Source organism: Watersipora subatra, chromosome 6, assembly GCF_963576615.1.
Source record: "Watersipora subatra chromosome 6, tzWatSuba1.1, whole genome shotgun sequence".
NCBI lineage: Eukaryota > Metazoa > Bryozoa > Gymnolaemata > Cheilostomatida > Watersiporidae > Watersipora > Watersipora subatra.
The window spans coordinates 28,936,325-29,080,503 of NC_088713.1; the positions used below are offsets into that span (position 1 = coordinate 28,936,325).

General features: G+C 35.7%; 2 protein-coding genes and 1 long non-coding RNA gene across 3 annotated transcripts; all 3 read left to right on the forward strand.

Moving 5' to 3' along the window:
• Positions 1-15,339: 15,339 nt before the first annotated feature.
• Positions 15,340-34,750, forward strand: LOC137398194 (tetratricopeptide repeat protein 28-like). Its single transcript, XM_068084301.1, has 4 exons — positions 15,340-15,405; positions 16,894-18,669; positions 31,478-31,650; positions 31,954-34,750. The coding sequence occupies exons 1-4, from the start codon at positions 15,340-15,342 to the stop codon at positions 34,748-34,750; spliced, it is 4,812 nt and encodes a 1,603-aa protein (XP_067940402.1).
• A 27,650-nt stretch (positions 34,751-62,400) lies between these two features.
• On the forward strand, positions 62,401-73,806 carry LOC137397918 (uncharacterized). The gene is made up of 3 exons (XR_010978929.1): positions 62,401-62,509; positions 63,475-63,508; positions 73,675-73,806. It is a non-coding gene; the product is annotated as an uncharacterized lncRNA (long non-coding RNA).
• Positions 73,807-73,919: 113 nt separating this feature from the next.
• LOC137398196 (uncharacterized) lies at positions 73,920-117,651 on the forward strand. The gene is made up of 20 exons (XM_068084302.1): positions 73,920-73,941; positions 74,496-74,551; positions 75,930-76,140; positions 78,236-78,453; positions 82,879-82,944; positions 91,783-91,876; positions 97,733-97,896; positions 98,160-98,261; positions 104,846-104,948; positions 105,372-105,560; positions 105,766-105,888; positions 110,652-110,802; positions 111,548-111,722; positions 112,862-112,960; positions 113,542-113,616; positions 113,846-113,909; positions 114,318-114,374; positions 115,843-115,990; positions 117,141-117,208; positions 117,456-117,651. Exons 1-20 carry the CDS (start codon positions 73,920-73,922, stop codon positions 117,620-117,622), a joined length of 2,352 nt encoding a protein of 783 aa, XP_067940403.1. The 3' UTR covers positions 117,623-117,651.
• The last annotated feature ends 26,528 nt before the right edge of the window (positions 117,652-144,179 follow it).

Genomic DNA, 144,179 nt, shown 5'->3' on the forward strand with positions numbered 1-144,179 from the left:
GTGGAGTGATTCGGACTCATGATTTTCCGCTTCTGTTTCAACTAGGAATTTGAATTGAAGACTGTAGGATAGAAGTTTATTTGAGTTTATCTTTGTATTGCAATAGAGGTATGAATCTAATATGACTTGAATTAACTTAATTTACTATTACATTACTTTCTTTTATCTCAAGTCATTTCAATACATCTTTTGGCCAGTTTCCATTCTCTTATTCTTTTCTAGTTGGTTTTTGTGCCATCGTTTTTACTTTTTCACACAATATTTAAAGCACATTATTTACATCAGTACCTTTATCATATATTTCAATACATCAGAGATTTGGCTTTTGTATGAGCCTACATATATTCAATACACAAAGAATAATTAAACTATGAAAAACAGAGAGTCAAAAGTATGTCCTGCAACAAAAAAACACTTGGTTACGGTTTCCACAATGTGATGTCGTAATTATCATTTAGCCTTAGGTCGTCAATTCCTTTCACTGCCATTGAAGCTGCGCTTTTCTGTGACATTCGGTGCTCTTAAACCTAGTGAGCGCTAATAATAAACTAGGATTCTAAGATAATCAACAATGCCCGGAGATTGTGCTAACGCTCGACCAATACAAACACATGTTCTGGGTTAATAGATTTTGGGTGATGGTTAGATTTTGCTTTTTTTCATCCCTTTGTTCATTTTAAACATTTGTAGTAATTATTACCACATCGTTTCATATATAAGAGCCTAAATGCTTTCTAAATATGATTATGGTTCAATAAATAAATTGTCATTGATGAAGGTAATGAAATCAGATTGATTAAGTTGTGATCTGCAGTAACGTGGCCCTAGGACTATATGGAAATTGCTGTTTCGCAAGATCACGTAATGCTTGAAATTAATTAGCCTCAGTCATGCCCCTCAACATTACAATAAAAAGAGATAGCTAGTGCATAATATCATCGGGAAAATATACTATGCTGCTTGGAATATGAGCTATTTATCATAGAAATAATCTGTACGTGGAGAGCTAATGACACTGATTACTTTGTCATCTTCATTGGCTCTTTGGAGTTATCCTACCTTTGCCTGCAACTAGCATCATTATCGTAGTTGATCAATAAGCGGTAAGAGCAGACAACACCGAATATTAAAATTGTGACGTCATAACTTCCGAGCCTATAACATTGAACTTTTTTGCGGTAGAGCTTTGGGAATTCCTATAAACACCAACCAATGTCTGCCTCACCATGTCAAACAATGGCTCATTTGAAAGCCAAGATATTGAAGAACCTGACTAAGCTGAAACAGTACTTATGTAATTGATGTGCTTTAATGGATTGTTACATATATAAACCAAAATTTTTGCTTGTGCTTTTTCTATTATTTGTCGTTTCAAGTTTTAAAAACCTTATCTCATTTTTACATGACCACCACTTGCACTATTTTTCCGTAGATCGTATTAAAAATAAAATACAACGATGTGATATACTATGTGAGAAAGAGTTACTGTATGTACAAAAATACTGATTTACAAAACATCAATGCTTAGAGAACTTGCTGTTCTCCAGAACTGATTAGATATTAGATCATAAATAGAGACAAATATCTTTTCAAAGTTTTTGTTGTACGCCCATGAATTTTAAATAGGAATATGAAAATCTTTTGAAGATTTGCTGTACTAGTTTACAGGTTACTGTATTCGGTCAGTTAAAGGGTATGTCAGGGCATGTACAGCCTTCTGTCAGTTGAAAAGTTGGTATTTTTAAAAACTTATTACAAGAAGTTAAGTTCTGTTGTTTTGAGTTAACCGGCTACTTATTGCATGCATTTATTTAAGCTAAATTTAAAAACTATAATTTTGTACTCACAGTTTGTAGAAACACCTGCTGTGATGTTGGCTACCTTTCTGAAACTTATGTGAACACAAATTGAACCTAGCTTGCTTCCTAAAGATATCGGAGTTATTACCACTCATTCAAAGAGAGCACAACTCTTCCTAAGATAGGTGAGCATCAACAGCTTGCCGCGATAGCATCATATGTACAAACTAACTAGATATCCCCAAATGTAACTAGCCTCATAGAGCTACTCATCATTTAATGCTCTCGTCGCTTTTCATTTCGAAAGAAGTCAGTGCTGTGATCTGGCCTGATGTTAATTTTATTCACTCATTAACTGGAACTGACATGTGCACGTGCCAATAAAACAACCAGTATGAGAAAAAACCCACATGAATTTGTGTTACTCAACCCACACATGTTTGGATGAACCCACGTATGTGCATGTGAAAGACTTTACATCTGTTTATGACAACAAAAGTGGTAGTTATGTTGCATAGTGGTAGTTATTGACTACCGTTATACACTGCTATATTGTAGTTAGTGACGACCACTATACACTGCTATATTATAGTTATTGACTATCACTATACACTGCTTTATTGTAGTTATTGACTACCACTATACACTGCTATATTGTAGTTATTGACTACTGCTATACACTGCTATATTGTAGTTATTGACTACCGCTATACACTGCTATATTGTAGTTATTGACTACCACTATACACTGCTATATTGTAATTATTGACTTCCGCTATACACTGCTATATTGTAGTTTTTGACTACCGCTATACACTTCTATATTGTAGTTATTGACTACTGCTATACACTGCTATATTGTAGTTATTGACTACAGCTATACACTGCTATATTGTAGTTTTTGACTACCCCTATACACTGATATATTATAGTTATTGACTACTGCTATACACTGCTATATTGTAGTTATTGACTACCACTATACACTGCTATATTGTAGTTATTGACTACCACTATACACTGCTATATTGTAGTTATTGACTACCACTATACACTGCTATATTGTAATTATTGACTACCGCTATACACTGCTATATTGTAGTTTTGACTACCACTATACACTGCTATATTGTAATTATTGACTACCACTATACACTGCTATATTATAGTTATTGACTACCACTATACACTGCTATATTGTAGTTATTGACTACTGCTATACACTTCTATATTGTAGTTATTGACTACTGCTATACACTGCTATATAGCAGTTTTTGATTACTGATATACACTGCTATATTGTAGTTATTGGCTACTGCTATACACTGCTATATTGCAGTTATTGACTACTGCTATTCACTGCTATATTATAGTTATTGACTACTGCTATACACTGCTATATTGTAGTTATTGACTACCACTATACACTGCTATATTGTAGTTATTGACTACCAATATACACTGCTATATTGTAGTTATTGACTACCGCTATACACTGTTATATTTTAATTATAGACTACTGCTATTCACGGCTAGATTGTACTTATTGGCAACTGCTATAGCAGTAGCCACATACATATGTATATATGCACAAATGCATGTACACATATGTGTATGTATGTAAGTACAGACATACATGTATGTACATGCATATATGTATGTATGTACAGATCTGCATATTTTTGCATATATGTATGTACTTATGTACATAGGCATTACGTAAATATGCACTTAGGTACGTATAGCCTAGATATGTATGCATGCATGTATGTACATACATATGTACCCTTGCATGTACACATGTATGTCTGTATGTAAATATGTATGTGTTTATGCAAGTATGTACATATTTCTGTATGTGTTTATGCAAGTATGTACGTATGTGTGTCTGTACGTATGTGTGTCTGTACGTATGTATGTACGTATGTACGTATGTACGTATGTACGTATGTATGTACGTATGTATGTACGTATGTACATATGTACAGACAACTCTATTGCTCTAAAACTGTCAAAGAACACAACTTTTAGCTCTAGCAGCTCAAATGTGTAAAAAGGAAACAAAGTCGACTATAGAAAATAACTTAGCTTTAGCTATCTTTTGCTCTATTGTTATGCAATTTCATTTACCGTAAAACCTCTAATTGAATGCCATGGCGCTCTATTTTTCAATTCTTCCTCTATAGTGGTGGTCAATTGGAGGCGGCGTTCAAATAGAAGCCGGTGGTCTATTTTTCAAATGGCTCGTCAGAACCTTCGAAAAATAAATTTAGCCCTATTTCGGGCGAAGCGAATGTCGCCTATCTTTTTCACTCATTTTCAGTGGAACGATATTAAAACTTTTGGATGCAATAAATCTGCTAATTTACCTCTAACTTGTCAAAGATATCTCAATAAATGTGCATCAAGAAATATCTCTACCAGTTGATATCTATTGCTTGCCTTTGACCTGCGACGATATTATAGATTGTGTTCTGCTTTGCAATTTGTTGGCATTTTTAATTTTTATTTCATAATAAATTTGAAAACATTTTTTTATTTTACATCTATATTTATCAATGTTGAATAAAAGCTCAATGCACTCTTTGATATGTTTGCTACAGTTTGCAGCAAAAACTAGCTTTTTATGTGCAATAGAAGAGGAGTTATGAGCATCGATTCATTTTAAGCCGTGTTAAAATAGCCGCAAGGATGCTGTTAAATAACTTGCTATAAATCTGCATATTTATAAGTTGTACAATAATAATCTCTCAAATGATACAAACATATATTCATGAACAAGTGACATAAACGAACTAGACTTATATTACATGCAGAATTGAAAATTAACGTTTTTAAAACCAAAATATTTCCATCGTTTGCTCGAATAGCTGCATCTTGATTGTTGCTTTCGATGGAACAAACATCTTCTAGTTGCCCAATATCTTCCACAATATTTTCTGGCCTCAACTTTTCAGTTGCACTGCTGAACTAGTCGATATTAGCGTCCAAACAATTTATTGGCAGAGCAAAACTTTCACCGCCGCATAGAACTAATGCAAAGCGTAAAAGTTTGCTTGGTTTAACGTAACCTTTGGTCCAAATTTTGTGAACCGGTTTTTATATGCATGTCCTTGAAAGTATTAAGACCGCATTAAATAAGGAACTACTATTATCCTGAGACAATTAGTAGATATTTCTATGGTGTTGCTTTCAAAGTTTCATTTACCACCGTAAATTTAAACCTGCATACATGCAGGTTTTTATACATACACATGTACTTCAAAGTATCAGAACCGTGTTTAAAAGGAACCAGTATTAGCCTGAGACAGTAATTATTTCTATAAGTGTTGCTTTGAAAGTTCATCTACCATCGTAAACTAAGCCGCTTTTATATATGTAGGCTACTTTGAAATAGAAAGACCGCGTTAAACAGAGAACTACTACTAGCCTGAGACCGCTATTGATTATAGCTATGGTGTTGCTTTCAAAGTTTTTTGAAAGCAAGTTTTTTGAAAGCAACACCAAGCAAAGCTTTCACAGCTTAGAGAAAAAAAGCGAAAAAAAAACCAAAAGCAAAACTTTGGGTTTAAAAAAACCAAAAGCTTTGGAATTGGACCACGAGAGAATTAATTGTTATTGATATAAACGATTCATTATTAATACGATTTTGTGGACATTTTCCTACTGGTCAGGTGGCATTATGGGCTTATAAAGATCAAGTAGTTTCAGTGGCTGTCAATTGGAGGTGGCGTTCTATTTTTCAACCCTTCTCCCAGGGTGGTGGTCAATAGGAAATGGCGTTCAATCAGAGGTTTTACGGTATATCATTTATATTCACCTAGAAAGTAAGTATACAATCATAGATGGTGTTCAGCTTTTTAATACTTTATGAAAGAGAAAATAAAATGAATTGTGACAAGTGATAGACAACTATTGCTTTGAGGGTAGCTGAAACCACGCCGCCAAAGGGCACACATCTTAGCCCACGTAGCCTAAGTGAATGACGAACAGACGAACAGTGTTAACTCAAACTCTTAAAAACGTCTTTTTCCAAATATTTATGGTCCTATTGTAGAGTTATTGTAATAATATTATTTGGTTCTTGCCTACCTGTATCTAGAAAGCATGCAGATTATGGATGACAAAGTACTTATTGGTGATATATATGGTACTTAGTTGATATGGCTGATTTGGCCGACTCAGACGATATGTCTGATTCGACTGATTTTACTGATTTGGCAGATATTAAGGATTCCAAAAATATGAGTCACTTGCTGAACATTAACTAGCAAGTAGGAAGCCCAATTAAAACACGGAAAAAGATGACTAGATAAATTTTTGAACAGTAGTTATAAAGATTTGATAACAGTGGTTATAAAGACAAACAAAAACGAGTGTTAACTACATGAATACATAAAAAATAGTTGGGGTATTATATACTTACTAGCTGCATTACCCGTGTTCGGGAACAGATTTACGTAAAGCAATAGTTTTATCGAGAGTTGTATTTCATACTGTAAAACAACTTCAAATATGCAATCTACTGAAATTTTTGTGCTGATCTGACTGCATACACATGCAGTTGTACATGCCAATAATGTTGGAAAAACCAATGGAAACATGCAATGTGTTTTACAGCTAGTCTACAATGCATCAGTCTTGAACAACTCAAATCGGAATTGTCCTAATTTTGTACACAGAACTGATGATGAAATTGACATTGCTAGGCAAACTAATGTTTTTCAAACTGGCAGTATTGAAAAGTTTTACATATTTTAAAAAATTCTAGAAAATATTTTGTTATTGCACTGCTTAGCTATCACCAGCATTTATTGAATTGAGACTTCTGCATGCTTGAAATATTAATCATGACTCACCAGTTTTTTGTCTACAGCCTGTGCTTTGACATGGTATATACATGTACAAACTGTGCAGCAGTAATGTGGTCGTGTTGATCAAATTTATTATCAATAAAATCTACTATATAAATTACATATATGGCCACTCGCCTTTCCGACGTAAGGCATTACATCTGGAGCATTTTTGGACATTCGTCTCATACAAAAATTTGGCCCTATACTGTGTTGCAGGACTGTAGTCAAGTGCGAAGTTTTCTGTCCAAACACGGCGCCTGGTAGCAGCTGCTGTAGTTAGTGCATCTCGCTGTTGTTGCCGTTTCATCTGCTCTGAAAATTCAGCTCGCTGAGCAGCTGTTGTAGCTAGTGCATCATGTTCTTGTCGCCGCTGCATCCGCTCGAAGGTTTCTGCACGTCTGGCCATAGTAGCGGCTGCTCTGACCCATTTGAGTCGCTGCTGGGTCGGTTCAATAATTTTTGCACTTGTAGCGGCTGCAGCATCTATTCTGACCTGCTATTGATGTACCTGTGTTTGTGATAATAAACACAATGTTTGTTCAGCGGTTTCTGCTCTTCTAGCAAATGCAGTAGCTGTTCTGTTTTGTTGTAGGCGTAGCTGTGTTTGCTCTGCAGTTTTTGCACTTCTAGCAGCTGCAGTAGCAGTTCCATTTCGTTGTGGGCGTAGCTGTGTTTGCTCTGCAGTTTCTGCTCGTCTAGCTGCTGCTTTGCGAATTCGGTCTCTTTCTCTACGGGAATCAATCTGTTCTTGCGTTTGTGCAGTAGGCTTTTTGGAAGGCATTGTACTGCTTCAAGCATTTCTAAAATTGAAAGAGATGGTGTGCTTTTTTGTAATATACGCTGATCGCTTTCTTCTCACCGTCGCCTATCGCCAGGCTCGGAGTGCCCGTGCAAGTTCTGTAGTAGCTGTAGTTCTGTAGTACTCATAGCTGGAAAAAAGTAAAAGTAACTCAGCTGCAAAAGGAAATGAACATGTTTATTATCACAAACAGTGGCAAATCCAACGTTTTCAACCCTTTCACTGAAGTAGACGCACTCATGCGTTTTCTATGATCGACCGCCATAGACACATTTTTGCGACTTTCCCAGCAATTGCTAGTAACTGAATTTTATTATTCGTTGATAACATAACCAACAATCTTTAAGACTTGTTTGGAGTGACAGTGTTGTCCAAAGACTTCTCTATAAAATTAGCCTAATATTTAATTTTAAATATCTGTTTGAGAATTTCCAACTTAACCACTTCAGGTGGATGCGCCGCTATATCGAGTACATTTGTCTCAAATTCATCAGCCAGTTTTTAGGCTTTGCGTAGTTGCATTACGCATCCATCTATATTTAGAGCCTGCTTACAGTTACGCTATATCTACAAAGCTAAGCATGACCTTCAGACACGTTTGCAGACATTGAACTGGTCAAACTGCTATGGTTAAATGAAACCCGTGCAAGTTCTGTAGTAGCTGTAGTACTCGTAGCTGGAAAAAAAACAAAAGTAACTCAGAAGGAAGTGAACATGTTTACTATCACAAACAGTGGCAAATCCAACGTTTTCAACCCTTTCACTGAAGTATACTCATTTATGCGTTTTTTATGGTCGACCGCCGTAGACACATTTTTGCGACTTTACCAGCAATTGCTAGTAACTGAATTTTATTATTCGTTGATAACATAACCAACGGTCTTGAGGACTTTTAACGATAGTGACAGTGTTGTTTTAAAATTTCTCTATAAAATTAGCCTAAAGTTTAATATTTTAATCTTTGTTTGGGGATTTCCAACTTAAAAACGAAAATTTTTGTGTAGTTGATCAAAGGCGTCCGAGTTAGAAAACAAATAACTACTTATGCTGATGACATATAGCCAATTCAGATTCTTGTGATTACACAAATAAAACAAACGTTCTAGATGGAGTTTCAAAATGAAAAAATAACATGAAGCAATATCGGCAAAATGGCTGGCAGTAGGACGATAGCTAAATTTGTACATGGACGCCAGTGAAAGGGTTATGTATGGAAAGTGTGGCAATTCATAGGCAATACAACACTGAATAAGAAACACTTACCTTTTCAATGTGAAAATTTAGTAGGTAAGAATTGCGTTTTTCCAGTGGCTGCAAGAAACAAACGTTTACGCGACCTTCTCGGTACACATTGGCAGTAAATATTAAGTGCATGTAAATTACTAAGCGCTAACCGGAGATGAGGCGTTTGTGTAGAAACGATGATTAGGTTATGTACGAGGCGTGTACGAGGCTCATACAATAGAGGCGTGTACTAACCAGAGAATCCCGTTAATGTGCCCTAGATACCTAGTAGCGGGTAATAGTCCGAAAAGTACGGTACTCTATAAGGCGTACACATACACAAGCAGACAGACAGACAACGATTACCGTTTATATAGTAGATTGCTAATGATATATAATCATACTTAGCATGGTGTAAATAAAAATAAAAAGAATATTATGTTCACTAAAAATACGATGTCCTATTCCGCTGACTACGCTGACTCATTGTTCCTTAACATGTTAAAATGTCAAAAGGCCATCTGACATTTATTTGAAAATAGTCATCCATGACTTGCCAAAGAATTTGGAAAATAGTTCGCACCAAGGTTTATTATTTGACAACAAGTTTTGGCACTCAAAGTGTTAATTATAAATGATGTCCCACTAGATCATGTTGTGAAATATCTATTGCAGGGTAAAAACTATGTAATATGTGAACTACATAATGTCAGAGTTTCCATATGTAGAATGGCTAGCAAGAAACTACAAAGCCAAAGGTGAAGAGTCTGGCTCCTGGAGAGACTATGTGCAGGTAAGTTAATTTGATTCCCTCATGCATGTAATATAGCATCTTTCCATTTGCTGACTTCATCAATGTGATGAGTTTTTAGTATGAACCATGTATGGAAATGCTACTTGTCACACCATATCACTCTCACTATGTTTTCTCATTCACTCTCACTATCACCATCTTAGGTCATTTATGTGTTATGGAAAAAAGTAAAGCACAATATTTTAAATCTCAAAATCTATTTTGAGATTTATATACATGTAATTTATTTTTAGAGTTTCTCGAATGTGTGCAAAATAATTTCGGTCATAAATCAAAAATCGTTATTTGGTCTTTATGGGCTGTAAATATAAACATAGCAGTAGAAAGTTCTCTACAAATGGTATTAATAATGACGCGATCACATTATTATAAATAAACTTTTTCTAGAAAAATTGACTGTGCTTTGCGTTCACTATTTTTGTCAAACTCAAAACTTGCATGTTTGATCTTTATGAACCAACCATAAAAATGATCAGTAGAGAATCTCTTACAAAGGGATACCTATAAAAACTAAAATTTAAATATGTATAAGCTTTTGAAGGATACAGTTGGTTTCACCACATTTGCAAATATATTCTTTATAAATGGGGCTACTCAGCCCTAGCATGTCGGCAGCATCTTGCTAAGGCTCACTTGTAAAATTATTAATAATTGGAGGCATGCGAATATTTAAACTACTTTTACCTACTGCAATGGTGTATTACCAACATCACTATTGCCTACTAACTGTTGTCTATGCCATGATAGTAAATAGAATATGGTACTATTGATTGTTAGAATCATCAAAACTATAGTTACAATTGAAATTACTTGAGATCCTGCCCCCCGCTCTAATGACTCCTTGGTCAGTTCTTCTCCGGCCAAAAGTCCTCTGTAGATGGCAGCAATGGGTTCACAACCCATGGCCTGCATCTTTGTCAGCTCTTGCTAACACCATCTAGAGTCTTCACCCGAGCAGTTCCACAAAATCCCAAGGATGGCCTCGGCCAGTTCTGCGTCAACCTCCCCCTAGCTACTGCGCTGGAAGCGGATTGACCCATGTGATTGATCCCTGACACTGACACTTCTGACAAGGACTGGCCTGTCATGGTGAGCTCCTTTAAAGTAGAGCTCCTTTTAAGCCATCCCTCCGCTTGATGAGCTCACTCTGCCGGCAGTTCTCACAGGAATGTCGTCTAACCACCTTGGCATTTTCATGGTGTGCTCCAGTTTGTTGTTCCGGTGTATATGTAACGCTGCCGAGATCTTCAACCATCTTGCCACTTAGTTGAACGGCTTCTTCTTCTTCTTGCATAGCCAATCAAGTAAATAACAGTAATTTTGAAGCAGGAACTGCCGACCATACAACAATGGTTGAAAATTCTTGATGGCTTTGACTACTGCCAGCAAACCTTTTCATGAGATGCAGTAGTTCATTTTAGCAGAGGACTAGGTTTGGTTAAAAAAAGCAATCACCCTCTCTAATCTGTCTTGGACTTGGAACAGTACTGTTACCACTCCACATCTTCTAGCGTCTGTACTAGGATATACGACCAACTCGAATCAGGATATGCCAGGATGGGTGCAGAAGTGATGCCGTTCCTTCAAAGCCTCAAAAGCAGCCTGATTCTCTTCTCCCCATGTCTACTTCTTGCCTTTTTTTCTCAACCTGTACAAAGGCTATGCCAAGGCATCAACGCTCGAGATGCACTGACAGTAATACCTTGCTAAGTCCAGAAAGCCCTGCAACTTCCTGAACAGTCTAGGGGTCTGCCACTTTTGGAGTGCCTCAGTTTTCTCAAAGTCAGTAGCCACTCTTTTTTGCTTACCACATGGTTTAGGTAGCACACATATGACTGTGAAATTTTGCACTTGGCTGACTTGAGCTTGAGTTCAGCTCTCTTTAGTTGCTGGAAAATATTATCTAGTCTGTGACTTTTGGCTGTCAAAATCTGGTGGATTGACGTATGATGACACAAGGTTAGAACAACAGTGTTCGCCATTGCAGGTCGTGCAGCACTAGCTCCATTAGCCTCTGGAAGGTGGCTAGCATGAAAGTAAGTCCAAATATCAGGATTTTCTAGCTCGACAAATCAGAGTGGATTGAAAAAATAACGTTTCCTGGGCATTGGAATCTAAAGACACTTACTTGCCAGTAACCACTGATCAGATATAGCATACTGAAACACCTACTGCTGGAAAGGGACACCTTTTTTGAATGGGCCATAGCCTCATTGAGGCTATCATCAATCCGGAAAAAGCGGTAGGCGCTCTGCTCTGTAATCGCGTTCGGCCAGCTGTAGTCAACACAGAACCGCCGCTTCTCATCCTCTTTTTGAACCAGTACTACCGAAGAACTCCTGGCTTCTCTAGCAGGCTCAATCAGCATCTTACTGAGGAAATTTGCACCTTGCTTTCTGCTTTGCCCTCTTTCTTTAGGCCGAACTAGTGGGAAGGTTGATGTATAGACAGGTCCCTTCTTTTAGTGAAATTGAATGTTTCACCTCAGGGGGTCTGACCCACATTTTGCTCACTTGGGCTGAATGTGCTTTGGTAGCAGGTTAACAACCTTGCTAATTGTTCAGTTTGTGCAAATGATGTAATTCTTCCTCATTGCCTGGAACAGGTCCTTTAGGTGGGTTGGCATCCCTGCCTCCAGAGCTTTCACACTCCATGTCACGAGACCCAAGCTAGAAAGAAGCGATTCTTGATCTACCTAGTGGTTCTCCACTATTGTATTTGTGTTGTCAATGGTACGTGTCAATACACTTACCTTTGGCTCAAGCCGGTTTAAACTTGTAGCCAGTGATGGATCACCTGGGCAACCCTCTCTTAGTCTCAATAGAAAGTAGTTCTGAGTGATGACCCAACATGAAATGATCACTTCAGTCTAGCCCGGCACCGCCATGTCGCTTACTGCATGAACTTTGCTAATCAGCAGCCACCCATGTATGTCTGTGCAAGTTACTGTATGTCACCCATGTATGTCTGTGCATCCACATCATTGTGGATGTGGCTCATCACAAATACCTCCTTGGTCTTTACATTTTGGTCATACGCTTGCCGTATCGGCAAGTGTACGACCCCATAGAATGGCAACCACCTTACATTGGTCATGAGACCATGACTGTCACTCTCTTTAAGCAGATCCTTCATTCGCTGAGAAAGAGTGTCAAAAACTTGTTTGCTCAGCAGGTTTTTGGTGCGCTCAGTGTCAAGCTTTAACCGCATGAGCCTCATCAAGTTTTTCAAAAAGAAAATAGCTCGTAGAGCTCAAGTTGGTCTAACTTTGTACCCTGAATGGCTCAGCACCATTGTTGCCCCACAAAGCAAATTTACTGACACCAGGCCCCTCTAAGTGTACGGGCAGACTTCTAATGTGTCAGCTCATCTCAAAAAAAGGTAGTGACCAGGTCAGTCCTATTGGTTTAAAGGCAGGCTTTATCTCATTTGCAAGCCTGTTTTCTCTGAGTCTTGTTTAGAGTGCATTCCTGTCGGCAGTGCACTTTCGATAGTGCTCTCCTACCTGGTATGGCCCAGCCGGGATCAGGTATTGTTTCTACAACAAGGTTGGTTTCCAGGTGCTACGGTTTTACTTTTTCAAGGTTTTGCAGAACCTTCTGGTGGCTATGGGAGAAGACCTTTTTTGTCCCCTTCTCATCTCAAGTGGATATGGCAGAAAACCTTTGTGTCACCTCCCCGTTAACGGTGGATATGGCAGAAGGTAGCTGCAACACCTCTCTGTTACAAGTGAATATGGCAGACAATCTCTACAACATTCCCTTGTTATTTTTTTAAACTTTGCGGGCTGAATTCCAATCTGGCTCAGTGACCCCAGCCAGCATGCGCCAGAGTGCCTTTTGCCGGAACTGAGACAGTTGAGACCTTATTACAACTAGCAGTTGACACTACTGTTGCGGTTCATTGCTGTTTCCTTAGTTCAGTAGCTTCATGTTGCTGAGGCAGTCTCAGCGGTCATGTTCCTGTCCCCCACACCCTAACATTAGAAAGGTTTGGCAGATAAAGTTTCTTTGGACCCGTGCCTCTCATCTTGTTATTCTGCAGTTGCTAAGCCTGCTTTTTTGTGTGCTGTTGCACCAATAGTTTAAGCTGACAGATGGTCTGGTTCTGCACAACTGCAGTTTGTTCTGTTGGCTCTCACTCTATGAACTACAGCTCTTCAATTGCTGTTCTTCAGATTTAATCTGGAGATACTTCATGCCAGCTCTGACTGCGATCGTTAACACAGGTGTAGAGGCTGCTAACAAGTATCTTTGCAGGCCAGGGTTGTTCAGAGGATTGCAGAACATTTATTTGGCCAGCTCGGCTTGGTAAAGATCAGGTAGGTTGGTGTAAGCCACTCGAATTAGAGCTCGACTCAAATGGCATGTTCTTAAAGGATGGTAGTTACGACCTTTCTCAGGATACTCAGCTTGACTTGAGCCTGCCCAAAAAAGACCGAAACAATCTCATAAAGCATATAAGATAAAAGTGGAGGTAAAAACGACTTTTACCAACTTAACATGTCTGCAATTCTTGGCCACCTTCTTCAGGACCTTCAGAAGGCGTAGCAAGCTTGCCGTCTTGGTTTATCTATATGCCTCAGCTGCTTCCTGAAAACGGCCGATACGGTACTCCACCTTTTCCGAGCCAGAAAGCTGACTTGAACTGGTGAGCTAGAGCCGAGGCCCAGAGTGTTATCAGCATCTTCCTTATTACCTCTGCAAGATGATCCGTACTACCATCTGCACTCTGAGCATGTCTGGTCGCCATCTCAATGCCTTACCCTTACGAGAGATAATTTTTGGATTTTTGGATCTTTGGAGGCAGACTTCAACATTTTAGGAAGCTAGTCTCATTCGAGTGCAATGGCATCTTGCCACAGATTACTTGCTTTTTAGGTTTTTCCTTATTACCAGTAGGGCAGCCTCGATTGGTACATTCAAACATCAACCGGTTTTTGTGGAGTTGATCTGATTAATCTTTGCAGGCCAGGGTTGTGCAACACCTCTCTGTTACAAATGAATATGGCAGAAAATCTCCGCATCACTCCCTTGTTATTTTCTGAAACTTTGCGGGCTGAATTCCAATCTGGCTCAGTGACCCCAGCCAGCTTGCGCCAGAGTGCCTTTTGCCGGAACTAAGACAGTTGGGGCCTTATTACAACTAGCAGTTGACACTACTGTTGCGGTTCATAGCTGTTTCCTTAGCTCAGTAGCTTCATGTTGCTGAGGCAGTCTCAGCGGTCATGTTCCTGTCCCCCACACCCTAACATTAGAAAGGTTTGGCAGATATAGTTTCTTTGAACCCGTGCCTCTCATCTTGTTATCCTGCAGTTGCTAAGCCTGATTTTTTTTGTGCTTTTACACCAATAGTTTGAGTTGACAGATGGTCTGGTTCTGCACAACTGCAGTTTGTTCTGTTGGCTCTTACTCTAAGAACTACAGCTCTTCAATTGCTGTTCTTCAGGTTTAATCTGGAGATACTTCATGCCAGCTCTGACTGCGATCGTTAACGTGGGTGTAGGGATTGCTAACAAGTATCTTTGCAGGCCAGGGTTGTTCAGCGTAATGCAGAACGTTTATTCGGCCATGTCAGCTCGGTAAGGATCGGGTAAATTGGTGTAAGCCACTCAAACTAGCGCTCGACTCAAATGACATGTTCTTAAAGGGTGGTAGTTGCGACCTTTTTCAGGATACTCAGCTTGACTTGAGCCTGCCAAAAAAAGATCGAAACAGTCTCATAAAGCATATAAGGTAAAAGTGGAGGTGAAAACGACTTTTACCCACTTAACTTGCCTGCAATTCTCAGCCACCTTCTTCAGGATCTTCAGAAGGTGTAGCAAGCTTGCCGTCTTGGTTTATCTATATGCCTCAGCTACTTACTGAACACGACCGATACGGTACTCCACCTTTTCCGAGCCAGAGAGCCGAGGTGACTTGAACTGGTGAGCTAGAGCCGGGGCCCAGAGTGTTATCAGAATCTTCTTTATTACCTCTGCAAGATGATCCGTACTGCCATCTGCAATCTGAGCATGTCTGTTCGCCACCTCAATGCCTTACCCTTACGAAAGATATTTTTTGGATCTTTGGAGGCAGACTTCCACATTTTAGGAAGCTAGTCTCATTCGAGTGCGGAAGTATCTTGCCACAGATTACTTGCTTTTTTGGGTTTTTCCTTATTACCACTAGGGTAGCCTCGGTTGGTACATTCGAACATCAACCGGCTTTTGCGGAGTTGATCTGATTAATTCAACTCCTGCCACCAGCGTAAAGGAAACCACTGCATTTCTAAACAGAATCACTTGAGTATGAAGGAATTAATATTTCTCAAATATGTAAATAATACAGTGGAGGGTATACAACAAGCAGTAATCGAATGAAAAACACGAGACTCTCGGATGCTCTGATTCACGGGGCTCATCCGCACTCCTTATATACACATTTTAGCAATTTGATCTGCTCCCCGGTTGCAGATGCTGACTCAGTAGCAAATCGGTCCTCTTCCACTGAGTAAGTGACTGACCTGGATGGCCTAATAAGTGTCGCACTTCTAGCCAAGCTGTAAGACGGGTCCTCCTTGTTGCTTGGTCACGATCTGTACCGTGTTGTAGAATCCGAACCAGTTTCTTTGGTGCCGTCCAGAAGTTTTGCTCTTTTTTTTTGGCCTCGGGCCCTAGTATCTCACTGCCACATTATTATAGATTAAATTACTAGCTTAAGTTACTCAAATTCATTTGACAAAAAAACTTAGCCAATAGCAACTACATTACCTGCCGCTGTTTATAAACTGTTTTACATTCTGAACAAATGTGTAGCATAGGAAGTAAGAAACGTTTGTCAACAACCTTTTTTAACTATAACTCGAGTTTTCAAATATTTGAATTATGCATTGCTTGAGCACACAGAAACAAGCAAACACTTTCATTTCAAAGGTAGAATGTTAAATGTTGTATATGTCTATAAATAATAATTTTCTGTGCAAAAACCTTTTTAATGTTGTACAGGCCAATAATTGATCTAATTTAGTTTATTTTTTACTTGTTCTGAGTTGATTAACAACGATTTGAGAAAATGATAGAGTGGAATCCATTGTTAAAAAAACTAAGTCTTCATTTCCATCTTTATGAAACTCAAACAAAAGAGCAACACGATACCGAAAAACACCAAAAATGAGATGCGAAACTTCTGACTTGCTCCTCAATTTTAATTTTTTAAATAAAATATAGATTTTATTCACCATTTCATTACCTTAGAAACTTAGACAGACATTTTCGAGTTACAAATGATAAATTGGAATAAATGCCTATAGGATTAAATGTGATAAATATTAATTTGTCCATTCAGATTTATTAATTTATATTATCTGATAATGCTGTTTATAAATTCTACTTTATATTTTAACTTTTTATACAATTTACAGGCTCATGGTCTGGCTAACTTCTGTGTAGCAGAGGATCCACTAACTGATAGACATAAGTTAGTCTATGAAATAGAAGAGAGCTGGTACAAAGGTAATCATCCAATCAGCTATGATGAGCATCAAGAGTTAACTAGAGACCATGGAAAGCTTCTCGAAGAGTACCGAGAGAAGACAAATGAAGATTTCAAACGCTTGAATGGCTCAGTTGAAGAATTGGAAACTGATGACATATTTAGTGAAAACAGCAAGCAACAAGCCAAAGTATTGTGCAAAAAGGTGTTTGAAGCAAGTAAAAATTGCACAAAAGGCCTCATCAATGTTTCTAGGAACATCTTAGAAACAAGTGTTAAACTTCTAAAGAGGTTGAATGAAGAATGCAATGGAAAGTTTGTAGTCATAGGTCTCGGTTCAGTTGCTAAAGGTGAGGCAACTCCATATTCTGACCTGGAATATGGAATAATAGTCGAAAAGAACTCCAGCTATTTTGAAAGACTAGCAGTAGACAGCTACTTCCGTATAGGGAATCTTAGGGAGACACCACTAAAAGCTTTTGATATCCAGGAACTGATTGAGAATGACTACTTGGACCATCAGATCTCCACCGATAACATAGTTGTTGGCTACAGAATTGATGGAATTACACAAAGATCAGGTAACATACCGACAGGAAATGGCAAAGGAGGGTATAAATTGACATTCACTGTAGACGAGCTCATGATGCTCTACCAAAATGAAGCTGAAAAACAATTTGATAGTTATGCCGCAGACAAGTCTGACATGCTCTCATCAACTGTTGTTATTTTAGCTAATGAGTCGACATCGGACCCTTATGAGCCGTATCGATCGTTTCAGTCAGCCCGAAGAAGTTATAAGAATTCTGTGCCTGCAGACAAAATTAACGTTATGCAGAAACGTTTACAATCATTTCAACAGGACATTCAAACATATTCATTCCTTCTTGAATTCACTAAATTTCAACCACCAAAAAACCATAGTGTAAAAGTTAAAGAGAAGTTCTTCCGATATCCAACCTTACTCGCAAACAATATGAAAATGTGTTTAGGGCTTGATGCTGCGTATTGCTGGGAGGTCTTTTCAACCATGCGAGAAAATGGCCTGTTGTCCCAAGAAAATCATGAGTACTTGAACATTCTGTTAGCTTCATCTATTTACATACGTACATCTGCTTATCTCAGACTGGAAGCTCAGGCAGAGTTTATTCAGGTTGCTGCTGAACCAACTGCAGCGCAGAGTGAGACCTACATTGCACCCCCTCAGTTAATCCTAACCATGGGGTGCTTGCTTGCTCCAATCAAACAATCTGTGAAAGCAGGTGTATCAAGAGCCACTCACTCATTTAAAAAAACTGGAAACGTTGCCATCTCAATCTCATCTATATGCAAAGACATTTTTGTAAAGAAAAATGACCATTGGTGTAAAGCTGCGGTTTTATACTTTATGGGCAAATACTCCGAGGCTAAAGAAGAGCTAGAACAGGCAATCGGTAAATCTCTAGAATCTTCTGAACTAGTTTTCTTCTTTGATAAAGTAAAGGAACGCGCAACGAGTATGCCTGATGGTAAATCTTTTGTGCGCAAGGAGACTGAGCTTTGTGCCTATCTGCTGTACTTTACCGGGGATTACCAACAAGCTCTACAATATCTCAGCCATCTCATCGATAGCAGTAAAGCAACCACAGAGCTATTTAAACTTTTAGCTGGGCACTGCTATGAAGAGATTGGTAACTTGATAGATGCTAGAAGGATGCTGCCAAAGGTGAGTGTCAACTATTGCTGCCAAAGTGTAAATTACACATGTATTGTATAAAGGGTTCAGCCCTCTGTCGTGGTGATCAACTTGCGTTTTTTAAGCATTTTTGAGCCACCAACATTTTGATCCAAGTTCCTGTTTCGACTTTTACGATACATGAAAGCGAAGTTTAGTTTAACCTTTTGAGGGATTTGCAGACGGAAACTAAATTCTTAAGTTGTTGGTAATTATTTGTTGTAGACTAATTATTCATTTTGGTAAATTTGGTAGACAGATCAATTCCAAAGTTGGTTAATGTACTTATGAAATGATGGACTAATGATTATTGATTGATTATTGAGTATTATGCATCTTTCACTTGTTATTTTTTTAGCTAGACATGTTGAAAGAATTTTTCTTGCATATAGAAAATTGTGTTACATAAAATTGTTTGAAAGTTAATAATTTAATAAATAAACTAACAATATAATAAACTGTAATATTTAGAAAAAAAATAATAAGGTGTTACTTTGAATTTTCATTGAAATCATAGTCACTCTTGACTTTTTTGATCCATGTCTGAGCTACTCTTGAGTAGATCCATGTGAAAAAAAAATCAACTATTTGAAAATTTCCATATCTAATTTTCCTAATGATATAATTTATAATAGAAAATAAAGTTTTTAATTGTATCATATGTCTGGCGACACTAATATAAACTCTGTTTAGCTGAATGCTGCAATCTCTACTTTTATTTTACACAAAACTATTTTATTTTCTCTTATCAACATTTCCAATTTAAAATAAACCAGCATGATTTTATCAACTACTAAATAAGATCACATAATATATGTAGGCCTATGATATGTTATATATATAATATATTGTATATAATATATTATATATATAATGTAATCATGGCAGGTATAATAAGTAATGAAGGGAATAGCTGTCAGCTGCTGGTTGTGTTACTATATATATATTTTAATTTATATTTATATTTTTATATTTATTTATATTTTTTATATTTATTTAAATGTATAGCCTATAGCTGTTGCAGATGTCATATTTCTTCAACACAAGTTTTTAGTGATTTTTTCAAGTGCGCTAAAAAAATTACTTTGTTAGAGCAAAAATGTAAAAGAAATTTAGACCCAAAATGTAGGCCTAATTAATATCAGAGATCTCAAAAAGTTTACCAAGCTAAAAATTGTGTCAAGTGGATTGTTGTCCAAATTCTTAACCTATGTGATTCAGACACAGTTTTAGAGCTAAATCCTTTAATCCGCTGTCTGCTGACACAAAGGTTGGTATAACAGTAGTATGTAGAGAGCAGATCTACACACGTTTGCACTTAAAGTGAGATTTTGGGTACATTTTAGCCCGAGAACCTCGGAGAATGGTGTTGTCTGATGGAAAGTTTGGGGGGGGTAGGTGTGTGAGTGTTGGGAGCTAAGGTTATGAAGTTTGAGAGGAATTGTGGGAAGGATGCGGTGCTGGTCGAGAGGAATTGTGGGAAGGATGACGTGAAGAGGGCGATGGTTTCGGGTTTCGATGCGATGGGTTTGGGGTTCGGGTGTCGACGAGTTGAGCGATCGATCGTCGAATGGTTGGGGTTGGGTTGGCGACCGGTGGGGTGAACGGTGTTATGTCGTTTCGGTTGAATGAACGCTGATGTTGGACGAGTTCGGGCGTGTCTATTCGTGGAATCGGTTAAGTCTCCCTTCGTTATAAAACTCTTTAAAGATGAGTAATAAGAAAGGGGAAAGTCGAATGATTTATTCATTATGAAAAATTTTGTTCAACTAGAAGGAATATAAAAATATATAAAATTATGGAAACTAATCATAAGGATAATTCTAAAGTTTACAAATCTTGTGAAGAAGAAAAAGATAATACAGATGGATTAGTTGAAGATACTGTATTATTACATAAACATTTTGATAACATCACTAAATCTACATCAAAACCGCTTCAACAAAGTTTGCTTCAATTTTTTGGACCGGTTTTAATATTACTTGCAATAACTGTAGCTTCATCTTTGATTGAATATTTTTTTATTCGGATTACAGGAGAAAAGATGAATGCTACTGTGAACTATGTAGAAGTATTTTTTCAAAATCTTATGAATAATGAAAGTGTGATTTTTGAAAACATCTCCTCATCATTATAATTAGTTGAAATGAAAACTTCAATGTTAGTAATTATCAAAACATGGAGAAAGACGGACTACAATCAATTGATGTGAGGTTACATTCTCCTTTCACATCTATGATAACAGGACCAACAGGATCAGGAAAAACTCAACTCGTTAAACGGTTGATTGAACAATCTCAATTAATATCTACCCCTTCTCCAATCGAAATTATATATTGCTATGGAATATGGCAGGAAGCTTTTGAGGATATGAAAGGAGTGGAATTTCATGAAGGATTGAAAGATCCGAGTACTTTTCCCAAAGATGGAGAAAATAGATGGATGATCATTGATGATCTAATGGAGGAATTATCATCAAATATCAAGATGGCTAACAATTTGTATACTCGAGAAAGTCACCATCTAAATATTAGTATTTTTACTATTACACAAAACTTATTCTTTGGTAAACTTAGAACAATTTCGTTGAATAGTCACTATTTTTTTATAGGAAAAAACCCCAGGGATTCTACATCAATCACATTTTTAAAAAAACAAGTTTTTCCTGGACAAGTTAAATATTTTCAGGAATCCTACCGAGATGCAACATCTTCACCATATTCCTTCATGCGACTGGACCTCCGACAAGAAACCGATGATACAATGAGAATTATGGGAAATTTCCCTCCTGTTGACTCTACACCTATGATTATTTATAAGCCTAATTAAGCAATCGATTTTGATTGGAATTCCATAATTAAATAAAACAAGTATATATTCCAAGTTCTCTTTAAATATTCACCATACTACTTCTGTATCTTCTTCTGAGTGATTACTATAACATCACTAAAATTATCACATAGATATGGCTGAAACAAAAAGAATTCAACGAAATTTACTAACTTTATTAACTCTAGTTGGTGATTCTATTTCTTCTCAACATTCAATTATTAAAAATGCTAAAACGGATTTAATTTTAGCAATTATTGATTGTGTGAAATTACTCATTAAAAGAAAAGAACGACTAACTGCTGCTCAGTATAAAGCTTTGAATCGACAAAGTACGAACATCGCTCGACTGATTAGTCCTAAAACATCGAATTTGGAAAAGAAACAACTTTTGCAAAAAGGAGGGTTTTTATCGGCTTTACTAGGTCCGATCGAGGGTGCTATACTCCCAGGATTAGTTGAACCATTGCTCGGAGGATTGTTTAAACAACGAAAAAGAAGATAATTAAGTTATCATGGATAATTCTCCACTTTCTAAGAGAATGAAAAAAAACAGAGTAATTCTGCAAATACTGAACAGTCTTACAGATGAACTTGCCAGTTCTGCTTTACCTCATATAAAAGAAGAAGTAATTAGAACATTACTTGAAATTGTTAAAAATATTATATATGGGAATGTACCTTTAACGAAAAATCAATACCATTCTCTGAGTCAACATAAAAAGGAGTTGATGAATATTATCGATGAAAACAAACCTCTTAAATATAAACGAAAGATTTTGCAAAACGGAAGAGGATTATTGAAACGGATTATAAAGCCATCCCTCAACTTGTATTAATCATTCAGCAGGAAGATGAGCTTTCCTAAGTACACAAAAAAATTTTTTTTGGTTTCTGAAGACGACTACAAAAGAAACCAATTTAAAAATCAACAGAATTCAAAAATTATCAATGATGGCTATAGTTCGTCACTTCGTTTTAATCCAATAGAAAATCCAAGAGTAAGTAAGGTTAAGGAGACCAGAGATAGGATGCGTCAAATTAATAACGATAACACTATTTCAGACTATAACAAAGTTAATTTGTATGCAGCTGAACTTCAAAATTTTTTAGATGAAATGAAATCAATTTGGAGTTATCCAATTCAACAGTCTCCGACTATTCGAAAACCGATTTCAATGATGTCACAAACACCTTCAGCACCTCAAAATTCAAAAGAAACTCTAAAGAAAGACACACCTGAATTACCCGAAGATAATTCGTCTCAAGACTCTACAGTTTTAAAAGAATCGCCAAAAAAAGAAGACACATTATCACCACCGAAGTTAAACGAAGAAGAACCATCGTCAAATTCTTCTAGATCTTATTCCATTTCTTCAATAGTTGAAGACTTCGGTTCGAAACAAGATCAAACTAAAGCGAAAAAACTTCTGGAAAAATTGGAAAAGTCTGGAAATTATGATTCTTTAACCGGGAAAATAGCAGGATCTACAGGAGAGATTAAACCTGAGAACTTACGAAATCTTCTTGAAAGAAAGTTTCGTGATAAAGATAGATCAATTGTATCTTCTCCCTTTTCTCCAAGTTCATTTGAGAAACAATTTAACCTATTTGAAAAAATTATCAAGGAGTCGAACTCGAATTTATCAAATAAATCAAAATCCAATTCGAATAGATCGTCTTCACGAAAACCTTATGTAGGAACAAGAGGAAAATGGACGACTTACTAAATGAATTCTATTATACCCCGGATCTAACATCTTCATTAGGTGGAGCACGAAAACTGATTGAAGCACATCGGAGAAAAGAAAGCGAACAAGAAGTTAGAGAATGGTTAAGTGGTGAAGATGCTTATACGTTACACAAACAAATAAAAACGAAATTTAGAAGAAGACCTACAATTGTTGCAGGAGTTGGTGAACAATTACAGGCTGATTTAATGGATGTTAGATCTCATCGAGCTGAAAATGATGGAATTACATTTTTACTTACATTGATTGATGTTTTTTCAAGAAAAGCATGGGTAGAACCTCTTGTTAACAAATCAGGTATATTGGTAGCAAAAGCCTTAAAAAAGTACTGGATGGAACTAATTATAGAGTTTTTCAAACAGACAAAGAAAAAGAGTTTAATAATCGAGATGTCAAAAAAGTTTTGAAAGAAAATAAAGTAAAATGGTTTACATCTGAGAATGAGACAATTAAAGCTTCCATCATAGAACGATTCAACAAAACATTACGGATGAAGATGTATAGATTCATGACATATTCGGATGAACGAAGATATATTGATGTTTTACCACAAATGGTAAAAGCATATAACAATACTATTCACACAACATTAGGAATAAAACCGAATGATGTAAATTATGAAAATCAAGAAAGAATCTGGAATAGGATTTATGAAAATGGAGAATATAGTTCTGACAGTACTCCCAAATTCAATATTGATGATTACGTTCGTATTAGTAAAGCTAGAACAGCTTTCGAAAGAGGTTTCACAATAAATTGGACGGTTGAAGTTTTTCAAATTACAGAAGTACTTGATTTTGAAAGACCGATTATCTATAAATTACGTGATTTGGCAAACGAACCGGTTGATGGAACTTTTTATGAAAATGAACTACAGAAAGTAAAAAAACCCACATTTTTTCGAATCGAGAAAATTCTCAAATCTCGGAAACGAGGAAGAACAAAGGAAATACTCGTTAAATGGATGGGATATCCTGATTCATTCAATAGCTGGGTCAATGAAAGAGATTTTGTTAAATAAAAGAGGATGATAAGGAATTGAACTTCATTGAAAGAATTGAAAATGTCGGAGTTCGTAACTCTTCCTTCTGATGCTATTTTTAGTGACTTTCCTAAAAATACTAATTCAAACTTTACAGTTAGACTAGCCAGATATGTAGATTTTACAGAAGGACAATGGGAAGTTGCTCTAAAAGATATATCGTTTTTAAATAATTGGCCAAATGTAGTAGAAGGGATAATAAGCATCACAAAAGCGGAACTTAATGGGAGATTTCGTCGTTTCGACATAAAAATTGGAAATGGAAGATACGAAGATATAGATGAAGTAATTCAACGAGCTCATGATGTTCTAAAATCCTTCAATTTCCATCCAACTATAGAATTCGAATACGACAAAATATCCAACAAATCTATGTTGTATGTAAGAGATTCGAGTGTTCAGGTTTCGTTTTCACAAGATTTCGCAAATATCTTAGGATTAGATCCGAAGATAACTTATAATGTGGGAAAACACGGAAACATCACATCTCCGGATATCAACTATGGATTTACATCATTATACGTATATTCATCAATTGTAAGTAACAGACTCGTTGGAGATGCAAATGTACGATTGTTACGAGTTGTCCCAGTAAGTGGAAAGAAGTTCTCTCGAGTTTATACAGAATTCAGTCAAGCGCATTACGTTGAAGTAGATAAAATTTCTACTGATGTGATAGAGACCCTTATAACAAGTGATGATGGAGAAAAAGTACCATTTGATGGAGGGAAGGTTATACTAACGGTTCATTTCAGAAAGAAACAATGAATTCCATATTAATTCCATATACTCCAGAAGACTCAAAAAACTTTTACATTCAATATTACACGTCTAATCAAACAGGAAATGGCGGATTGACACCATATAAAGGAAAAAGAGTGATGGGAAATGGACGACTATCAGGAATATTTAAAAAATTAGCAAAAGCTGTTGCGCCTCTAGCAAAAAAAACGGCTATCTCATTAGGGAAAAAAGGGTTAGATGCTGCATCCAATTATCTTAATAACATGGTAGAGAGACCAAAAGAAGAAGAAGAAGAAGAAACAGATGAAGTAGTAATTCCAAGAGTTAGAAAACCTGGGAAAAGAAAATTAAATAACCGTAGCAAACCTGCAAAACGACGGAGAAAAGCCACTCCAAATATTTTTTAAAATTTGAAATGTTTTATATATTATTATCTCAATATTTTTAGTTCATTTCATTGACATACATCAATAGTGAAAGATGAGTTCTGGAGAGATTGGTTCAACAGGTTTGAAAATAACGGGTTCTCCTTTTACGATAAACGAAAGTTTGGGTATATTTGATGTTCCGGGCACACATAGTTCGGTGGAGCACGGATATTATAGTGAATTAGGTCCGTCACGACTCAGTGAATATGGACCAATTGAAATTGAAATACCTGGAGATGTAGATCACTATATCGATTTAAGTAATTCATATTTGCAAATCGAAGGAAAAGTAGTCAAGGACGATGGTTCCAATTTAGACAATACTGTTGGTAACGTAAATGTTGTACCAGGGGATGCGTTTTTTCATTCGCTAATCAAAACAGCAACATTCAAAATTAATGGATCCGTTGTTGAACATTCAAGTGATTATCCTATGAGATCGTTTATAGAAACCCTTCTCAATAATAGCAGAGAAGCAAAACAATACCAATTAAAAGCAGAAGGATGGTTTCAAGATGATAATCTTGCAAAAGATGGTGCGGATTTCGATAATACTGCGTCTACAGCAAGAAAGAATCTTATTAGAGGATCAAACACATTTGAGTTTTTTGGACGACTCCATCTTAGCATTTTTCAACAGGAAAGATATCTCATTCCAGGATTGAATTGTAAATTAGAACTAGACCGAAGTAAACCAAGTTATTGTTTGATGGCAACAGGAGCTGCTCCTGGAGGAGGGGGAAAAGTAAAGTTGACGAAATGTGTACTTCATCTTCGAAAATTAAAAATCAACCAAACAATTCAGCTTTTACATAACGAAAAACTACTTAATGGTGTTAATGCAAAGTATCCTCTTTCTCGGGTATACACCAGATCTTATAATGTGAATACTGGATTAACCCATACTCAAATTAAAATTGCTGATAACACACTTAGACCAAATTTAATACTTGTTTCACTTTCATCACACGATGGAGAAAATGGATCATACAATCGTAATCCTTTCAAATTTGGTCATTACGATGTGAGTCATGTAGAACTACAAATTGATGGACTACCTTTTGGAAAACGATATACTCCAAATTTTGAAAATAGAATGTATACTCGACCATATGTACAACTTCTAAATGCAATGGGAAAAGATCTTTCTTCTGAAGGAAGTGGAATTGGACTGACTGAATATGAAACTGGACTTGCAATATACGCTTTCGATTTGACAGGAGATCTCTCATCCGAAGGATTTCATTTAATGAGACATGTTTCACTAACAATCGATATCGGTTTTCGGACTGCAACACCAGAAAATGTCTATCTTAATACATATATACAAAAGGATGGAATGATGGAAATCGCTTCTGACTTTAGCGTTCGACTCAGTGGTGGAAGCATATTCTAAGGATGAATACAGCAAATATTTTCGATGTTCTTTCCCAAGATCACATGACTAATAATCATTTTTTTGCTGTCTGTGCAAGAAATGAATTTATAGAACAATTTTTATCGAATGAAGGAATATATATTTTTAACACACACTATTCTTATCAACCAGGAGAACACTGGATAGGAGTTATTCGAACAAAATCCGAAATTAATTATTTCGATTCAACAGGACAAGATCCTTCAACATATCCAGATGTCGCTCAAATCTTAAAACTTTCTGGAATAAAGTTAATTAAATGGAATGATGTTCTACTCCAAGGTTTTCTTTCAACAACATGTGGAGATTACTGTCTTCTCTTTGCAATATTTTGGAGCAGAGGATTTTCAATAGAAGATTTTTTAACAGTTATGCTAAAAATTTCTGAAACAGATACACGAGATCATGTAGTTCGAAAAACTATACTAGATAGATATGATTGGAATGGAAAAATTAGTAAAAGTCTTAATAACGAAGAAAATGAAGGTTTTGACAATGTACATATTCAAGGAACTTCCCAAATTGTTAAATTACTAGAAGAACTGACATAAAATTTTTTTTCTATATTTTACAATTGAATATACATATATACTTTATATCGAAATAAACTTGGTAAAAAATACAACCGAATGTTATTTACTTTTTTGATATAAGTTTTATATATTGATATACTCTCGCTGAGTTGGAGTTATCCTCAAAATAATCCACATATTAATCCATGTATGCCTCTTTACTAGTTCATCATCTTCATCTATTTACTGGTCGAGAGGCTGTTATGGAATGGTTAAGCCAAACCAAACAGGAGAATTCCATAGGTAAACCTAGGAAAACAATCAGGTCGAATGCCAAGGCGCTTGTCCACACAACAGCCCCTGAAAACAGCGACACTCAACGAACTTAATCGCGAGTAGCCGACTAACAGAATTCTAGCTGAAGCATACAAGCCTTATGGTATCAACGCTCGATCGACCCAAATTCTCAAATATAAGTAGGCATCAAGAGATGGTTAATGAGGCAGAATATTCCATCAGATCATGCAATGCTTATATAGTGAATTGAAGAATGATGGGTGTGTCCAAAGGAATTAATGAGGCGAAAATAGCAAACAGATTTTCGCGAAATTGAATTTCGCGAAAGTTGACTATATAATATATATGATGTGAAATTTCGCGAAATCCAATTTCGCGAAAGTCACTTTCGCGAAATTCAATTTCGCGAAAGTTGACTATATAATATATGATGTGAAATTTCGCGAAATCCAATTTCGCGAAATTCACTTTTCGCGAAATTCAATTTCGCGAAAGTTGACTCTATAATATATATGATGTGAAATTTCGCGAAATCCAATTTCGCGAAATTCTCTTTCGCGAAATTCAATTTCGCAAAAGTGGACTATATAATATATATGATGTGAAATTTCGTGAAATCCAATTTCGCGAAAATGTAAGCATAGAGGAATGTTTTGTAATCTATTTATAAATTTTCATTAAACTCACTCAAGCGTTTTACAGACGTTCAACTATATAAAGCAATCGAGAACAAAACATTATTATCATAACACTCTTCATAAGCTAACAGAATTCTGAGAAGGGTAAAATGTCAGAATGGAAATGTACAGATAGTTGTCTTCAAATTTGGGCTACACCATGGGAATATTGTACACACGGACTACTTTCCTGTACATGTGGATATGTATATGATGGATTAGCACAATGTGTACATTGGTAAGTACATTTTGAAATTTTAAATTCTAAAGTTTTATATGAATATATAATTATTCATTTTATATACATCATCTTTTCTCAATTTTCAATGGATTTTAAAAAAATATTAAACAGGTATCAAGAAGATGGTAAGGAAACTGATGAAAAAACGACTCGAAAGAAACAAACTCTCAAAATAGTGAAACGGAGTTGCAATTGGATTTACCATTGGATTATCCTATAGATGGATTACCTTCCTGTAAATGTGGACAAGACGTATACGATGGCTTAGCTCAATGTATATTTTGGTAAGTAGATTTTGAGAATTTTAAATCCAAAGATATATAGTTATCCATTTATTTCATCCTTTCTCAATCCTCAATGTTTTATATATTTAAACAGTGATGATGCAAAACAAAAAGAAGTTGATGAGAAAAGCGAGTCAAGCATCACATACTTCTATCTCGATAAGAAAGAATTACAATATTCTGAAGTGACAAGCTCTTCAACTCCACAGAAAACTGGCAATTAGTATTTATAAGAAAGAATTTTTTTTTTTTGAATGAATATATATATGCAAATCAATAGAACCTTTAGAAATAAAATCTTCATCTCCAAAGATGGAGAATTTATATTTTATTGTATATTTTAAGATACTATTATTAAAATAAAATCAATACAATATTCACATATCATTTTCATTGTGGAATAAAAATTTAGAAAAAGCATGAAAATTAGATTACAACTTTAGCAGCAGCATGTGATTATGATAAAAAATTTTGACATCCTGTAATTTGTCTACAGAAAAACTTTCATTTCCATACTCTCTTTCTTTATTACTTGGATTATATAATCTTAAGGCTCTTGGTATGAATAAGATATCAGTTATATTTTCCTTAAGATTTTCAGATGATGTCTGAGTTGTCATTCTGCTCACTGGAATAGTGGTAACGTCCGTAATTGCAATGTTGGTAGGAATTGTGGAAATGTGTGTAGGTCTGATGGTGGATCTTTCTACAGAAAAACTTTCATTTCCATATTCTCTTTCTTCATTATTCGGATTATATAATCTTGAGGTTGTTGGTACAAATGGGATATTAGTTATATTTTCCTTAAGATTTTCAGATGATGGAAGAGTTGTGATTCCACTTGCTAGAATGATGGTATCGAGTGTAGTTGTGGTGGTAGTAGGAATTGCACTAGCGAGTGTAGTTGTGGTGGTAGGAATTCTGGATGTGTGTGTAGTTCTGATGGTGGATCGAGTAGTGGAAGTATTAATTGGTGCTGTAAATCTACCATTATTTTCTTCGAAAAGTGGATGATGACAAACAAACTTAATAGGCAATGCTCTCCTTCCACAAAACCTTGAACGAGCTGAGTTGCCTACACAATATCTCGCTAACCGTGAAGATGGATTAGCCCATTGAACAAGTCGTTCAGTAATTCCCAACCTTTGAATAATTTCATAACTAGCTATACCATAAGTACAATCCGAGGGGTTATGTTCTAATTGAATTATATTTCGTAAAAATTCACCGTTAACCGAAAAAAATCCAAAACTAATAAATAGTATTGGAGAAATTTGAAATATATCATCTAGTTTTCTATAAAGACTCTTCATGTCTTCTCAAAAGAATTTTTTCATAATGAATAAATCATTCGACTTTCCCCTTTCTTATTACTCATCTTTAAAGAGTTTTATAACGAAGGGAGACTTAACCGATTCCACGAATAGACACGCCCGAACTCGTCCAACATCAGCGTTCATTCAACCGAAACGACATAACACCGTTCACCCCACCGGTCGCCAACCCAACCCCAACCATTCGACGATCGATCGCTCAACTCGTCGACACCCGAACCCCAAACCCATCGCATCGAAACCCGAAACCATCGCCCTCTTCACCTCATCCTTCCCACAATTCTTCTCGACCAGCACCGCATCCTTCCCACAATTCCTCTCAAACTTCATAACCTTAGCTCCCAACACTCACACACCTACCCCCCCAAACTTTCCATCAGACAACACCATTCTCCGAGGTTCTCGGGCTAAAATGTACCCAAAATCCCACAAGTGCAAACGTGTGTAGATCTGCTCTCTACATACTACTTATAACCAGATCTGAACTGGAATTTTATAGACATTCATAAATGTTTATAAATGAATTGTTGCTAGCAATTACTAGTAAGTTATTTTACAACCATGAACAATTTTAAATGATTTATATGAAACAACAATAAAGAGCATACTAACACTAATAGATTAATAGTTTTAAATAATCCTAAAATTAGTTTAATGTAATAATAATTTTATTTAAGAATTGTTATCCAATGATCCAACTTGCTAAAAACTTATTTAGTCTTACAGTCAGTTCATTATCATTGTAATTATTATTGTAGTTATTAAAAACAATATAAATAAAAACATACACTAAAACTACAACTAATACTTTAGATGATATAGCGTATTATACTTTATAGCATTGTAGGAAAGAATTCTCTTTGTTACTCTATTAAGATCACCATTGTACTTTATTTTTACTAAATACACAAAAACATCATTTTGCTTGGACAACATTTAAAATCATTTTAATTTATTATATCATATCAAAGTAACATCGGCGCATTTACTAAAATATGGCTTGAATTTTCTCAACCTTGAATAACTATTACTGAAGCTGCAATCCAATCATAATACTCAAGTGTTACTTAGCTCTGCAGCTAAACAAACAGTTTACACCTGACATCTGTCAGATTTTTGTTATAACATAAAAGTGTATATGATGGCCGAGTTCAATGGACGGTTAGATGCTAACTATATGGATGGTAGATAACATGACAGATGATGATGTATTATACCCTAATATAATTGAGTGATATTTTAGGGCAAAGAGAATATCACCACTTTAGATATAATAAAGTGTGACTTACACGCTGGGACTGATCACAGAGATACCTCTAAAGTATACTCCAACATTGGACTGATGTATTTATCATTAAGTGAGTACAGACCTGCCTTAGAATTTCTGACTGAGGCCGTGGATATTCAGAAATCTGTGTATGGAGAAACTTCTATTTGTTCCGACATTGCTAGCAGCTACGATAACATTGGAAATGCATATAAATCCCTGGGTGACTATAAAGCCGCATTAGAATATCACACCAAGTCTTTGGATATGACCAAAGCTGTGTATGGAGAAACTGCTAGTCATTCTGATATTGCTCGCAGCTACAATAACATTGGAAATGCATATCGCTCCCTGGGTGACTATAGAGCCGCATTAGAATATCACACCAAGTCTTTGGATATGATGAAAGCTGTGTATGGAGAAACTGCTAGTCATTCTGGTATTGCTCACAGCTACAATAACATTGGAGATGCGTATAACTCCTTGGGTGATTATAGAGCCGCCTTAGAATATCACACCAAGTCTTTGGATATGACGAAAGCTATGTATGGAGAAACTGCTAGTCATTCTGATATTGCTAGCAGCTACAATAACATTGGAAATACATATTGCTCCCTGGGTGACTATAGAGAAGCATTAGAATATTACACCAAATCTTTGGATATGAAGAAAGCTGTGTATGGAGAAACTGCTAGTCATTCTGATATTGCTCGCAGCTACAATAACATTGGAAATGCATATGACTCCCTGTGTGACTATAGAGCAGCATTAGAATATTACACCAAGTCTTTGGATATGATGAAAGCTGTGTATGGAGAAACTGCTAGTCATTCTGATATTGCTAGCAGCTACAATAACATTGGAAATGCATATGACTCCCTGTGTGACTATAGAGCAGCATTAGAATATTACACCAAGTCTTTGGATATGATGAAAGCTGTGTATGGAGAAACTGCTAGTCATTCTGATATTGCTAGCAGCTACAATAACATTGGAAATGCATATCGCTCCCTGGGTGACTATAGAGAAGCATTACAATATCACACCAAGTCTTTGGATATGAGGAAAGCTGTGTATGGAGAAACTGCAAGTCATTCTGATATTGCTTGCAGCTACAATAACATTGGATATGCATATGACTCCCTGGGTGACTATAGAGCAGCATTAGAATATCACACCAAGTCTTTGGATATGAGGAAAGCTATGTATGGAGAAACTGCTAGTCATTCTGATATTGCTAGCAGCTACAATAACATTGGAAATACATATTGCTCCCTGGGTGACTATAGAGAAGCATTAGAATATTACACCAAATCTTTGGATATGAAGAAAGCTGTGTATGGAGAAACTGCTAGTCATTCTGATATTGCTCGCAGCTACAATAACATTGGAAATGCATATGACTCCCTGTGTGACTATAGAGCAGCATTAGAATATTACACCAAGTCTTTGGATATGATGAAAGCTGTGTATGGAGAAACTGCTAGTCATTCTGATATTGCTAGCAGCTACAATAACATTGGAAATGCATATCGCTCCCTGGGTGACTATAGAGAAGCATTACAATATCACACCAAGTCTTTGGATATGAGGAAAGCTGTGTATGGAGAAACTGCAAGTCATTCTGATATTGCTTGCAGCTACAATAACATTGGAAATGCATATGACTCCCTGGGTGACTATAGAGCAGCATTAGAATATTACACCAAGTCTTTGGATATGAGGAAAGCTGTGTATGGAGAAACTGCAAGTCATTCTGATATTGCTCGCAGCTACAATAACATCGGAAATGCATATCGCTCCCTGGGTGACTATAAAGCCGCATTAGAATATCTCACCAAGTCTTTGGATATGAGAAAATCTTTGTTTGGAGAAACTGCTAATCATGCTGATATTTCTGTCAGCTACAATAACATTGGAAATGCATATTATTCCCTGGGTGACTATAGAGTAGCATTAGAATATTACACCAAGTCTTTGGATATAATGAAAGCTGTGTATGGAGAAACTGCTAGTCATTCTGATATTTCTTGCAGCTACAATAACGTTGGAAATGCATATGACTCCCTGGGTGACTATAGAGAAGCATTAGAATATTACACCAAGTCTTTGGATATGAAGAAAGCTGTGTATGGAGAAACTGCAAGTCATTCTGATATTGCTTGCAGCTACAATAACATCGGAAATGCATATCGCTCCCTGGGTGACTATAGAGAAGCATTAGAATATCACACCAAGTCTTTGGATATGAGGAAAGCTGTGTATGGAGAAACTGCAAGTCATTCTGATATTGCTTGCAGCTACAATAACATCGGAAATGCATATCGCTCCCTGGGTGACTATAAAGCCGCATTAGAATATCACACCAAGTCTTTGGATATGATGAAAGCTGTGTATGGAGAAACTGCTAATCATTCTGATATTGCTCGCAGCTACAATAACATCGGAAATGCATATCGCTCCCTGGGTGACTATAAAGCAGCATTAGAATATTACACCAAGTCTTTGGATATGAGGAAAGCTGTGTATGGAGAATTTGCTATTCATTCTGATTTTTCTCGCAGCTACAATAACATTGGAAATGCATATGACTCCCTGGGTGACTATAGAGCAGCATTAGAATATCACACCAAGTCTTTGGATATGAAGAAAGCTGTGTATGGAGAAACTGCTAATTATTCTGATATTGCTCGCAGCTACAATAACATTGGAAATGCATATGACTCCCTGGGTGACTATAGAGCAGCATTAGAATATCACACCAAGTCTTTGGATATGATGAAAGCTGTGTATGGAGAAACTGCTAATCGTTCTGATATTGCTCGCAGCTACAATAACATCGGAAATGCATATCGCTCCCTGGGTGACTATAAAGCAGCATTAGAATATTACACCAAGTCTTTGGATATGAGGAAAGCTGTGTATGGAGAAACTGCAAGTCATTCTGATATTGCTCGCAGCTACAATAACATCGGAAATGCATTTCGCTCCCTGGGTGACTATAAAGCCGCATTAGAATATCACACCAAGTCTTTGGATATGACAAAATCTTTGTTTGGAGAAACTGCTAAACATGCTGATATTTCTGACAGCTACAATAACATTGGAAATGCATATTATTCCCTGGGTGACTATAGAGTAGCATTAGAATATTACACCAAATCTTTGGATATGAAGAAAGCTGTGTATGGAGAAACTGCTAGTCATTCTGATATTGCTCGCAGCTACAATAACATTGGAAGTGCATAAGATTCCCTGGGTGACTATAGAGCAGCATTAGAATATTACACCAAGTCTTTGGATATGATGAAAGCTGTGTATGGAGAAACTGCTAGTCATTCTGATATTGCTCGCAGCTACAATAACATTGGAAATGCATATGACTCCCTGGGTGACTATAGAGCAGCATTAGAATATTACACCAAGTCTTTGGATATGAAGAAAGCTGTGTATGGAGAAACTGCTAATCATTCTGATATTGCTCGCAGCTACAATAACATTGGAAATGCATATGACTCCCTGGGTGACTATAGAGCAGCATTAGAATATTACACCAAGTCTTTGGATATGATGAAAGCTGTGTATGGAGAAACTGCTAGTCATTCTGATATTGCTCGCAGCTACAATAACATCGGAAATGCATATCGCTCCCTGGGTGACTATAAAGCCGCATTAGAATATCACACCAAGTCTTTGGATATGACAAAATCTCTGTTTGGAGAAACTGCTAATCATGCTGATATTTCTGACAGCTACAACAACGTTGGAAATGCATATTATTCCCTGGGTGACTATAGAGTAGCATTAGAATATTAAATTAAATCTTTGGATATGAAGAAAGCTGTGTATGGAGAAACTGCTAGTCATTCTGATATTGCTCGCAGCTACAACAACATTGGAAATGCATATGACTCCCTGTGTGACTATAGAGCAGCATTAGAATATTACACCAAGTCTTTGGATATGATGAAAGCTGTGTATGGAGAAACTGCTAGTCATTCTGATATTGCTAGCAGCTACAGTAACATCGGAAATGCATATAATTCCCTGGGTGACTATAGAGCCGCATTAGAATATCACACCAAGTCTTTGGATATGAAGAAATCTTTGTATGGAGAAACTGCTACTCATTCTGATATTGCTGGCAGCTACCTTAACATTGTCAGTACATATGACAATCTGGGTGACTACAGAGCAGCAGAAAAATTTATGAAGAAGTATTTAGATATGACGGAAACTGTGCAAAAAAAAAACTCTGTTCATCGCTTGATAACAAAGGCAAAAGGAATATCGGCAAAACACAACGAAAGATTCATGCCAAATGTATATTAATGTAATTGTGGAAGGATAGAAGAGTACTTATATTGTTACCTTATAAATAAGTTCTGGTTGTACTTACTAACACTATATACATACATAAAATATATTTATTTTCTTTTGTAGTCAACCCAGTAATACAGTGTCAGTATTGCTTATAAGGATAGGCCTCATTACACATACTTCCTTTGTAAATTATAAGCCTGCGGAGTTCTGCCACAGGAAAACGTGATTGGTAACACTAAATTGAATAAACCTTTAAAAAGCTATGAAAATACGTACACTAGATGAATGCATGATGTTACATGGGTTATTAAAAGTTTTCAAACAACATTTTGTCAATCAACAATTTTACTTCTTGTGCTTCCCGTTTGTGCAGGATTCAGAACAGCCTGTAAACAGTCACAGTTAATTTAGTTGTCATTGGGTAAGTTTCTTTACCCGATGAATTTGAGTAACTTAAGGTAGTTTAGATCTTGACTACAATAACATCTGTGTTTGTTCGTATGAAGCCAGCAATAGCAAAAAATATTGCATCAAGTTAGGTGATTGGAATACTAGAATATTGTAATATACTGTTTTAGGGGCTTTTCAGAGTGTGGGGACATATGAAGTTGTCTTTAGCTATTTTATTTTGGAAAATTTGCTTCAAGATAGAAATGAATATTAACTTTATTTACTAGCAGTGTGTAAAGCCAACCAGATCATAGAAATAAGGATAAAATGATAAAGGGGAAAGCTGTCTATGAAGGAAAAAATAAAATAGTAATTTGCACATCAGGGTAGTGTAGCTGCAAATATCAAATGTGTCACTCAATCTTATACAGTGAAGCCTGGAGGACTGGCGAGCAGAGATATGATAGCTTAAACAATGTTGTGGAGTTGTTTGACCTTGACCACATGTTTTGCACACTTTGAATCTAGTTAGGTGTTTTTAGTTTTGTAATGTTTGCATATATATGCAACTGGTCAGTATATGATTCTATCCATGGGTATACGATATGGAGGCAGAGGTTTTATTGCCTGTAGTAGGTCTGTTGATTGTTGTGAAACATTGGTGTACAAAGCTGGAGCTGCATTAGACATTATTGGAATTATCCATCCTTGATAAAATCTTACAAGGCTCTTGGCGTTCACTTTATGACGTTTCAGGGTAAGTAATCTATTAACAACAAACCTAGATTTATCTATGACTAAATTAATATGCTCATTGAAGTGCACATTATTATCCATGGTCAGTCCAAGAAGCTACGCGGATTGAGTTTGATAGATATGAAAGTCATTGAGTTTTAGTACAGTAGTTGGTGCAGTGACATGTTTAGCTGTATAGTAAAGACCATGTACTGTGTTTTGGTAGTTTTAAGTTGTTGTACCAGGAAACTGTTTCATTAGCTACGTCCTGCATGCGGTTCTTTTGTAATGAAATTATATGTTCTCTCCCTGATTTATTGTCTTTTAGCACATTATTCTTTTCAACATGTTGATTAAGTGTAGTGCCATCAACAAACATTCTTCTATCAGTTGGTGATCAAATACATAAATATTCCACAGAGTTGGTATCAGTACAAAATATAAGTGAATTGACGAGCTTCATCCTGAAACACATTAAAGCTGTATCTCAATGTACTACTGCACACATTATTTAGCACAGTTATACATTGATTTTATAATTAATTTTTAATTATAAAATTAAGTAACTTTAATTATTGAATTAAAATTAATTAATCGATTTGGTAATTAAGTAATTATTAACTGCCAATTAATCAATTATTAACTAATTTTAATTAATTACCAATTAAATATTAATTAATAACTAATGATTTAATAAATTAATTGGTAATGCAAATCTTAGCGACTATGGAGTGACTATGTGACTAAAGACAATAGCTATAAAATTTAATATATCCTCAATATTGTATAATATAGCAGAACATAAATGTTATTATCAGGTTGTTCATATTTGCATGTTGACTCCGTATAGATGCAAGGAAATGGAAGACTTTCTTTCTTTTTCTTTTTAATTATTGAATTGATCAACTAATTTAATAAATAAAGATATTTTTCCTTTTCTCTGAGAAAAGAAAATTAGAAAATAATTAAAAAAAATTTCTGTGTATTGAAAAATTAAGTAATCTATTTAATTAATTGATATACCCTACAGGATGAATTCATTCGCAGAGTTATATTTCACGAAAATTGAAATTTCATGCATATTCGCGGATTAATTTATTCGCGGCTGAACTCTTTCACTTTCTAGGAAGATTTAACTCTATTGCGGATAGCAATAGAGTTAACTCAACGCATGCGCACATTGCGTGTTTCGGTTTCTATTTAGCTTACAACTACGGGTCGATTGTGCTAAGCTATAAATTTTTTGCTGCGTTCGGAGGTTTTCACGAATATTCATCGATTTTTAGGCCTTTGATAAACCAACAATTTGTGGTAAGTAATGAGTTTTTTCAAAACCATTTACTAAATTAGTTGAATTTTCCTTTGGTTCTTCGGTAATATTGAAGAACCAAAGGAAACACTATTTGTTTTAGTGTGAGAGAGAGAGAAAGATCTTTCATCATACACGGAACCACAATGACTGCAAGGGTGGTAGATGTCATTCTTAGAAGATCACCAATCATTCAGGGAGATCTTGAAAATGAGGTAGAAGTGACTGCAGCTGCTAACGAGGAGAATATATCTGTTTTAAAAAAGGAACAAAAACGCCTTTACGAGCACAAATCTTTGGCCAACCGGCAGAACTTTGCAATAGTAAGCAATGAGGAGAGTTCTGATGATAACTTCCTTACCAGTCATGTATTAGTGAGAGAATCGCCTTTAACATCTACCTACGACAGTGACAGCGATATAGAGCTGCTATTACCAAAATAACTAATCAGAGAGCGCCCTTACACGCTAGTATTCACTTATCAAGAGCACCAGTTTAATCTTATTGCTAGACAACCGCCATATGGACTAAACTGTTTATATTTACTCCATTCATCGTTTGTAAAATTTTATTTGTATTTGAAATATTTTATTTGTACACGCAAGTTTGTTATGAATTATAGTATATCTATACATGAAATAAAATATATGATTTAATCATTTTTGCTGCAGCGATATCAAGGAGTTGTTGCCGATGAAGGTGTCTAGGTTGACTGGTTTCTTCTCTGCCAATATTCCTGCCTTGAAGAATATTACTACTTGTCTCTAGTTTTCGTAATCGGAGTAGGTTGTTTTATTCTCAATCTGCAGTAAACACAAAAAAGAAAAAATAATAATAAGTGTTAAGGAAGTACAAAAACAATAGCTGAAGTATTTGATGAAAGCTATCAGTTTTTAAACAAAAGAATTAACTAATGCAGTTAAATATGGAAAAACGTATTTTCACTTCAAATCAAATACATACCATAATGTCCAGATCAGAATCATGATCGTCCTCAACTTTGGTATTAGAGGTTTGTACGAGTTGATTTCAATGTAAAAAGACTAGGAGAGACATTTTGCGATGACGAAGCCATGCGGAATAACTTGTGAAAACCTTGAATAATTTTGTAAAGTTTGATGCAATGGCAATAAAACTCGAAGCCCGGCGATGATTTTAAAGAAGTTTTGGAACTCGGTTACGTTTAGTACTTCATATACTTAGCATATACTTCATACACTTAGTACTTCATACATACTTAGCATATCTTGTGACAACCTTGAATAATTTTGTAAAGAAATGTGATGCTTTGGCAATGGTGTTAGCTCAAAGCCCAGGCAATGATTTTAAAATTGCTTTGGAACGCAACTACGTTTAGTATTTATATTAAAAATTAGCCTAGCGGCTAGTTTTTAATTTGATGCAGTAGTTATTCTCCCTTGTGACTAAAAATAGAACTAATTGTTTCACGGAATTTAATAATTCGCGGAATTGACTGCTTGCGAAATCGTGAATTTTTATAACCAACGAATATTTTCGTCCTGTAGGGTAGTTAATTATATAGTTTGCAATTGCAGCTACAGTTTTGCAGTTACAACTGCAAACTACATGCATTGCAAACAACAGTTTGCAATGCATGTAGTTTGTCGAGCATCAATGATAGCCTAAACAATGTCCATCATTTTGGTAGTGGTAATTCGCTGTCATGTATAGCTTCATCTATATATTTTCCAGAGCTGCTCTCAAATCATGGTGATTCGAATATTCGAATATTTGAAACAAATCATATTGTACTGATTTGACACAAATGGTGATTTGATTTGATTCGACTTTAAAGGTTTTGGAAGTAACTTGATTCGATTTAAAGTTTGATAGTTTAAAGTTATAGATTTAAAGTTAGTGATAGTCGCTGCGAGACGAGTATTACAACAAGAAAGACGTTACCTCATGCAAAATTAAACAGAAAAGTGGAAACGGAAACAAACAACAGCTTGGGTTTATGATAGTGTGAACTTTGTTACCACTGGTGACCACCGAAGTACTGGGGCATCAACGCCAGGATAAGACAATATAGTGAACCAGCCATTAGTGAAAATACTCATAGCAAGGTACTCATAGCAAGGTACTGATAGTGTATTCTGACATTGCTGACAGGTGCATTGATCAACAAAGAACAATCTCTCCATAACATCTGGTCTCAAGGATCTCCTATCTGAAAGTGGTGTCAAGGGTCTATGAAGAGGTAATGGTGTGAATGTAATAAAGATAGCCCCAGAAACTGCTATGATGTTCTTAGCCTACGAACAGGTAAGGAACTCTCTGGTTAAATGATTGGTCTTTTTTCTAAGGATCAACCTGTAGTTTTAAGGATATCTCCTTCTCTGCAGTTGTAAGGACTGATAAAGATGGTGGAAAGAACAGAGAAGATAACTCCTTTTAGAGGTGGGACACGAACAGGTAAGGAACTCTCTGGTAAAATGATTGGTCTTTTTCTAAGGATCAACTTGTAGTTTTAAGGAAATCTCATTTTCTGCAGTTGTAAGGACAAATAATGATGGTGGAAGGATGGGAGACGATAACTCCTTTTAGAGGTGGGACACGAACAGGTAAAGAACTCTCTGGTAAAATGATTGGTCTTTTTCTCAAGATCAACTTGTAGTTTTAAGGATATCTCATTCTCTGCAGTTGTAAGAACTGATAAAGATGGTGAAAAGAAGTGAGACGATAACTTTTTTTTAGATTGATTCATTGCTGGCTCGTCAGCTGGTGCCATTGTTCAAACAGTCATTTATCTATTAGAGGTGGGGCACGAACAGGAATTGTCTTTCCTCCTCATTCTTTTCCTTTTTAATTTTGATCCTCACTCTTTTTCTTCTTATTCTACTAGAACTGAATAAGAAGTACGCTTGACTAATATAAATCTGTAAACCAGCTTGCAATAAGTATTGTAGCTTTATGGAGCCACTTTGTAGCTTTATGGAGCCAACTTGTGGTATGTATTTGAAAATTTGAAACGAGCGACTACAAGTACTATAGTGCCTTGTGGTTTTAGCACTGATCAAAGACTTCTCTCGCGATAAAATCAGAAAAAAGTACAGCCAATACATCTGAGGGGAATTTCAGGTGCAGCAGCTGCTGAAAAATACCCGCCCTGCAGAAGTCAACAACTCAATGAAGCTCCAACTCTGTATTATGTTGAGGCACAAGAACATTTTGAGACCGGATGCCTGTTCCGTCATCGCATAGCGATGTTCAAGTTACTGACCCCCTGCATATTCAGTAGGAGTTTAACAGCATGATGCTGCTCTAGTGGTATTTGTATTTGGTCTTTTACTCATGATTTCATCTTATGCTCAGAACACACTGCAGGTTTTTCATCTATATAGTACATGCATGAGAAGTAAGTATTTGATCTTTGTACGTCAATTGACCAGATATTCTAAATGGAGTTTTTCATTCCCTGCTCTTTTATTAACTCTTTCCTTTGAATTTGATAAAATATATCGTTTTGGAAGAGCTCTGTGATCTGAACTGGAGTGACCAACCCATGGTCGCAGACATCATTGGACCAAGCCCTCCTATCATCATGTCATTATCTTGATTTTATTTATGCTAATATTATTATTATTGGTATTATTATGTATAACTTTATCCTTTGACTTGGAGGCATACGTTGTTAGAAAAAAAAGAAAGACAACTCTTTGCCTAATGCGTACACTCGCATCTATAGATTTCTAGAGCTTTTTACAGAAAAAAAAGAAATGTAAAAGAAAATATAATGACTTCATCCAGAAAAATATGAAAAATATTTGAGGTAATCCAATTTAGAGCCTTGTAAACATCAGTCTATGATTTACAGTTTGAATGAAAAACCTTTCCATCAACAGCCATATATAGGGTCTATTTGTATTTTCAAATGAGTTTTTAGCTGCCTACTCTCTATGATAGATATGCGAAGTGCTTGATTACTAAACATTTTATGCATTACTTTATTGTTGCCAATTTCTAAACATGTTTGATATTTCTCTCACAAGAACGTGAAATATAAAAATATGTATGTCTCAAAAACATTTGGAAAACTGCCTGACCTCTGTCATGACCTCTTTGCAATGACTCGTATAAAGCATAATGGGAAACACCAAAGTTGAAGTTAGGATTGTGAATTTGCTTCTTGACGTGGTAGTCATTCAAAAGAGCCAAAGAAGACAAACTCATACTACAATATTTACTACAGAGCTATGCCGGTGCCTTTATCTAAAGTTATGGTTGGAGGTTAGCACAATATTGCATTGTACGTGACTTAAACTTTTGACATTCTGCTTATCAGCACAACACTTTTGCACCTGCGCTGATCATCAACCATTGAATAGCTGTTGGCATTTTAGTTAATGTTTATCGGCTCACCTAAGGATCTGTTATCGCACACAAAACTGCCAGGGTACTAGTAAGTACACAACTAAAGCACTAGTATGGCACTGTATTTTAGTATGGCACTGGCCGTACAGAACCCACAGCAGGAAGGAGTTTCACTTTACACATCCAATATCATGCACAAGTGCTATTATTATAGAAAGATTTTAATAATCAAATCTTACACATTTTTAGGATGTAAATGTTATATACTTATTCTATATTGTTGTTTGACAGTTTGTCCTACCACTTCTGCAGATTATATTTCTTAATTATACATCCCATTTATGTGCTAGTAATCTCATGTGATGGCTAGTGCTGGAACAATATTAAAAATTCGTTTCGGTACGATATGATGGCGTAGTTAATCGATATATCGAAATATCGGCTATGTTATTCGGAGTTGTTTTACCTGCCAGAAAAATGCTGCCATGAGAGAACAACTCCCTAATGAGTCCATGTCAATATATTTCTCAAAGTCTGTATATCTGTTGGTTTTTCGGCTATAACTATTATTAGAACAGCTGAGCTGTACAACAATGCAGACAACAATGCAGAATGGTAAATCATGGCTTACCTCCATTGGAAGCCTAACCTTATTAACTAGCTTAGTGGAGTTTTTCATTGGCAATATGCCAGGCTACAAGCTTGAAAGGTACAGTTGTTTGACAAAGTTTTAAAACCTTTACAGTTGTTTTTATTTTTCTCTTAATTTACTTTAACTACACAACACACTTCTCTCATGATATGTACTTTGAAAGTTATAATGACAAATGTTGTTATATGTTAAATACAAATCAATTTTTTGTTCAAAGACTCTTCTATTACACGGGCAACGCCAGGTTGCACAGCTAGTACTAGTATAATTCTTTGGATAATCGAGTATCAAATCGAGTAGAATATATAATTATATTATCGTTGATATCGTCAAATATTGATGATATCCGATACTTCTATATGGGCAAAAAGCACTCGGTACGGTCGGTATCAGAAAGTGGTATCGCCGGTATACCGAAATATCGTAATATCGTCCCAGCACTAGTGATGGCTAAAGAATAAAAGCTTCAATAACAGAGATTGAAGCAAAAGCTCAGCTACCTAAATAATAACCAAAGTCGGACCATAGTACGGACAATCTATACACACAAATCAGTTAAAAACTAGCAAAAACTACTACTCATCAACTGATCATCTATAAAAGTTATAATTCTTTGCTTTTACGGCTGTCTATAAATTGATGGCTAGAAGTAACTGGTATCACTAATTGTAAGTAAAGTGCTGTTTTACATGTCTGAGATTTTGCTGCTTTGTACTTTTCCCATTTCCTAGTACTCTGCCAGTCCAGGGTGCCATGAAAGATTGTCAGGTGTAATAGCTATACACACAGCTATGCAAAAATACAGCAAGGTGGTTGAGTAGTAAAATTGGTAGCGTGCATGACTGGTAAGTTGAACATTCGAGTATGATTCACGTACTGTGACTAGTAGACTAGAATCATGCTCTGTAAAAGGTCATCATGTGTAATAACGATATGTACACAATTATTCTTATGGTGTGGAACGGTTGTTGAGGAGTGCATTGGTTGCGGGCTTGGCTGTGAATCCGAATATGTAGGCTCAATTCATGCGTGGTGCAATATTCTTTCCTATTGATTTATGCATGGTTTCGGACCATTGAATGGACAGACACAGCTCTTATTATAACAAAGATTTTAGAATGGGTCTGCAGGAATATGGACTAGTAAAGAAAACTTTCAGGAGTAGGGTGGAGACAACTTTTACTTCTAACGTATCTGCGCTGAACCAAAAGCTGCTGATGATACAGTCTGCTGAACTCAACAGGAAGAAGCTGAAACCAACTCACTTGTTATCTGATTATTGGTTGTAATATTCTCTGAACTTGCCGATAGTCTTCTAATAACGATAAGCAAAATGATATTGATCCAACGAGTAAATGATTTTATTACAGTAATAATATTATGTCTCTTTTAAGAGCAAAACACCAGCTGTCCTTTTTAAACCAAAATCTCACAGACCCCTTTTATTAGCGAACGACTTGACATTCCATTCTTATTAAAACTCGCCAATCATATTGATTGATGTGAAAACTAGTATTGATGGAAAACTAAACATTGCAGTCCAATAATCTAAACTTTAATAAAATTCTACATGTACTATGTAAAACATAATATATTTAAGAAACAGAAAGACACGTCTTCTTAACGAAAAAGACTAAATACAAAATGTTATCTCGAGAAAAAGTAACAACAAAAAACCGAAACAATATTACTTAAATGACTTTAACAGCTAGTTCTTGATTGGAACAAATATATTATTCTGATAAACAATTATGAACATAAATAAATCCTTCGAACATGTGAACAGTAAAACGTAAATTTGTTAAATTTCTGTCGGTATAAATTTTCTACAAATCTCATTAATGACGTTTATCGCCTTTTCTTGAGTCTATTTTAAATAAAGGCTTATGGAGTTGCTCTCTGACGGCTCTTTGTAAGATCATAACCCATCCAACTCATAGAAGGAGCAGCACATCTGTCCATATGACCAATATTAATACTTAATATTAATAATAGTTAATATTAATAATATTAATTAGTAATTACTATTTTTGATTAATTATTGTTATCTCACAAAAACAATAAATTGAATGATAAAGTGTCAGTGACTCATGTTGAAGACTATATAAGTATTGCAGTAGTAGCATATAGTGGCAGCTACAGCAGGTAGCAGGAAACTGGATATTTTCAAGTAATTAACAAAAAAGTACTTGTATTCATTATATAAAACTGCTAGGTGATTAATAATATATATAGTGAACAAATGGCATAGTTAAGGACTAGCCAATGAAGAGATGACATAGAAAGATATATCCAATGAACAAATGACATTGTGAAAGACTGGCCAATGAACAAATGGCAGAGCAAAAAACTAGCCATAAAAAGAAATGGAATAGTGAAAGACTAGCCAACAAAAACATGACATATTAACCCTAAGTTTTACAGTAATTTTTCCAATAAATAGGGTACATGATGACATACAAGAAACAAATCATAAAAGTGTATTTATGTAAGACTCAAAAACAGGTCCTTTTTAATTTTTTCATTTAAAAATTAATTTATGTAGATTTTGGTTAAAAAGAATTAGTAAGTTTTACTGTTTTAAAAAGAAGACAGGAAATTAGCACAAACCTGAAATTCTAGATGCATGTAAACAAAAAAGTTAAGTCATTGCTGCCTCAGGACTTCCAACACCCTTCAAAATAGTCATCGGCAGCAACGCAACAAACAAATTTCTATCGCGTCATCAGAAGAATCAGAAAATCAACTTAAGTCAATGTGACTCAAGTAACAGATAGACACATGTTCACCTGTTCACCCAATCCTATACAAACTATCTCATCTTGATATCAGCTAAATCTTTAATGTCAACATGGCCATAGGGAACATACTGCCTATTACTGCTACAAGGTAGAAAAAGCCATTGCATGGTACACGAGTTGACCTTGACATCCAATGACTTCAATCAAACTAGCTTAGCTATTCCGTATTTGCCACTGAGGAGTCTTCCACTTGATCAGAGTACCATAATCTCTACCATGTATACAACAGCAACTGAACAGATTGTCAGAGTGTAGATAAACTTACTTGCCAAGTTTAAACTTTTATGAAATAATGATTATGTCATGTAAATTATGTAAAAATTGAGTTACCAAAAGCTTTTCTTCTTGACTGTGAACCAGAGGTCAAAGTTCACAATCTAGGTCAACGTTTATTTCTCAGATGTTGTAGGTAAAGCATCACCAAGCTTCACAAAGTTACCAGAATAAAACTTTGCTTTAGCCTGTTTCTATCAGGTGTGCTGCCTTTGCAACCATAAAGCAAATGTAGAGCATTTTGCCATCTTACCAACGTAGTCAAGCAACATCACTTTTTCATAAGCACACATTGCAGCAAAAGGAGGTAATTACTGCAGCAACCCATTAGACTAAATCATGGAATAGTTTTAAAAAGAGGTTTTAGTAATTTTACTGAATCACATTTTGTGTTTTTCATCTTTTCCTTAAATCTATTCTACTAAACCTAGTTCATATGAACACCACTCATATCACTCTGTAGACAACCCATAGCCAATAGCTTACCAGTAGCATACAATAGCTTTACATAACTTTCTGTGCCCCTCTCTTCCTTAAATCCATTCTACTAAACCTAGTTCATATGAACACCACTCATATCACTCTGTAGACAACCCATAGCCAATAGCTTACCAATAGCACACAATAGCTTTACATAACTTACTGTGCGCCTCTCATCCTTAAATCTATTCTACTAAACCTAGTTCATATGAACACCACTCATATCACTCTGTAGACAACCCATAGCCATTAGCTTACCAATAGCACAAAATAGCTTTACATATCTTTCTGTGCCCCTCTCTTCCTTAAATCTATTCTACTAAACCTAGTTCATATGAACACCACTCATATCACTCTGTAGACCACCCATAGCCAATAGCTTACCAATAGCACACAATAGCTTTATATAACTTACTGTGTCCCTCTCTTCCTTAAATCTATTCTACTAAACCTAGTTCATATGAACACCACTCATATCACTCTGTAGACCACCCATAGCCAATAGCTTACCAATAGCACAAAATAGCTTTACATAACTTTCTGTGTCCCTCTCTTCCTTAAATATATTCTACTAAACCTAGTTCACATGAACACCACTCATATCACTCTGCAGACCACCCATAGCCAATAGCTTACCAGTAGCACAAAATAGCTTTACATAACTTTCTGTGTCCCTCTCTTCCTTAAATCTATTCTACTAAACCTAGTTCATATGAACACCACTCATATCACTCTGTAGACCACCCATAGCCAATAGCTTACCAATAGCACAAAATAGCTTTACATAACTTTCTGTGTCCCTCTCTTCCTTAAATATATTCTACTAAACCTAGTTCACATGAACACCACTCATATCACTCTGCAGACCACCCATAGCCAATAGCTTACCAATAGCACAAAATAGCTTTACATATCTTTCTGTGCCCCTCTCTTCCTTAAATCTATTCTACTAAACCTAGTTCATATGAACACCACTCATATCACTCTGTAGACCACCCATAGCCAATAGCTTACCAATAGCACAAAATAGCTTTACATAACTTTCTGTGTCCCTCTCTTCCTTAAATATATTCTACTAAACCTAGTTCACATGAACACCACTCATATCACTCTGCAGACCACCCATAGCCAATAGCTTACCAGTAGCACAAAATAGCTTTACATAACTTTCTGTGTCCCTCTCTTCCTTAAATCTATTCTACTAAACCTAGTTCATATGAACACCACTCATATCACTCTGTAGACCACCCATAGCCAATAGCTTACCAATAGCACACAATAGCTTTACATAACTTTCTGTGCCCCTCTCTTCCTTAAATATATTCTACTAAACCTAGTTCACATGAACACCACTCATATCACTCTGCAGACCACCCATAGCCAATAGCTTACCAATAGCACAAAATAGCTTTATATAGCTTTCTGTGTCCCTCTCTTCCTTAAATCTATTCTACTAAACCTAGTTCATATGAACACCACTCATATCACTCTGTAGACCACCCATAGCCAATAGCTTACCAATAGCACACAATAGCTTTACATAACTTTCTGTGCCCCTCTCTTCCTTAAATATATTCTACTAAACCTAGTTCACATGAACACCACTCATATCACTCTGCAGACCACCCATAGCCAATAGCTTACCAATAGCACAAAATAGCTTTACATAACTTTCTGTGTCCCTCTCTTCCTTAAATCTATTCTACTAAACCTAGTTCATATGAACACCACTCATATCACTCTGTAGACAACCCACAGCCATTAGCTTACCAATAGCACAAAATAGCTTTACATAACTTTCTGTGTCCCTCTCTTCCTTAAATATATTCTACTAAACCTAGTTCACATGAACACCACTCATATCACTCTGCAGACCACCCATAGCCAATAGCTTACCAGTAGCACAAAATAGCTTTACATAACTTTCTGTGTCCCTCTCTTCCTTAAATCTATTCTACTAAACCTAGTTCATATGAACACCACTCATATCACTCTGTAGACAACCCACAGCCATTAGCTTACCAATAGCACAAAATAGCTTTACATATCTTTCTGTGCCCCTCTCTTCCTTAAATCTATTCTACTAAACCTAGTTCATATGAACACCACTCATATCACTCTGTAGACCACCCATAGCCAATAGCTTACCAGTAGCACAAAATGGCTTTATATAACTTACTGTGTCCCTCTCTTCCTTAAATCTATTCTACTAAACCTAGTTCATATGAACACCACTCATATCACTCTGTAGACCACCCATAGCCAATAGCTTACCAATAGCACAAAATAGCTTTACATAACTTTCTGTGTCCCTCTCTTCCTTAAATATATTCTACTAAACCTAGTTCACATGAACACCACTCATATCACTCTGCAGACCACCCATAGCCAATAGCTTACCAGTAGCACAAAATAGCTTTACATAACTTTCTGTGTCCCTCTCTTCCTTAAATCTATTCTACTAAACCTAGTTCATATGAACACCACTCATATCACTCTGTAGACAACCCACAGCCATTAGCTTACCAATAGCACAAAATAGCTTTACATATCTTTCTGTGCCCCTCTCTTCCTTAAATCTATTCTACTAAACCTAGTTCATATGAACACCACTCATATCACTCTGTAGACCACCCATAGCCAATAGCTTACCAGTAGCACAAAATGGCTTTATATAACTTACTGTGTCCCTCTCTTCCTTAAATCTATTCTACTAAACCTAGTTCATATGAACACCACTCATATCACTCTGTAGACCACCCATAGCCAATAGCTTACCAATAGCACAAAATAGCTTTACATAACTTTCTGTGTCCCTCTCTTCCTTAAATATATTCTACTAAACCTAGTTCACATGAACACCACTCATATCACTCTGCAGACCACCCATAGCCAATAGCTTACCAGTAGCACAAAATAGCTTTACATAACTTTCTGTGTCCCTCTCTTCCTTAAATATATTCTACTAAACCTAGTTCATATGAACACCACTCATATCACTCTGTAGACCACCCATAGCCAATAGCTTACCAGTAGCACAAAATAGCTTTACATAACTTTCTGTGCCCCTCTCTTCCTTAAATATATTCTACTAAACCTAGTTCATATGAACACCACTCATATCACTCTGTAGACAACCCACAGCCATTAGCTTACCAATAGCACAAAATAGCTTTACATAAATTTCTGTGCCCCTCTCTTCCTTAAATATATTCTACTAAACCTAGTTCATATGAACACCACTCATATCACTCTGTAGACAACCCACAGCCATTAGCTTACCAATAGCACAAAATAGCTTTACATAACTTTCTGTGCCCCTCTCTTCCTTAAATATATTCTACTAAACCTAGTTCATATGAACACCACTCATATCACTCTGTAGACAACCCATAGCCAATAGCTTACCAATAGCATACAATAGCTTTACATAACTTACTGTGCCCCTCTCTTCCTTAAATATATTCTACTAAACCTAGTTCATATGAACACCACTCATATCACTCTGTAGACCACCCATAGCCAATAGCTTACCAGTAGCACAAAATGGCTTTATATAAATTACTGTGCCCCTCTCTTCCTTAAATCTATTCTACTAAACCTAGTTCATATGAACACCACTCATATCACTCTGTAGACCACCCATAGCCAATAGCTTACCAGTAGCACAAAATGGCTTTATATAACTTACTGTGCCCCTCTCTTCCTTAATTTTATTCTACTGAACCTAGTTCATGTGAACACCTCATATCACTCTGCAGACCACCCATAGCCAACAGCTTACCAATAGCACAAAATAGCTTTACATATCTTTCTGTGTCCGAACAGAACCTGAGTGCCTAAACACCTTCTCACAGGCTAAAAGAGACATCTATAAAAGAGAACAGCTCTAACGAGTCAGCCTCTGTCTAGCGGTCGATCTACCTCTCCTTCCTGAAGGACTTGTTGAGGCTACCTCTGCCTGCTGAGGCACGTTCCTCTGCCTCTGGAGCCTCCCTCTCTCCTCCTTCTGCCTCTGGAGCCTCTATTACTTTCTTACCTATAAAGCCTTCTTTTCCATCATCAGCTGATCCTCTTCTACTTCCTATCTCACCTACTGAGCCTCTATATATAAGGACTGCCATGACTCTCATTTGAATGTCGCAACTTGCAGCCATACGGACCGAGCAAGTAAGACCATTCAAGTAAGGGTGTAACTTTCATTGGCTATTTTAACACCTTTTTCATTAATATTATTGTTTAGAATTGTTAGTTGTGTATTTTAGTTGTCAGACCTATAGAATATAGAATTAACTTTTGCTGGTAAATTCTAGTATTTCTTACAACAGCTTAACACCTTCACTTGTACCTGAACCAGTAATAATCAAATTAGTTCCCACATGAAAAAGTAAAAGCGCACAAACTGAAAATTTTCAAAATTGAGTGAAATGACAAAGCAAATTTAACACTGAAGTTGTATGTGGATTTGGATTAGTTATGTATAACATAATGTAATTTCTCCACACCCGCACATAACACTATTTTAGCAATTAAGTTCATATTTGTTACTTTTTTACCGTAGGCATTAAATTACAACTAAAGAACGTTTTTCCACCTTAATATCTTGTTTAATGTGAGGTTTTTCATAATGTAGTAACGGATCAATTCGTATTTAGTTGCTTTATATAAGAAATAGTGCCTTAAGAAACGAGTAAATTGACATATGAGCTCAGTCTCTGAACGCATTCAGCTCGTATGTAGAGGTGTGACTGTACATGTATCGGCTAGTGACCTCGTCATTTCATCTGTCCATCGGAACTGAATGTCTATGGAGTTGCTCCTTCATGGCCTTTTTCATCACTATCACTCATTTCATAGTTTGCTCGTTAGTAAAGCATTTGCGCTTTTTGGGGCTACTCACTTAACTATACTACCCCTGGAACGGCATTGGCCTGTCTAAACCAATGAACTTCCGTGCAACAATTTGAGCGCCATCTTGATTACTGCTACATAGGCTGTAATTAGTGAAATGGCGGATCATAGTTATCCCCAAAAAAAACTCATTTATTTACTGGAAATCAGTGTTTTGCCATTAGTTGGTACCACTACGACAACCCTGAAACACGGAGGGTTAATGATATATCATTTCACAGGTGAGTTTAGCGTTTTAGTCATGCATTAGTAGCACTAGTACAGCAGTAGCTGTTTAGAAGAAACTTATGGCGCCTCACAGTGCCTCGCATTCCGTGTTCTCAACTCGAGTTGATGAACTCGAGATGCTGTTCAAAGAACTCGGCCTGGGTTTTTGATGAAGTCGAGTTGTGTTACGCAAAACTAACCAAGGTTTGTAAAAAAGCAAAGTGAGTAATTGGGGTGTCTTATTTACAGAACTGCATTTGCGCATATTATATAAATTTTAATAATCGATTAATAATAATAATTTAAATATATATACAAAATTAAATTATATATATGGTGATATTTGCGCATATATACTTATATAAATATAAAGAGACAAAAACAATTGTAGAATGTAAAAAGCAAACTAAAAAACTATCTATGTGGGGGCCAGGCCACTTCTTTTTCAAATGAAAAGGAGAGCAGGATAACCCTATCTGTCATAAAAATATTTTCTATTACTTTTCTCAACCTATGCAATATGATGCATGCAAAATATTCTTCAATATTTATATATTGCCTGTTTGCACGTTGCACTCTGTAATCTTGTTACTTATATACTTTCATGTTTAAATTACATCTCATCAATTGGCGGAGGCATAATAAACAAGCCGATCACTGTTGCCACTGTGACAAGGAATTTCACAGACTGTGATTGGATAATTGGAACAAAACGTCATAACCCGCCAGATTGCTCAGTAATGGCAGCCCAAACTAGGACTGTGTGTTGGGTGCCCGAGCGACTAACCTCAAGTGATTTAGCAGTTTTATCACTTCAAAAGATAAAAACGGTAACTGAACGTGCTGACCAAACATTTGAAATCATTTAAAACTATTGCTAGGTAAGGAAAACTAATTATTTTTTTGATCAAACCGAAGACCTCGTTCATTCACCACGATAGCCATTAATTCATTGAAAATTAAATCAGCCGTCAGCGTAGGTAGCAGTGAAAATTTAAAATCTATCTAATTTGATTACCACAGCTAGTTATTATGGATTACATAATTTCTTATAATCAAGCTCTACATTCTAATAAGCCTTACTAACGGAAAAAAGCCGATAATCTAAAGTTCTATGAGATGTAGAGCACCATCTACAAACAGTCAGATAGGTTCGTAGAAACCCTATGAAAGTCATCGGAGCAACTCGCAGTGTTTGACGTATGCAAATACTACACTGAATGCTTGATGAAGATTGTTATTGAGTCGAAATAACATAGAGCTTCTCAAGTTGCAAAGAATCTCAAACCCCTGAACAAACTAAGGTGAGATGATAGCAAACTGTTTTACTTAATACTTCGATAAATAATCAAACGATTCATCAATTGAAGATTAAATGCATTGCTTCATTGAAAATCTTGCGTTTCCTTCACCTAATCATGCTTTTCCAAAACAAAACAGCTTCTTGCTAGAGTATTGTTTGTCGATGTTTACTGCAGTCAGCTGGATCAATGAGTGATAAGTGTTGATTATAATGAATCATTGTCAAACTTCTCAGTCCATGTTTTACATATTGGTTATAAACTATACAATAAACCACTTTCTGTCATATGTATTGACACTCAGTGTTTTATACACTCATTGCCTTAATTCACTTTGTTTAATTTTTTTAGGCTAAGACGGCAGCACTACATAACATTGTTAGCTACTTAAATTATTGGGCTTCATAAATACATGTAAAATACCTATTGTGTATTTTTTGAATAAACCAGTAATATTGGAGTATTTGTTAAAAGTATGCCTATGCTGATCATTATTAAGACTTATCTCGCCTATTTACAAAATTGTAGACTGTATTGCTTTTTAAAACGTCAAGCCAATTTCAAGACAACGTGTAGTACCTTCATGCAACTGTATGATTATTATGTAACTGATGTTTTGGTTAGTTTTAAATCTTTACATAGTGTCATGCAGAACTTATACTGTATTATTGTGTTATTACATTATATTCTGGTGTACTGTATTATAATAACTGTATTATGTTGTATTGTATTGAACTGCGTTGCATTAAATTTTTTTATATGATTTATGTGTGGCATTTTGCTGTGCGATATTATATATTAATACATATTTCGTTGTATTTTAATCTATCGAGTTATATTGTATTATTATTATAGTGCTCACATCAATTATTACCTTACAAAAGTGTGCGATGTATGAGTTAACTAAATATTGTTGTGGCGAGAGCTGAAGGGTGTACTTCTATCCTTCTCATGTAGGGCTATGAACATTGCTTACACATCAAAATCAGTCTTGTACCTCTTCCTATTTTCAAGTTTTAAATTTATACCTACAAGATTTGCTAGATCGTTCTTTCTGATAGGTTATAATGGATAAATATTGCACCATAGACGTAAGCTCTTATATGTCTTTATGACAATTTTGTACTCATTGTATGTAATGGATGTGATTCTTTTCTTTGTAGTCAGTCGCCAGGGACTCATTATGACAGACATTTCTCATCATCATCGTATCCACTGGTCTGCCAGGAACACTCTTCATACTCTTCACAATGGGACCTGTACAACTACTGATTGACCAGCTATGCTGTATACCTCATTGGGTACACTGGTTGTGACGCAGACAAACTAACGAATTTAATGTAAATAATGTTTAATGTTAATTTAATATTTTAAATTAAATTATTATATTGCTGGGCGACTCATGACAAGCATAAAGTATTTATTATGCTTCTCTCAGTACTTTCCGTTGGTACATGTCATTTCTTTTTTATTTAACTGACAATTATATGCGAAATTTCTTGCTTACTTTTAGATTTATTCTACGGGTAGTGTGCAAAAACAATATTGGTGCAGTATGTTCGATGACAGCTAACTTTATGGAGAATAATTAATATCATAGGACTTTGTATGTGTATTTTGATACATTGTATGATTATTATATTATATAGCATGTTTACCCATGTACACAGTCTGTTTATCATGATACATCGAAAACACTCAATTGATTCTGGAAAGCATATTGCAAAGTATTTAATCAAACTATTAAATAGAATCTTAAAGCTCATCATCACTGTCTATATGATTACCATCTTCAACCTCATCGTTCATTTAATTGCTGCAGTCTACGCAGACACTTGTGCAAGCTAAAGATGCAGTTTTGCATCATCATCGGCTTTCACATCTACTATTTTTGCATGAGCAACTAGTCCAATGGACAACTGCCTGGGAATAGCTCTGTGTCCATCAGGAAACCACTGCACAGAAATCTCATCGTCGTCTTTACTCCAGCCGAGATTTGTGGGACAAGCTGCATGATTAGTAGGAGACCGGATCATCAAATTCACACGAACAAAACAACAAGATACAATGGAATACTTAACCACATCACATGTAAAATCTGGTCTGTGATGACATCTCTTAGTTACTTAGAATTTATTATCAGTCAATAGTGATTGAATCATCATATTAATATGGACATCGTTCTTGATATTCAACAACAATGAAATAATGGCTATCGTGGTGAACGAACGAGGTCTTCGGTTTGATCATGAAAATAATTAGTTCTGCTTTCCTAGCAATCGTTGTAAATAATTCCAGATGGTTGAACTTATAATGGTCAACACGTTCAGTTACCGTTTTTATCTGTTGAGGTGATAAAACTACTTAATCACTTGAGGTTAGTCGCTCGGGCATGCAACAAACGGTCCTAGTTTTGGCCGCTATTACTAAGCAAACTGGCGGATTATGACATTTTATTTCAATTATCCAATCACAGTTTGTGAAATTCTTTGTCACAATGGCAACAGTGATCGGCTTGTTTATTACGCCTCCGCCATTTGATGAAATGTAATTTAAGCATGAAAGTATATAAGTAACGAGGTTACAGAGTGCAACGTTCAAACAGGCAATATATAAATATTGAAGAATCTTTTACACGCATCATATTGCATAAGTTGAGAAAAGTAATAACAACTCACAATTGAGTTACTCTGCTCCTAGGCTATTTCTAGAACTTGACAAGAAACTGAATGAACACCAAAAATGAACATAGAAATTATGTCAACGACGTTTAATGATGCACAAAAAAGTCCATATAAAAAATATAGCTAGAGAAAATGAGAAGGCACCTTATAGTGCTTCACGTTCCTTGTTGTCAAGTCAAGTTGTTGAACTCGAGTTGCTGTTGAAAGAAGCCGGCTTGGGTTTTCGTTGAACTCGAGTTGCATAACTCGAGTTGTACAACTCAAGTAATATTTATACAAACTTGAATTTGTAAATATAACTCGAGTTGTACAACTCGAGTTGCAAACTCGGGACACTCTAATTCGCCATTAGCTCTAGTTTTACAGTACATACATATATAGTTTAATTTCTATTAGCTAACGAGTGCCTATTGATGTACCACTGTTAATATAACCAGATCTATGGTTATGCTATCGTAATACCAATCTATTGCACTTTACTTTTACAAACTCGAGTTTGTAAATACAACTCGAGTTGTACAACTTAAGTTACACAACTCGAGTTGAGAACACAGAACGGGAGGCACTGTAAGGCGCCATAAGAAGCTTGCTAGTAGCTGGTTAGTATAGTAGCTTGCTAGCAACTGGTTAGTACTAGCTTGCTAATAGCAGGTTAGTAGTAGCTTGTTAGTAGTAGCTGTTTAGTAGCTTGCTAGTAGCTGGTTAGAAGTAGCTTGCTAGCAACTGGTTAGTACTAGCTTGCTACTAGCTGGTTAGTAGCTTGCTTCTGTTACTACTCACAGCCAGCCTTTAGTGACCCTTTACCTGATTTTTATTATTTTACACATCACTATCGTTGACTGTTTTAACTAGGATTAATTTGTGCTGCTTGTTGATTGATCTTGGCTGGTTTTGGAGACAAAGTAGGTCAGTACTGGTGCTGCTAAATTCAAATAACAACAGTCACTGTTCTCATAGATCAGGAGTGCCAGTTACATGGAACAAACTTTGTTAGTAACTGCAATCCTTATCATTACCACTAAAGCAAGTTTTTTTAATAAAGTAAACTTCTGTTAGTTGATAAAAAAGTTTTAAAACACAAAAAACATTCTGAACATCAAAGGTACGTTGTTCTAAAAGATTGAAAGTCAATCTTATAGTTTTTTCTTTGTCAATAAACGTTTCCCCTAATTATAACTGATTATAAGACCACAAATCCTAATCTGTATGTTTTTTTAATAATTTGATTACCTAGTTTTCTTATCATCAGGTTTTCGCGTAAAGAGAAAGAGTCAGAAAGATGGCATACTTGGTAAACTGTTTCCAGGCGGCAGGAGAACCCAGCAAAAATGAAATTCTATGTAGTGCCCACTTCAATGAATTTATGATCGATAAAACTGATAAATCATTATTATTCAGTCCATATTTCAGCACCATTTCCATTTTATTTCCAATTGCACCAAAAGGATAACTGTTATTATTTCAGGAGGTTGGAACAACAACCAAGCAGTTTCAGCATATCTTTAGGCACTTGGTTACAAGATGTGGTGTTAAACCAGGAGCTACTGGTAATGTCAGATCTTTGGATGACACTGCATTGTTACAAGCTTTTGCTATCTATGTGCCACCAACTGTTGGTAGTGAAGATTAGGCCTATGTCAAAGATGTTATTGACAGACAAACTTTGCTTCCCGAAAGAATGCTAAACATTACATCACATCCTGTTCTTGGTAACATTGCTATATATTTATCTGATTGGCTTGTCAGAAAACTGCCTAAAAAGTTGTGTTGTGAGCCACGTAGCCTCTCCCTAATTGAGTCTAAGGAGGTTAGCAAATATGATGATTTTCATGTTCTGTTAAGAGTTAAGAACAATGATGGCTTGATTTCTCCTTCTGGTGGTGTTGTAACAACTGTTCTACAACAAATGATGCTCATCACTTCTCACTACTAGCTTTAGTGGTTGAAACATACTTTGATTTAAGACTGCACCACTTTGTCAACTTACGAAACCTAGATTTACGTAAAATGAACATCAGACATAATGCTACAAAAACATATTATTTAGAGGGCAGTGAACTGTTATGTCGCTTTGACAGAATTTGTCTATAGCCGGTTTAAGTTAGTATTTATTTTTAAGACTTCTCTATATATATGTATATAAATTGTACAGTTTGCAGGCATGTAGTAGTTCAATTTATTATATAATTTATATATACTATAATGCTATTAGACGTTATATTAGGATCATCAGAGCATCTGGCTTAATAATTTTTTATCCATAGATCATTTATTTTCTGAATCAAAAAGAATTTGATGGTCAAGCACAATGTAATTAAGATTTACAGTTTGCTTTATATATGCATACAATTTGTTCAGTTCGAAGGCATTTAGTTGTTAAATTTATAATATGCTTTTCCCACGACCACACGAGCGGAGCGGAAGTGTTGGAGTTTTTCCACGACCACACGAGCGGAGCGGAAGTGTGGGAGTTTTTATGATAAATGCATGTGCACACAACTTACGAAAATTATTCATCAACAATGAGACGAACCCTCGTCAAGAAATTTCATCAAAAAATTTAAGCATCGGAATGTAAAGTCGTTAAAGTATAATAACGATACAAAACACATTTAAACCTATTTAAATATGTTACCAAGTCTAAATAAATGAATACTTATGCCAAATTACATGTAGCAACAAAGCTGTCTCAGTCATTCTTTCAATGTAAACAATGATGACTCGCTTGCCTGACCTGCTGCGAGTGAACAAAGCGTTCACATTATGTCGTGAAGAATGTGGCTATTTATGCAGGACACAATGCTGGGTCGTGATGCATTGCATTGCCCAGTCTAGTATAATAGTTAATAGGTCTATGTATTAGATAATCGATAAGTTTTAAAGCTAAAGTTCACTGGGCTGGTAACGCAAGCAATGCCAATGATACCATTAAATCCAGTGGAAACATCTGCTAATAAAAAATGCAAAATTATATAGAGCCCATATAGAGTTGACTGCCTATTGCTGAAACCATGCCAATAGCCATCTACAACAAAAACTTATAGCCTAGAATCTGTAGATCTTTAGCTAGCTTGACTTTGATATATAGGTTGAATGAATATGTAGATCTTTATCTTGATTTTGATATATAGGTTGATTAACATTGGGGATGAATAAAAGCACCCACAAGCTCATTGAGATTAAATGTTGTACAATGTTGCTAGGTTACTATAAAAGGGAGCGTGACTGTGTAGCATAGACCAAGACGGGGCTCAAATTGTCACGCGGATAAATGACCTTAGCCATCTCAGAGGTGGTATAATTCGGTGGGGCTACTATTCTCATGGGCTACTTTCGGCTACTTTGAACACAGCTCGTTACACACACATTAATAGCAATACAATACAATGCGTTAATAGATTGCTTTTTATATTGAGAACTAGGGTTATTTATTTCCTCCCCGTCCTCAGAGCCGTATATTGGTCACAGCCCCGCGACCAACAGAAGCATGCGGGAGCTCGGTCGATTCCAAACAAACAGGCCACGCCTACTATTTTTTATATAAGTTATAATGGAGAGGCCGCAACATTAATCAACAAAAGCTACCCCCATTAGCAGTCGCTTTAAAATTGATTGTTTTATCATAAACCATTTGAAAGAAAACAAAATTCCCTACAAGAAGCTACTAATAACGTTTTTGTAAAAACGTAAAGTAAAGGCAAAAAAGAGCGGTATTGAGAGCGCGGTATGAATATTCCATTAGAGATCATTATGTCGATCGGGTTTGTTTCGAATCAAGCGTTTTTGTTTCCGGTTTTTGATCACGGGACTCGGTGAAACTATACGACACCGCCCGTACCTACAGAGCCGTACTTGGTACCCGCAAACCTATCTTATAAAAAACGTGGTCAAGTACAAGGAAGTTTGTTGTTTTTGTTTTATGTAATCACGCTTCTTTTGTTTTGTACGCCACTGGCGAAACGGCGGGCAATGAAAATGATACGTAATTTGTAAGCACGATAGTCGTTATTGTGGAATTGTAAGTATAACATCACTAATAACACTTTTATATAACTTATTAATGTATATAGAAAGCCTAATGTGTATGATTCATTTTTAAGATCACATCAGATTGTTCTCACTGAGAGCTTCTAAAGGCAAAAGGACGTGAGAACTCTTTTTGCCTTTAGCATGAGCTGTTTTGATGTAGTATAAAAGAGTAGTTTTTTGCTAATAGTGCTGGTAGGTTGTAAAAGCAGTACCTCGTTCGCCCTGTAACATTTTAATTGAATTAGAAGATGTTTGAAAGGCGTTTAAGAAATTTTGATAAGCTGTTTTATTTTTTATTATCTTTTTAAACAGGTTTCATATGTACGATATTAAAGCTGAGTAGGCCTAATTGAGACTATAGCTCTGACTCACAACAATTGATCTTTTTCTTCAACATACTTGTATTAGTGAGGTGGTAATACAGGGTGATATAAGAATATAATAACAGAGTTAGTCTATCGCATCCATTAGTGAAAGTATATAAGACAGTGTTGTGAAGTTAATCAGTTCACTTCACTAACAGACTGTCTGCCAGCAGTTTAAGAATAAGTATTTAAGAACAACAATAAGTTAACAACAGTAAGTTTGTTAATGGTTATTAGCAAACCATTAGCTATGCATAGAATTGATTTATAATACTCGGGAAAGAGAGAGAATCAGAAGTAAAGGTTTTTCTTTCATGAAAAGATTTTCTCTTTTATAACCACAACATAATGACGACGAGTCATCTCACTCTGCTCTACTTTAAATATAAATGATGGAATGAAGTATATACGTAGTCATATCATTTTCAACACAAATGAAGCATTTTATATAGTGCACAATGGGCTCCCAAAGTCAAAATTGTCAATACGGCTTAGGATTTTATGAGTCCAAGTCATTCTCAGCATTCATGATAATGTAATGATTGTAGAGTGCGGTTGCTATTATTTGATTTGAGTTTATTTTCATCATAAAAACAGATGCACACAGAGACATAAACTAAATAAATATACATGTATGAATAAGCAATCATAATACAATAGGGAGTGATGAAGGCCCACGCGCGCAGTAGCAGGGCTAATCAAGGTGCAGGGACCGAGTTGACAATTTTCTTAATATAATAATGTTCACATATTAAGACCTAAATCCATCCCAATGAGTCAAGTAGATGCCTTTTTAAAGCAATATTAAAACGATTTGAATTTTCAATGTACCTGATCGATATTGGTAAGTCATTCCAAATACTGGACAACTGGTAAGTTACCTGTCGCAGTTACACTCTGCAGCATTGCCCCATGCTTCTAAACAATAAATTAGTTTACTGTTTATTAAACTGTTATAAAGCAATGTCAAAATGTCAGTTGGAAAAATTTCTGAGGCTTTGAAAATTATACCCATGTTTTTATGCAGTTGACTTCTCAAATAATCAATATGAGAAGACCAGTTTAATGAGTTGTCAATAACTACTCCTAAGAATTTCACATTTGTAACTTTATTTATTGGCTTTTCGTTGAATTTATTTTGATTATTATAACATTTGTTTTATCAATGTTAAGGGTTAGTTTGTTTGCAGGACACCAATTTTGAACTTTATCTAAAGCTGAATTGATTTCGTGGATATTATCATTTAATTTCTTGTTAGTAAAAACAGATTTGTATCATCAGCAAACAAAATAGTAGAGAAGGGTTTCGAATAATAAATAGAGAAGGAACAATGTAGGGCCAAGGATAGAACCTTGTGGAACCCCACATTCAATTTGTTGTAATTCTGATAGAGTAGATTTATTTAAATATACTGACTGAGTTCTATCAGAAAGGTAACTTTTAAGTAGTTTGACAGTGCTACATGAAAAATTATAAGCTGCAAGTTTTAAAAGCAAAATAGATTGATTTATGGTGTCGAAAGCCTTCAAGAAGTCAATAAAAATACCTAGGACAATGTTTTTTTCCATTTAAAGCAGAAAAGACTGATTTAAAAAATCGGTTAGAGCATTATGTGTGCCTTTCCCTTTTTGAAACCCATATTGATGTTTGGCTATAATGATGTGTGTTTCCAAATGGTTCAGCACCTGAGTGTTCATGACTTTCTCAAAAACTTTTGAAAAAACTAGTTGAGTTGATATAGGTCTATAATTGCTAGACACCATTTTTGATCCTTTTTTAAACAACAAGGTGATCTTAGCATTAGTTGCTAGAAAACTCGTTAACCAAGATGAAGACACTTCAGAGATTCGCCGATTGAAGCTAAACTGTACATCAAACTCTAGCGAAAAGCTGACTTTATCATTGGTCGAGTCACTGTTACAATTGTTATCATTGGTCGAGTCATTTTTGCAATTGTTTCTGCTAAATTAAAACCATGCATCAAAATTTAATTGTAAAAAGTGACTACATTTTTCCAACTTAGACAATTGTTGAGTGATTCACATTGTTAATCCTGTATCATGTCATCGTCTGATTTTTTGTAGGTGTGGCTCGCTCCACCAGTCCTGATCTCACTATGCTGCTGAACACCATTTCCATCGGATTAATTCTTTGTGTTTCCTGTGTTCTACCCAGCTTTGCAAATGTCATTCCGTGCACCACAGAGTCCTCTGTAAGTTCTAAGCCAGTAACCATTCCCTGACCATTTTGGAAACTTTAAAATTGGCAATAATTTGACATAAGCTAGCAGTCAGCAATCCTTGAATATGATTGGCTGATTCTACTTTGTTGTTATGTATATCACCATGATCTTTAGTAGCTTAAAACTTGAAATCAACAGGATTCACTATCTGATAGCCTCAGCTCTTGCAGTGAAACTTTAATACTTCTGATGTGGCTGCAAATCTTCTGCTTCAAATTACCCAAAACAGTTCCAAAGCTCTCTTCTTCTTCTGTTAGCCAATAATAATCTGTCTTACCCTTATGTTAGCCAATCACAACCTCTCTTACCCCTTCGGTTAATCATAACTTGCTGTTGCCTTCTGTTAGCCAATCACAACTTTTCTTACCCTTTTGTTACCCAATCATAACCTTTCTTACCTTTCTGTTACTCAATTATAAACTTTCTTACCCTTCTGTTGTTCAATCATATTCTCTCTTACCCTTCTGCTAGCCAACCACGACCTCTTACCCTTTTGTCAGGCAATCATTCTCTGTCGTACCCTTCTGTGAGCCAATCATAACCTGTCTTACCCTGCCGTTAGCAAATCATAACCTGACTTACCTTACTGATAGCAAATCATAGCCTGTCTCACTTTGCTGTTAGCAAATCACAACCTCTCTTACCTTTCCTGTTAGCCCATCATTACCCTTCTTACTTTGCTGTTAGCCATTCACAAGCTGTCTTTCGCTTTCTTGCCCCTGACAACTTAAAAACAGTTTAGTAGGAAAAATTATATTGTTGAGCAGGATTTGAGCAGATCTCAGGATTTACACTGTCTGTTTATATGTAGCAATGGTTAGCTATGGCACTGTTTTTTTCTTTGTGTACTTAGATCAAATAATCATACCAACAGTTGCGGGTAGATGTCTTCTGCTTGGCTACAATTTGTTAATGACAGTCTTTGATTTTTTTAGAAGACCATTTCATGTCTGGTTTCAGAAGACAAAGGTATGTTTTTAGTTCTATACAATCATAAAGTGTCTCGAATTTTATAATTCTTGTTTCACGTTTAGTACAGTCAAACATCAAGAAACTTATGTGTCTTAGAGACAGGTCTATATATATATTTCTCTCAATGTTGGTCAACCGCCGTTGTATATGTCAATCTATAGCTATTAAAATCTTGGAATATAGAAACCGTAAAGCAAAAGATTTGATCTACAATGTAGGTACCTCCCATTAGCCAGTCCGACACCTTACTAACTAAACCACACTAGCTTGATAGATTTGTTAGGTAATAGATGTCACTATCTGAGAGCAAATAGGCACGAGAAGCATCATTGAGAAGCGGTAGCTCCTATTAGTAAGATTACTCAAATTATCCATTGGTAATGTGCCAGGCTAATAACACATGGCAGGCAACTCTCATTACCTCTCATTGTTTATAAGCTGATTTCTAATACACGGGCAACGCCGGGAGGCACAGCTACTACATATATACATGTATATAGAAGCGTAAAATCCGAGCAGAGTGCTCATTGTTAAAATCAGTAAAACAGACTATAACTTTAGATAAAACTCTTCATTATTTATAGTTTCATGCTTGCAGTCAAAGTACCGTTCAAAGCTCTCAGCAAGCGTGAAACTATCAGTAATAAAATGCTTTATCTAATGTAATAGTCCGTTTTACCGATTATATATATATATATATATATATATATACTGTATTGTATATAAAGTTTTGTATACATTATATTAGGGCTGCACAACAATTAAAAAATTAATCGTGATTAATAACTGGTCTAAACCAGTTAATCTTCGATTAATCTTAGAATTAATCTCGCAAAAACCTGTATATTCGAAAACAAATAATACAGCTACATACTAGTTAATTATATTTGAGACAATTATTGTTAACAGAAGTACATGTTATGTACAATGTTTATAAGTTACAATGTGTTAGTTATGAATATGAAAGTAGTCCATGAAAGTCTATAATTAAGCCGGCCAAAAGTTAAGGCAGCATAGTTTATTTGTATTATCCCAATGAAGAAATGCCCTTTTCCTACATACAATATTGCCAGCTTTAAAAAATAGCCGCTCACAGGGGAGAGTATTGGCTGTAGTCAATAGTAGTAGTTATTGTCTGCGACAGCCGGTGATAAATTCTGAGCGGTATGATTAGAGTTAGTTAAATGATATTTAATGATGATATGCTGTGGTGGTAGGCAAATTCGTCTTGGCATATATTGCACTTCACATTCTTGTTTATGCTTCCAACATCGTCTGAAAATGCGTCAGCTAGTACGGAGGAAAATTTTCTGTTTTTATGTTCCAATAAAGTGTCGATCTTAAACTACTATTATTCTAAAGCTGAAATATGATTGTGATTTTTTTTTAAATCAAAAAACTTGTATAGTTTACATAAAAATGTTTTTAAAATATAAACAAAAAATAGACTGTAAAATATTAAATAATACTAAAATCGCTTTTGCTGCTATTATCTAGAAACATGTTCAAATAACTAACGACATGACACAGCTGCTTACAACTAGATAACTAGATCGACAGGCTTATTTTGTTGCATAAACAAGTTTTATGTTAGTGACTCACTTAGTGTTTTTATAGTTGAGTGTAAAATAATTGTGGTTGTATTTAATTGGTAAGAAAGTGTTGCTTGTCATAAATTAAATGGTAGTAACCTGCTATGTTAATGTTATATTTTGGTGGACGCTAGGCCACGTATTTATTTCTGATAAATTCGTGGCCATACGAATTTATCAGAAATAAATTCTGATAAATTTTTATAGTTCATACTCGCGTATAATTACTCTTATATATATTTTGAATATTGTGTCTGTTTTATTATGTGTTTTAATTGCATATAATTACTCTATATATTTTGCATATTGTGCCTGTCTTTATTATGTGTATTATTGCTAATACTTCGTTAGTTTGGCCGTAATTAAGCCAACGTGTTAGCGACTCTATAAATCATTTATTCTTATACGGTTTCCTACCTGGTTCCATTAAACCAGGGGTTCCAAGCTTTTGTTGCCTAGGTACCCGTTGGGTGTCTTATTGCAAAAAATGTACCCCTTTAGAAAACACAGTTCAATCAAGGGTATTATTGGTCTAACTTCATTAATATGACATGGGTGCATTATTGAAATGTGTCGCTTAAACAGGTAAAGAAATGTGGTATTGTGTGAAATTGCTATTTATTAAAATAATGATAACTATGCAGCACAACTTTTATACATCGCAGTGTTTTGTTACTTTCGCACTTTATTTTGGCCAGTCTAATGGGAAGGCTGTGCCTGCTTTGCATCAGTGAGCTGTTTGGTGGTCAGTTCAGTAACAGATAATGAAACTCTGAGGTCGTCATCAACATTTAGTCGTGAGCGATATTTGCTTTTCATGTACAAAAGTGAGGAAAACTTTTGCTCACACTTACAACTACTAGGAAATATGAGCAACACTTTTAAAGTTACCTCTGAAAGCTTTGGGTAGGATGTTACCAATGAGCACCAGAACTTGCTAAGAACGCAATCTTCAAATCTATCATGTGCACCAGAGTCATTGAAAAGGTCTTATTAATACGACCTTAATAATTATTAATATCATTATTATTAACTTATAATGATTTAATATTCAACTCTTCTTGCATGTCAATATCAGCTACATTTAACTTAAATGGTTTCTAGCCAACTTCAAATTTGTGTCATTCAAATCAGGAAAATGTTGTTGAAACTAGCAAGCTCGCTGAGAGAGGTGGTCTGCAACCAGATCTTTCATGAATAAAATTGAATCATGTGAAGGCAATACTTCTGACAAGCTATCAAACATCAAATGATCCAGCATTGACTTTCTCCACATCTCTAGTTTCATGATAAATGCTCTAAGCTCGTCTGTAAAATCAATTATGGTGGTTGAGCTTCCTTGAAGGGATGTGTCGGCAGTGTTTAATCTTAAGAAGATATCTCTCAGATAAGCAGCTTTCCATTTCCATTCTGAAGACCTTAACTTCTCACAGAATTGTGCAGCTTTCTCAGAAGTCTGTGTAGCAAAGAAAGCTGCAATCTCATCAATCAGTCCCACAAATCAATTCAGGACGTTGCCTTTAGAAAGCCATCTCAGTTCTGTGTAGTTAAGGAGGTTTTCATGATCTGCATCGCAACCTTGACATAATTGACGAAACAACCTTGCGTGTAGGGCCGATGCTTGCCTAAGTTTGTCTGAATGGCAAAACTAGTTGGCTTAAAAATGGTACCAATAATAGCTCTATAGCAGTGGTTTCAGCAAAGTTATTAATAATTAGAGCCAAACAAACCAAAAACTTATTAAGCTTATAACTTGTATTGTACCCCTTAGATTTCTAAAATGTACCCCTAGGGGTACTTGTACCCCAGGTTGGGAAACCCTGCATTAAACGGTCCGGGGAAAATATATGTAGTGTATATGGGAGCGCTCTCCCTAAGAGAGCAGAGTAGTCGCAGTTCCACAACTAATTTCCTTCGGAATAAAACAAACGAAAAACCGTACTCACTTCTCTTACAATTTATGCAACATTTATTACTATCTAGATCGTGCCTGAGGAAAGACTTGCCAAATCCTTTACAATATATTAAACAATACCAAAGAACCACATTATGATCATCACCTCGGTTGCATTTTATCTGAAAATTAATTGGCTCAACGCAGTTAATCGTGTATTTGTATTGATTGCGTTAATCGTTTAATTAACGCGATCATTGTGCAGCTATACATTATATATACATTGTATAGTATAATATTATATACAGTGTATATTATATATACATTGTGTAGTATCATATTATATACACTATGTATACATTATATAGTATAATATTATATATACATTGTATAGTATAATATTATATATATTATATGGTATATTATAAATACTTTATATACTATATTATGTTTTTTAACAGTTTTTATCTTTGGTCTTTACGTGATCATTAAATGTTAGGCTCTAAAATAGTCATCCATATAGAATGATTTCTTTAGTTAAACTGGTTGGAAGAGTCGATGGTCTTGACAAACATCTTTTGGCGCCTTTTTCTATTAGCAGCCTATTGTTCTATTAGCAGCCTATTGTTCTATTAGCAGCCTATTGTTCTATTAGCAGCCTATTGTTCTATTAGCAGCCTATTGTTCTATTAGCAGCCTATTGTTCTATTAGCAGCCTATTGTTCTATTAGCAGCCTATTGTTCTATTAGCAGCCTATTGTTCTATTAGCAGCCTATTGTTCTATTAGCAGCCTATTGTTCTATTAGCAGCCTATTGTTCTATTAGCAGCCTATTGTTCTATTAGCAGCCTATTGTTCTATTAGCAGCCTATTTTTCTATTAGCAGCCTATTGTTCTATTAGCAGCCTATTGTTCTATTAGCAGCCTATTGTTCTATTAGCAGCCTATTGTTCTATTAGCAGCCTATTGTTCTATTAGCAGCCTATTGTTCTATTAGCAGCCTATTGTTCTATTAGCAGCCTATTGTTCTATTAGCAGCCTATTGTTCTATTAGCAGCCTATTGTTCTATTAGCAGCCTATTGTTCTATTAGCAGCCTATTGTTCTATTAGCAGCCTATTGTTCTATTAGCAGCCTATTGTTCTATTAGCAGCCTATTGTTCTATTAGCAGCCGATTGTTCTGCTATATCTCTCTTCCAGCGTTATCAACTCTTCCTTAGTCCATACAATACCCTACAGGATGAAAATATTCGTTGGTCATAAAAATTCGTGATTTCGCGAACAGTCAATTTCGCGAATTATTAAATTCCGTGAATAGTTAGTTCTATTTTTAATCACAAGGGAGAATAACTACTGCATCAAATTGAAAACTAGTCTCTAGGCTAGTTTTTAATATAAATACTAAACGTACTTAAGTTCCAAAACATTTTTAAAATCATTGCCTGGGCTTTGAGCTAACACCATTGCCATTGCATCACATTTATTTACAAAATTATTCAAGGTTGTCACAAGATATGCAGAACGGCGTCATAGCGAAAATAGCCGCGAGGCAGAAGTACTAAACGTAGCCGAGTTCCAAAACTTCTGTAAAATCGTCGCCAGGCTTCGAGTTTTATTGCTATTGCAGCAAACTTTACAAAATTATTCAAGGTTTTTACATGTTGTTCGGCATGGCTTCATCATCGCAAAAAGCTCTCCTAGTCTTTTTACATTGAACTCAACTCCATTAATTTCAAATACCAAAGTTGAGGACGTTCATGATTCTGATCTGGGCATTATGGTATGTATTTGATTTGCAAATAACTGCATTAGTTAATTCTTTTGTTTAAAAACTGATCGCTTTCATTAAATACTTCAGCTAATGTTTTTGTACTTCCTTGACACTTGTTAATATTTTTTTCTTTTTTTGTGTTTACTGCAGATTGAGAACGAAACAACCTACTCCGATTACGAAAACTAGAGACAGAAGTAATATTCATCAAGGCAGAAATATTGGCAGAGAAGCAACCAGTCAACTTAGAACCCTTCATCGACAACAACTCCTTGATATCGCTGCAGCAAACATGATTAAATTGTATATTTTATTTCATGTGTAGATATATTATAATTTATTACAAACTTGAGTGTACAAATAAAATACTTCAAATACAAATAAAATTTTACAAACGATGAATGGAGTAAATAGAAACAGTTTAGTCATTATGGCGGTTATCTAGCGATAAAATTAAACTGGTACTCTTGATAAGTGAATACTAGCGTGTAATGGTGCTCTCTGACTAGTTATTTTGGTAATAGCAGCTTTGTCACTGTCTTGGGTAGATGTTAAAGGCGATTCTCTTGCTACTACATGGCTGGTAAGGAAGTTATCATCAGAAATCTCCTTGTGGCTTACTATTGTAAAGTTCTGCCGGCTGGCCAAAGATTTGTTCTCGTAAAGGCATTTTTGTTCCTTTTTTAAAACATATACTGTATATTCTCCTCGTTAGCAGCTGCGGCCACTTCTATCTCAATTTCAAGACCTCCCTGAATGATTGGTGATTTTCTAAGAATGACATTGTTCATTCAATTGTTTGTTCTTCCGTGTATGATGAAAAATCTCTCTCACACTAAACCAAATAATGAAGCGGTAAGGATGGAAAAATAAATATTGCGTTTTACCAAAGAACCAAAGTAAAATTCAACTCATTTAGTAAATCTGAAAAACTCATTACTTACCACAAATTGTTGGTTCATCAAAGGCCTCCAAATCTATGAATATTCGTGAAAACCTCTGAACGCGGCAAAGAATTTATAGCTTAGCACGATCCACCCGTAGTTGTAAGCTAAATAGAAAACCAAACGCGCAATGCGCGCAGCCATGCATGCGTAAGGTTTACTCTATTGGTAGACATAATAGAGTTAACTTTTCCTAGAGAGTGGCAGTTTTCAGCCGCGAATAAATTCATCCGCGAATATGCATGAAAAGACAATTTTCGTGAAATATAACTCAGCGAATAAATTCATCCTGTAGGGTAGCCTAGTGTGTTTGCGCCTGAAGATGTGTTTGCATCCCTTATACATGTATATAGGGATTCATGATTAGGGTCGGTCCTGGACAGTCGGTCCTAGGCAATTGACCTTACGGTGATTTGTCTAACGTTTGGTGATTGGTTTAACATCTAATGATTGGTGATATCGTATAGCTGTAGCTACAGCTATACGATATCGTTGCCATATGTGCTATATGACACATTGCCAATGGCTAATTTGAGCAGTCCAGTGTTCGTATTGCTAAACCTACCCTTTGTTAAACCCAATGCTAAGCCTCCCTTTCACAAGTTTCTCACCCTACAAAAGGAATCAACCGATACATATTTTTCTGTGATACATATTTTCATTGATAAACTTGACTTGCTACTAGACAGGCAGCGAACGACTACAGGCAGCGAACGACTACAGGCGATGACAAACTTTGAGATTTATATAGATACAGCAAGGTAGTCGAATGGTGCAGATGATCGGGTGTCCGGCTACTATATACCATTCTATATATGGCCGGACATCAGAGTTTGATTCCCGAGTGATGCTTTTTATCTTAACTTCCAAGTGTGGCTTTGGGCAGATGAATAGAAGGTTTGATTGAAGGTATAAAGTAGTTATGAAGTTAATAAAATTGTTAATAAGTTAATAGTTAATAAATTGTTTTAACAGTTGCTTTGCGTTGTACAAAACAGTCTGTGGCTATTTCAAGTCTTTCTGGTTTGTGTTGTACAACTCGCGTGTGGATATGTACAATGTATAGATGTATTGTATGTACATTGCATTGATTGCATTGTACAGTGCGCTAGTTGCTAGTAAATTAGTTGTTGGAAACTCCAGGTGAATGAGCTTAGACTGCAATTTTGGCTAATTAGCCGCCGAAAATCACTAAAAGGTGCTGGTCTGGTCACCCCATCTGTGTATCCTTTTCAACTTAAAACAGATAAGTTTCACCCTGCAAATGACAAATTTGTTTTGGGAGTTATCAGCTCTTACAATTCAATATTTTTCTCATACAACTAATACATTAGCCCTCTAACTGACTTTAAAAATTGTTTTAGCAGTCACTGCAACTCTGCGTTGTAAAAACATGGCTATATTTTTTATATGCGCCACCTCAGAATCCTCATCCAGTATCAACATACTGGTATAGAGTTAATAGCGTTCTGGGTTAAATAATGACCAGAAAAACTACAGGAGTAGCAATTTGGCTAGCTGCCATATCTGGAATGTTTTGCTTGGCAGTGAGTAGTATAAATAGAGTGCCATGTGACCTCTTCAATCACTGTCAACGTGGAGTATTAGTAATTAGTTTGACAGGTGAGACAAGCCGCATATTCGGAGTACGTAATCATAGAAAGGCATTTCTAAATATGCTTGTTTTTAAACTACATGGCTACGAGCACTTTTAAGGAACAAAAACTTTTGCGTGTATTCGGTAAAATCAGACTGTTCAACTTTTTTTAGTTCTGCCTCTTCCACATGCTAACAATATTAGACAACCTGTGTTCAAATCACAAATCTACGAACACTCGTAGTAAATGTCTCAACAAGCTTATAATAATAAAATGTTTAAGAAGTAATGCAGAGAATATTTTCTATAACATTTGCTATCATAAAAACCGTGTTCGTTCGTCTATCTGGAGCTACTATTTGAGGTTTGGAAAAAGATTGCTCTTAACAGGATTTGAACTCACGACTGTCAGCTTGGTAGACTGACAATACACCACCTGCACTAATCTTACTCCTTGCTGTTTATCGGAGTACTTACGCAGTTAGTTATTACACCGGAGGGTCTCTAAGCGTGTGTGTGACTGCCAGGGTGCTAGTGTTATTATAAATACATGATTCCTACTGACCATTTTTATTTTACCATCCTGTGTAGGCATATCCATAATGTATTGTTTATGATTTGTCATCCTTTAATGTTTAGTGTACCCTGTATTATTACCATGCATTGTCTCTCTCTGTTATAGTAATTAGCTCTGGTCACTATGTTTTTGTCTAATTATGATGAAAACTGCCTGTCCCTTCTGCCGTGTCCCTGTCGTGCCCATGGTCACTCCCTCTCTCTCAGCTCTGATCACTATGTTTTTGGCTAATTGTAAAGAAAACTGCTGTGTCCCTTCTACTGCTCTACAATAATCAAAACCACCGACTGCAAGGCAATAAGATAAATATGTATTGATCAAGAACATATATGAATACTTGTGATTCAATGTGGGCGCATAGCATACGAAGAACAACATGCCAGAGACTGCCAGCGATCCAGCCTCCTTATATACCATCTTGTTTCATACAGGCTCCATCCATCGGTCTCTCAGTCTGTCAGCGTCGGAGACCGTTTCTCGGTCGACCAGGTTCTCATCAAGCCGATGATCGGCCCAGTCGTGTCGTCAATCTTTGGGTTGTCGAGGCAGCTGGCTCTCTTTAACTTCACCTTAAAAAGCCTATTCGAGTTTAGACATAATTATGGAAACACAAAGAGAAAGTTCTAGGTTATAGCTTGTTATATCTTTTCATTTGGACTTTGTAATTATTATTTATAAATATTTTCAATGAGTATTTGATAAACCAGTTGGCAGCAGTTCAGTTATAATTGTCATATAGCTTCATACTGCCTATGTATAAAACAATCTATAACAATGGCATATGCTTAGAACAATCTAGAACAATAGCATAAGTACAGAACAATCTAGAACAATGACATATGTATAGAACAATCTAGACCAATAGCATATGTACAGAACATTCTAGAACAATAGCGTATGTACAGAACAATCTATAACAATGGCATATGTACAGAATAATCTAGAACAACAGCATATGTATAGAACAATCTAGAACAATAGCATAATTATGTATAGAATTATCTAGAACAAAGACATATTTATAGAACAATCTAGAACGATGGTATATGTACAGAACAATATAAAACAATGGTATACGTACAGAATATGGTATATGTGCAGAGCAATATAGAACAATGGTATATGTACAGAATAATCTAGAACAATAGCATATATACAAAACAGTCTCGAACAGTGGCATACGTACAGAATAATCTAGAACAATAGCATATATACAGAACAATCGCGAACAATGGTATATGTACATGTGCTGCCTACTAGTTGTCCTACTACTGTTTCCAGTCCAACTAATTGTCAATATGTCACCAATAGGTGTTACATTACCTCTAAATGGATTTGCTATTTCTAAGAATATATCTCTAACTGGAGTTGTTATTCTTTCAAATATATCTCTAATTGGAGTCGTTATTCCTTTGATTACATCACAAATTATTATAAATTTAGAAAATATAGGCGTATAAAGGGCATTTATACCAAACTATTTCTGACGTTTTTCTTGTAAAAATGTGTGCTATCACTGTTTTATCTATTGTTGTCTCATTAAAAATAAGCTACTTGTTACAAACTTATGCTAGTCCCTCCATATTAGACCATTTTATTACCTTTAACATGGTTGACTAACATTTCATAGTTTTCAGTGAATATGAAATAAGTTCCAGAGAGAATGATTGAATGCAAGCTCAAGAAACAGCTTTATAAATTCTCTCAAGGTCTGGTTTCATAATCTCGCTGTTGCTGTCCTGTGTCCTTTGATTGTTTGGTAAACTCATCAGTCTACCTCTTTTGCAGATGAATGCTCTGGTCAAAGTAATATTAGAATAGAAAGGAGCGTATTCTCTCAAGTCGTCAATCACACTGGCCTTGTGTTCAAGAGCCCTTGTAATGACTTTAACAGCTTGACGATTTCATGGAATGCTCCATCCGCTCAAGGTAGGCTTCAAGGTGCCCAGGTAGCCTCCTCAGGCAAATAGTCAAGCTGAAGCAAGTTTACTATTGGTTGATTTATGCCATGAATCGAGACCTACTGGTCTAGCATGCTTGAACTGCAAACAACAGGTTGGGGTTCACTATCCATGAAAGGACCTTGGTGGAGACAGGAATAACATCTACCCTTATAAGACATGCGCAACTGGGCCTGTCTTTTGTGGAAAAGTCTCTTTTCCAATCATTTTTATTGTGACCAAATTTTATCAATTTTAATCTTGAAACAATGGTGAGAGAAAAATATCTATACTTTCTAACAAAATATTGTAAAATTTGACAAGAGTTTTAATTATTTGAATCTGCCAATAAAGTGAAACATCATAAATTTTAATTTTTTTGTCAGATGACTTGATCCTTCATATGATTGAATTTGAAACACCAACAGAGAACATTACTGACCTTTGAGAACAGTTATTTCATGTCATACCCATTTATATTAGTATTGTCTAGAAGGTCATAAGGTCATGTCAGTATTGTGTCAAAGGTCATAAGGTCGCATATCATTTTAGTATTGTGTAGAAGGCCGGAAGTGGATCTCGCAATTGTCTCCATAGCTAACGTTATAAGATAGGATCTCACTCTGCATTATTATTATTATTAGTATAGCTGTATTTATCCTCTTTCAGACTTGTATGACGCAGAAGGGTATATGCTGAAAATCTATCGTTACTTGGATGGCAGGGTAAGTACAGGTGCCAATATTAGTAAAATTATCCCTCATTGGTCTTAATTAAAGACTTGTTTGTAATTTGCTATTGGTCACTTGAAATCAGTTCCTCTGTCAATTGATCACTTTAAATTGGTTCCTCTGTCAATTGTTACGTAAGTTGGTGGTTTCTATCCTAAGGTATTAGCCAGCGCAGGCATTTATAAATCACTCAGATCATGCCATGCAATACCACCTTTATTTTGTTCATTCAGCCATTAGAGTTGACACTTTTCCAAATAAAGTTAATTTTAACAAGCTAGGCCACCATTTTGAAATACTGTAGTCAAATATAACACAGCATACTATTGACTAATAAAGTGCACTGCCATTTTTGTACGATGATAACAGCCTATTTATATATGGATGGAAATATTCTCACTTTTAGCTCTTACGAAGGTCACTAGTATAAATTACAATATTTTTGTTGATACCAGTTACTGGCACTCTGTTAATATCTGGAGTTGCTGACTTTGTCTATTTTTAGCTCTGCTGCTCATTTCACAATTGTTTTGACCTAGGAAGTTTAAGTTCTGGTATGTCCGGTGTTTCTGGTATGTCCGGTGTTTCTGGTATGTCCGGTGTTTCTGGTATGTCCGGTGTTTCTGGTATGATCAGTGTTTCAGTACCTGTCTTACGGTTTATTCGCCTTGCAGTAATAGACATTATGGAAGCGGCTATTGAATCTACTTTACTACAATGGACCCCTGGGTTACATCGTACCTGTCTTACGGTTTATTCGCTTTGCGATGTAGAACAAATAAGGCCATGAAAATGTCGTAACAAGAGGTTTAATGTCGTAACAGTGAATATTACGGCATTAGACCACTCGCTACGGCACTTTCCTCGCCACACAACATAACAAAAATGTCTCACAGTTTGCACCGCGTACGTTGGAGTTGTGAAGATGCCGCTGTGCTATTTGCTGAAATCCCTCCCACAACACCTGAAAGAGTTGCGATGCTCTCTCTCTCATTTCAGTATTAATCGTGTTTCGTAAAGGCTTGATTGTGCGTGATTGGAATGATATCGAATTTATTGTAATATTTAATATATTATTTACTACAAACTTTAAGTTACTAAGGTTAATATACTATTTTGTTGCTAATTTTTACGATGTAAATTTTATATACAGTAAATGTGTATAAAATTTTGATGCTTTTTTACTGGATGGGTGTGTTCGCATAAGATTATTACTATGGGCGTCTATACCCCTCTATATGACATTTTTGCCTCATGATCCCAACACCAGAACTAATTAATATCTTATGATGAGGCCCTCTGTATTTTTGTTTTGATCAGAATGACCGTCAGACACCGGGTTGCATTGTTGACCAACTTACTTATTTTACAGAGCCTTGAGTTGTGTCGGGTGCTCAATGTGACCAGTAATGAGAGCAGCGTCAGTGTCTCGGATGCTGCTGTTACTTTCAACTATACTATCGAAGAAATTGCATCCGGTGATGATGTTCTCTATAGCTACGAGATCTACACACTTCCCTTGACGTCTCCGGAACCTTCTAGGTTTTCTAGTAATTACACTCAGTCATTGTCAACCGTAACAGGTAAATATAGCTCAGCGTCCGCAGATGATTTGCAGAATCATCTGGGATATAGTGGGAACCAGCCTTTACTCTGCTGGTAACCAGCAGATAAATCCAATAAAACATGTTTATTAGGTATAAAATATGTTTTGTTTTCAGGCAAATGCACGGTTATCGTAGCCTCAGAACATTAAACTGTTAAAACGATCTCGCGGCCATGACTTGTGCTGATGCATTGAATGAATTTATCCTTTGTCGAGAGGTTTACCCAACTCCAGTACCATAGCATAGTCTAATCAAGGCAAAATGTGCCCTAAACCTCCTCAGATTTTGAGGGGGACTCAAATTGAGTTTGAAGGTTTCATGTATGCCAAATTCTGCATCTCCTACAAGTAGAGAATCTAAAGACACCTTAAGTTATCTTAAGTTGTAAGACTATCCTATACTATGCTATTTATGCATATTTCAAGTCATATATATGTGTACGACTTGAAACGAGTGAATGAAAATGTCTGTGGTGAAATATGAAAATTATATGCATATGAAATTATATGTTCAGAATTTAGCCCACATAGCAATTAAAAACATATTTTCACATGTTTAGTTTAGATATTTGAAATGAGAACCAAATGAGGGTTAATTTAATTTATAATTTATGGTTGTTGACTAAATTCACCACAGGGGTCCTTTAGTGGGATATTGCCGAGGATGAGGCCGGGCCGGGCCGCAGTCTACACACACAAAAAAACAACAAAGGTCCACGTAGCTATGAGAAAAAAACAAAAGTATCCACCCAAATATCTCACCAATCTGATGAGCAGCACACACAAAAACCAAACCAATCGACAGATCCACCCATCATGTCAAAATATTCCAAGTTTCAAGTCATGTCTTGCATAACTCACCTTATGGTTTCTCAAAACTTGTCCCAAAGTCCCTATTAATTTGAGACTGTCCAATATACGTTTTAGAAATGGTCGCCGCTAGCCTAGCCTAATATCCTGATTCAACATCTTAGTAACTATCGGGGCATTGCTGAGTGCTCCCGATCTTTTTGAGTCTCTCTTTTAGCAATGCCCCGATAGTTCGTGAGACGTTGAATCAGCACGTTAGGCTAGGCTAGCGGCGACCATTTCTAAAACAGTTATCGGACAGTCTCAAATTGATAGGGACTTTAGGACAAGTTTTGAGAAACCATAACGTGAGTTGTGCAAGACATGACTTAAAACTTGGAATATTCTGACATGATGGATGGCTCTGTCGATTGGTTTAGTTTTTGTGTGTGCTGCTCATTGGATTGGTGAGATATTTGGGTGGATACTTTTGTTTTTGCTCATAACTACGTGGACCTTTGTTGTTTTTTGTGTGTGTAGACTACGGCCCTGATTCGGCAATATCCCACTAAAGAACACCTGTGAAATTCACAATGAGTAACAATTCTGCGAATGAAATTTTTAGGTTTCCAACAAAGTGACCCGGTCATTTCGCACACCACTATAACTTACTAAAGTAAAGTTAGCTGCTCCAATATTTCACTTTTTTGTATCAGAATCTGAGAACTCTCATTTTTTGCCTTTAACATCGACCATGTATTCAGCTACTATTGAGTAAACGATCTTTTTCGGAAACTACATATATAAATGTGAGTGTTTGCCTATTCAGTTATAGAATAAAATCTGGCTATAAAATATTCACTTCGCAGAGGATTTGATCTTGAATCTTCTAGATCTGAAGTCCAGCTTCTTGAACCACTCCACCATGATCGTTCAACTAACCGAGCGATGAATGATCGTGAGGACATTCATTACATCGGTTAAAATACTCAAAGCGCTTGGGGTCATTAACTAGCACAGTTGATGTAAACTTAGCAATTATTAAGCTGGTTTCAAATGCACTTTTGTTTTAGTAAAGATTTGGATTACTAGCTTACTAGGTAAGTTTCTCAAGTTCATTGGGTGATTATTTTATTACCTGTTCAATGGCCGGCATTCAGCTAGTATAAGTATATTTCATGTATAGACATTTTAGTAAACATAGTAGCTGTAGCCCTTGTTGCGCTCATGCCGCTTGTTTCCATGCATGTTTATCTCATATCGTAACCATTTTGGTGTTTCAGCTTCTCCGCAGATTTATGATGAGGAGACAATGAACTTAACATCGTCAAATCCGATACCTTATCGTATTATTGGACGCTTCAGGAGGGCCAGTCACTATCCCACTCTCAGCAAGGATAATAAATTCAGTCGCTACTGGGTGCTACTCAAGAACCCTGAGACTGGGTCAATTATTAAAGACTTTATGAATGAATCATTTATAACAGCTGAGAACATTCCAGTAAGTGATTAGAACAGACTCTTTATATTTCCATTCCATGGTTATTTTGCAAGTTTGCGTCATTTGTGAGATGAAAATGGCAAAACCAGCAAGTTTTATTAAAGGAAAAAGGAGTTTTATTACTCAACAATTTTTGTTGGATGCCTCATGCTTACGAAAGATGAAAACGGCATTTGCAAAAGATGCTCTAGAAAATGTCGTACAAGCTATTCCATTTTAAACATTTTCTACATTGTATAAAGAAAGCGGGCTGCTAAGCAAGACAGGAATGCGGTGCTATGAGCTCTTGTCTAGAAACCTTATCTTTTTTAACAAAGAGCCCACCTTAATCTACAACATGAGAATGCCCATAGAAACGCTTATCTCACCGTAACTCAAAGTGCGAACCTAGGGCTGTTTAGTGCGCACTTAGGGCAAATCCAAAACTGCATCACCCGTACATATGAAGCCAAGGATATGTGGAGGATATTGAAACACTTATCTCACGGTGACTCAATGTGCACACAACTCCAAATTCATATCATCAGTACAATGGAAGACTAGTGTATGTGGAGAAACCATACATCCTACAGACTCTGCAGTCCTTACCATATCAAGATGGTCAGAGTAGACATATCGAGTTATCTAGGTGGCAAGTTGTTGATTAGTCCAGTCATTGTCCATAACCAAAGTTTGAATTTGTAAGAGATCGATCTTGGCTACTTTTTACCATGAGTATACTTTTTACCATCAAAGGACTAACTGTAGCAACCATAAAACAGTGTGTCAAGGTCAGTGGCAAGAATTGTGTCAAGGTCAGAAGCAAGATAGGCTATTCAATCTTATTTGTCTGCAAAACTGTCAGCCATATTTATTGGTCCCCCTTTTCCACTGACTTTAATTTCTGTTCATTTTTGATAGCGTGATGTCAGTCTATGATAAGGTTTTTATTGATCTTCTAATTTATCTTATAATTTAAATTATCAAGTGTACTTGTGACATAGCTAGTAACTTATTAACACGAACAAGCTGTTAGAGGGTCGGCTAGACCTGAGGCTATGCTGCTGCCAGGAGTTCGTGTGTCGATATTAAGTTAACCTTTTTATTTATTGTGATAGTTGTAAAAGATGCCCCCCCCCCCCCCCGCAGCTACCACTGCGTCTAGTATTTTAACTGATATATGGCTCATTATTGCATGTATACTTCTGACTGTTGGCTTTGTTTGTCAGCTCTACCCAAAGTGAATGAGTTGTGGGTTCTAAACAGGCTACAGGTAGCATGTAAACATAACGTAGTATGAAATCATCTGCTATGACTGCAACACAAAGAAAAAATACATTTGCCAGATATAACATACAATTAAGTCCATTGGACGTTGTGTCACCTTTGTTTCGCCACATACCAGTATACGTCTGGTGGAGGTTGCCAACCTCAGGTACTGGTTGGCGGTAGGCACTATGAAAAGGTTTGGTGTACCAGTTAGGTTCCTTAAGTTGATTGTTAAGCATTGAGTTGGCTTCGAAGAACCGAACCTGTTACTCATATTTGGTAATAGCATTGTTGTGCACTTTGGTTCCATGGTTGATGTTGCTTTGCATAGTTGACAAGTACTTGCATCCTATATCCTTGATAGTACTTATTGGCATTGCCAGATTGTCTGTGTGCAATGTAGGACCTTTCTTGAAGAATAGCCTTCCACATTTTTCAATACCAAAGATCATAATGTCCTTGCTGTATACCAAAAAAGGTTTTTCTTATCCGTGCAAAGCTGGACATTCACCTAGTATATGTATGTATTGTATGTATATGTATGTAGAAATGGATTTGTATAGATCTATATATATATATATTTTCAACCTCTAACCAACAAATTGTGGTAAGTTATGAATTTTTTAAACTTGAAGAACTGCAGGAGAGATTTTTTCAATGATGCCGGGCCGAATTCCGAATAACTTGTGACAACCTTGAATAATTTTGTCAAGAAGTGTGATGCATTGGCAATGGGCTTAACTCAGACCCCCGACTATGATTTTAAAAGAGTTTGGAACTCGGCTACATTTACTGTACTCATTACATTTACTCAGCTGTACATTTACCAACTCTGCCTAACGGCTAGTTTTTAATTCGAGGTAGTAGTTCTCCCTTGTGTTAAAATTAAAAATGATTGTTCGCGGATTTTAGTAATTTATGGAATTGACTGTGTGCGAACTCGCGAATTATCAATTCCATCGGATAGTTTCATCCTGTAGGGTGTATCTAGTTGATATATGTCCCTTTATGGAGGCATAAAAAATATCCAACGGCTTTGCGTACCTCGCAGGGTCATCACATAACGTCGTGAGAAGCTGATAGCTCTCATTATTAGTCATACTCAAATTTTCCATTGGCAATGTGCCAGGTTAATAGGCAGTGGCAGGCAACTCTCATTACTTCTCATTGTTTATAAGCTGATTTTTAATACCTGGCCAATGCCGGGAAGCACAGCTATATTATTATATATGTATTATACATGTATATATATTATTATATATATATATATTTCTAAATAAGTATGTCATCATTCCGGCTATAGCTATTAATATCTTGATATTAAAATTCCGCGTGCTGATGGATTTGAACTCACAACAAATTGACAAGTTTTTAATCCGGACACTCTACCACTGAGCTAGAACAGCGTTTTGACCAGAGTCATTTTCATATACGACATAAACTATGCGCATGTTAACTATTTCAGCAGCCCGTCCCCGCGTTATGATCATGTTCAGAAATATTTTGGGACCTACATGTAAGTTTATGCAACGCGATGCTTCTTCGTCTTTTTTCGTTAAAGCTGATAATTTAACTTGAAATTTAGCGAATTTCGTACTGATTACATACGTTACCAACATATATAGTACGTTGCGTCGACAGTTCTTCGTTTACATACTTGCTATTTATTTTCAATTTGCTATTTAACGTTCATTTTAATAGCGATATAGTATATTAGCAAGCGCAGATTCCTTTTCTCAACCGACAAATGTTGTGTTCGTTGCACACGCATTTCACAAAGGTTCCTATCAGTGCTCGCTTTGTGTATTAGCTTACACATCTTTCCTTCTAAACCTAACCTTTTAGTAATTCGTAATTAATTTCACATTTTACAACAAACATTTGTAAGATTACTGTAAGACTATCTGTTAGATTATCTGTAAGATTTACTGTAAGATTTACTGTAAGATTTATCGTGTAAAATTGAAAGTATCAGGTATTCCTCACTCCCTTATATTTACATACATTTACATACTTTGAAGAATATATACATGTATAGAGATATATTTACATTCTCTTATTACATTTATAAATTTATAACTTTTGAAGTTTATAATATAAGTTTTTAAAGTTGGTTGTATATATATATATATATATATATCTACTTATATATATATATATAAGTAGATATATATATATATATATATATATATATATATATATATCTACTTATATATATATATATATATATCCACGAAACCTCTTCATGGTGCTTACCACCAACAAATATCTAAGGTTGGCGATCTTCACCAGACATATATGTGGCTGAACAAAGGAAACCTAATGGCCAATACAGAGTCGCTAATCATGGCAGCCCAGGAGCAAGTGCTCCCAACAAGGCAACTCCAAACGAAAATCTATCACACTAGAGACGATCCTAGATGCAGACTGTGCAAAGATGCACCTGAGACCATCCAACACATCATCAGTGGATGCAGGCAGCTAGCAGGAAACGCATACACTGAGCGGCATAATCATGTCGCAGGTATTGTGTATAGAAGTCTATGTGATGAGTATGGCCTTAATAAACCACAACACTGGTGGGAAGCTCCTGGTAAGGTGAATGAAAATGATCGCGCTAAGATCCTCTGGGACTTCTACATCCAAACTGACAAGCATGTCCTAGCAAACCAACCAGATATTGTGGTGGTAGACAAGGAGAACAAGAGGGCTACTATAATAGATATAGCAGTACCCAATGACTACAATATAGCCAGCAAAGAAAAAGAAAAGGTAGAGAAATATCTCCCTCTTGGAGAAGAAATTGAAAAATGCTGGAATGTAAGAACAACTGTAATCCCAGTAGTCATTGGGGCACTGGGCGCAATAACACCGGCGCATAAAATGTGGCTTGCCCAAATACCAACAACAATCAACTCAGGAGAGTTGCAGAAAAGTGCGCTATTGGGAACAGCTAAGATCTTGAGGCGAGTGCTCAAACTCCCAGGTGTCTGGTAGGAGACCCGAGTTAGAGCAGAATTTACCATCCATACGGGGTACCCGGGGTGAGGAAACAATTTTTATCTACTTATATATATATATATATAGGTTTACGGCAAGTTCAAGCCTTTTGTATAAGCGTGCGCGTCTGGACTATATATAATATATAGACTATATACTGACATTTAATATTTGCAGCCTGATGGAGAAGAATACGCTTCATTTACCTTTGATGCTGTACCACCTGGAACATACCTTATACAGGTACGTTAGATGAAGATATTTGTTCTGTTCAAACTGTTGAAAACGTATGCGTACAAAATAACAAAATGAACATTTTTATAGTTTTTACTTACTTTTTGCTTCTTGTCATTATATGTTGGAAATATTATATAAGTTATATCATTTATATACATTATAAGTGTAAACACGCCTGTAAATAGGCTACTGAGTGGTAATTCAAGAATAAACAATAATAATAAACAATAATAATAAACAATAATAATGAACAATAATAATAAACAATAATAATAAACAATAATAATAAACAATAATAATAAACAATAATAATGAACAATAATAATAAACAATAATAATAAACAATAATAATAAACAATAATAATAAACAATAATAATAAACAATATTAATAAACAATAATGATAAACAATAATAATAAACAAGAATAATAAACAATAATAATGAACAATAAAAATAAACAATAATAATAACAATAATAATAAACAATAATAATAAACAATAATAATAAACAATAGTAATAAACAATATTAATAAACAATAATAATGAACTATAATAATGAACAATAATAATGAACAATAATAATGAACAATAATAATGAACAATAATAAAGAACAATAATAATGAACAATAAAAATGAACAATAAAAATAAACAATAAAAATGAACAATAATAATGAACAATAATAATGAACAATAATAAAGGACAATAATAATGAACAATAAAAATGAACAATAAAAATAAACAATAAAAATGAACAATAATAATGAACAATAATGAACAATAATAATAAACAATAATAATAAACAATATTAATAAAGAATAATAATGAACAATAATAATAAACAATAATAATAAACAATATTAATAAACAATAATAAACAATATTAATAGACAATAATAATAGACAATAATAAAAAACAATAATAATAAACAATATTAATAATCAATATTAATAAACAGTAATAATAAACAATAATAATAAACAATATTAATAATCAATATTAATAAACAATAATAATAAACAATAATAATAAACAATATAAATAAACAAAAATAATGAACAATAATAATAAACAATAATAATAAACAATACTAATGAACAATAATAATGAACAATAATAATGAACAATAATAATGAACAATAAAAATAAACAATAAAAATAAACAATAAAAATGAACAATAATAATGAACAATAATGAACAATAATAATGAACAATAACAATGAACAATAATAATGAACAATAATAATGAACAATAATAATGAACAATTTTAATAAACAATTTTAATAAACAATAATAATAAACAATAATAATAAACAATAATAATAAACAATAATAATAAACAATAATAATAAACAATAATAATAAACAATAATAATAAACAATAATAATAAACAATAATAATAAACAATAATAATAAACAATAATAATAAACAATAATAATAAACAATAATAATAAACAATAATAATAAACAATAATAATAAACAATAATAATAAGCAATAATAATAAGCAATAATAATAAGCAATAATAATAAGCAATAATGATAAACAATCATAATAAACAATCATAATAAACAATCATAATAAACAATCATAATAACCAATCATAATAAACAATCATAATAAACAATCATAATAAACAATCATAATAAACAATCATAATAAACAATCATTATAAACAATCATTATAAACAATCATAATAAACAATGATAATAAACTCTAACGTACCTGGTTTAAGTTCCTAGTTCTTGCGTCCTACCTCTCTAGTTCTCGCAGTTAAAATGCCGCAATCCCCCTCTCTTGTCGCGAACCGGACATCCGGTTCTCCGCATCACATCTCCCTTTCTCTCCCTTATCTGTATTTCTTTTCTTTAGCCCTGTCTATTATCCACTCTGTTGTTCTCTAAAACTATTACCTTTTCCTTAAGCCCTGACTATTGTTCCCATTAGTTCCTTCTACTTCACATACTCCCGAAGAGTAGGGACATCTTGCCGGATGTCTCTGTTTTTTATCTCGGGTTGTTCAGCAAATTGAACTCTCCGCTGCCTGACTGGTGACTTTCTCTCTCTTGTATCTCTATCTATCCTTCTGATTTCTTGTTGTCTCTTTTCCTCCCTGTTAACCATCTGCATCTTGCCCCCTGGACCTTTCTCTTTCAGTAGCTCTTTCAGCTATTTGCCTATCTTCTCTAGCTCTTACCACATCTCTTTCGTATTCTCTTTCCACTGCTGCCATTTCGCTTTCGAACCTTATTCTTATTTCACCTTTCTTTTGTTCTCTATCTTGTCTTGCTCTTTCTATCACCGCTCTTTCTCTTCTCCTCCATATGCTCTCTTCCTCCTGTTGGCTACCTTCTCTCTCTTGGTTTTCCCTCGCAGCTTCGACGTATCTTTCCTCTGAACTTCCATCTCAGTCCAACCTCTCCCTATTAATCTCTTCTCTCTTGTTTCCCCTTTCTGTTCCTGCTCTATTGTCTCTCTCTCTCTCTCTTTGGAGTCCGATACAGACATTCCCTCAAGTCCATCGCACCCCTTCTTCTGGTCGCTATGTATCTAGACATAGTCTCGGATAACACCCTCGCCCAGTGTTCGTTGGGGACTTCGTCTTTCAAGTGTTCTTTGTTGAAGAAAAACAGGCCATCCTGTCCTCTTCCAAAAAGGCAGGTGCACAAGTTAGGCGTGCCCTCCTTCTTGTTGGAGTTGAGGGTATAAATGAGCCTATTCAGGCGACCTATAACGCTGTACTGTGCAGCTGGCACCCTGGTAGAGGGGTAATAGGAGCAAAGGATCACTCCCGATCTATTTGATGCCCTTCTCAGGGTCTGCTCGTACCTGGAAACCTTGTCCCCATCCATGGCGTTATTTTTTTGGCCCATGATGTCGGGAACTCCGGAAATGATCATCTTTATCCCGGTGATTCCACACATGTATAGCAGCTCCTCCAGGGTGGCTCCTCCTAAAGCAATTTTTTTTCACCCGCACTGGCGTGATATACTGGTGGCGTGATATAGTGAGCTACGCTGTTCCCGACTATTGTGTAGTCCTCCATCTCTATTATTCCTTCGCTCTTTCTCTTTTTAAACCCTTTCTATTATCCGTGCTGTTAACCTCCTCACTTTCTATTGTCAAGCCTTTCTTTTACTTTGAGCCTTTTCTATTGAATCCAACTTTGGTTATAGTATTCTAAGTGTCTACAACAGAAGTTATTTGGAGTAAACATAATCATTATCACGTTTGTTTATTCTATCTTTAGTACTCTTTCATATTGGGTTACTATTACTATTAGCTCCTACCAATGTTTTCTTTCTACTCCCTTCCTTACTATTACTAACTACTTCCTTATCCTGAGACTATCATGTAGCGCAAAGCTTTTTCAAATAATAATCTCAGGTGTTTCCTATTCCTTCTTACTCTTCTTCCGTTCATAGCCACCCAGAAGCTATTTGGTTCTAAAGCCTCCTTAATAACTGTTGCCTCTCTCCCTTCATCTACGTGGTTTATTTTCACCCATACTCTATCCCCTTCTTTTAATACGGACAATCTCTTTTGCCTCTTTACCCTATCAAAATTGCTTTTCTGTCTCTCTGAGATGTCTATCTCTTTCTTTGAATTGTCCTAGATTGGGTACGACTAAGTGCTGTCCTGGTAACTCATTTCGAGTTCTTCTATTATACGTTAACTCATCTGGCCTATTTCCACTTTCCAGTGGGGTAGTTCTATAGGCTAGCAAGGCCAAGTTCTTGTCCTTCTCTTTCCTCCACAAACTTTTTATTATTTCTACCACTCTCTCCGCTAAGCCATTACTTTCAGGATATCTAGGGCTACTAGTTTCTCCTATTATATTGTACCTTTTCAAAATTTCCCTCCATTCGGGTGAGTTGTAACATGGTCCGTTATCGCTACGTACTTTTAATGGGGCTCCCAACCTTGCTATTATTCCTGCGAATTTCAACGCCAATTTTCTTCCTGTTCGATTATTCATCTGAACTACCTTTATCCGTTTCGATTAGTAGTCCATGAAAATAACGTAGCGCCTTCCTTCGAACTCTAACAAGTTTGATCCGATCTCTTAACAAGGTTTCTCTGGTAATGGAGTGTTACTCATCGGCTCATGTGATACCCTTCTATTTTTATACATGTCTCACAGCGTTCCACCATCTCTATTATCTCCTTTCTAATCCCTGGCCACCACACTGAATCTTGACACCTTCGGTACGTCTTGACCTGGCCCTGATGTCCGCTATGGAGTTTTTCCATTATTTCCTTTCTCATATTAATAGGTATGTAAACCCTGGCGTTCCACATAATCATTCCATTCACCAAGCCGAGCTCATCCTTCTTTTCCTTCAACTTTTTTGCCTTGCCGCATATTGCATATTCCCATCCTGTTTGTATTCCTTTCTTCACTGTCTGATACGTTTCATCTGTTTTCGTGTACCCTTTAATTTTCTCTATTAGAACATCCTCTATTGCTGCTACTATCCTACTAGCATGGTCTTCCACTCTTTGTAATTTTATTTTGTCTCTTTTTGATGCTGGTCTTGATAACAGGTCAGCCAGAAACATCTTATCTCCTGGTGTGTGGAAAATATTATATCTGTATCTCATCATCCTCATCTTAAATCTTTGGATCCTTAATGGCAAATCTGACAGATCTTTATTTCCCAACAGCGGAACCAGTGGCTTATGATCAGTCTCAACTTCGAAGTCTCTCCCCACCAAGTAGAAATCGAATTTGTCACACGCCCACGCTACGGCCAGTGCCTCCTTCTCTATTTGTCCATACTTTTGCTCTGCTTCACTCATTTTTCTTGAGGCATAGGCTACTGGTTGCCATCTCCCTTCCCTATTCATCTGCAGCAAATCTGCTCCCAATGTATGTTTACTGGCATCTGCTGTTATCCGTGTTTACTACTATTATCAAATAAAGTCAAGACTGGTGCTGTAGAGATGATCTCCTTAATCTTTTCGAAGCCCTTCTGCTGTTCCTCATTCCAACAGCATGCTGCATTGTTTTTGTCTAATAGTCTCAATGGTCTTTCCACTTCTGCTAACAAAGGGCTAAACCGTCCTAAATAGTTCACCATCGCCAAGAACCTTCTCAAACTCTTCCTGTCTATAGGTGCTGGCATCTCCTTGATTGCTTTTTCTTTCTCTGGATCTATCCGAATTCCTTCTTTGTTTAGGATATGACCTAAAAACTTGACTTCATCAACTCCAAACTGACATTTATCTCTATTAAGTGTCAACCCTGCTCTATTAAGCTTGTCTAGCCTATTAAGCTTGTCTAGCACTTCATAAAGCCTTATGTCGTGTTCTTCTTTGTTCTTTCCTACTACCAAAATGTCGTCCATCATACAAACAACTCCTTGTTGTTGTCCTAATATCTTACTCACTTGGCGTTGGAAAAATTCTGGAGCTGCCAAAATACCGAACAGCATTCGCTGAAACATATACCTACCAAATGGTGTAATGAATGTAGTAAGCTCTCGTGACTCTTCCGCTAATTCTGTCTGCCAAAATCCTGAATTAGCATCCATTTTGCTAAAAATGACGCTCTCCGTAAGCTCAGCTATTGTTTCTTCCAATGTAGGCAGTGGGAAATTTTCTCTGAGCACACTCTTGTTTAGTTGCGACAGATCAACACAAATTCGGACCTTTCCCTTACTCTTTGGCGCTACTACCATTCCTGAACACCAATTTGTTGGTTTCTCTATTTTTTTTATTACTCCTAATTTTTCCATCCTTGCTATTTCCTGTTTTGTAGTTTCCTTCAGACCTATAGGCAACCTCCATGGCACTTGGAGACGCACCGGTGTCGAATCTTCCCTTAAATTTATCCGGAACACGTCCGGTAGTGTTCCAAGCTCTTTGAACAAATTTGGCTATTTCTTTGCCATCTCGTCCTCTATCCTAGTCATTTTTTGAATTGTCTTAACTTGTCCTAACTTTATTATTTCCGGTTTCCCTAACAGATTACTATTGTTTCCCTTGATAACACCGATCCTCGCTATTATTCTTTGTCCTCTTTGAGATAAACTCAATTTTTGACTCGCCTGCTGTCTCTAACCTCTTGCCATCTGCCCCTTTCAGTACTCATTTAGTTGGTTCAATCTTGCAGTTTATCCTCCTTGCTGTTGCTTCACTCATAACTGTTACATCAGCTCCTGTGTCTATCTCGAAATCTATGTATTTGTTTTTAGTTTTCAAGCTGATTAGGAAGTCATTGGCTGCTTAAATCCTTTTAATTTCTCTTTTAGTCATAATGAATTTTCTGAATATTCCGATGCATCATTTTCAACCATGCTTATTTTTTTATCTGTTAGCCGGTTAGGACAGCTTCTCGCCATGTGTCCTGTTCCCGAGCAAGCATAGCAAGTGATAGGTGACCTTTCATCATTTTTTCTTAGAGTGCCTGCCTCCCTGGTTAAGTTTCGTCCTCTGTATCCTCTATTATACCCAGTTCCTCTATTTCTGAAGCAATCTTTTGAGATGTGTCTGAATCTATCGCATGTGTAGCATTGTACTCCTGATCTCCCTGTACCGATATTACCTTTGTTTCTTGCTCCTCCATCAGCTCTACCTCCTATCCTTTGTATTAACTCATCGTCTTCTTCTTCTCCTATTACTTGATCTATCGTTTCTTTTTCCCTTGTTGTTATTATCCCCGCTGCTATTGTGGCCGACTCGTACTGACTGCACCTAGCTCTTGCCTTCTCTAGGGTGATATTCTTCGTAAGTAACAACTCTTTTCTCATTTTATCATCATTCATACCCATTATCAAAACCTGCAGTATTAGATCTTTCTCTAACTCCAGCCTGCATTGTTTTGCTGCCCTTTCTATTCTTTCTACAGACCTGCGTAAATCTTCACAATTATCCTGTTTCATAGTAAATAATCTGTGTCTCGTTGCTACTATATGTTCCTTCTCAGAAAAATAATCGTCAATTTTTTCTTTAATGTCGTCGTATTGCATGGCGTCGACCTCTATCTCCCATGTTTCAAAAATATCATACCCCTTCTCTCCCCTGCAGTCCAACAGAAATGCTGCCTTTTTTGTTCTAAATCATATTCTTCTGATTCTACTTTTCTTGTCACTCTGGTGTGTTCCTTTCTTTTTAATCCTGCTGACACAATCGCTATCTCAAATCTCTTAATAAATCTCCTCCATCCTTCCAATTCGGCTCCTGTTTCTAGTCTCAGTTCGGGTGTCTTAACCCCCTTCCCAAAAATACTATTATTGTGTCTGTCGCTCATTTTCCAGGTTATTATCCTCAATCCTTCACTATTGTATAACTTATAATTTTTTATTTCTTTCTTCAACTATTATCCTTGCAAATACTCTCTTTAATCATCAATTATTCGCTATTGCCTAATAATTTGATTATTATCGCTACTATTATCGTTGACTTACTGATTTACCTTGTAGTCGCCAGTCTTGACACCATCTAATGTACCTGGTTTAAGTTCCTAGTTCTTGCGTCCTACCTCTCTAGTTCTCGCAGTTAAGATGCTGCAATCCCCCTATCTTGTCGCGAACCGGACATCCGGTTCTCCGCATCACAATACAATAATAATAAACAATAATAATAAACAATAATAATAAACAATAATAATGAACAATATAAATGAACAATATTAATGAACAATAATAAACAATATTAATAGACAATAATAATAGACAATAATAATAAACAATAATAATAAACAATATTAATAATCAATATTAATAAACAATATTAATAAACAATAATAATAAACAATAATAATGAACAATAAAAAATGAACAATAAAAATAAACAATAATAATAAACAATAATAATGAACAATAAAAATAAACAATAATAATAAACAATATTAATAAACAATAATAATAAACAATAATAATGAACAATAAAAATGAACAATAAAAATAAACAATAATAATGAACAATAAAAATGAACAATAAAAATAAACAATAATAATAAACAATAATAATGAACAATAATAATAAACAATATTAATAATCAATATTAATAAACAATAATGATAAACAATAATAATAAACAATATTAATAAACAATAATAAACAATAATATTGAACAATAATAATAAACAACAATAATGAACAATAATAATAAACAATAATAATGAACAATAATAATAAACATTATTAATGAACAATAAAAATAAACAATATTAATAGACAATAAAAATAAACAATAATAGTAAACAATAATAATGAACAATAAAAATAAACAATAATAATAAACAACTAATATGTTGTACTATAAACCACCAACCATATACCATTAGATTCAGAGTTTGCCAACAACTATAAATGGCAATTACTTTTTTCAATGCGCATGCAACTGACCTTTTACTGACCTTGATAGAGATCAAAAGATAATCTAGCTACTTGCTTATTGTATTCTCAACTAGATGTAATTAATTTTATGATGCTATTACAACTCTATTTGAACAACTCTTTGATAATTGGTGTCCCTGGGAAGGGTCATCAGAGTGTGTAAAGTGATTTATGGGAGGATGCTAAGATGAACAAAGGAGTGAGTTCTTGGGTGGTCTCATAACCTCTGACAGCTCTGTGCGTGAAGCTTAAACTGACCTGCTCTCAGAGTACTCCTGTAAAGCAGGTATATGAGTAGAGTAAAGACAGCTCGGTTTGTCAGGTGCAGCCAATGAAAGGCTTCCATGAACCATCTTTCGGTGCCAACGACTACTTCTATCTACCGCACGGCGAATTCAGTAATTTAGTAAACTCTTCAGGTAAGCAGCAAGCTATTTGCCAAATTTTGGGACTTCCTATCCAAAACATTTCTTCCCTTTTCATTCTCAGGTGAGGCAGTTTAGATGTTGTGGAACGAACAAAGATTGTGTGTCTGCACCAATCGCATCTAAATATGGCAACCTTTCAAATTTCGTTGTCAAAGGTAAGCTATCTCTTACCTTTACACATGCCCTTCTCAGTCACCTTTGCTCACGCTAGTATTTTACCCACAACAACTGTCCTTGGTTTGACATCCTTGTTTTTACGCCTTTCCAAAAAGGTTTTAGTGGAGCAGCCAGAATAAGATTTTGAAGGGTTGTTGATGCTCAACGGGTCAATTTTGTAATTATCTAAAAACATCATACACCTTAATCAAAATTTTATGTGGTAGCGCGAAACAACAGAAAAAACTGCATTATTCACTGTATTTCCATGCTTCAAATATGCTTACTATATGTAATTGTATGTGTATATCTACTTATCCTTTGTTGGTCGTATATGTAATTGTACATGTATATCTACTTATCCTTTGTTAGTCCTATATGTAATTGTACATGTATATTTACTTATCCTTTACTGGTCCTATATGTAATTGTATATGTATATCTACTAATCCTTTGTTGGTCCTATATGTAATTGTATATGTATATTTACTTATCCTTTGTTGGTCCTATATGTAATTGTATATGTATATTTACTTATCCTTTACTGGTCCTATATGTAATTGTATATGTATATCTACTTATCCTTTACTGGTCCTATATGTAATTGTACATGTACATTTAATTATCCTTTACTGGTCCTATATGTAATTGTACATGTATATCTACTTATCATTAATTGGTCCTATATGTAATTGTACAAATATGTTTACTTATCTTTTGTTGGTCTTATATGTAATGGTATATGTATATCTACTCATCCTTTGTAGGTTCTATATGTAATTTTACATGTATATCTATGTATCATGTACTGGCCCAATATGTAAATGTATATGCATATCTACTTATTCTTTACTAGTCCTATATGTAATTGTACATGTATATCTGCTTATCATTTACTGGACCTATATGTACTGTAGTTGTATGTGTTTATCTACTTATCCTTTGTTGGTCCTGTATGTAGTTATATGTGTATATCTACTTATCCTTTACTGGTCCTACATGTAATTGTACATGTATATCTACTTATCCTTTACTGGTCCTATATGTAATTGTACATGTATATCTGCTTATACTTTACTAGTCCTATATGTAATTGTACATGTATATCTGCTTATCCTTTACTGGTCCTCTATGTAACTGTATATGTATATCTACTTATCCTTTTCTGGTCCTATATGTAATTGTATATGTATATCTACTTATCCTTTACTGGTCCTATATGTAATTGTACATGTATGTCTACTTATCCTTTTTGGTCCTATATGTAATTGTACATGTATATCTACTTATCATTTACTGGACCTATATGTACTGTAGTTGTATGTGTATATCTACTTATTCTTTGTTGGTCCTGTAGGTAATTGTATAGGTATATCTACGTAGACTTATCCTTTGCTGGTCCTATATGTAGTTATATGTGTATATCTACTTATCCTTTACTGGTCCTACATGTAATTGTACATGTATATCTACTTATCCTTTACTGGTCCTATTTGTAATTGTATATGTATATCTACTTATCTTTTGTTGGTCTAATATGTAATTGTATATGTATATCTACTTATCCTTTTGGGTCCTATATGTAGTTGTACATGTATATCTACTTATCTTTTACTGGTCCTTTATGTAATTTTATATATATATATAAATTTTGTTTCCTCACCCTGGATACCCCGTATGGGTGGTAAATTCTGCTCTAACTCGGGTCTCCTACCAGAGACCTGGGAGTTTGAGCACTCGCCTCAAGATTTTAGCTGTTCCCAATAGCGCACTTTTCTGCAACTCACCTGAGCTGATTGTTGTTGGTATTTGGGCAAGCCAAATTTCATGCGCCGGTGTTATCGCGCCCAGTGCCCCAATGACTACTGGGATCACAGTTGTTCTTACATTCCAGCATTTTTCGATTTCTTCTCCAATAGGGAGATATTTCTCTACCTTTTCTTTTTCTTTGCTGGCTATATTGTAGTCATTGGGTACTGCTATATCTATTATATTAGCCCTCTTGTTCTCCTTGTCTACCACCACTATATCTGGTTGGTTTGCTAGGACATGCTTGACAGTTGGGATGTAGAAGTCCCAGAGGATCTTAGCGCGGTCATTTTCATTCACCTTACCAGGAGCATCCCACCAGTGTTGTGGTTTATTAAGGCCATACTCATCACATAGACTTCTATACACAATACCTGCGACATGATTATGCCGCTCAGTGTATGCGTTTCCTGCTAGCTGCTTGCATCCACTGATGATGTGTTGGATGGTCTCAGGTGCATCTTTGCACAGTCTGCATCTAGAATCGTCTCTAGTGTGATAGATTTTTGTTTGGTGTTGCCTTGTTGGGAGCACTTGCTCCTGGGCTGCTATGATTAGCGACTCTGTATTGGCCGTTAGGTTTCCTTTGTTCAGCCACATATATGTCTGGTGAAGATCGCCAACCTTAGATATTTGTCGGTGGTAAGCACCATGAAGAGGTTTCGTGTGTCAGTCAATTTCCTCATCATCAGGGCGTAGGTCCGTTGTAAGAGCAGCCGATTGAAATTCAGCTAGCGACCTATCTGAGATGGCCATGGAGGCTGCATATGCTTTGATGCTTTGCTCCTCCTCTTTCACTGTCTGCTGCACACTTTTGAGTCCCCTACCACCATCTTTCCCATCGAGATACAATCTAGTAGTATCAGATTTTGGGTGGAGTGCTCCAAGCATGGTCAGCAGTTTATGAGTTGCTATATCCGTCTCTTTGATGGCTTCCTCTGTCCACTTTATTATGCCTGCTGGATATCTTACTACTGGCAGTGCGTAGGTATTTATTGCCATGACTTGGTTCTTGGCATTGAGCTGGCTTCGTAAGACCTGCCGAAGGCGTTTCTTGTATTCGGTAATGGCTTTGTGACATACCTCGGCTTCGTGGTTGATGTTGCTTTGCATAATCCCCAAGTACTTGTACCCTTCTTCTAAATCTTTGATGGTACCATTTGGCATTCTTAGGCCATCTGTGAGCATAGAATGGCCTTTCTTAAGAATTAGCCTTCCACATTTCTCAATACCGAAGGTCATTCCGATGTCCTTGCTGTATACCTGAGTGAGGTGTATTAGCGAATCAATGTCCCTTTCTTTGTTAGCGTACAGCTTGATGTCATCCATGTAGAAGAGGTGGTTTATCTTGGTGCCACTCTTAAACTGGTACCCATATTGAGTCTCCTCCAACATATTGCTTAGAGGGTTTAGGCATATGCAGAAGAGCAGCGGTGATAAGGAGTCACCTTGATAGATGCCTCGCTTGATTTTTACACTCACCAGCTTTTTGCCATTAGCCTCCAGTTCCGTCTTCCATTTGGTCATTGACATCTTGATGAATGCCACAAGAGCAGGGTGAACATTGTACATACTGAGGCACTCAAGTATCCAACTATGGGGAATTGAGTCATAGGCCTTTTTGTAGTCAATCCAAGCCATGGCAAGATTGCTTTGCCTACTCCTGCTGTCTTGACAGACCGTCCGATCCACCAGTAACTGATGTTTGGCTCCTCGGGTGTTGCGTCCAATTCCTTTCTGAGCACTGGTCATATAGTGACTCATGTGCTCTTCCAGTTTGTCTGCAACTATTCCTGAGAGCAGTTTCCAGGTGGTGGGCAAGCATGTTATTGGTCGATAGTTCTTGGGAATCGGCCCCTGCTTTGGATCTTTTATCAGAAGTACAGTTCGTCCTTTGGTCAGCCATTCTGGATGGTCACCTTGTTCTATCAGGCATTCCATCTGTTTAGCCATTCTAGTGTGAAGTGATGTCAATTTCTTTAACCAGAAGGCTTGAATCATGTCATGGCCAGGTGCTGCCCAGTTTTTCATCAAGTGCACTCTGCACTTGATGTCCTCTTCGCTGATGGTGAGTCCTTGCTGAGCCACAGTGTTTTGACGGCTGTCGTTAAGCCTCTTCAGCCAATTTGCAGTGGTGTTATGAGTAGTTCCTTTCTCCCAGATGTCCTTCCAGAACTTTGAAGTGCTAGATCGGGGAGGCTCAGACATTGGCCTCTGCAGTTCACCTTTGAACTGGGAATACACTCTAGATGGATTATTGATGAACAGTTCGTTCATTCTCTTGTTATCCCGTTTTTTGGTGTACCGCTTCAGTCGTGCCGAGAGTGCTGCTAGCTGCTGTTTGGCAGACTCTAGAGCTTCTATTGTGGCTTCTCTTTTTGAACGCTCTAAACTGGTTAGATCTCTCACTGAGCCTACTAACTTTCTTGTGCAAGTCTTTGATCTTATTTTGTAGCCTCAGCTGCCAGGATGTAATGGCTTGAAGCCTTGTTGGCAGTGGCTTAATACCCATCTCCTCCAAGATGACAGTTGCTGTACTGTAGAATAGGGCATTAGTCTCACTGATTGATCCAGTTGGGATCGACTCCAGTGCCAAGTTAATGTCTTTTAACAGCTTCTTAGGTATGGCCTTGCTAACTATTCGTAGTGGTACCCTGCTTCCATAATCATTAACAGCTGGTATCTTGTTGATGATGTTTTCCGCAAGCTCTTTCACCCTTGGGTCAAGGTCCAAGTGTATGTTTTCTTCAACCCGTGAGTCAACACATGATCGAGGATGTGTCACAGTGTGTGTTGATATTCACTCCTCGTTGGTCAAGGTTACCTGGGTGAACTGTTCCCTAATTTCATCTACCTCAAGTTCCGATATGAGGTGCCGCTTGATTATGTTACTCCTCTAAGCTACAAGTTGCTTAGCGGTTAGTGGCAATTCAGGGTGCATGTTTATCCACAGTTGATGCATCCTTCCCATGTAGCCCCACTTTTGAGGTTCACTCATAAAGTAGCACTGCATGAGGTCCGTGTTATCAGTCCGAGTCCATTTCATCCGTTTTGAACCAGTAGCCAATTTTTCGCTGCCTTGTCCTGGTTCAGCTACAGGCAGCGCGGACCTTGTTTGACCGGGCGACGTCGGAGCCGGCATGGCTTTGGTTATTGCACTCATCATAGAGGTTGTAGACATTATACAAGCAAGGGTCTTGTCTAAGGACCACCAGAAAAGTGCAGTTGTTGGGGTTTGAACCGAGGACCTAATGATCACGGTCCCGATACCACCGATACACCAACTGCGCTATCTGTCCTGTATATATATATATATATATATATATATATCATTTACTGGTCCTATGTGTAATTGTACATGTATATATACTTATCCTTTACTAGTCTCATATATAATTGTACATGTATATCTACTTATCCTTTACTGGTCCTATATGTAGTTGTATGTGTATATCTACTTATCCTTTGTTGGTCCTATATTTAATTGTACATGTATATCTATTTATCCTCTGTTGATCCTATAAGTAATTGTACATGTATATCTACTCATCCTTTGTTGGTCATATTTGTAATTGTACATGTATATCTACGTATCATGTATTGGTCCTATATGTAATTGTATATGTACATCTACTTATTCTTTACTAGTCCTATATGTAGTTGTACATGTATATCTACTTACCCTTTGCTGGTCCTGTATGTAATTGTACATGTATATCTACTTTTCCTTTGTTGGTCCTATATGTATTTGTTCGTGTATATCTACTTATCGTTTGTTGGTCCTATATGTAATTGTATATGTTTGTATACTTCTAAAATGAATTAGCCAAAGTGATCATAATATTGGTGAAAAACAAGTCTTTTTAATATGAGGTCACAAAGGTTTAGTTTTTTGTTAGTTGTTTGAAAGACTCAACATCCTCAGAATTAATCGCTCGCTCTGTGAGTTTGTATTTTTATTGTAAAGCCAATACTCTCAATACTCTCAAATGTCTCATCAAATCGCTGTTACGCTCCACTCAGGAAACAAAATGATTCCATTGCAGGTGCTGATTACAAACCTGAGGAACGACCCAACCTATCTATCTCCTCAACAAATGACGCACTCGTGAAATTTCAAGTAGCTCCCAAACTTCATTATATACTTTTCTACATTCTCCAATTCCAGAAGAATACCTCTGGTTCTGAAACAGTTAATATTGTTACAAAGGTCTGGATCGTACCTTTCTTTGTCTGTCCGTCGATGAAGATGGGTAGTTGCCGTAACAGTTGGTGATTTTGTTATGGCTTAGACTAGGGAGTTAAGCTTGCTCATTGTTATTCTCGCTAAATTTTATATCACATTCGGATAATCAAGGTTTTTAATTGCCATACAGGCTTTTCTAAAACTAGTATACTAAAACTGTGTCAAATAAAAAATATTTAGGATTTGTCTACTTTTGGATGAAACAAACAGTTGGTGTCTATTTTTAGGTCTACCCAGAGGCGCGAGACGACTGGTACTGGACAAACTTCACTCTAAATGGAAAGAGTTTGTTGGAGGTTTTCAAACCTGATGATGTAATCGTTGTAGAGGTGAAAGGCTATAGTAGTTGCTAGCTGTAATACGTGTTTTCAAATTTCTATTAAAATAATCATAAATGCATCGTAAAGCCTCTAATTGAATGTCAATTGCGCTCTATTTTTGAACTCTTCTCTCTCATAGGGGCGTTCAAATAGAGGTGGCATTCAAATAGAGGTGGCATTCAAATAGAGGTGGCATTCAAATAGAGGTGGCATTCAAATAGAGGTGGCATTCGAATAGCGGCTGGCGTTCAATTAGAGCTTTTGAAGCGTGTAGGACTGTCTCGCACATGTAAACCTATTAAATGTACTGCTAAACTTCTACCTTTACATACACATTTTTGACATGCAACTTTAAATTTTAATGCAGGTTTTTTTCAACACATGAAGCAATCTTTGATAACATGTCTGAAGTTTTTTATTATTTGAATGCTACACATATAACTAGCATGTTATGTTTGTATATATATTCTATGTTTATATACATAATAGACACTCCTATAACAACAAACAATTACTGTAAATCCTTGTGCATAAGCCGCACTCGTGAACCTAAAATATTGTTCAAATGTTTGCGGTACAGATTTTACACGGCGTCTAAAGATTTGTACCTGTAAACTTCTCTTTATGTTTGGGGTTAGAGTACTGACATGTGAGAAACTTAATGTTACATATAATGAAAAATTATAAATATACTATATAAAAGAATTACATAAAATATTAATAAATTTAAATAAAATTGTTTTATTATGTGGTTATTAATACAATTTTAACTAATCGTTAAAACGTACAATGATTAAAAATTATTTATTCAGCAATAAAACGCTAGGAATTACAAAATACTTGTACGGGCGTAATGAGGTCATTAGTTGAGGTCAATGTCATGTGACATCGCCTGCTTTGGGTTTCGTTCATTGGATTGGTTTTTGATTATGTCAAAAACTGCTGAAAAATGTCGCTTGGTAGTTTTGAAAGCGATATTCACAAATTTCAGTTAAAACCGCGGCGTCATTTTCTGTCGTACTCCATGACATGATTTACAAAATGTGCTTGCAGATTTGGTACTTGTTTACTGCAGTTTACTGAATGCGTAACACTTTCTTTGGACTGATGAGAACTCTCATTGGTTGATTGTCAGCCAACATGTGACAACAGACACAGGCAGTAGACTTGACAAATGACTCGCATGGCTAGGTTGAATTAAATGTGTTAAGAGAATGCAAAAAAGGCAGGCTCAGCTCGTAAACACTCTATCCTAGTAACTCCAACAAATTCAATGTCCAAAATTATGTAAAACGAAAATATATGTTTACTATTCTAAAACCGCTGTCTGTCTGTTCATCTGTCCATCCGTTTTTCCAGAGTCGAGGTTAGAGCTTAAATTAAAATAGCGGTTTCATCAAGACTCAAATTCGGGATATTCAGCTTGGTAGACCAGAAAAAGAGAAACCGATATTATTAAGGCTAACTATGGGACCCTTGTTATACAAATCTCTCTTGAGTCACGGCAAGTCTATTTCCTGCTTCCGCGGTGTCTTACTGGTGTAACTTCTGGTGGTGTAACACCGCCAGTCACCCGATACCAGATACACCTCTCGTCACCTGATACGGGATACGCCTCTAGTCACCTGATACCAGATACATCTTTAGTCACTTGATACTAGATACACCTCCAGTCACCTGATGCCAGATACACCACCAGTCACCTGATACCAGATATGCCTCTAGTCACCTGATACCAAATACACCTTTAGTCACCTGATACTAGATACACCTCCAGTCACCTGATGCCAGATACACCACCAGTCACCTGATACCAGATACGCCTCTAGTCACCTGATACCAGATACACCTCTAGTCACCTGATACCAGATATGCCTCCAGTCACCTGATACCAGACATGCCTCCAGTCACCTGATGCCAGACACACCACTACTCACCTGATGCCAGACACACTACCAGTCACCTGATGCCAGAAACACCACCAGTCACCTGATGCCAGATACGCCACTACACACCTGCTGCCAGATACACTACCAGTCACCTGATGCCAGATACACCACCAGTCACCTGATGCCAGATACACCACCAGTCACCTGATGCCAGATACACCTCCAGTCACCTGATGCCAGATACGCCACAAGTCACCTGAGAAATGTGAAAGTACGAAAGAGACCTGTCATGACTCCAGAGAAAAATGTCAACCTGGAAAAAGAAGTAACTTCAACCTATCCCGACACTAGTTATTTGTACCAATTCATACTTTTTGGTGCGTAAATGAATGTCGATCCATTGTAAGCCGAGTTTCGATAATCGCAAATGCTATCAAATACTATACTATAAATCTGAAAGTTCATAAGTTATGTAATAGTAATCCATCAAATGCTACAAATATATATTCAAGAACAAGTGACATAAACAAACCGTATTTATAATACATTCAGAAACAAAAACTTTTGCATCCCCTACTCGGCCAGTTGCATTCGAATTGCTGCTTTCGCTTGAAATCATTTCATAGTTTTCTGGCTGTTCAATACTTTCCACAATGTCTGCTGACCTCAACTTTTCTTCTTCTGCACTGCTTAACTTGTCAATTTTAGTGTCCAAACAGCTTAATTATCACAGCAAAACTTTTACGTGTCGCTATTTAAACTACATTTTACCTAAAAAATGATAAACTTTTAGACGCATGCATAACCTACAGTCTTTTCAAATGACAAGCACAATTTCTCTACTCTGAATCTTTAGCTATGTTCATTGTTTGCTTCGAAACATCTTGGAATTTTAATAAACGGGTTTCTGTGATTTCAAATTAATTAAGCTACAAAAGAGAACTCTAAACTCTATGATTTGAATATACCGTACTTTTCGGACTGTAAACTGCACCCCTATATAAGCCGCATCTGCTTTATTTTTCAAAAAATGATAATAAAACAATACATAGGCCGCACCTTTGTATAGGCTGCAGAACTCAGGACGGTGCTTTTTAACGCGGCAGCAACTTTGCGTTTTAAAACGATGCTTTTAACCTAGTTTCTAACGGAACAGTACCATTAGGCATTGTTTCGTATTTTCTTTCACCGATAGAGGCGCACTAACCAGAGATTCTGGTTAATGCGCCCTAGCGGTGAAAGAAAAAGCCACAGAATAGCCGCACCCTTATATAAGCCGCTTGGCTCAAATCGTCCAAAAAAGTAGCGGCTAATGGTCCGAAAAATACGGTAGCCTAAAAATTCCATCATAATTGTCATAAATATAATAAACCCTACTATATCTATGGTAATTGGTTTACGGGTTTTTCACATACGTCTGAGTAACACGACTGCATTAAAGATGTAGTTGCGTCAAATTTGAGTTGATTTTAAAAGAAAGTATTATTCTATGTCTATCAGTTGATTTGTTGTTTGTTGTGTTAGGCGATCTCATTGTCAAGATATTTGAAGATTAAAATCGAAAAGACTCAATCGCGGTAAAAACGCTCCGGGCAAAAACCATGCCCGGACTTGCCCAAAGTGATGTAATGCGTGATACAACCTGTCACTAACTCTCGTAATCACATCGGCTATTGCGATAAAAGTCTAGTCCTACGCGGCTATATTGGCATAAATTTTATCTTATATTTGCTCGTGTTTGCTAGAATAAAATTTTAAATCCAGCTACAGATACATTATTACCAATGTCTCAAACGCCTCAAACAAAGCAAATTAAAAGCTTGTCATATTAGCTTTTTCTAAATGCTGTGTAAACATCTTAGTACCGACTACCAATTCTACCGGTCTACGGTAATTCTGCCAAGCAAACTATGTAGAAAAAGGTCCACATCCCTAAAAGTCATGTACATTGTATAGTTGACTGTTAATGTTATCGAGTCATTATTGGTATCAATTTGTAGAAAAAAATTCACTGGTCACATTTGATTTGTTGATTCAAGTACTAAACCAATGGTCGAGCTATGCAAAAACGCCGGTCCAGGCAGCTCCGATTGCACTTCATAAATCCATCTATTAGACAAAATTTCAGCACAGGTGTCAACGGGGCTATGATGCATTCAATGTTCTGGAAATCATGTTTTGCATTATCTTCAACAATATTATTTTATTATATAATTTTTACAGGCAAAAAATTTTCGTCTCAGCAAAGCTTTTATTAAAAATATCCATCAAGTCGTGGCCACTCACATAGTTTCAGCTAATATAATAAGACAAACTCATCTACTGCAGCAAACTCAAACAAAACATCATGGTTTATGCAGCACACATTCAAGTCTCTCTCCCCATTTATGACAGTTTTCACACTGACAAAGCTGCTTCGGCTGGTGGGACCACATAAACATCCTGTAATCAATAAAACAAATTCAATAAATATATGTCATTCATAGATACGTCATTGTAACACGTATCTACTGATCAATCGATTTTCTTCACTTTCAACAAGTGAGAAGTGAACATCTAAAGTCAAATCATGAATCTAATTTACTAGATGAAACTGCCAAAGAAAATTAGACAAAAATATAGCTAGGTGAAACGATAAAAGATAATAACTATGATTGGTGATAGCATTAGGTTATAATATGATTTATTAGTACATGTATTAATAAGTACTAAAGTTATTACCTTTGGTATATTCATCAATCTAAGCCATTGTATTGCTAGATGCTATGGATTAAAAAGGAGCCATCAAGAACTCACTGTACATACATCTCTTACATGCGCGGGAAATTACATTATAACCTCAAACAATGAAATATAATCTGAATGTAAACTCAACAGTATATCTATAGGAGACTCAAAGTAAAAGATAAATTTACCTCCATTCTCCTATCTTCCTCCGTAGCACATTAACCACCTGATGCCCAGAAAACTCGAAGTCACCTTCGCAGTAACTTTACAATAATTTTTAGAATTTTGTTATTCGTCAATAAAACGTGTCGATCGAGTAATTCATTAAAGTAACGGTGTTAATTAATTTAGTAAATATCGATGTCCATGCGATTTAATAATAGAGTAAAATCCCTAAATTTGAGATCACAGACAACGCGTTTTTTTGAGTGATAATATTTATTACGACCTATATAAAAATTTCGTGCCAATGATTGGCTAATGAAGCGACCTTATATTTATCGCTCGTGAACTCTTTTCAGATGTATCACTCACGTCACGAATGAAGCACCCGCTCGAATGTGAGCTTTTTAAAAGATGGCCTCATTCAAACGCATATATTTCTGGACAGGATTAGTCTCTAAAGACAAAAATGACATCAAATTGCAGCTGATGTTTTAGCCTTTTATTGGTCTTAATTTCATTAAATCGACTTTTTTGACGCAACCACATCTTTAATTAGGAAGCTACTATTAGCTTGTTACAGATGTTAATTGATTCTGTAGGGTTGCTTTTAAATTTATAACAAAAAATCGTAAAGCTTTGGAGTTAGAAAATGGACTTCGATATTAACAGCAACAACGAAGGGAATAATTGTTATTGTTGTAACTAACTCATTATTAGTACGATTTTGTTGATAATTTAACTTTTTTACTGATCATTTTCTATGGGTTCGTAATGATCGAAGAATTTGGAAATGGCATGCAAATAAAGATGGCGTTCAAATATAGGTTTTATGGTGTATATCTGTATATATATTTCTCAAAGTTTGTCGTCTGTGACGCGTCCTTCGGTACATCCAGCTATAGCTGTTAAAATTTTGGAATTAGAATTTCACATTCTGCTGAACTTCAATTCACGAAGATTGCCACCGCAAGTTTAAACTCCAGATAAGTGATAAAATTTTAGGTAAAAGTTTACTAAAATGTATACGAAAAACTTTTTTCAATTATGTTTTTATTAATCTAAATTCATATAAGTTACTTTATTCCTTATAGTTTCATGCTTGCTGTCAAAGTACTTTTCAAAGCTATCAGCAAGCATGAAACTATTAGTAATGAAATGTTTTGTCTAAAGTAATAGTCTGTTTTACTGATTTTATATATATACCAGCGGAATGCCCGGCATTGCGCGAGTTTTAAAAATCGGCTTATAAACAGTGAAAGGTAATGTAGTTGCTTACCACTTGCCATTAGCCTGGCACATTGCCAATGGCTAATTTGAGTAGACTAGCAACTTACTTATTAGAGCTGTTAGAGCAAGCTTAAATCACGTTGCGTAGAGCATAGCGGTGCTTTCACCCAGATAGTCACACATATCACCCCAAATATATCTATTAATCTCGCGTAGCGCAATGGTTTAGCTTCGTCTGGTGAAGGGGAGGTTTTGAGATCAAATTTTCCGCAAAACAAATTCTTCATTCCAATATTTTAACAGCTATAGCCTGACATACCAAAGGACATTTACACACACCAACACTGAGAAATATATATACATATATATGACACCTACAGCTATCAAACTTCGGACTACGCATTGGAAAACAAAACATGTGTAGACCAGCTGTATGCATACCCGATTGCCTTTTATCTACTTTGTATAGGCATTTCACTCAAATCTGTATGAATCACTTGTACATGTATTTAAGAACTAACATGGTTGCATAGCTAGCATAAGTATAAGCACCTATAACTATAGATGTCTATACTCTGTATGTAGGTAAAACCACAGATGGCATTATGTCCTGTCGCAGGCCTTTGTGATATTGCTGGAGAGTGTAGACCTTGTTCTACAAGCAGGTCTTTAGGAGAAATAGTTCAAGGTAAATTTGTTTGAATTTGGTGAATTATCTACTCCTGATTATTACTATTTGTTATGATGTATGTATGCTTTGCTATATACTAGCATGCTGTTTAAAGTTTTACCTTTGTCTATATATGATATTGTACTGTGTTTAGTTATGTTATTACTCTGTTTGAAGTATTACTTTTGTCTGTATATGATAGTTTAATTTGTACTGTATGTTTACATTGTAGACACCTTCTTACCAACTAAGGTTAACTCTCATTGAGCTCTCTTAGACTTTTAGTGCTTGTTTCTTTCTTTCCATCTGCCTGTGGATACCCAACCCAATTATAGTGCTTTATATGGCTCCGCTAAATGGTATTCACCATTACTTCCAGGAAGTACGCAAAGCACTCCATCTACACACACTCTCTCTCTCTCTCTCTCTCTCTCTCTGTAGACACAAGTACAGGAGAGCAAACAATTGGGATTGTGGCAGCAGTCCTCATGTTCATTGTCATAGTAGTTTTTGGCCTAATCACATTCATCTTGATTCGGAGGAGGCGCCGTTTACATCACGACTATGACTGTACACCTAAACTTTTCTTTTCTACAAAGAGATCAAATTACATGGCTCCTAAACCTGAAGGTAAGCAAAGAGAGCCAAGTACATGGCTCCCAATCCTGAAGGTGGGCAAATAGATCCCACTACATGGCTCCCAATTCTGAAGGTAAACAAAAAGACCCCAGTACATGACTCCCAATCCTGAAAGTAAGCAAAGAGATCCGAGTACATGGCTCCTGATTCTGAAGGTAAAAAAAGAGATCCTAGTACATGACTCCCAATCCTGAAGGTAAGCAAAGAGATACCAGTACGTGGCTCCTGATTCTGAAGGTAAAAAAAGAGATCCTAGTACATGGCTCCCAATCCGGAAGGTGGGCAAATAGATCCCAGTACATGGCTCCCAGTCCTGAAGGTAAACAAAGAGAACCCAGTATATGGCTCCCAATCCTGAAGGTAAGCAAAGAGACCCCAGTACATGGCTCCCAATCGTGAAGGTAAGCAAAGAATTCTACGGGCATGAGTACTCGGTTCGTGTGTTACCACCTCCTTTGTGTATTAACATGTGTCATTTAACTATGTTATATAGCTAGCCTCTAGCTGCCTAATCGAATATGTTATATAGCTGCCCTCTAGCTGCCTATTTGAATATGTTATGTAGCTGGCATCTAGCTGCCTAGGTGAATAGAAGTGTCGGCCTGATGTTCCAGTGTCTTGCACGCATATGTTAGACCAGTGTATCTATATATGGTAGACCAGTGTATCTATATATGGTAGACCAGTGTATATATATATGGTGGACCAGTGTATCTATATATGGTAGACCAGTGTATCTATATATGGTAGACCAGTGTATCTATATATGATAGACCAGTGTATCTATATATGGTAGACCAGTGTATCTATATATGGTAGATCAGTGTATCTATATATGGTAGACCAGTGTATCTATATGTGGTAGACCAGTGTATCTATATATGGTAGACCAGTGTATCTATATATGGTAGACCAGTGTATCTATATATGGTAGACCAGTGTATCTATATATGGTAGATCAGTGTATTTATATATGGTAGATCAGTGTATCTATATATGGTAGACCAGTGTATCTATATATGGTAGATCAGTGTATTTATATATGTTAGATCAGTGTATCTATATGTGGTAGACCAGTGTATCTATATATGGTAGACTAGTGTATCTATATATGGTATATCAGTGTATCTATATATGTTAGACTAGTGTATCTGTATATGGTAGACCAGTGTATGTATATATGGTAGACCAGTATATCTATATATGGTAGACCAGTGTATCTATATATGGTAAACCAGTGTATCTATATATGGTAGACCAGTGTATTTATATATGGTAGACCAGCGTATCTATATATGGTAGACCAGTGTATCTATATATGGTAGACCAGTATATCTATATATGGTAGACCAGTGTATCTATATATGGTAGATCAGTGTATCTATATATGGTAGACCAGTGTATCTATATATGGTAGATCAGTGTACCTATATATGGTAGACCAGTGTATCTATATATGGTAGATCAGTGTATCTATATATGGTAGACCAGTGTATCTATATATGTTAGACTAGTGTATCTATATATGGTAGACCAGTGTATCTATATATGGTAGACCAGTGTATCTATATATGGTAGACCAGTGTATTTATGTATGGTAGACCAGTGTATCTATATATGGTAGACCAGTGTATCTATATATGGTAGACCAGTGTATTTATATATGGTGGACCAGTGTATCTATATATGGTAGACCAGTGTATCTATATATGGTAGACCAGTGTATCTATATATGATAGACCAGTGTATCTATATATGGTAGACCAGTGTATCTATATATGGTAGATCAGTGTATCTATATATGGTAGACCAGTGTATCTATATGTGGTAGACCAGTGTATCTATATATGGTAGACCAGTGTATCTATATATGGTAGACCAGTGTATTTATGTATGGTAGACCAGTGTATCTATATATGGTAGACCAGTGTATTTATGTATGGTAGATCAGTGTATATATATATATGGTAGACCAGTGTATCTATATATGATAGACCAGTGTATCTATATATGGTAGACCAGTGTATCTATATATGGTAGATCAGTGTATCTATATATGGTAGACCAGTGTATCTATATGTGGTAGACCAGTGTATCTATATATGGTAGACCAGTGTAGCTATATATGGTAGACCAGTGTATCTATATATGGTAGACCAGTGTATCTATATATGGTAGACCAGTGTATTTATGTATGGTAGACCAGTGTATTTATGTATGGTAGACCAGTGTATCTATATATGGTAGACCAGTGTATTTATGTATGGTAGATCAGTGTATATATATATGGTAGACCAGTGTATCTATATATGATAGACCAGTGTATCTATATATGGTAGACCAGTGTATCTATATATGATAGACCAGTGTATCTATATATGGTAGACCAGTGTATCTATATATGGTAGATCAGTGTATCTATATATGGTAGACCAGTGTATCTATATGTGGTAGACCAGTGTATCTATATATGGTAGACCAGTGTATCTATATATGGTAGACCAGTGTATTTATGTATGGTAGACCAGTGTAGCTATATATGGTAGACCAGTGTATTTATGTATGGTAGACCAGTGTATCTATATATGGTAGACCAGTGTATCTATATATGGAAGACCAGTGTAGCTATATATGGTAGATCAGTGTATCTATATATGGTAGACCAGTGTATCTATATATGGTAGACCAGTGTATCTATATATGGTAGACCAGTGTATTTATGTATGGTAGACCAGTGTATCTATATATGGTAGACCAGTGTATTTATGTATGGTAGATCAGTGTATATATATATGGTAGACCAGTGTATCTATATATGATAGACCAGTGTATCTATATATGGTAGACCAGTGTATCTATATATGGTAGATCAGTGTATCTATATATGGTAGACCAGTGTATCTATATGTGGTAGACCAGTGTATCTATATATGGTAGATCAGTGTATCTATATATGGTAGACCAGTGTATCTATATATGGTAGATCAGTGTATCTATATATGGTAGACCAGTGTATCTATATATGGTAGATCAGTGTATCTATATATGGTAGACCAGTGTATCTATATATGTTAGACTAGTGTATCTATATATGGTAGACCAGTGTATCTATATATGGTAGACCAGTGTATCTATATATGGTAGACCAGTGTATTTATGTATGGTAGACCAGTGTATCTATATATGGTAGACCAGTGTATCTATATATGGTAGACCAGTGTATTTATATATGGTGGACCAGTGTATCTATATATGGTAGACCAGTGTATCTATATATGGTAGACCAGTGTATCTATATATGATAGACCAGTGTATCTATATATGGTAGACCAGTGTATCTATATATGGTAGATCAGTGTATCTATATATGGTAGACCAGTGTATCTATATGTGGTAGACCAGTGTATCTATATATGGTAGACCAGTGTATCTATATATGGTAGACCAGTGTATTTATGTATGGTAGACCAGTGTATCTATATATGGTAGACCAGTGTATTTATGTATGGTAGATCAGTGTATATATATATGGTAGACCAGTGTATCTATATATGATAGACCAGTGTATCTATATATGGTAGACCAGTGTATCTATATATGGTAGATCAGTGTATCTATATATGGTAGACCAGTGTATCTATATGTGGTAGACCAGTGTATCTATATATGGTAGACCAGTGTAGCTATATATGGTAGACCAGTGTATCTATATATGGTAGACCAGTGTATCTATATATGGTAGACCAGTGTATTTATGTATGGTAGACCAGTGTATTTATGTATGGTAGACCAGTGTATCTATATATGGTAGACCAGTGTATTTATGTATGGTAGATCAGTGTATATATATATGGTAGACCAGTGTATCTATATATGATAGACCAGTGTATCTATATATGGTAGACCAGTGTATCTATATATGATAGACCAGTGTATCTATATATGGTAGACCAGTGTATCTATATATGGTAGATCAGTGTATCTATATATGGTAGACCAGTGTATCTATATGTGGTAGACCAGTGTATCTATATATGGTAGACCAGTGTATCTATATATGGTAGACCAGTGTATTTATGTATGGTAGACCAGTGTAGCTATATATGGTAGACCAGTGTATTTATGTATGGTAGACCAGTGTATCTATATATGGTAGACCAGTGTATCTATATATGGAAGACCAGTGTAGCTATATATGGTAGATCAGTGTATCTATATATGGTAGACCAGTGTATCTATATATGGTAGACCAGTGTATATATAAATAAAACATGAAATGAATAAAACATGAAAAACAAATTGATTAATTAATTAAATAAATTAATAATATACATTATACATACATTGTACAGTATTGTTTTATGTACCAGTACACACCAGTAAACTAAACACTTGAATTTTTTTTTTGCCAATGTAGGTTTTTCAGTTTTTTCTACTTCCTTGCCATTACTAAATGGTTGTCCCACTTGAACGCTGATCTCGTGCATGGCCTCGAACTCTTTCAAATCGGCAGTTTTAAGCTCCTTGTGTTTGCTTTAACGAATTTCTTGTTTTTAATATCAATAATCGCAATTGGTAATTGATTGCAACCATATTTCTTGGCAATATTAACAATACAGGGCCTTCTTTCTATTTATTTATGACCTCTAATTTTCTTGTCATAGAAATCATTGTTCCTTTGTCTTGTAACGTTTGTGTCAGTGTCATATTCCATAGCTAACGAATTAAATATAGTTACTTGTAGTTATATACGTTTGCTGAATTAAATATTTGGATGTTTATTTTAACATAAACATGTTAAAATGTTCTTATTTCTTTAAAATTTCTAGTATTTTATTATTTTTAACATAAATATGATTGTAATAGCTGAATGCCTGGCATTTAATGGATGTTAAACTTTCGAAAAAAAGATTTACTACAGGTAGACATGCGGTTCTTATTTCTTTAAAATTTCTAGTATTTTATAATAAAATTTGTTCTTATGTATTTATTTTATTGGTTTAATGAAGTTGTGAGATATTTTTATCTTCTAACCTCAGTAGTTGTTGTTATTATTATTCAGTTAGTAGTTGTTTTTTGTAGATATAGTGGGAGGAGATAAAGTAACTATTTGCATCGCCCATACCGCAGATCTGCCGCCAGAGTATCGTAACTTCGACTCGGTTCTCCGTTCCGTACTTGAACAATACTTCAATGCAGAGGTTATTCTATATACAGGAGATCTGTCTGATGAGTGAGTATCACAGAGTTCAGTGATGCCAGTCGATGTAAGCAGAGAGCAGTTGTAGCCTAGTGGTCTAGCATGCCTTATCTGTAAACAACAGGTTCAATTCCCATACCTTGTGACAGGAATGACAGGTGGAGCTACTGGGCATGTCTCCAGCTGTGCACTGGACTCAGACATGTCCAGACAAGTCATGTCATGCCCAGTAGCTGTCGTTCTTCAAGTTGGATTGCTCACACTTAGACATACTGTATTTGGTGCACTGTAAGTCACTCCAGAATGTAAGTAGTACTAGCCATGAAATGCACTCTAATGAAGTAATATAAGTGACAGTGGAGTATAAGTGGCCACTTCAGACAGCTTTATTTCCTAAACACCAACAACAAATGTTAAAAAAGTTACTCACAATTATAATGGAGCCAACAACAGGCTGAACAGTATGCATACACTACATGACACAACTGAGCATGTTAATATAATACGCATACACTACATGGTAATATAGCATGTTAGGGATTATTCTGTTAGATATAGCATAAATAACTTGCTTAAAACTGGTAATAATCTGTCAATAGTTTCACACATAACTCACTCAGAAGTATAAGATGCACTCCTGGCCGAACTATATGAAGTCACAACATATAGTTCAGAAAATATGGTAAGCATTGCATCATCAATCAGCTGACCAAAGCCGCTTATACCTAGCCAATCATGTCGGAGATTACAAACTGTACTTGGTTGCTTAATCTTGTAGGGAAACATACAAGAACTGTGACTATGTGGTGGTGCTCTACTCTCCCAAGCTTCTCATCACATATTGTTTCTTTCTACGGAATCCAGAAGAAGTTCCAATGGAACAGATGAGAGACAAAGCTGTCCTTGACCTTTTACTTACTCCTCAGCCATCTTCCACTCCAGCTGTATTATTTGTGAGTTATTTTCTTTGCACCTACTTCTCAGCTAGCCTCAGTTATTTGTGAGCTGCATTTATTGTAGGTTTCTTACACCCACCCCTTCCTTTTAGACTCGACCCCTTCCTTTCAGACTCTTTTTCCTTTTAGAGTACATCACTTTCTATGCGCTGAATATTCAGTTGTAAGAGATTTTTTGTTTTAAACATATTCACCTTAAAGTGATTGCTTGATCAGTTTTTCTTCTGTCCTTTTTTCGACATTTGCTTTCAATCTAACAATTGGAAGGTTCCAAGGCTATACAGATAATTGATGAGTCAACGAGGGGAAACCTGTTCATTTAGGTCTCTTGTTAGGTAACCATGGAACCAAAACTTTCTCTGTATCCATTCATTCTCTCCCTCCTAGGAGTCATTCTCTCTTGGCCATATTCACTTTCCATGTTTTAAAATTCAATGAAACGATATTGTCTCACACATGACCTTGTCAATAAACTAGAAACTGATAATTACCTCATTTGGCTTCTGCTTTGTTTCTATTTTTGTTAAAGATAAACTTACTCAATTATTTTAGTTTATTTCCTCCAAAAGCGTCGATATTTTCTATCATTTGTGATTGTTTGTGATGTTTGATGTGATCTGACTACTAGAATGTTTCAGATTAAAGTTCATAAAACTTGATCACGATTAAAATGCTCAGAAGAAAAAAGTGAGAAATGACATCACTAGTTGTTATGGTTGTGATAGTTGGTATCTGCTATTGTGTTCAAGTTGAAACATTGTGCATCTACATGTATATTCTGTCGGTTGATCACATTTTCGATTGATCTGATTATTTTAATCGATATGTAGTTTTATCGATTTTAAACTTGAAACATCCTGACAGTCAGATGACCTCAAACATTAAAAGCAATCACAAATGATAGCAAAATACCGATATTTTCTGATAAAATTTACTAATTTACTACACATTTTGGTAAGTTCATCTTCAGCTAATTCTGGTGGATAAGATATGCAGTCTGGCTTGTAATAGCAGAGAGTGTTCACTAACACCATACACAGTTTCATCTCTCAATCAAACAAGTTTTCTCTATGTTTACAAAGACACGCTTGAGTGGTCTCATTGTAGTAAATATGAACATTACTTTTATTCTTCAGGTTGCGTTCGAGAACATCGCACTCAGGAATGTCAATGATTTGGTCAGCAAAAACTCTAGTCTTGCTATTTTTAGATTTCCGAATGACCTTCGACGATTTGTAAGTTTTTAAACTCATACATAGAGACATACTTATATATAACCTATGGATAGTTTAAAGAATATCATGTACTTGGCTGTCAGCTACATTCAGATCAAGGACACTTGAAACTGTGTCAAGTACAAGTTATTATTTGACCTAATTATTCTTCGACCTAATTATTCTTTGACCTAATTATAGCTTTAGTTTCATACTTCATATTCAGAACTTATTATTAGTTTTATTTAAGTCATTATGCTTTAGACAATTATTATTTACTTCAACATTTATATAATATATACTGTATATTATATATGTTTACTATGTATACTATTTTATTATATTATTATGTTATTTATCATACTTATTTACATGATTAATTTATTGTTTATACACTATTATGTATTATTATTTGTTTTATTTGATATATTATATACAGCTCATGTATTTTTTATTCCAGTTGTCTTTATAGACATCCATAATTCGTTTAATATTCCAGTGTATTGTAGGGTTGCTCTATGGTAACCCATAAAGCTCTGGGGTTACTCACGTCTCTAAATTTTAAATGTTTATGATTTATGGGAGTTACACTCTCTTTGTAGCTAGCTGAGTTGTACCATAAGGGAAGTAACCTCACATTGAAGCAATCTATGACCTACTTTGAAGAAGGACCTTTGGTAAGTACAATTTAGCTAGCACTCATTTGAAGCCTTCTATGGCTGCCAGCTCTCATAGACATAAGCATCTGAACATATCCAAGGATGCTAGCTCTCAAAGACATAGGCATCTTAATATTTTCAAGGATACTACTAACCTTCATAGACATAAACATCAGCATTTCTCTATTTTGTGTTATAATGTTTAGAGGCCAGTTAAGCATCCTTTAACAGTTGTCTATTCTTGCAGAAGACGCCTCTCATGGATGCCATGTCTAAAGTTACTTCCATCACTGACTCTGGACTAGGAGGAGGTAACTGCCTTTAGTCTACACTAGGATTTTAGGCAGAAAAAATCTCTATATCGTAGTTTTTGTAAACTTTTGTGCTCAACTGTTACTGGTCACTCATAGAGTTATCATTCATAGTTATTATTCACAGATGTATCATTCATTGAGATATGATTCATGGATGTGTCAATCATAGAGTTTTTTTCATAGAGGTATCATTCATAGATTCATTGTCTATAGATTTATTTCCCATAGATTTATCATTCATAGATGTATCAACCACAAAGGATTAGTAGAACTGTATATCATAGAGTGGTTATTTATAGACTAGTCTGGCATATTTACGAGTTTGCATGCATGGAGTTGTCATCCAGGAGTCCTGCTCTTATTTACTTATCATTCATTGAGTTATTATTTAAGTTATTGTTTTAGAAGTCCAAGAGGATGTCCGTACTATTAGAACTGTTGACCAACAAGTTGACCGGATTGGTGAGTTTGCTAGTTGTTGTGTGATGCGTTTAGGTGCTTGTGAATATACGGTTAGATCATGTCTTTAGTTTGTTCTCATTATTCTTTCTGTTAGTAGTTCTATTTTACTTTTATTAGTTCATGTTATATTTTTAGTTTTCAGGATTGTAATATTAGTTCATATTACTCTCAAAGTAAATGTTGAGAGTAATATGTACTATATTTAGAATGTGAAACTATAGATGGAACTATATATGCGTAATGTTTTGACAAATATTTTTTTGATTGCCTACAACAACAGTTCTGGTTATAAAAGGGACAAATCTGGTATAAATCTCAAATCAGACATAAAAATAGTAACAAGTATTGGAATAAGTACATGCAACTTAGGCTGTATCTAGTGTGAGTTGAAACAAGTCACCCATCCTCACTTATTTTCTGAAACTGCATTTTTGAACCTGCACCTCTATTTACCTGTTTCCATAGCAACTAAAAAACCTCTCTTCACTAGTTGTTACTGTGTTAATGAAGTTTTACATTTAGTTCTGTCATACTGTTTTTGTTTGAACTCTGGAATGAGTTCTACAAAATTTAATCTAATATATAATATGATATAACAAATATCTTATATTATTTATTTGAAATTTTACAATAATATTTCCGCCTAAGAGCGTAATGGATTGATGTTGTATATTGAAGCTGGTCTGTACCTATTTCTGATGGGTTTGCTGCTAATTCACTAGTATGCTCATGATTTCTTAAGTTTCCATGCCGAGTTTCCTCGATATTTGTGTCTGGGCTCCTTCGCGCCATGTAGCCATCTCTCTATCGTATCATCAAAGTGTTGGCCTTGAACTTAAGCAACATGAGCGAAGATAAGAGAATACAACAGCGTAGCGAGACCGCCACGAAATAATAGCCGCTCATTTGTTTGCCAATCTGTTCTATACATGCTAAACCATTAGGCCAAGCGGGTACATTGCTATACAATGGAATAATTGTCATCCTAATTACATCAGTTACACAACACAAGCTTAAAGCGCTTAGAAAAATACTATTGGTTGTTGCTAGCACGCTTGAACATCATGATTGTGTTAGAGATCATTACGAGTAACAAAAACTACTATTAAGCTGACGTCCGACATGACTTTATAGTAAGTATCTAGACTAGCTTAAGTTACTAGCTTATATTGCTCATCTTCATTAGGTAATTATTATATTATTGTGGAACTCCAGGTATTCATCTAGTCTATGATAAAGAAGCCTCCTTTGCTTTTAGCAAACTACCTTTTCAGCTGTTGAGGTATCACTTGTAAAAGATAGTTAGGCTTTTTTAATGTTGGTCTCGCTTATTTAAAAATCTCTATTATTAATAACTCAATAGCCTCAGTATTCTATTATTACAATAGCTATGGAAATTCCATTGGGTACAATAGTTATGAAACCTTCATTAGCTCAGCTGCCACAAAGCTTCTAATGTGTCATACAGAAATGGCTGCGGAGCTGGATGTCCCAGCTTCAGTGTCAAACTCTACTACCTCTATGGTTTTTGAGCAGCAATATATCCAGGATCACCAGGATTTTTCTGAGGCTAGACAGCCCTCCCAGACTCCATCCCAACCAGTTCATGAATATTTGTAAGTGCCTTATATTTGCTGTTTGTGTTAACTCCTCACCTTACATAACAGTGATCATGAGACATATGGTGGCGATAGACAAACAGGGCATTGCCGTAAATTTATTAACCGATATACTTGTGTGCATGAATATTCTAGAAATCTGTCTTGCATGCTTCTAGGTCAATGCACTGTTTTCCATTATGCGGGTTAATGCAGGAGTTTTGTGAAAATTAAGGAATTCTGGGCCAGAGGTCATAATGTCACACTCCTGGCTCGCTTAGTAACACATGCTCAAATCATAATAAAAATGAGTTGAGTGTGGAAAATGTTTAAAATGGAATGGCTTGCGTGGCATTTTCTTGCCCATCATTCGCAAGTGCCGGTTCCATCTTTCGCAATAATGAAACCTGCAAGTCAAGCGAGTAACAAAACTTGCTTGACTTGCAGGATTTTGATTTTGGGGAAAAACAACATCATAGAAATAAAGTGTTGCAGACTTACTGTCGCTGAATTAACAACATCATAGAAACAAAGTGCTGCAGACTTACTGTCGCTGAATTAATTTCATGTCTGTTGAGCTTTTGTAATAAACTACTGTTTTGCAAGGCAAATGAGCCCTGGTTTTATGATCTTTACTTACTATTTTTAGTTATGGTAACAAAACAAGAAAAATAGATGCTTTTGAAATAATATATTATTTAACGAATAATAATTTAAAATATATAAAATGAATAATAATATTATATTTTATTTACAATATATTTTTATCTATTGATCATATATAATAATCTAATATACATGTAATAGATTTTAATTATATTAATATGCAGTAAGTTATATTATATATAAATATTTTATAGATATTTATGAAATATTTATTATTAGTTATATATTTATTACATACAATATAATTATAATATAATACATTGAATGTTTTCCGTTCTACAAGCCTTTTTCTAGATACTGAAATCTATTAAAATTGCATCAAGAGATGATTTGGGTTATAATTAGAACCTAAAATATGGCAGCTTTCATATTATTATATTATATCATATTATAAATTTGATCAGTTAGTTACTAAACAGATAAGTTTCTGTTCAACTTCTCACTCCTGTAACATATTGTTGAAGCTTGTCATCAAGTACTCTAGGAGTTTGTCATATTTCAGGAGTGTCGGGATGCCATCTGCTCCGCCAGCTCATCTTGTGATCATAAATGAAGCAAACTCGAATAGCGGTAAGGCCAGCTCTCTCGTTCATATATCATAAAAATATCTTTTAGTGAACCATGTACCAAGTTTATGACTAAAGATGGTCAAGCTTAAAACATACACTTGTTTTCTATTCTGTTGCAGAACCATTTCATTACAAAATCTATTTTATTTTTTTGTAAAAAGATTTGTAATGAGGGGTTGGTTTAGATGAGTCATTTCACAGTCTCTGTTTATTTTAAGATCGTTCATCAAATCTTTAATATTTGACAGTACTCACTGGTGACTCTGCGGATGCTGACCCTGAGTGCAGACACGGCGGCAATGACCTCCACTCTGTCTCATCATCTGAGGACAGTTTCATGTGCTCTGAGCTGACTCCATCCAAGTTCTCTAGCACTGCTCAGGCATCAAATCGCCTTGAGACTATCGAGTGCTGAGCACTTGAAAAAAAGTATGCATATTTGGAGTTGTTCTCTCAGGTTTTTAAAGCGCCAAATTTCTATCTAAAGATTAACAAATTATTTTTGATAATAAACCGTCGCTGTAGTCATTTTTATTATAAATTATTCTTTGCGAATTGTGATCTATTTTTTAAGTTGCAATACGGGTTCATATGAGTTGTATTCTTGCCAGCTGAAATATAAAAATACTGTTTTTATTTATTAAACATATGCAAGGCTTAAAACAACCTTCACTTGCGCAACCAAATTATCAAAATATATTATTTTTATTATTGACAGTCAGTTTAATGTTAAAGCTGGTAGATTTAATTATTCTTTATTTTATAAAGCATTAACAAATTAAAATTAGCAAATAATTACTAACACTTCTGTATCTGCTATTTAGGGAACTGGGAAAACTGTTTTTTCGATCATCTTTTGATGTATGATTCAAATTCTTTGATATTGAAACACTTCATGCTATATTCATGTGTCAGCTTTTTCAGATTTATAATGTATTTTTAATTTTCATTGCTATGAATTGCAGGGAACAACATTTCACTCCACGTATTATATATATACATGCCATATACATATATATAAAATACAATATAATAATAATATAATTTTATATATAAAATTACATACATGTATATAAAATATACATATGTATTTTATTATATATATATATAATGTTTTTTATTGAGCAGTCTACAATTATTTTCATGTTTCTATAAAACTTATTTTATAGAAAATATTGTAAAGGTCTGGCCCCGGTAGCTGAGCCAGCTTTACTTTTTCTAGCAAGGCAGTGTAGTCTGAACACTGGGCCTTCCCCCCGTCGGCCTGCCTGCCACACCTAGTGGTCGGGTCAGGCCGCGGCTGGGTATCCGCAGTTCAGGCTCACTTGGAAGGCTAGCACGGCCTGCTCTCTGAGACCCTATCTTGGCTAGTTTAGGTCCCGACTACTTACTGGAGGGCCTGATCTCCAATGCTATTGCATTTCTGATCAGGTCCGATCGTAACGTAGCCCACCCCTAGCCTTCTTTAGGCGTCTCCCCCAAGCAGTTCGTGTTTCGAAGCCAGAGCAGTTCTGGCGGAAGGATCCTCCTTATGCCAACCAGGCAGGCATCAAGCGTAGGCAGTTTATAAGAATAAGTATAGTGTATTTAGCGTATATCAGTACATGTATAACTTCGTCTTAACAGTATAAAATTCGTCAGCAGAATCCCAAAGGGTTGGCTTATGCCTTCTCCTTTTATACTATTTGCTCCGCCCACAATTATATAACATTCATTGTTTCACATCAGGCCTGTGAGGCAGGCCCAGACAATAGGCATAATGGTGTGCTAGCAGGCCTGTGAAGCAGGCCCAAAAAATCAGTATTATGTAACAGTTTTACCAGGGTATTATATAACCGGTTAAGAAATATACATAAGTGACTAGGCATAATGTAGTCTCAAGCACAAACATATGGTTTAGTATAGTCCCGTCCTCCACAATATGTTTTATATAATTATGGTGCATATATGGTTTAACTTTCCAGCCAATTGGAATGAATATTGATTCTAACATGGTTGTGGGTTACGTGAACTTTAATATTTATCCATGATTATATCTATGCTGAAGTTGTTTTAATATATTTACTAAATTTCTGTATAATTTTGAACTTCAATGCTCTGCGTGATTTCAGGACTTGGATCTTGATCTATAAGGTTGTGGTCGCTTTATAAAACAGAGTGGAAATGCAATTTACATTGATAGTTATATATTATTTGTTTTTTGATTCGTATTAAGTTATAAAATAAGAAGGTGAATAATATCAACCTCTGGTTCCTTTATTTCCAATGGTAGTTAAATATGCATTCAGCAGAATAGCTTCCTGACTTGCGTATACCCTTAACAGAGACGTGTAACTTGGCTTCTCAAGTTAAAAAATCCATGAAAAGTCCACCAGCGAGGCACAAAGACAAATCAAGACTTCTGAAACCACGTTTTCTCATAAATGTTTTCATTTTGCTCAAAAAACTCTATATTTTTAAAATTTCAGCTTTTATAGCACTTATTTTTACAGTTCTTTGTTTCCTGTTTTGTTCAAGAGCTCACTTTTTGGTACTGATCCACTGTAATAGTTCAGCCTCACTAGAGACTATTTCATGTACTGATCCACTGTAATAGTTCAGCCTTACTAGAGACTATTTCATGTACTGATCTACTGTAATAGTTCAGCCTTACTAGAGACTATTTCATGTACTGATCGACTGTAATAGTTCAGCCTTACTAGAGACTATTTCATGTACTGATCCACTGTAATAGTTCAGCCTTACTAGAGACTATTTCATGAACTGATCTACTGTAATAGTTCAGCCTTACTAGAGACTATTTCACGTACCGATCTACTGTAATAGTTCAGCCTTACTAGAGACTATTTCATGTACTGATCCACTGTAATAGTTCAGTCTTACTAGAGACTATTTCATGTACTGATCCACTGTAATAGTTCAGCCTTACTAGAGACTATTTCATGTACTGATCCACTGTAATAGTTCAGCCTTACTAGAGACTATTTCATGTACTGATCTACTGTAATAGTTCAGCCTTACTAGAGACTATTTCATGGACTGATCCACTGTAATAGTTCAGCCTTACTAGAGACTATTTCATGAACTGATCTACTGTAATAGTTCAGCCTTACTAGAGACTATTTCATGAACTGATCCACTGTAATAGTTCAGCCTTACTAGAGACTATTTCATGTACTGATCCACTGTAATAGTTCAGCCTTACTAAAGACTATTTCATGAACTGATCTACTGTAATAGTTCAGCCTTACTAGAGACTATTTCATGTACTGATCTACTGTAATAGTTCAGTCTTACTAGAGACTATTTCATGTACTGATCCACTGTAATAGTTCAGTCTTACTAGAGACTATTTCATGTACTGATTCACTGTAATAGTTCAGCCTTACTAGAGACTATTTCATGTACTGATCTACTGTAATAGTTCAGTCTCACTAGAGACTATTTCATGTACTGATCTACTGTAATAGTTCAGTCTTACTAGAGACTATTTCAATGACTGATCTACTGTAATAGTTCAGCCTTACTAGAGACTATTTCATGTACTGATCTACAGTAATAGTTCAGCCTTACTAGATACCATTTCATGTACTGATCTACTGTAATAGTTCAGTCTTACTAGAGACTATTTCATGTACTGATCGACTGTAATAGTTCAGCCTTACTAGAGACTATTTCATGTACTGATCCACTGTAATAGTTCAGCCTTACTAGAGAATATTTCATGTACTGATCCACTGTAATAGTTCAGCCTTACTAGATACTATCTCATGTACTGATCCACTGTAATAGTTCAGCCTTACTAGAGACTATTTCATGTACTGATCCACTGTAATAGTTCAGCCTCACTAGAGACTTTTTCGTGTGCTATACCTAAAATAAAGCTTTTGGTGAGGGAACCAAGGTAAAACAAATAAATTTAATTATTGTAGAAGAGACCATGCTTATGACTAAATTTTGCCCATTGTCGCTATAGTGATCTTCGCCACTTATACATTATTGAGACAATGATAAGCAATAGCCAACATAGTATCTACTTACTAAAGCCACTATATAAACTGTACTAACTAACCAGATTATACAGCCCCGACATAATGTATAATTCATTTTTAGCGCCTGCATGTCTACACGGAATAAGATGGTGCCTGACCTAGTAACATGTCTGGCACTTGCTGAACTTATCTGTTATATTGCAAGTAATTGTTTATCTTCAACTTTAAACATTACATACTGATGACAATGTCACCTCACATTGACAATGATTCAACACAGAGGTATCTTTGACAAATCCACTGTCTATCACTTGACGCTAGCATGCCATCATTTGCCTCACCTAATGCATCAACTTCCACTCAATGCTGTCCTACCATTTTTACTGGCCGTGACACAAACTACCATAGTCCTTATAGCCATAAAGGGCTTGCAATTTAAATTCCAACACCATACACCTGTGAAGGATTCACCGCGAACCCTTTACTCTCCCGCATAGAACCAACTGCATTGTTTAAGTACATGTATAATGGAATAAATATTAATATACATCAAATATATATGAGATAAAATTCAAAGTTTTTGAGTACAGCCAACTGCATATGATGAGGCTTTCCTTGGTTCTGCCTTCCTATCGCTTGACTTGCCTCTTTTATACTGCTCTGGGTTTCCTAGGCTCTGCCTCCTTCTATTCGGGGTCGGATGGTCATCTTCTGCCAGCCCTGCATCCGGTCGGTCTTTGGCGCCAGCCGGTCGTTTTCTTATTGTCTGGCAATTGGCTGCTCATACGCCCTGCCGGCTCAATGGCATCTCGGTAGGGCTGGCACGAGTCTTGCTCAGCTGTGCCGGACCAGTCTCCTATCAGCTGCTTGGTCGGCTAGCCATGTGGTTGGTACTTGCCTCTTTGTCCGGTCATCCATTACACACTATTACACAAGCTCTATTCAATGTATTCGAGGAAATTGTGTCTGGGGTCTCCTTTATAATACCAATATAATACTGTTGGTAACTCCAAAACAGTTTGGCCTGGTTTGTCAGACACAGTATTGTAAAAAAGTCGGTGCCAGCTAGAAGTTGTTATAGCATATCGACGGGTTGCTATGATATGTCGATGATTTGCTATGACATGTTGATGAATTGCTATGGCATGTTAAGAAACTGCTATGGTATGTTAAGAAACTGCTATGGTATGTTAAGAAACTGCTATGGTATGTTAAGAAACTGCTATGGTATGTTGAGAAATGTTTAGGGTATTTGGTGTAATTTGTGTGGTGTGTTGTGCAATTTCTATGGCACGCTGATGAATTGCTATGGAGTGTTAAGAAATATTTATGGTATGTTGAAGAATTGCCAAGACATGTTGAAGAATTGCAATAGTATGTTGACAAATTAATATATGGCATGTTGACAATTTGCTATGGCATGTTGATGAATTGCTATGGCATGTTGATGACTTGTTATGGTATAGTGAGAAGCCTTCATGCCATGTTGAGGAATTGCTACGAAATGTTGAAGAGTTGCTATGGCATGTTGACGATTTGCTATGGCATGTTGACAAATTGTGCAATTGCTTACATTGAGAAACAGCAAAAGGTTAAACATAAACAGCCTCACATAAGAATTATTTAGTAGATTGCAACTAGTAAACTGGTCTTCATTTGTGGATGTTTCATCTGTACCTGCAAGCACTTTCCACTTATAAAATATTTTGGTGCCGAGAAGTGCCCAAAAGCTTATCTATCACTAACGTGATTCTTGTTGGAATTATAACCAACAGTTGTTATCTCTGATTTCCTGTAGGAGTTTCCTTCATCCCCTTTTTAGAAAACATTTTAACAAATGCAAAATTTTTTGTAATAATTAATAAATTTAAAACGGCTATATCTAGTAAATCTAGATTTTGTAGCAATAGATATAGGTAATTCGTTCACCCGCGTAAGTTTGGAACATTCCAGAACTTCTAACATTTCATCTGTCCTTAAAAGCATGTTTTCAACATATAAATGTATTTTAGCAAGTTAATCAATTAAAATCTAGCTGCAATCTAAAGATGTTTTATCTATAGTCTCTGTTTGCTGACAAACTAAACTACGACAGCAAAGCATAAACCTATTGTCAAGAATAGAGCTAAACCAACCTGCCTTTGTGAATCATAACTGTTGGCACTCACCTACAAGAAGTTCATTAAACGTGAACAGAAACGAAGAAGTTTGAAAACCGCCATGTTCTGCTGTGACTTTTAAATAGAAAAACATTTACGGGTTCGTCTTTGGCAAAACAATAACCTTTTTTGTTTTGTTGTAGCAGATAATAGGGGAAACCTAATTGAGGCATCCTTTTTATTAGGTTTTTTAAAAATGGCGATCTGAATATCTGAAAGATAGATAGATGGATATGTACAGGCAGAGATGAGCACTTGAATTAATATGCTTACTCAAAGCCCATGAGCTCAACTCTAAACAAATTGAACTGAATAGATTTTCTGCTCCCTTTTACTGATTTTAGAATTGATTGACTCGGCAGATCCTACCAGTAAAAATTGAATTGGATCGGCTCTTTACTGTCATCATAGGAGAATTGAAATTATTCATTCTCTACTTTTAGTAAACAAAACGACTCAACATGCATTAATGCTTCACTTTATCATTACTATATCTATTATTATTGCTGCATCAAAAAATGCATTATGGGCAGTTAAATCCTAAGTAAATGGATCACTTATTTGAAACGTGCAGAAGCAAGGCAAGAATACCTCAATACCATTGTGTATATTCTATTGGTCGATAATATGTGCTACATACTAATATAATATCATTCTATGGTTTACCGTGCACTGCCAATAAATTTAGTTGTTCTGTTTTTATTGCAGTTCAACTAAATGTTATTATTTTAGTTCCGTATCATTTCGTTAGGTCTATATGGGCTAATCATCCAAAAGGGTGCATTTGTTTTTATACTTGCAATGTCATGCTTATATGTACTGTATTTACCCTCTTGAACTCATCTGCTAGAAAAGCTTTTATAACTGCTCGCCATGTAATGATTCGTACGCGTGGCTGTTCAGGTGATCAACGCATGGTTCTGGGGCTTCATTGATATCCTTTAACTTGGAGATTAGTAACGTTCAAAAAGAAACAAGTTGTTTCTTTTTGAACGTCTGCAATTCAAGCAGCAAGGAAACGTTATTACTACCCGTCCACTAGTGGTGGAACTTGACTACTAACTATAAGCCATTTATTAACACCCATAGTGGTTATTGCAGAACTCTACATTCCATTTGTCTAAGAGAAGTCGAGTAGTAATTGTTACCCTCAATCTAACAGTGGTGGAACTTAGATATACTAACTATAGATTAGTTGTAATACCAAGAGTAGAAGCAGAGACAACCCATAGTGGCCATTGTCAAACTCGACATTCCATTTATCTAAGAGAGCTAAGTCAAGTAGTAATTGTTCCCCTTAATGGTGGTCGTTGGCAACTACCCATGTATGTTTCAATTGGCCAGAAAGCCTTTACAAAGGCTCGCCTTACTACATGTACAAAATATTGATCACAGATAACAGAGTCAACAGGTTCACGTAATTTTTTCCCCAACAAATTAAAAATACTATTATTAATTTAAATGGTTATTGTTTTGCCAAAAACGAACTAGTAAGTGTTTTTCTATTTAAAAGTCACAGCAGAACATGGCGGTTTCCAAACCTCTTTGTTTCTGGTTTAGGATGAGGTTTAGGCTGAAGAGTTGTAAACTTGGTAAGTAACTGTATTATACAATAACTTAAACTGCATTAAGTAAACTTGATGCAGTTTTAAATTGCAGCAACTTAACTAACTCTATCTCTACTAGTGAGCTTCTTCAACATTAGGCCTAAAATATTTCTTACTGATATATCTTTATATTACAGAAATGGGAGTATGCATTTTAGTCCTACTGTAAAAATAATAACGTTTTTTTGCAGCTGGTTACCCGGTTTCCGTGGACTACCAAAAATTTAAACGTTGCTTTTGTCTGTTCAATTTATTGATTCTCACGCATAATTGTTTATCGAACTTGAAAAACTTAAATACCAAAATAGCAACAAAAATACCAAATGTTCGCAATAACTTAAATGCATGTGAATGAGCAAAAATTTCCATAGTAAAAGAGTTAATATTTGCTACACAAACAGTCAAATGGCTTAGCTAATGCGTGTGGTTAAGTTAGTGGTTAAATAATAGAGATGGCTGTTTTAAAACCTATTAATATCTAAATCCAGCTTTAAAAATAATATCAGTCTTTTCTGAAAGGTAGATAAGCTATTTAGCATTGCATATTTAAAAAGCGCGATAACAACGCTAGCTTGTGATAAAACTGTGCTTTTTGAGCTCATTTTTCTCGGCGTCCGGCCCATTTAAACGTCATGTAACAAGCTGCAAGCAATTTTAAATAGTTTATATCCCTTTCATAAAAAACTGAAACTATTTTACAGGCTGGATTTAGATAATAATGGGTTTTAAGACACCAATCTCTATTATTCTAAATCGGACTAAACTTTACTAACTTCCGTTTCTGAAAAAGCTAGGTTTTGTCACATATTTATGGGCGGAGCTTGTAATGCCGATTGTGTTGTTTTCGAAACGGATATTGCAACGCTTTAAAAAAGCCTGAATGACTTTGAAGGTTAGTGGACTAATCTTTATTTTGATTACAAAATCAGAATCCGCGTGTCTGATTTACCTAGTAAATACAATAAAAGTTGTTCGTGACAGTTATGGTTTAAGGATCATAAACTATTAGTTGTGTAAATGAAATACATTTGTAAAGGAATTACAGTATTGAAAAAGAACTGATTTTGTATTTTTGAGTGAATTGAACTGATTTATTTGAGTTGGGATAGCTATAGAATTTAGCTACTTCAGCTACTTAGCTAGTAAATCAATACTGAATTGAATCAATTCTAGCATTTTTTATCATATGAAATAATTGAGAATTAAACTGTCAATTTCCTGAAGAGAATTGAATTCAGTCGAGTCATTTTTAAAGCCTTTAAAACATATCTGGGTACGGGTAAGTGCAGCTATGCGCTGGTAGGTACAGGTAGGTAGGTAGATACATGTAAGTACAGCTAGGTTCGGGTGAGTACAGAAAAGTACAGGTAGGCACAGGTAAGTACTGTTAGCTACAGATATGGATGGATAGATAAATAGACAAATAGATAAGTAGATACAAGTATAGTAATAAAACCATTTGAGAATTATTCCTATGATAGCACTAGTGAAAGACCCCAATATTATACTGGTCATTACATAGAATAACTCATCCATGACAATCTCAACCATGACAGCTTTATGACAGCTCCTTTATTGTGAACTTCTGTTGCTGCTCACAGTTGATAGTTTAGTAGCAGTCTAGAGTCTTACTAGGAGGTAAATCATAATTGGCTTCTATGAATCGCTGACTCAGCGCAGACACATGCTTAGCTGTGTCTGCGACACATGCTTAGCTGTCAGTTGATGAGCTGCATTGGACTTTCTACCAAAGATAAGGCAGAGCCACTATTGTGAACTCCGCATTAGTTGCTCTTACATAATCAGTAGATCATACCACTATTGATGCATCTTAACTGCTTGCATTCGTGTGGTGATTAAATGGTAGCCTATGCTTTTAATGCTGCCGTAGCAAACAGCAGTTAGGGTAACAGTTGAGTAATGTTCAAATTTTGCAATGCCAGATGACCAAACTTTCCCTAAATGCACAGTGGGTGTAAAGCATGGTTATTTTGCTGTGTGAAAATACTGCAGACAGTTCTTGACCATTATGAGAAACACTTGCGACTCCGTTGGGTACCCTGACCTTACTAGCACCCTTACTAGTACCCTTACTAGTGCCCTTACTAGTACCCTTACTAGTACCCTTACTAGTACCCTTACTACTACTAATAGACAGCATTAGATGAGTGCCTGCCTTTTGATACACGAATATAACTGTAGCCTGAGGTTTGTGTTCGTAGTTCAGGTTGGTTGGTTACATCTACTAGCCTTTTCTTTATAGGACAGACAGGATCATATAAAGGTGGGTATGTAACCACATGGAAATTCCAATGTGAACATATAGTATACAGTTACCATTATACAGCTACAGTATACAGAGCATACAGAGAGTGTCAGTCACCTCTGATACTGTACATATCGCCTACTATAATAATACGTACTGATCAGTACACAAGCCTTGAGATATACACAAGTAATAAACGCTTTGTTCAAATAAAGCAGTTGACTAAGTTTCATTGAATGTAAGTGTGGCAGTAACTCTTATAGTAACTACTCAGTCTGAACACGGAACAAGGTCAAGAAGTAGAATAAGGATGAAGGTTGTATGCGCAGGTGTTGATGTCACAATCACTGGGCATTTGAAAATCATGCCATCTGGTGGGCTAAAATGAAATTAACTATCATCTGCCTGTCTTCATCAGTTGTGAGTATTGCGTCAATATGGAGATTGTCTTCGTATGCCACTGCCAATTCTATACTGGATACGTGATTGATGCTGCCATAGGAATAAACTAATGCTCCACTGGGTCAAGTGTGACAGCCAATCAGAAAGAGATAGCGCACTCCCTGACTGATTTGTATCTGCCTAAACTGACAGTCACTTGTTTATACTAGCTCCGATTGCTTACATTTGGTAGATCATTTCTCTCCTGCCTGATGTTCTCTTTCTACGTCAACCACTCTGTTTGGCAAGAAATAGGACTCACTTCAAGGTATTTACTTGACTGTATAAATGCTTCAACTATTATCTGTTGTTCATCATGTTGTTTTGACAATTCTGTTTAGTTTCAATTAATAACTACTAATATTCGTTACAGCGGGTACTGTATTTCTTACACCATTAAGAACAGTGAAAAGCCTAAAATTTTCTAAAAATTGATGCCTTGCCCTTTAAAACGGTGGTGCGCCCATGTGGAGCCTGAGTTCTAAAGTTTTTGGTGTGACTTTAGTAATACAGCAGATGTGTGCTGCTAATTGCTATATACTGTTTAATAAGCCATCTAAAATGGCATCCATAAAGGGACACACTTATGAAGCTCAGCTTAAACTTGGAGCAGCGGCGAGCAAGTTACGCCACCATATGTGGGTGGATTGTTGGTGCATGGGCTAAGGTAAAGCCAGCCTCAATAGTCAGAGTTTTAGAGAAAGCCGGCATCAATGTTGAACCACAACTAACCATCGAGTCTGACTCAGACAATGGTGAGAAGTAACCCAGAATGTTGAACAGAATGTTGAAAGAAGAGTGAATATTTTATTCAATGAAGTTTACGGTTTTGCTTAACTTGTTGTTTTTTCAAATGCATCTTATAACAGGGACCAGGGATAATAATACTTATAATACGAGGGAATTGAGACTGTCCCCCCTATGATATGAGGAACTATACAGAGTGGAAAATACAGCTTTTATCATTAGATACACCTGGTGTTCTTCAAGTTATATAAACTTGCAGACGAGGAACTAATTTTAAGCTATAATAATACTACTTGTGGTTAATCATTTATTACTAATCTCATGCTCTGAATGGTACAAGTTTTTTTTGGTTTTAATATCTGTCTCTTATTCAAATGTACATAATTATACACCATTTATTATAAAAACTGCCATATAGTAACAGCTTTTTATGGCAGTTTTTAACTTAAAGCTATTTTATTTTTGGCAGTACGTGAGCTACCTGATTTCACACTATCTGTAATATATCATTGTTTACTAGTTAGATGTACTCTGCTACATTAGAGAGGTATACCCTTTAGAAAGCTTAGAAAACTTTAGAAAGCATTAGAAAGCTTTTTGCTTCTGTTAATTGTTTGGGTTTTAAAAGTGTAGACATCATAGATTAACTGAACTATTTTCCGTGACACCTACAGTTCCTTTTGACAGCTATGAGATAGATGGTATATTACTTTTATTCAGCAACACTATAATTAGTGGTTTTTCTATATTCTTCATATAGTTCTAGAGATGACGGATAAATAATTTTAAAGACTCAGTCAAAATAACATAGAGCTGGTCTTGATTTGCTAGACGCTTCATTTATTTGTAAATTAGCTGTTGGTCAGATACTGCCTGGCTCCATAAAAATTTCTAATAAAAAATGAAAAATGTTTTGTAAAAAAATTGATAAGAAAAATACTGTTTTTATAACTAGTATGTGAAAATATGATTCCGACACATATGGCAGTCATTTCTTGCTGGGCTTTGGAAATCTGCCTCCTTAAATATTTTTTGTGCATTTTAAGCGTGCAAAATATAACTGCATTTTTGCTGTAATACTATTTTACAAACAGGGAGACTGACAACAGTCACAAAACTTCTACAAACTCCAGACCCTTTAAACTTAACAAATTTAAACCTAAAATAGAATATAAAAGTCTTTTTACACCTGCAGACTGTTGTTGTTGTGCGCCATCAATATGGCATTTGCTTCTCTGGTATAGATAACTCCTCCTTTGGATATCCTGTATCATTTGTTGACCTTTTTTAGGGGTCACCCAATTTACAAGAGTTGCGTTCCATTTCATCTATTTTGAAGGCCTGCCTAATCTTTTGAATAACTGCTGAGTAGTAGGGTCAAACGTTTTATCAAGCAATTTGGAAAGGGTTAGAGAAAGTTGACGAGCTTTCGAAACAAGTTTGACCTCAAAGATAAGGCAGCACATTGAAGTAAACACTGAACAGCTAATGCCATGCCAGTTGAGATGAAGGCTATAATACTTGAGCGCCTGTTGACAATTTGAGAGCTAGTTGCAAAGTACGTAGTAACAGTGTTAAGTCTTGATGTGTTGATATTCTTGTGTTTTTCACAATACTCAGGCCTTCAGTATCTTTCTTAAGAACCCACAATGTTTTAAAAGACTCCTTGGGTTTAACATGTCTCGAACTAACTGATTTAGCTTAACTGATATTTTTAGGGGTCACCCATTTTACAAAAGCTGGGTTCCATTTCATCTGTTTTGAAGGCCTGCCTAATTGTTTGAATAACTGCTGAGTAGTAGGGTCAAACATTTTAGTCAGAGAAGAGTTAGAGGAAGTTGATGAGCTAATGGAATTAGTTTGACCTCAGGTCAAGATAAGGCAACGCATTGACGTAAACACTCAACTGCTTATGCTCTACCAGTTGAGATGAATACTTGAGCATCTATTAATAATTTGGTAGCTAATAAGATGAAGTTTGTGACAATTTTGGACAGAGTGTTGAAAGAAGAGTGAATATTCTATTCAATAAAGTTGACTAAGTTTACTGTTTTGCATAACTTGTTGTTTTTTATATGTTTTATAATGCATCTTATAATATAGTGCGCCTTATATATTGCTTAAGTACAGAACTTGACCAGGGAATTGAGACTGTGCCTTATGATATGATGAACTATATGGAGTGGAAAATACAGCATTTATCATTAGATACACCTGGTGTTCTTCAAGTTTATAAACTTATAGATGAGGAACAAGTTTTACGCTATAGTAATACTACTTGTTGTTAATCTTTTATTACTAATCTCATGCTCTGAATTATACAAGTTCTTCTGGTTTAAATATCTCACTCTCCTATTCAAATGTACATATACAGTTATACACCATCTACTATAAAAACTGCCATATAGTAACAGCTTTTTATGGCAGTTTTTAACTTAAGGCTATTTTATTCTTGGCAGTACATGAGCTACCTGATTTCACACTATCTGTAATATATCATTGTCTACTAGTTAGATGTACTCTACTACATTAGAGAGGTATACCGTTTAGAAAGCTTAGAAAACTTTAGAAAGCATTAGAAAGCTTTTCCCTTCTGTTAATTGTTTGGGTTTTAAAAGTGTAGACATCATAAATTAACTGAACTATTTTCCGTGACCCCTACAGTTCCTTTCGACAGCAATGAGATGGACGTTATATTACTTTTATTCAGCAACACTAATTAGTGGTTTTTCTATATTCTTCATATAGTTCTAGAGATGACGGATAAATAATTTTAAAGACTCTGTCAAAATAACATAGAGCTGCTCTTGATTTGCTAGACACTTCATCTATTTGTAAATTAGCTGTTGGTCAGATATCGCCTGGCTCCATAAAAATTTCTTGTGAAAAATAAAAATGTTTTATAATAAGTATGATAAAAAAGTACTGTTTTTATAACTAATATGTGAAAATTTGATTCCGACACATATGGCAGTCATTTTTTGCTGGGCTTTGGAAACTTTCCTCCTTAAACATTTTTTTGTTGATGAGATTAATTTGATCTCGTTTGTCTTTATCAAGTTCAAATTTTATCAATCTGAACGGTGTGCATTTTAAGCGTGTGAAATATAACTGAATTTTTACTGAAATACGATTTTACAAACAGGGAGATTCATAACAATCACAAAACTACTACAAACTCCAAATACTTTAGATTTAATACATTTAAACCTAAAATAGAATATAAAAGTCTTTTTACACCTGCAGACTGTTGTTGTTGTGCGCCATCAATATAGCATTTGCTTCTCTGGTATAGATAACTCCTCCTTTGGATATCCTGTATCATTCGTTGACCTTTTTTAGGGGTCACCCAATTTACAAGAGTTGCGTTCCATTTCATCTATTTTGAAGGCTTGCCTAATCGTTTGAATAACTGCTGAGTAGTAGGGTCAAACATTTTATCAAGCAAGTCGGAAAGGTTAGAGGAAGTTGATGAGCTAATGGAATTAGTTTGACCTCCGGTCAAAGATAAAGCAGCACATTGATGTAAACACTTAGATTCTTATGTCCTACTAGTTGAGATGAAGGCCATAATACTCCAACCTGTATTGATAACTAGTTAGCTAGTTAGAAAATACATAGTAACAGTGGTAAGTCTTGATGTGTTGGTATCCAAGTGTTGTTCACAATCCTCAGGCCTTCAGTGCCTCTCTTAAAAATCCACAATATTTAAAAGACTCTTTGGGCTCAACAATGTCTCAAACTAAGTGATTTAGCTGAACTGATATGTTTCCAGAAACCATTAATAGCAATAGTTGTTATTTCAATATAGAACTATATATCAAAGTAGATCATAAATATAGAAAAAAAAACTAATAAGGCTATAACAAACTTCTCTCACAAAAGCTTACGAGATACTTTTTGATAATTTCTGAGCTCCAATCAACCATCTGTGTTTGACAACCTATACCTACTTTTTACTGCTTACTCAAACCATATACCACCTAATGGTGGTATATGGTTTGAGTTTGAAGAAAAAATGGTCTTCACTTTAGTCAACTATCAATCGGCTTAGAGTAGCTAGTTCTTTTCATAAAAAAGATATATCATAAAATATATAAGTTGTATTGTTGGATAATGTACATGTATATAATCTATATGTATAATCAAATCTCAGCGTTTGTCTGTCTGTCATCTGTAATTCGTCTGTCCAGTTATAGTGATAAAGTTTTGAGAATGAAAAATCCATTTCATGGTGGAGTTGATCACAGAACCTCCAGTTTTAGAGCTGTCAAGCTTAACTACTAAACAACGCATTTAACTAAGCAAGGAGAATAATAATAGCAAAGGTATTCATTACATCGATTTAAATATGCATAACGATGTTGCATCACCCGCTACGATTACCACTGGTAATAAAAACAGCTTGAGGACAGTTGCAGGTAATTTAATGTAAAGCTAACGCAGGTAGGGTAATGTTTATAAGCTGCTTTTTAATACTTGTGCAACACCAGGCATTCACTTAGTATAGACATATATCTAAATGTATCTAGCAGTTCGCTGCGTGCTAAAGAGTCAGTTGACGACGCATGAACAAAAGAGGCAATTTTATTGTATTACACTGTTTTGATTTTCAAGAACTTTTATCAGATCAGTTTAATAACAGGTTAGATACCTCCTTGCACAGAAAGAATTACCTTCTCTCTTTATTAACAATCACGTCTAGGGACAAGGGACAAGCACTGTTTATTCAACATTCCTTTGCTTGTAGGGGGTGAACAGTCTATATGTACATGTAACCAGACCTCAAAGTCCACTGTGCACCCGCATCAGCAACCACACATTTCAATGTATGTACTGAATACACAAAATATTTATTTGCTAAAACATATTTGCTTTATACTCAAGATACAAAACAACACAGTAATTGGTTTGTGAGTACAAGTGATAAGCTGCCAACCTATATACATGTATAGTAATCACTTCTAGTTTGTGGCTTTAGCTACCAAACCCCCTCCCTTCCTCACCTTTGCTGTATCGTGGAACTTTGAAAAATGTGGCTACTTGAGTTTGTTCATCTTCAGTTGATACTGAAAACTTATGTTTAACATTTGTTTCCTTCGTTCACGATATCAGAAACGAAAATTCCTAATTTCTATTGATGGTTGCTTAGGTTGGGTTGATAGTATGTACACCTAATCATTGGTAATGGTGTCGAAACCGCTACTCGTTGCAGTCCACCACACAACTAAACCTTGATTTGAGTGATAGTGTACATGGGCCTTTAGTTAATGTTAGTTTAAACAGCTAACTACAACAGTAGAAGAGTGTGAGATGTCTTTTCTCTGCTAGGGTTGTGACTATTATGAATGAATCATAAGTGTGCATTAATTAGTACTCACTGAAGCCCAGACGTAAAAGGCATTGCAGTTGAAATAAGTTCTTGCCTGGATAGTAAGCATGTCACAGCCATGCAATAAGCATTATAATTGCATTAGGTACTTTTACTACTGTCTAGAGTGAATTATACATGCTGTACGACTATTTTCAACTGCGCAGTAAGCAATATTTGCGCAGTGACAATATTGCTTACTGCACAGTGTGCAGTGTTGAATACAGTGTGAGTGTTGCTAGTGTACATTTCAAAATTCTAAATACAGTAGGAACTTTAGCAGTACAATTTAAAAACATGTGCTGCCCATTTTTTGTGAGAATTCATCACAGAATCAAGTAATGAGTTGACTTTTACACAACCCCAACCCAATTGCAAGATGTAAATGCTGCTCAAAACTTGATCATAAGAAGGCAAACAAATTGATCACAATTACCACATTATATATGATTTAAATGAGAATTTGTTACAGCTTTCATATAATACGGCTATCCGATTGCGGTTTGTAGAAATGGTTCAATGATAATAATGCATGACTCCCTATTTTGAAATTATAAAGAAATTATAGCTGAAGTTCATGAGTTTGCTAAAAATAGTATCTGACACTCTTGTACAAGTGTCTGTACAATGCAGTACTGACACTTGGTAAGCCAGCAGTGTCAGTTGATCCACGGTATCAACTTTACACTAATATGCAGTTGCAGTACAGAGAGTGTTGATGAGCTGATGGAACAGTTCAGCAAGTATTGATGATTTGATAGAACAGTTCAGGGAGTATTGATCAGTTGATGGAACAGTTCAGGGAGTGTTGATGAGTTGATGGAACAGTTCAGGGAATATTGATGAGCTGATGGAACAGTTCAGGGAGTGTTGATCAGTTGATGGAACAGTTTAAAGAGTGTTGATCAGTTGATGGAACAGTTCAAGGAGTGTTGTTCAGTTGATAGAACAGTTCAGGTAGTGTTGATCAGTTGATAGAACAGTTCAGGTAGTGTTGATGAGTTGATGGAACAGTTCAGGGAATATTGATGAGCTGATGGAACAGTTCAGGGAGTGTTGATCAGTTGATGGAACAGTTTAAAGAGTGTTGATCAGTTGATGGAACAGTTCAAGGAGTGTTGTTCAGTTGATAGAACAGTTCAGGTAGTGTTGATCAGTTGATAGAACAGTTCAGGTAGTGTTGATGAGTTGATGGAATAGTTCAGGGAGTATTGATGAGTTGATGGAACAGTTCAGGGAGTGTTGATGAGTTGATGGAACAGTTCAGGTAGTGTTGATGAGTTGATGGAACAGTTCAAGGAGTGTTGATCAGTTGATAGAACAGTTCAAAGAGTGTTGATGAGTTTATGGAACAGTTCAGGGAGTGTTGATGAGTTGATGGAACAGTTCAGGGAATATTGATGAGCTGATGGAACAGTTCAGGGAGTGTTGATCAGTTGATGGAACAGTTCAGGGAATATTGATGAGCTGATGGAACAGTTCAGGGAGTGTTGATGAGTTGATGGAACAGTTCAGGGAATATTGATGAGCTGATGGAACAGTTCAGGGAGTGTTGATCAGTTGATGGAACAGTTTAAAGAGTGTTGATCAGTTGATGGAACAGTTCAAGGAGTGTTGTTCAGTTGATAGAACAGTTCAGGTAGTGTTGATCAGTTGATAGAACAGTTCAGGTAGTGTTGATGAGTTGATGGAATAGTTCAGGGAGTATTGATGAGTTGATGGAACAGTTCAGGGAGTGTTGATGAGTTGATGGAACAGTTCAGGTAGTGTTGATGAGTTGATGGAACAGTTCAGGGAGTGTTGATCAGTTGATAGAACAGTTCAAAGAGTGTTGATGAGTTTATGGAACAGTTCAGGGAGTGTTGATCAGTTGATAGAACAGTTCAAAGAGTGTTGATGAGTTTATGGAACAGTTCAGGGAGTGTTGACGAGTTGATGGAACAGTTCAGGGAGTGTTGATGATTTGATGGAACAGTTCAGGGAGTGTTGATGAGTTGATGGAACAGTTCAGGGAGTGTTGATGAGTTGATGGAACAGTTCAGGGAGTGTTGATGAGTTGATGGAACAGTTCAGGGAATATTGATGAGTTGAGGGAACAGTTCAGGTAGTGTTGATGAGTTGATGGAACAGTTCAGGGAGTGTTGATCAGTTGATAGAACAGTTTAGGGAGTGTTGATGAGTTGATGGACCAGTTCAGGGAGTGTTGACGAGTTGATGGAACAGTTCAGGGAGTGTTGATGAGTTGATGGAACAGTTCCAAGAGTGTTGATGAGTTGATGGAACAGTTCAGGGAGTGTTGATGAGTTGATTGAACAGTTCAGGGAATATTGATGAGCTGATGGAACAGTTCAGGGAGTGTTGATGAGTTGATAGAACAGTTCAGGGAGTGTTGATGAGTTGATGGAACAGTTCAGGTAGTGTTGATGAGCTGATGAAATGAAACAATGAAGCAATGAATATGCAACAGATTTTCAAGTTTCTTTGAAGGCTCACACCAACTTCTACTACTAAATGCTTTACTTGTTGACTGAGCATTTCCTTTTGGTGACAAGACTCATAGAAAAAGTGAATATTTACAGCATAATAATTGATTATGATTGTGACTTGAATAAGTGGCTGTTTTTGAAGACTGTAAGATAGAAGTTTATTTGAGTTTATCTTTGTATTGCAATAGAGATATGAATCTAATATGACTTGAATTAACTTAATTTACTATTACATTACTTTTTTTGTCTCAAGTCATTTCAATACATCTTCTGGCCAGTTTCCTTTCTCTCATCATTTTCTAGTTGGTTTTTGTGCCATCGTATTTAAAGCACATCAATTACCTTTATCATATATTTCGGTACATAAGAGACTTGGCTTTCGTATGAGCCTACATATATTCAATACACAAAGAATAATTAAACTATGAAAAACAGAGTGTCAAAAGTATGTCCTGCAACAAAAAAACACTTGGTTACGGTTCCCACAATGTGATGTCATAATTATCATTTAGCCTTAGGCCGTCAATTCCTTTCACTGCCATTGAAGCTGCGCTTTTCTGTGACATTCGGTGCTCTTAAACCTAGTGAGCGCTAATAATAAATTAGGATTCTAAGATAATTAACAATGCCCGGAGATAGTGCTAACGCTCGACCAATACAAACACATGTTCTGGGTTAATAGATTTTGGGTGATGGTTAGATTTTGCTTTTTGTCATCCCTTTGTTCATTTTAAACATTTGTAGTAATTATTATCACATCGTTTCATATATAAGATTCTAAATGCTTTCTAAATATGATTATGGTTCAATAAATAAATTGTCGTTGATGAAGGTAATGAAATCAGATTGATTAAGTTGTGATCTGCAGTAACGTGGCCCTAGGACTATATGGAAATTGCTGTTTCGCAAGATCACGTAATGCTTGAAATTAATTAGCCTCAGTCATGCCCCTCAACATTACAATAAAAAGAGAGAGCTAGTGCATAATATCATCAGAAAGATATACTATGCTGCTTGGAATCTGAGCTATTTATCATAGAAATAATTTGTACATGTAGAGCTAATGACACTGATTACTTTTTCATCTTCATTGGTTCTTTGGAGTTATCCTACCTTTGCCTGCAACTAGCATCATTATCGTAGTTGATCAATAAGCGGTAAGAGCAGACAACACCGAATATTAAAATTATGATGTCATAACTTCCGATCCTATAACATTGAACTTTTTTGCAGTAGAGCTTTGGGAATTCTCATAAACACCAACCAAATGTCTGTCTCACCATGTCAAACAATGGCTCATTTGAAAGCCAAGATATTGAAGAACCTGACTAAGCTGAAACAGTACTTATGTAACTGATGTGCTTTAATGGATTGTTACATGTATAAACAAAAATTTTTGCTTGTGCTTTTTCTATTATTTGTTGCTTCAAGTTTTAAAAACCTTATCTCATTTTTACATGACCACCACTTGCACTATTTTTCCTGAGATCGTATTAAAAATAAGATACAACGATGTGATATACTATATGAGAAAGAGTTACTGTATGTACAAATATACTGATTTACAAAACATCAATGCTTAGAGAACTTGCTGTTCTCCAGAACTGATTAGATATTAGATCATAAATAGAGAAAAATATTTTTTGAAACCTTTTGTTGTATGTCCATGAATTTTAAAAAGGAATATGATAATTTTTTGAAGATTTTACGGTACTAGTGCAAGTAGGTATGTACAGCCTTCTGTCGGTTGAAGAGCTGGTATTTTTAAAAACAGATCACAAGGAGTTAAGTTCTCTTGTTTTGAGTTAACTGACTACTTATTGCATGCATTTATTTAAGCTAAATTTAAAAACTATAACTTTGTACTCACAGTTTGTAGAAACAACTGCTATATTGTTGGCTACCTTTCTGAAATTTATGTGAACACAGAGTGAACCTAGCTTGCTTCCTAAAGATTTCGGAGTTATTACCACTCATTCAAAGAAAGCACAACTCTTCCTAAGATGGGTAAGCATCAACAGCTTGCTGCGATAGCATCAAATGTACAAACTAACTATCCCCAGATGTAACTAGCCACATAGAGCTACTCATCATCTAATGCTCTCGTCGCTTTTCATTTTGAAAAAAGTCATTGCTGTAATCTTGGCTGATGTTAATTTTATTCACTCGTTAACTGGAACTGACATGTGCACATGCCAATAAAACAACCAGTATGTGGAAAACCCACATGAGTTTGTGTTAATCAACCCACACATATTTAGATGAACCCACGCATGTGCATGTGAAGGACTCTACATTTGCGTATGACAACAAACCCACATGTTTGTGTGGGCAAAGCAAGTATATGCTGACCACTCAACATTTTCTGTACTGGCTATATTATAGTTATTGACTACTGCTATACACTGCTATATTACAGTTATTGACTACTGCTATACACTGCTATATTACAGTTATTGACTACTGCTATACACTGCTATATTACAGTTATTGACTACTGCTATACACTGCTATATTACAGTTATTGACTACTGCTATACACTGCTATATCTATTACTTTGATCTCTTTTTCTACCACCGCAGCATCTGACTAGTATGGTTACGTACATATGTATATATGCATGGATGTACGTACATATGTATATATGTACATATGTACGCCTATGTATATATGTACACATGTATGTACATATATAAGTACATATGTATGTACATATGTATGTACACATGTATGTACATATGTATGTACATATGTATGTACATATGTATGTACATATGTGTGTATGTGTGTAGGTACATACATACATGTATGTACATGCACATACTGTATGTATGTACAGATCTTCATATATATGTATGTATATATATACTAGTTAGACTACCCGATTTGCTGTGGTAATAAAAAAGTCTTTGGTCAGAAAAGTGATTTGTATTTAACATATAACAACATTTCCCATTCTAACTTTTAAACTTCATATCATGAGTGAAATGTTTTATGTAGTTGAAATAAATTTAGAGAAAAAACAAAAACAAATGTAAAGGTTTTCAAACTTTTCATACAAATATAATTTTCAAACTTCATAACTTAAAAAGAATTGTTTCGTTGAAATAAATTGGGAAGAAAAATAGAAACGAAAAGGCGTTATAATGTAAATGTGAAATCATTAGCAAGTAATGGCTAAAAATAGCCTGTTTTGCTACAATTACAATGAAAAATTATTTTGGTATACAATTACATGATTTCAATTTATTTCAGTGTTGGCATGCAAAAAGTGGCATGCCAAATCGCATGCCAACATTGTTGGTGAAAGTATTGTAGGCTATAGATGTACATAGAGTGGTATAGAAACCCATAGTAATTGACATGATGCGACCTGTCAATCAACCAAACTATTGACCAATCAGCGTTTAGATACGACGAGGCTTAGCAATCGATGTTGGGGGTCCTACCACACAAAGTTGTCATCAGAATAGTCACTTTTAAAATCACTGTCGTCACTTTTAAAATCACTTTCGTCACTTTTAAAATCACTGTCACCTTTTTCAAGTTGGTAACCAAAACAACCTCTTTCTTCACATTCGTTATTTTAATACAAATATCCATTCTGGTGGCACTGGGTTGCGTTAAAAACTTGAAACTTGCTCAGTTTGAACTTCTGCTAACCAAAAGCATGGCTCAACCAACGACCTTCACAAACTTATTAGTGATGTTTGGGAGCGTTGCTGATTACTCCGTGAAGAGTGACAGCCGTTTTAGGTTTTTAGGGCTACATTTCTTGTACTGAAATTAGACCGAGATTGTCTTTAATAATCACTGTCAGTAACAGACTTGGAAACGGATTTGCTGTCAATGTCGTGGCATTACATTGCTTTAATTATTTGGCAGTCTTTAAATGCTGGGCCAGATGCTTCAAACCAAAACTAGTGAAGTTTCGGTTGACCGTGGTGATTTATGAACAAATAATAAGTTAGTAAAGGTACGGCTACACGTAACAAATTTTTCGTTGGTTCTAACCGAAATCACGAAACGATTGAAACACAGAATTATTCTGCGCTGCTAGAAACGTGCTAGCGAGCACGATTCCAGCAGCTTTTGCAAATAGTATAGTCCAAGAGGCGTATAATTACACACAATAAAAGTATAAGTGCAATTCAACATACGTAGTACACACGATGCAACTGCTTAGATTGCGTTATTGTATGTATTTATTGTTTGGACGCTACAGCTGCAAATTGTTTAATTTTTAATTATACTTCCTTTTTAGCAGCAAAAGTTTTGTGAGAAAAATGTTGCCATCTTTAGCGCAATCAAGTCGGTTGCATCGTAATTACTATGGTAAAGTTTCTTAATGTTTTTCTTGCGTGTTGCATTATATTCTCGGACTACATATATCTTAAAATTTGCTAAAGTCGTGCTCGCTAACCAACAATAGCGCAACTTAAACAGTTACATCGTGTGTTCTATGTTGAATTGCTTTTGCACTTTTATTGTGTGTCGCGATACATGTCTTGGACTATACTAATTGCTGAAGTTGCTAGAATCGTGCTCACTAATACATGTAGTTTGTTTAATCTGTTAAAAGCGTTTTGTCGACGAACTCGGTGGGCATGCACTGCTCAAATAATTCTGTGAATTTCGACCGATTAATTCTGCGTTTTTCGTGATTTTGGCCAGAACTCCGAACTAACAAAAAATTCGTTACGTCTAACCGTACCTTTAGTAATCCTACCTACACAATCATCGTCACCTACATTGATAAATGGTCGTCTCGTCTGTCATTTTTTAAATATCCCTGTCGTCGGGTCGTCAGAATCGTCACAAAACATGGGAGGACCCCCGATGTTGCTATCCGCCATGACCTCCGACAAAGCAGCAATAGTGAATGTTGTTTGAACGTTAATTTTGCTTCTATTTTTACCGTTTATTTGACGATTTAAAATGGTGAAACAATGTCAATGGGGTCTTTGTGACTCAGTTGACATCGTTTTTGACTTTGTGACTCTATTTGAATTTCAATAAAGATAATTTCTACAAAATATTGACTTCATACAATAAACAGAACAAACGTTAACATACGTACATGTACATTATGCTAAGGGCAGAATTAATCATTATTCCAACAGTCACTTTTTTATCCGAATGAGAAAAATAGCTGGTCACTTGAAACACACATATAAATAATCGGACATAAGTACATTAAAGAGAAATCAATATTTCCAATATATTTCAGCTATATATATATATATATATATATATATCCAATATATTTAGCTCTAGCGTTGAGCCAGCATTCTGTTCACCACTTCTGGTGGCCAATGTATTGTATGGCTCGGACGCTAAGTACCCAAGTGGTGTACCCCTCACAGCGGCGAGAAGTTCAATGTCCTTGTCCAACAGCTGAGCTTTTCTGAAATAAAGTGAAACAGAATGTATTATCACACTTTGTATATATTTTAGAGATTTAACATTAAAGTTTTATTACTATAAGGAACGTTTTTTCATTTCATCCTTAAAGAATTGTTGACTATTTATTCATAGCATTGTAACTAAAACACATGTGTTTTATTTATAAACACAGTGTCTTCAATAAAGTGTTGAAACTCACTACTTTTTTTCAATTTTATAACTATTGTCAGTTATGCCTGCAGTCAGTGGGCGTTTCTTTCGGTCTTCATTTACTACCCCGCTTTACAAGAACAGTGTGCATCAGTGACCTTCAGCGGCTTCTCATTCTTTCGCTTTGACCGGTACGTTGTCGCCTTTACAGTACTTTATTCATCATTTTTTTCAATAAACACATTCACTGATGCAAAGAAACTTTCATTTGCATACTTTCTTCCTTTAATTCGTTGCCTAAGAGTTGGAATATACGGTAAAGAGCTTTCGCCAAAATCACTCGGTAAACAATGTAAACTCAGTGTAGCCATTTTGGTTTATGCGTGTCGGAGGTCAACTAGTTTCTTGGTCACGTGACGAGTGGGTGGAGCTACTCTGGGAATCGCGTCATGTCAATTATCTAATGCAATCACCTCCTGGTAAAAATCACCATCATTAAAAATAGTAACAAAACAATATGTTAACCTTAGTACCCATAGGTACCTACAATGACTGTGGCATTTTGTGGTTATGATCTGCAGGATAATATAACATTGCAATGTATTACATAGAGGGTTTTTACCTGCGAGACACATGTGTAACATAAAATTGGCAAGAAAAAATAAAAATAAAAAGCAAAAATTGGCATGTAGGCTAATATTTTAGGCTACAGGTACTAATCATCATCATTAAAAATAGTGCCAAAATACTATGTTAACCTTAGTGACTATAGGTACATACAATGACTTAAGTGAATTTAGGGGTTATGATCTGCAGGCCCAAGATAATATAACATTACAATGTACTATGTGGAGAGTTTTACCTTCGAGGCAGATGTGTAACATAAATGCTAAATCTAACTAGAATGAATTTAGTTTACTAAACACATACTTTAAGGAAGATTTAGTATGCATTTTAATAAACTTCAAACTTTTAGCTAAAATTTTATCATTTATTCGTTCTACCGGTTTTTACCCTAACGGATAATGCTGAGCTCACCATGGCAAGCAACGCATATAATTATTTTAGTAACGTAAATAATCAATACACAAATCGCCAAATTTTAAGTTCGGGATAAATTATTGTTGATATTGCGGTGCGGAACAAATTAACCCTAACAAACAGCAGACAAAGAAGCCTCGTGTTGCATATACATATACAGCAGCATATTTGCTTCCATATAGCGACATATATTGCTTAGCAAACCTATCAAGCTCATGTGACTGAACTGGTAAGGCGTCGGACTGCTGGACAAGAAGGTTCGAATCAAGAACCTAGATCAAATCTTTTCTTGTACGGATTCTTTATTCTAAGATTCTATTTAATAGCTATAGATGGACATATACAACTACGGATAAATACATAAACCTTGAGAAGTATATATATGGATATACGTATAATAAAGTATAGGCTAAAAGTCAGCATAAAGTGCTCGATACTAAAGTAGAGCTTACTTGTGAGCTAGTAGGTGTACTAGCTAGTATAACATGTGAGCTAGTAGGTGCATACATATTATACCAAATATCTACAAAATATCAGACCAAATTTGGAGTATATAGAGATGATGGTCTGGGAGCTTTAAACGCAACACCACGCCAAGTTGACAACATCAAGAAAGACCTGTGCGCTATCTTTGGCTCACATGATCTAAGAATATTAATAGAAGCCAACAGGAAAATAGTAAATTTTCTAGATGTAACCCTAAACCTGGAAAACGGGAAGTATGAGCCCTACACTAAGCCAAACACCACCATTACCTATGTTCACAAAGATTCTAACCACCCGCCTAACATTAAAATATGCCACTGGCAATTAACAAAATACTCTCAGAAATTTCATCAGATGAAAATGCCTTCAGCAAAGCTGCCCCTATTTATTAGGAAGCCTTAGAAAAAAGCGGATACCAACACAAGCAAGAATTCTCCTCACCTAAAGCTTAACCACTAAAGGCAAGAAATAGACAAAGAAAGAGAAACACAATTTGGTATAACCCCCTTTACAGCAACACCGTATACACCAACATCGGGAAAACTTTATTTAAATTAATCGATGAAGAATTTTCTACTGACCACAAACTACACAAAATCTTTAACAGAAATATTATAAAAATAAGCTATAGCTGCATGAACAATGTGAAACAGGCTATCAACTCTCACAATCAGAAGCTATTATCACTGAACAATCAAGAAACAACTAATCCTGGCTGCAATTCCTCACTAGTCCTCACTAAGCCTTTTATCTGATGAGTGTTACACATCTTTTGTGTAATATGAAACTTTCAGTAATTTTTATGCTTAGTCAAATTTA

What these genes read in the sequence shown, in the direction of transcription:
- LOC137398194 (XM_068084301.1), top strand. Translation starts at nt 15,340, where the DNA reads ATGCCTCAGCTACTTACTGAACACGACCGATACGGTACTCCACCTTTT. An exon ending in TTCCGAGCCAGAGAGCCGAG is followed by an intron (nt 15,406 to 16,893) that starts GTGACTTGAACT and finishes TACAATTTACAG; the next exon opens with GCTCATGGTCTGGCTAACTT. An exon ending in CTAGAAGGATGCTGCCAAAG is followed by an intron (nt 18,670 to 31,477) that starts GTGAGTGTCAAC and finishes GTGATATTTTAG; the next exon opens with GGCAAAGAGAATATCACCAC.
- LOC137398196 (XM_068084302.1), top strand. Translation starts at nt 73,920, where the DNA reads ATGCTTGAACTGCAAACAACAG. An exon ending in GCTTGAACTGCAAACAACAG is followed by an intron (nt 73,942 to 74,495) that starts GTTGGGGTTCAC and finishes ATCCTCTTTCAG; the next exon opens with ACTTGTATGACGCAGAAGGG. An exon ending in CAGTTAATATTGTTACAAAG is followed by an intron (nt 97,897 to 98,159) that starts GTCTGGATCGTA and finishes GTCTATTTTTAG; the next exon opens with GTCTACCCAGAGGCGCGAGA.